The 144,179-nt window shown below is 36.7% G+C and overlaps 7 protein-coding genes, 4 long non-coding RNA genes, 1 other non-coding gene and 1 pseudogene across 15 annotated transcripts in view; 8 read left to right on the top strand and 5 right to left on the bottom strand.

Moving 5' to 3' along the window:
* Positions 1–21,413: 21,413 nt before the first annotated feature.
* LOC104905823 (pentatricopeptide repeat-containing protein At1g20230) lies at positions 21,414–30,090 on the bottom strand. Of its 3 annotated transcripts, none has more exons than XM_057391819.1 (3): positions 26,555–30,090; positions 26,375–26,456; positions 21,414–22,150 (listed from the first exon to the last, which is right to left on the bottom strand). In XM_057391819.1, exon 1 carries the CDS (start codon positions 29,489–29,491, stop codon positions 27,221–27,223), a length of 2,271 nt encoding a protein of 756 aa, XP_057247802.1. In that variant the 5' UTR covers positions 29,492–30,090; the 3' UTR covers positions 21,414–22,150; positions 26,375–26,456; positions 26,555–27,220. The 3 variants fall into 3 exon arrangements, with proteins under 3 accessions (XP_057247802.1, XP_057247812.1, XP_010692761.2); XM_057391829.1 differs by lacking the exon at positions 21,414–22,150 and adding an exon at positions 22,963–24,323; XM_010694459.4 differs by lacking the exon at positions 21,414–22,150 and having other exon boundaries at positions 26,122–26,456.
* A 22,884-nt stretch (positions 30,091–52,974) lies between these two features.
* LOC130589626 (uncharacterized) lies at positions 52,975–53,769 on the bottom strand. The gene has a single exon (XM_057391018.1). The coding sequence runs from the start codon at positions 53,767–53,769 to the stop codon at positions 52,975–52,977; it is 795 nt and encodes a 264-aa protein (XP_057247001.1).
* A 1,464-nt stretch (positions 53,770–55,233) lies between these two features.
* Positions 55,234–57,940, top strand: LOC130589993 (uncharacterized). The gene is made up of 2 exons (XR_008967559.1): positions 55,234–56,055; positions 57,638–57,940. It is a non-coding gene; the product is annotated as an uncharacterized LOC130589993 (long non-coding RNA).
* A 570-nt stretch (positions 57,941–58,510) lies between these two features.
* Positions 58,511–59,925, top strand: LOC130589624 (uncharacterized). The gene is made up of 4 exons (XM_057391017.1): positions 58,511–58,796; positions 58,891–59,012; positions 59,099–59,294; positions 59,411–59,925. Exons 1-4 carry the CDS (start codon positions 58,511–58,513, stop codon positions 59,923–59,925), a joined length of 1,119 nt encoding a protein of 372 aa, XP_057247000.1.
* Positions 59,926–63,336: 3,411 nt separating this feature from the next.
* On the top strand, positions 63,337–65,477 carry LOC130589991 (uncharacterized). Its single transcript, XR_008967557.1, has 2 exons — positions 63,337–63,652; positions 65,228–65,477. It is a non-coding gene; the product is annotated as an uncharacterized LOC130589991 (long non-coding RNA).
* A 745-nt stretch (positions 65,478–66,222) lies between these two features.
* Positions 66,223–69,542, top strand: LOC104905824 (hypothetical protein). Its single transcript, XM_010694460.4, has 4 exons — positions 66,223–66,684; positions 67,579–67,681; positions 68,992–69,153; positions 69,261–69,542. Exons 1-4 carry the CDS (start codon positions 66,395–66,397, stop codon positions 69,414–69,416), a joined length of 711 nt encoding a protein of 236 aa, XP_010692762.2. The 5' UTR covers positions 66,223–66,394; the 3' UTR covers positions 69,417–69,542.
* A 20,109-nt stretch (positions 69,543–89,651) lies between these two features.
* Positions 89,652–89,758, top strand: LOC125494588 (small nucleolar RNA R71). Its single transcript, XR_007270827.1, has one exon. It is a non-coding gene; the product is annotated as a small nucleolar RNA R71 (small nucleolar RNA).
* Positions 89,759–90,975: 1,217 nt separating this feature from the next.
* Positions 90,976–93,296, top strand: LOC104905841 (uncharacterized). Its single transcript, XM_010694476.2, has 2 exons — positions 90,976–92,131; positions 92,467–93,296. Exons 1-2 carry the CDS (start codon positions 90,976–90,978, stop codon positions 93,294–93,296), a joined length of 1,986 nt encoding a protein of 661 aa, XP_010692778.2.
* Positions 93,297–96,776: 3,480 nt separating this feature from the next.
* LOC125494135 (uncharacterized) lies at positions 96,777–97,718 on the top strand. Its single transcript, XM_048637713.1, has one exon. The coding sequence runs from the start codon at positions 96,777–96,779 to the stop codon at positions 97,716–97,718; it is 942 nt and encodes a 313-aa protein (XP_048493670.1).
* A 12,232-nt stretch (positions 97,719–109,950) lies between these two features.
* LOC125491899 (uncharacterized) lies at positions 109,951–113,655 on the bottom strand (annotated as a pseudogene).
* Positions 113,656–126,549: 12,894 nt separating this feature from the next.
* Positions 126,550–140,237, bottom strand: LOC104905825 (cyclase-like protein 2). 2 transcript variants are annotated; one of them, XM_010694461.3, is made up of 7 exons: positions 139,749–140,237; positions 139,191–139,235; positions 135,043–135,115; positions 128,919–129,016; positions 127,722–127,792; positions 126,936–127,103; positions 126,550–126,818 (listed from the first exon to the last, which is right to left on the bottom strand). In XM_010694461.3, the coding sequence occupies exons 1-5, from the start codon at positions 140,164–140,166 to the stop codon at positions 127,779–127,781; spliced, it is 648 nt and encodes a 215-aa protein (XP_010692763.3). In that variant the 5' UTR covers positions 140,167–140,237; the 3' UTR covers positions 126,550–126,818; positions 126,936–127,103; positions 127,722–127,778. The 2 variants fall into 2 exon arrangements, with proteins under 2 accessions (XP_010692763.3, XP_057247731.1); XM_057391748.1 differs by lacking the exon at positions 127,722–127,792.
* A 3,570-nt stretch (positions 140,238–143,807) lies between these two features.
* LOC130592074 (uncharacterized) overlaps positions 143,808–144,179 on the top strand; it is a 709-nt gene continuing 337 nt past the window's right edge. Inside the window, exons 1-2 of the long non-coding RNA XR_008970232.1 lie at positions 143,808–143,904; positions 144,003–144,179. The exon at positions 144,003–144,179 is cut by the window's right edge and continues 337 nt beyond it. This is a non-coding gene — a long non-coding RNA (uncharacterized LOC130592074). The remainder of the gene's footprint in view (positions 143,905–144,002) is intronic.
* The window catches only part of LOC125491901 (uncharacterized), a 972-nt gene continuing 637 nt past the window's right edge, over positions 143,845–144,179 (bottom strand). The window contains exon 3 of the long non-coding RNA XR_007268472.2: positions 143,845–143,915. This is a non-coding gene — a long non-coding RNA (uncharacterized LOC125491901). The remainder of the gene's footprint in view (positions 143,916–144,179) is intronic.

Below are 144,179 nucleotides of genomic sequence, written 5' to 3'. Positions count from 1 at the left end.
ATATCTACTTGTGGATGATCCAAAAGAACTATGGAATAGCCTAAATGAAAGATATGGGCATCACAAAAATGTGCTTCTCCAAAGGCACATTATGACTGGACCAATTGAGGTTCCAGGATTTTAAAACGTCAGTGATTACAATTCAACATTGTTTAGAATTGTATCATTAGATTAATAGTGATCACCCATCCACAAAGAGCAAATGATAAACAAAACACTCTCCACTTTCCACGCTTCTTATATTTTGGCAGAACAATACAGGTTCAGAGCTTTCAAAAAGTACTCTGATTAATCTAGTACTACTTGTGGTAACAAAATAATGATCTTTTGCTGAAAAATCATAATTTTAGACCTACGGGGTCTTCAGCCACCCATGAGATATATGTAATAGAAAGCTCTAATCCACCAGAAGCAAATGCTATACATAGGGCTGGACGCAATACTTACAACGATTGTAGGAGAGGACGTGGTAATTACTGTGCCCGAGGGCGTGGACGTGATAGAGGCCGATATTCCCCAAGAAATAATAATTTTAAACATTCTGTTAAATTTGGGGACAATCATCTGAAAATCAGAGGCAGACGTCCTATAAAGGAAATTATACTTGCCACAAATGTGGCATGACTGGACATTAGGGCCGCACATGTCGTACTGCCAAACATTTGGTAGAGCTATATTAGGCTTCAATAAAAAAAAAAAATGCTGAAGCAAACTTTGTTAATGAAGCTACTACATCCATGCCCAACCTTAATGTTTCAGATTTTTTAATGGATGATGCTGAAGCAGAAAACAACTTTGTTTAGATAACAATCCATTAATGTACTTAGTTTATTTTAATTGCTTCAATATTCACTTTCATGTATTCGTTCCTTGATTATTAATAAAATATGTATTTTTCTTATACTGATAATCGTATTTACTATTTATGAAGATATGAATTCATCAGAAGTTGGAACCAAAGAACAATGTCTTCTGGACAGTGGGACAACACACACCATATTGAAAAATAAAGAGTATTTTTCAAAACTTACAATATTCCAAGCAAATGCTAGTACAATCTCTGGGACAACCAAGTTAATTGAATGCTTTGGAAAAGCTTGCATTATATTTCCAAATGGGACAAAATTGATAATCGATGACGCATTATATTCGAGTAAATCTCGAAGGAACCTCATAAGTTTCAAAGATGTACGTCAAAATGGTTACCATTTGGAAACAATGACCGTGAAAAAAGAGGAATTCATATGCCTCACGGCAGAGAAATACGGCAAGAAATACATCTATGAAAAATTGCCAGCAATTTCCTCGGGACTATATCGCATAGATATACGTCCGATTGAAATTAATATGATATCTAACCAGAAGTTAGATAACAGAAAATCATTAACTCTATGGCATGACCGATTAGGCCATCCTGACACAGGAATGATGTATAGAATCATTGAAAACTCAAATGGACACACTATAAAGAATGTCAAAAGTCCTCGGTCAAATGAATTAACATGCTCTGCATGCTCACTTGGCAAATTGATAATCAGATCATCTATAAATAAGATTGCCACTGAATCTCCAACGTTTTTAGAAAGAAATTAAGGAGATATTTGTGGGCTTATTCACCCTACATGCGGACCATTTTGCTATTTCATGGTATTAATTGATGCATCTACTCGATGGTCACATGTGAGCCTTTTGCCAAGCAGAAATGTTGCATTTGCAAAACTTTTGGCTCAAATAATTCGATTAAGAACTCAATTCCCAGATCATACCATAAAAAGAATAAGATTAGACATACTGGGGAATTTACATCCCAAACATTTAATGACTATTGCATGTATATTGGGATTATTGTTGAGTACCCTGTACCTCATGTACATACACAAAATGGTCTTGCTGAATCATTAATCAAGAGACTACAATTAATTGCAAGACCATTAATAATGAGGTCAAAATTGCCCTCCACTACTTGGGGTCATGCTATATTACATGCAGCAGCATTGATAAGATTGAGGCCGACAACCTATCACAAATTCTCCCCGTTACAATTAGTATCAGGTCGAGAACTGAATATCTCACATTTGAGAATTTTTGGGTGCGCTGTACATGTACCTATTGCTCCGCCCCAACGTACTAAAATGAGTCCACAAAGAAGGATGGGAATATATTTTGGATTTAAATCTCCATCGATTATCAAATATTTAGAGCCAACAACTAGTGATTTATTTACGGCTCGATTTGCGGACTGTCATTTTAATGAGTCAGTATTCCCATCCTTAGGGGGAGAGAAAGCGGACCCAGAAAATATAAAATCGAAAATTACATGGAACGCATCGCAAATGTCGTTTATGGACTCGAGAACAAATTCATGTGAACAAGAAGTCAAGAAAATTGTTCGTCTGCAAAGTATTGCAAACCAATTGCCAGATGCATTAACATATACTAAGAAAGTGACAAAGTCACGTGTACCTACTACGAATGCTCCGGAACGGATTGAAATTCTTAATGACAATAAGGCCATTATTGAAAATGAGTCAATAGCATGTCGAAAACGTGGCAGACCACCCGATTCTAAAGATTCAAAACCGAGAAAAATGAAAAGGCAAGGTGAGATAACGAACGAAATTAATATAAATCCTCCAACGGAGCATGATGAAATCCATAATGAAAACAAAAATGAGGACAAACGTGTTCCAGAAGAAAAAGAACATGAAAGCATAGACAACAATGAAACTTCAATTAATTATGTTTCTACAAAGAGACAATGGAATCGAAAAGATGTTGTCTTGAATGAAATTTTTGCTTACTCGATAGCGGTTGAAATGACATACGATGAAAATGATATAGAACCAAATACAGTTGATGAATGTCGCCGCAGAAAAGATTGGCCAAAATGGAAAGAAGCAATTCAAGCAGAATTGAAGCACTTGAAAACGTGAAGTATTCGGTCAAATAACCCAAATACCAAAAGGTTAAAACCAGTTGGGTACAAATGGGTATTCGTGAGAAAACGAAATGAGAAAAATGAGGTTACTAGATATAAGGCAAGATTAGTACCCAAGCTTCTCGCAAATGACAGGGATTGATTATGATGAACATATTCTCCAGTAGTCGATGCAACTACACTAAGATTTCTGGTAAGTTTATCAGTTTCGAAAGGATTGCAAATGAGATTGATGGATGTAGTGACCGCATATTTGTATGGCTCACTTGACACATATATTTACATGAAAGTTCCCGATGGACTAAAACTACCAGAAAATCACATGCCCAAAGAAATGTTTTCAATAAAATTGAAAAACTCATTCTATGGGTTAAAACAATCTAGAAGAATGTGGTATAATCGTCTTAGTGAATACCTATTGAAAGAAGGATTCAAAATAATTAAATTAGCCCTTGTGTTTTCATTAAGCGATCTAAATCAGGATTCGCCATCATTGTTGTATATATCGATGATTTGAACATTATCAGAACTCCTAGAGAACTTGAAGCGACTGCAAAGTACTTGATGAAAGAATTTGAGATGAAAGATCTCGCGAAGACAAAATTTTGCCTTGGCCTGCAAATGGAACATCTAAGAAATGGGATTTTTGTCCATCAATCAAACTATACAAAAATTCTAAAACGATTTTTCATGGACAAAGCCCACCCAATAAGTTCTCCAATGGTAGTGCGTTCTCTGAATGAGAAAGATGATCCATTCAGACCACGAGAAGAAAACGAAGAAATTCTTGGCCTTGAAGTACCATATCTAAGTGCAATTGGTGCCTTAATGTACATGGCTAACAATACTCAACCTGGCATAGCTTTTTCAGTAAACTTGTTAGCTAGATACAACAATGCACCAACAAAGAGACATTGGAATGGAGTCACACACTTATTACGTTATCTTCGAGGAACACAAGATCTTGGACTATTCTATCAGTCGAAACCAAATGTGTAACTCATTGGATATGCAGATGCTGGGTACCTATCAGATCCACAAAAGGCTAAGTCTCAATCCGGGTATCTATTCACTTATGGAGGTACTGTAATATCTTAGAAATCCACGAAGCAGACTTTGACGGCCACATCATCAAATCATGTAGAATTAATTGCTCTTTATGAAGCTGGAAGGGAATGTGTATGGCTAAGGTCAATGATCAAGAATATCCAAGAAGAATGTGGGATGGAAACAATAACAACAAATCCAACTATCATCTACGAAGACAATATTGCATGCATCACCCAAGTAAGCGAAGGGTACATCAAAGGAGACAGAACTAAACTTTTATCACCAAAGCTCTTCTTCACCCATGACTTCCAAAAGGAAGGGACGATAAACATCCAACAGATCCAATCATGTGAGAATCTTGCAGATTTATTTACGAATCCCTTACAGCGAAGAAATTTGAAGAATTAGTCCGAAAAATTGGAATGCATCATCTTCGTGATGTATGCTAGATTCAGGGGGAGTATTATATGCACTGCACTCTTTTTTCCTTCGATCAGGTTTTTATCCCATCGGGTTTTTCCTGACAAGGTTTTTAATGAGGCAGTTAATTTTAAGCATATAAGGATATATAATAGTTGTACTTATTTCCCTAGTTATGGATTTTTTTCCACAGGGATTTTCCTAACATATTTTTAAATAGGACAACGTCTATTATGAGTTATCAGTGGACATTTAAGGGGGAGTGTTGCGAAAACAGTGGAATGGCAAATTTCACTGTTAAGCACAGTGAATTCCACCTGACATGCATTCAATGCATGGGTGAGTTTTTCTTGCCGGTTGTTGCAATTGTTGATTTTTGTAAAATACACAATAAAGTTTGTATCTATAAATACTGTCATTTGTAAGAAGTGAATACACTCAACTCATATACAATACTCTTATGATAAATTCCTTTCAGTAACATTCCTTCGATATATATTTCTCATAACAGTTTCGTTGTATATATTTTCTTTTTTAGTAAATTCATGCTATATATAATATACTGGTTTTAATGTTAAACTTTATTAGGTTTTTTTTTGCTTTTGTTGGTGTGGTGCTTGTGGGATGGTTTTGTGCTTATGGGCTACTGTTGTGCTGTGCTTGTGGGCTACTGTTGTGCTGTGCTTGTGGGCTGCTGCTGTTGTGCTTGTAGATTGAGATTAACAACTCTAAAATAGAACTTAATCTAGTTTTTCTAGATAATGAGCAATGTAGTAGAATAATATATTTAATAATTTATTTGTATGCGTATATTAGTTGGAGATTAATATGTTATTAATAGCTATTGTTTTATTCACTATCATAAATATTTGTCTCCACTCTTCTTTACATTATATAGCTTCTCACTTGATTTAATATATATTTTCATTAAGTTTATGAAACTTTAAACAAGTACTACCTCCGTTTCCTAAAGATCTTCCTTGTTACTGTTACCACAGATACCAATGAGAATCAACTTGTGTGGGGTGTTTGGTGGGTAAAGTAGGAGAGAGAAAGGGGATAAGATAAATAAATAAATAAAAAAGGATTGAAGTAGGAGAGAGAAAGAGAGTAAAATTGAATTAATAATATAATGGTGGACCATATGATAAGGACATGTGAGGGTAAAAGGGAAAAAAATCCAAATAAGGAATAAAGTAAAAGTGGGAAGATCTTTTGGAAACACACTTAAACGGAAAGAGGGAAAATCTTTAGAAAACGGAGGGAGTACATAGCACATATGAAATTAAGAGAGCTTATAGTAATCATACAGCATATGTTAAAAACAACAATTGTATTCTTAAAATATCCTAAAACAAGTACATGATTTTCAAAGTTTAAGCCTTAAATTGAGAATGTAATTTAATTTTTTATCTAATTAATTATTCAATGTAAGCAATCTTATAAATTAACATATTTATATAATTTTGTAGATATAGAAAAATAATTGAATTTTAGAAATTTTATTGAGTTTAGTCATCCAAATAAGTTGGTTTGAAAAATTGGATCAAACCAGGCAGATCTTATTGTATCTAATTTAATCGAATTCTAGTGAATTCGGGTCAGTCATAAACAAATCAGGTTGAACCAGGTATTTATTGGGCATAATCGGGTTTCGGGTTAAGGTCAGGTTCGGGTTTGAATGCAAGTCAATGTGGTCAGGTCAGAATATACTCTTGCTCGGTGCCAGTCAAGTTTGGGTGATTTCAGGTTAGGTTTCGGTCAAGTATGTGGACTGACCCTCACAGGTCGAACCAGGTTCAACTCAGGGCATTATCAGGTTGACCTACTGGTCAGATTAGTTTTTGACACCACTGAAGTCGGGTGGGGACGGGTCGCCCACTAAAGATTGTCCATTTGTCATGTTGGGCAGGGGCAATTTTTTGTGCCGAGAGTTCGCTTTTTTGGGCAAAAAATAACGGGGTTTAAGGCAAAAATTAGTCGAGATTAAAATTTCTAAAAAGTCATTTGTAGGTTGTCCAAAACATGCCCTTTACCAAAAAGAATCAGGTCGGGCCTAATATTTGGTCGAATAATTTATCCAAGGTCAGACATTTTTTAGGTCGGGTCGGGATCACTTTGATCAGCTCTAAATTAAAGTTAATACGAAATATATTCATGTAAAAACAAATACATTCCCGTGCCTTTTATATACATTTATATACTTACTTTTTTTCATAGCAAATTAAAGTTTATCAATTTTGATCCTAGAATAATGTTAAACTTGTTCTATTATTTTATCCATATTTAGTTTTTAAAAGTTCAACTTTTGCATATTTTTACAGTATAGAGCAAAAAATTATCAGAAGTTTGATTTACCGAAGTGACAAACCAACTAAGAGTTTAGATTAGAATGAAAAGACTAATTATGATTGTATAAAAATTCTTGTGTTAATTTTGTAAAATTGAAATCGAAAAAGAGAGATGAGAGAGAGGGGCAATCTAGAGAGAGAAACCCTGTGTATCAATGGCAGACAGTGACCAAAAAGAAACCAAAAAGCAACCCAACCCAAGCTCTTCGTACCTGTTACGTAAAATTCCTCCCCCTCCAAATTTCTAGTACTGAAATTGCAAGAATGTTTAAGCCACATGGCCGAGTCGAATCTGTCTACATCCCCATGTCTGATGGCCAAAAAAAACACAAATCTGCTTTTGTTCAGTTCCTATATCCCCAATCCTTAAAGACAGCCATTCGAGATGAAAATGGAAGAAAACTTGATTCCCACCGAATCACGGTACACCCTGCAAAATACGACAAACCACTCCCATATCAATATAGGTTCCCAAACTCTGACCCTCCTCCTCCCCCACCAAAAATTACCCCCTCCATGAAAGACAACCCAGAACAACAAAACAACAACAAGAGAGATTTTCGCTCATATAGGGATGTCACCCAACCTCCAACAGCACCCCCACCTTCAACCCCAAACGTAACCCAAATTAACCCTTGCGTGCCCATCCAACACTCTCTTCCTTTTGAAAGCCAACCTTCCCCCCCTCTGGAGAATCTAACCTCACCAAAGCTCTCTTCATTCAGATTAATGAGCTCACGAGTATTCGGGGAAGATATGGAAAATGTAAGACAAAACTTAGGTTCAATTGAGATTGAAGGAGACTATGTAGCAGCCCTGAAGGGGAAAAGATGTGTGGACCAAGAAGAAATGCTTAAAAGAAGTGCCATTGCTATCTCCATGTCCTCCCAATCATCAAGCATGATATTAGACAATATCTTGTCCCAGGGAGTAAACTGCCTTTCCATTAAATCAATGGGAGGGGTAATGCATCTCATAATCTTTGACACTTTTGAGGATAAAAAAGCCATAATGGAAAGCAATTGGCTTGATCAATGGTTCATAACGGTTAGAAATGTCAATGACCACTCCTCTACCTTATGGAGGGAAACATGGCTGAAAATTTACGGCATGCCAATAACAGCTTGGGGTTATGAAAACTTTTACAATGTTGGATGTATTTTTGGTCGAGTTCTATCAGTCAATTACAAGGAGTTTGATTGCGCTTATGTCTTGGTGATTACAGACTGCTTATCTGAAATAAATGGGAAAGTGGCCATAGATATTGATGATAATACGTTTCCCATCTTTGTCTCAGAAAACAAAGGTCAATGGGAACTGCCCAAATCATGCAATCCACCAATCACTAAGCCTGCCAAGGCCACGATACTATCCGACAATGAGGATGGCCTGAACTCTCCAATGGCTGCAAAATCAGATGATGCACAGAAAATTCAAACAGACTCACGTGAGGAAGATGACCACTCATTACCCAATAATGCCACTCCTGGGTCCACGCCACAAAAAATCATTGAACAGCCAACAAAACCTCCTTTCCATAAAACCTCTCCTTCCCAAAAAAAACCTTTCCACTCCCCTGACATGAGTCATAATGGCCACAATAACTTTCGACATACCTCACCTACACTACTCCCCAGGTTGGAAATTGCGGCGGAGTCTGACAACCACTCAACAGAAAACCAATCCAATATACCAAAGAAACCTGGCCCACAAAAACAGCTGTTCTCCAAATCTCCCACGCCTAACTCTCAGGCCCACTTCCTTTCCCTTACTCCACCAAAACCTAAGCCCACACACCAGTCTCCTCAGACAATAAAACACATCCCAACTTATAACAAGTATGGGCCCCTTATCAGAAATCCAAAAAATGCTTCCTCATCCTCAATTACACTGGGCTCGTCCTCTTGCTCTAGTCCAGTCTTCCCTCCGGGATTTGAAGACAGCATTCCACCTCATACCAAGCTCGCCCAATTGAGAAAAAGAAAGAAAAAACTGGAGAGAAAAAGAAAACTCAAAATGATCTCATCTTCCCCCCATCAAGTGCTATCCAGTGACATCCCAGCTTCCAATATGGGCTATATAAGGGTGGATGATATTATCCAAATGGCAGATTTACCGGGCCTCTCCTTCGACGAATCCAAGGATGAATTAAGGTACCGAATCCAGTTAATTCTCAATGGCCAAAAGAAAGATTGGGCCGCGCATCAATTGTAAGTTTCCCCTCGTCTCTTACAATTTCTCACATTACAAATTTGAAATGATCATAATTTCCTGGAATGTTAGAGGCCTCAGTGCCAAAATAAAAAAAAGCTCTCTTAGAAAACTGATCAATGCTCATGACCCAAAACTCATTTTCATTCAAGAAACAAAACTAGAAGTCATTAATCCCAGAACAATAAACTCCATATGGAGGACAGCAAACGTTGACTGGATCTTCTCTCCCTCTAATGGGAACTCAGGTGGGTTACTAATAATGTGGAGAACTGATTATTTTGTGATTGAATCACACAATGCTGAAAAAAACTGGATTGCCATAGTAGGAACTATTCCATCTATGAACTTTAAAGGCTTTCTCATAAATGTCTATAACCCCTGTGATCGGGAAGATAAGGCTGTAGTATGGAATGAATTGGCAGCCTTCCATGAGGCTACTAAACCCCCATGTCTGGTGTTAGGGGATTTTAATGAAATCCTTGATCCTAGCGAAAGGGGAAGCGGACATGTTTCACAAATGGGAATTAATGACTTCAAAAATTTCATAGACAAGACACAGCTCACCGAAATCCCAGCAAAAAACGGATGGTTCACTTGGTTTAGGGGGAATGCGAAAAGCAAGCTAGATCGTCTTCTAGTCAATGCCGAATGGATTTTAACCTTCCCTACCTTACAAGTCTCAATTCAGAAAAGAAGTATATCCGATCATTGTCCCCTTCTAATTCAATCCAGCGATGTTAATTGGGGTGCAAAGCCTTTCCGATTCCAGAACTGTTGGCTAACCCATCCGGGATGTATGAGAATTATTCAAGAAGTATGGCAAAGTTCTCCCTCGATGAATTTCATCGAGAAACTGAAGGAGATCAAAGTAAGGCTGAAAGAGTGGAATAAACATGAGTTCGGCAACATTGATCAAAAAATCACAGTCTACGAAGACATAATTTATGAATTTGACCTAGCCTCGAACTCCAGAAATCTCACAGAAGATGAATTGGCTGAAAGGAGAGAAGCCCAGACGAATCTGTGGACTTGGCTTAAAAGGAAGGAAATATTTTGGGCCCAAAATTCGAGGGCCAAGTGGTTAAAAGAGGGTGATCAAAACACAAGATACTTCCATGCTTTAGCCTCTATCCGAAAAAGAAAAAATGCTTTAACTTCCTTATCTATTAATGGTGTTGTCATTAATGATCCTGCAGGTATTAGAGATGAAGCAGTATCTTTCTTCTCAAATATATTCACAGAAAAATACCCCCAAAGACCTGTTTTCACCGGCCTTGAGTTTAAAAAGTTATCACCCGAGCAATCTTCCTCTCTCGTTGCTCAATTCACTCACAGAGAGATAGACGAGGATGTTAGATCGTGCAACGCACAAAAGGCCCCGGGGCCGGATGGTTATAGCTTCAGTTTCATCAAAGAAGCATGGGAGACAATCAAATATGACGTGTATAAAATTGTGGAAGAATTCTTTTCTACCAGCCGACTCCCAAAGGGATCAAAGGCGGCGTTTTTTGCTTTGATAGCTAAATGCGACAATCCGGAAGGTTTCAAGGATTTCCGCCCTATAAGCATGGTAGGATGCATATACAAAATAATCGCAAAGCTACTATCCACAAGGCTGCAACGAGTGATGGATTGTCTTATTGGGCCTCATCAATCATCTTTCATAGCGGGCCGTCAAATCTTAGATGGTGCCCTGATTGCAGGAGAACTTATTGATACATGCAGAAAAAAAAAGATAAAAGCTACCATTCTCAAACTGGACTTCCACAAAGCTTTCGACAGTGTAGCATGGAGCTTTCTTGAGTGGATTATGATTCAAATGGGGTTCCCTCGGCTATGGATCTCTTGGATCTTATCTTGTGTCTCGAGTGCCGCCGCCTCCATTCTAATAAATGGATCACCCACAAAACCCTTCAAACTCCACCGTGGTTTGAGACAAGGTGATCCCCTCTCACCTTTCCTCTTCAATTTGATAGTTGAGACACTTAGTCTGGTCATACAAAAAGCCACAAATCAGGGTCTATGGGAAGGTGTAGAGATCTCTCGAGGGGGATCAAAGATAACTCATTTGCAATATGCGGACGACACAGTAATATTTTGCCCACCTGTTATTGATCACCTCCTTAATATAAAAAAGATGCTCATCTTATTCCAACTGGCTTCGGGCCTCCAGGTAAACTTTCATAAGAGTTCCCTTCATGGCATACATACGGAGGACTCGTGGTTACGCTCTGCAGCGAGAGCTTTGCTTTGTAAGGTGGGTGGCTTTCCCTTCTCATACCTCGGGCTACCGTTAGGCGGCTGCTCATCCAGATTGTCTACATGGGACCCTATATTAAAAAAAATAGAAGGAAAACTATCAACTTGGAAGGGAAGTTTACTGTCAATGGCTGGGAGATTGACTTTGATAAAAGCCTCTATTTCAAGTCTTCCGATGTATTACATGTCTTTGTTTCCGATACCTAAGGGTATCATTGATAAAATAAATAAGTTACAACGGCAGTTTCTGTGGAGCGGAAATTCGGGGAAAACGGTTCTGGCCCTAGCCTCGTGGGATTTATTAGAACTGCCAAAAATATTCGGAGGACTTGGGTGTAGCAGTTTACTTAACAGGAATCTCTCACTTCTTTTCAAGTGGATATGGAGATATCTCCACGAACCACATGCTCTTTGGCACAAAATCATTACCGAAAAGTATGGTTACTCTCATATCTTCACCCATCATAATCTAAACATACCTTCTCAAGGGGGCCCTTGGAAGGGCATCTGCGCGTCGATCCTAAAACACCCGATCACAAAAGATCTACTTCAATCCAGCATCATAAGGAGGACCGGGGAATGGTCAAACTGCTCTATTTTGGCTAGATCACTGGGCGGGTGAGGGTCCCTTCAGCATTTGCTTCCCCCGACTCTTCTCTATAGCTCATAACCCCCAAGCAACTATCTCCTCATGCGGGGTTTGGGAAGAAGGGTCATGGATCTGGAAACTTACTTGGGGGCGCACTCTTCGTCCGAGAGATGTTGAAGAATGGCGAAAAATGGAATCCATCCTAAATCAGGTATGTTTATCAACTGAGGCAGAAGATTCTTTCTCTTGGACTTTCTCCAAAGAGGGAGACTTTTCAGTTAAATCGCTAAGTATGGAGCTTGCCAAATCCTCTCCACTGGTTGACTCTCAAATCACCAACTGGAAGAAAATATGAAAGGGAATTATCCCTCCAAAAGTTGAACTTTTTACGTGGCTCGCTTTGCGTGGGAAGCTGAATACAAAATCTAAGCTGGCCTGTATGAACATAATACCCGCGGATGCTACCCTTTGTGTCCTATGCCAAAGCCATTTAGAAACCTCAAACCACTTATTTTTACATTGTCCATTTGCTAGAATCATTTGGAATTGGTGGTTAGAAGTATGGGATGTGAATTGGGTGTTCCCATGTCTTCTTTATGAGGCCTTTGACCAATGGCACATCTACGGGGTTTCTACTTTTCTGAAAAAAGTCTGGGGTGCCATTTTCCCCATTACTATGTGGTCGATTTGGAAAGAGCGCAACTCAAAAATTTTCAGAAATACATCTTGCTCACATAATCAAGTCCAAGATCTTATTCTAACAAGGCTCAGTTGGTGGATTAAAGGGTGGGGGTCTTCCTTCCCTTATTCTTGTAACGAGATCATAAGAAATCCTCGTTCTCTTTCTTGGTGTGAAGCTCGGCCGTTTGCGGTAATGTTGCAGCCCAATCCTGATGCTCATTGGTCCCCCCCGCCACTTGACTTCATCAAGTGGAATGTGGATGCCTCGATGAATCCCACCTTTCCAATGTCTGCAATTGGGGGTGTTTTGAGGAATGACAGGGGCCAGTTGATGTGCGTGTTCTCTAGCCCGATCCCGCTGATTGAGATCAACTCGGCAGAAATAATGGCAATTTATAGAGCTGTCCAAATCACAATGGCATATGAAAATTTGAAGAATGTGAAAATAATGATCGAATCGGACTCCGCAAATGCAGTAAGATGGTGTAATGAAGATTTGGGGGACCATGGAATCTCAATTTCCAGCTGAATTTCATTCGGAACGCTAGAAAAAATTGGAGGGCGCTGGAAATCATTCACAAAGGAAGGAGCTCCAACGTGGTGGCAGATATATTGGCAAAGCAAGGCTTGCGCAGAGATGCAGAATTTTTGGCCTGGTTATGATATCGCCTCATCCAATGAAAGCCCATAATACAGCCTGGCTCCCATCTACAGCCCAATCCTCCGCGTCCCAGCTCAGATGTGCCCTATAAGATAAGTTTTAGACCTGCTCAAGTAGTACTGTCAATCATGTAAAAATATGAATAGTGATTGTATTTTGTAAGACTTTTCTGTTTTTTTTTTCTCAAAGCTCAGCTTTTGTACTGCTTGTATGATGTATTTGGATGAAGGCGTAGTTCTTTCCGCTAAATCGGGTGTACCTAGTACTATAAAAGTTTTCCTTTCTGAAGGGTATACCTGATTTATTGATAGAAGGTTCTATCTGCCTTTTTGATATTAATGAAAACAATTCCAAATTATCAAAAAAAAAAAAAAAATTTTGTAAAATTGAAAATATAAAATGTATCTTGAACAAAGGTTAACAACAAATGTTTAATACTATTAAATTGACTTCCAGAAACTCCAAGCATACAATCATATATAAAGTTCCACAAAAAATATATCTTAGATTGGTATTTGGTACTCGAAGCTCAGAAAGGGTTTCTTTGGTACTAGAAATTTCTTATGATTGGATTCCAACAATTTTCTTATGTTACTAAAAAAGTACTCTAACTATACCAAGCACTTTCAAAAGTTGCTACCGATACTAAGATATGTTAAGTTGCTATTACAACGTGTTTATTCTAACTTCATACATTTAGAGGTGTCATTTTCCACGCAAATTTGGTTTTGGGTTGATATTTATAGTGTCAGGCTGAAACAAGTTACGTTGAAACGAGTAGAAATTATGGGTAAGTCCGCTCTTAACATAATATGTAATGTTTAATTCACCTCAATGCGATTTGGTATTTAGAAGGATTTTCGGGTCCAGGTTCGGGTTAATTATTCGAAACATATCGTTCTTGGACTGGGTCATAATCAGGTCCGATCCGGGTTGACTTCAGGTCTTAATCAGTTCCTCGTTATCTTTAGTCCAATCACGTTCGATTAGGGTTGAAATTCTGATCCAACCCTATTGGGTTTGAATCATATTCGAGTCATATCATTCTTAGAATCGAGTCCATATATTTGTTTCAAGTCGGATCATATTTTTTGAGTTATTTTCGATCAAGTCTTTTTCGGTTTCTTAAATTTCGTATGAGGCCCTAGCAATACACTTGGAGCTTATTCTTCATTAAGATGTGTTTTAATATGGTTAAATTTAATAATTATAATTTATTGAGAAGTAATAATTTACTAGTTTTATGTACGATAGTTATATATACAAAAATATATTTGAAACACTAATGTAATCTTTCTGTTTCTTTACGAGATGAGTGATTATACGACCTTGTAATTATATAGTAGTGTACTTTATTGATGTTGTCAACTATTAATATTTCGAATCAAATTGATCATATGCGAGGATATTTTAAAGGAAATTCCCCAAAAAAATTAGAATAATTCTATCATATCCTTAATTATATATGGTTTTATGCATGTGACAATTAACTTTGTACAAATGGACAAAAGTTTCCAATGTGATGTTGCTTGGATAATACGAGACTTTTGTCTTGTTGCTTGAGATATCATCTATGATTCTATTCTTCCCCTCAAAAAGAGGTATAATCTATTCTTAAACATGCGCCAAAACCTATCCTTTGTCGTCTCTCCCCTCACCGGAGAATCCGTTACGGCATTGATCTTACCAAGGTACCATCTAATCTTCGCTAAATAATTAATCATTAACTGATAAGGCAAATGGTGGAGTAGGTACAAATTACCAACAAAAGCAATGATACTAACTAGTAACCACAGTATTATTATTTAAATATATATCCATGATCAAAAGATCATATAAAGTATAAAGAGATAGGCCATTATCTCAAGCAGATAAGGGCACTGAAAGACGATAATATATGATTGCCACGAACTTGCAATAGTATAATGTATATGGTACCACAATTAATCACTCAGGTTGCAGTTTCCAGCTCAAATAGTGACACAACTTCAATCCAAGGCCTATTTAAATGGCACTATGGACCAAGGTAACTAAAAACAATATTCCCTCTTCTAAAATAATAGAAGAAAAAAGCACTTGGTATTTTGGATTGCTTCTAATAGAGTACTAATAATACATACCTACATTCACCTCACAAAATCAAAGGATACATACCTAAATATAGGTGTGTATACTGTAGTTAAGATATATATTATATACCTATTACAATGATAGACACACTAAGAAGATGAGTCTTAACTCTTAATTATCTTTCATATAGTTCAAAACCTAGGCCTTCGACGCATGTCTTTTAACTTCTTAGGACAATTTTTAAAAAACTGATTCTCCTTGTTCGTTCATCATTCATGTCATAGCCGATGGGTGATGTGTCCCTCCAAAGTCTCCACAAACCTTACGTCTGTGGCTGACACATAACATTTTTGTCAAAGAACCAACTCAATCAAAAGGTTAAGCTGATGGTTGGAGTATCAGTAATAATTTAATTTTCTATTATGCCCCCCTTACACGAGAACATCAATTGGGCTTGAAGTGTGGATGCAGCACAAGCCTCCCTCATACCTAGTGCCAAATATCTATACTAATATATTAAAGGGCGTTCCTAAGAACGTCATTCAATAACATTTTATTCACGTCTTTCTCATATAGTAAAAATAAAGAATTGTTGACATGAAGATTCGAACCCACAATCTCAAGTATGAAATAAAGAGATCCAACCATTACTCCACCATACCATTATTGTTTTTTCAATCAAAATTAATAATGATATATGAATGGAAAACTTTTAAAATCTATATAATGAATGAGATAACTTATTCAAATGAAAATGAGATGGCTAATTTAACTACTACTAAATTGTAGCATAGAGAAAACCCGGAGTATCGCGCGGGCCCATATACTAGTTCCACTTAGAAAAGAGGGATGGATGCCATTTGAACCAGTGACAACTCAACCAAAAGTTTGAGCTAATGATTGGAGTCATAGGAATAGTTTTATACGCTATCAATCTTTTGTGCCTTCAACTTTGATGTCTAAGTCATGTCACGCTACGCCTTCTTCATTGTTGTTGTAATCACATGCTTCTTTGCCCCCATTGCTCAGATCTCCTTGGTTAGATCTAGTTGCTCATAGGTATTAGTTTTTTTTCCGTTTTGTTTCCCCTCAGCTATACTTAGCTGACATAGTCACTAAAGGTCTTATCGATCAATATTTTGAGTCGTTAGAGTCCAATATGCTCATGGATACCACTACAAACGCAACATTCCATTCATTTTGAAAGATAGGGATAGACCTTTTTAAGCTAATAATGAGAGTGTGTTAACTTTTTTATTTGGTCTTTTATTGTGTTTTGCCTAATTGTTTTTGGGTGCTTCCAATTTGCAAGAATGAGGGAAGTGGGTAGGCCACTATTTTAGTCCTCATCTTCAAAAGCTTGTCTCATCTCTTTGGTGTTTCACGCCTTAAGCAATGATAAACTACAACATAAAGCACAAAAGTAGAGCGGAAGATAAAGGATGAAATATCTTCAATAGTACTCATTCGACTTTTGCTAAACTCGAAAAGTTAGATTACGGAAACACGCTACGGAAATCGTATCCAAAGGGGCAAAAGCCGCAAAGGAGATAAACCATCCACATGATTTATTGTCTGTCCACATATTCCTACAAAGGAGCCAATCAGCCAATGAAGCTTAAGTTTATAAGGTTTTTCATAGATAATATTTAACAAGTATACTTATTTTTTAGTAAAAAGTAATATTTTTTTAAATAGCTACCCACCTCTTATATATGAACAAAAAAATATTTAATACACTTAGATATACACTAGTAATTAAAGAGTAAAGTGATGTTCTAAAGAACACATGAAACGACTTTAGTGTAGACATGCTTGATCTTACAAACTAGGAATCACGTCACCCTAGCCCATAATATAGCCCAGGCCTGGTCCTGACAATTTATGGGCCCATGCCAAGATGAAACATAGGGACCCTTTAATTCTAATGGTATCATTAGTAAATTTTGATTTTTGCATAGTACATATTATTACGAATAAAATAATTTGACAATATAATATCTATTTTTATTTTTTTGGTCAACTTTTGATGAAAAATCGACGAAGTTATAAAAAAATCTATGGAAATGTAGGAAATTTTATAAAGAGGATATAAAATGTGTTTTGTGATTGAAGCTCATAATTTATACGAATTTTTTGGAAATGTAGGGAATTTTGTAAAGAGGACATACAAGGAGTAATATGTACATCTCATACGACTCAATTGGAGTTAGTAATTTAAAAATCAACTAACTTAGCTCGAAAAAGGTCTCTGATTCAAGACTTAATTTTGAAGTTCAAAAACTACCTAAAAATTTCGACTAATAAGTCAGCCAATGGAGAGAAATAATATTGCTATTTACTCATTTTTTTTTCATGAAACTATAAGAAAGTAGTAATAGGAGAATATCAAAATCAGGAATCCATTTTAGAAAATCGAAATGCCCTGTTAGGTGATTGAAATATATTAAATGCTTGGGGGTATATTAGTTACGGTACATTATTTTCCTAATATATGGGTAAAAGTAAAGTTGTCGAGGGAAGTCAAAATAAAATAGTAATGCTAGGACGCCTAGCCCCTAGGAGAGAGAAGTGGCAGTAATATTTCTCATTGTGCATGACACCTAGAGCCTAGAGTATGTTAAAAATTTTATCTTTTTATGCTTTGGACATTTTCACTTGTAATACTTCGATCCAGGTTCCTCCAAAGAGATGAAAGTAATATTTTCAATTTTGGGCCCTTTTAGAATTTGGGCCCTAGGCAGTCCCCTCTTGCCACCCCAAAGGTCAGGCCTATTCTAGCTCGTTGGTGTAGTCTCAATAGGATGTTTTTGCTTTAAGTTGTTTTTTTTTTTCCTGATTATACATTTTCTAGATGTCAAAAAATATAAAATATAAATATAAACAAACAAAAAATTTGACAAACCCCAATTACCTCTAAATTTACAAGTAGTATCACCAAAACAATCATGAAACTGTAGCATTTATTTTAGAGGTGATCATAGGTCGGGCCATGCCCAAAAAATTTGCCCATTGGTCGGGCTGGGCCAAATTTTTATGCCTAATGCCCACTATTTTAGGTCAAAATGAGTAGGCTTTTCGGGCCAAAAAAATGGACTAAAAAATCATTTTTGGCTTGCCCAAACCTGCCCAAAGCAACAAAAAAAATTCAAGCCAGGCCAGGCCGAGCCCACGGGCCGAAAATTCTGCCCAAAACCTGGCCCAAAATGGTGGCGGGCCAAAATGATCAGCTTTGATTTATTTGATAATCACGATGGACAGGATCGACTACGACCATGTTGTTTTGGACTTATTTTCATTTCAGTTCAGTTAATTTAATTCAGTTAAGTTAGTTTTCTCTCACAATCTTGATTCAGTTCAATTTCTCTTAGTCCAAAAGAATGAGACCTAAGTCCTCCATACATGTTACGACCTACTCCCTAGGTCCCACAATAGATTTTCCATTTCTAATTTTGGCACTATTTATGAATGTAGAAAATCTTCCAAAAATATCCTAACATGTAAGAAAAAACATAGTCATGTGAGATCTTATTCGATTCGTTTTGTTGATTACATTACGAAAATCAAACTTTTATAATTTTTACTAATATGTAATTAAAGATATTAATGATACAAAATGTGCATTTACAAACATTGAAAGGAGAAATTTGGACACTATTGGGAGACGAAGGGAGTATTTATTACGCAATTTGAGGACAAAAACGTTGTTTGGTAGATTTAGGCTATGTTTAGTTCAACTGAAATTTTCTAATCTGAATTTATCTGATCTGATCTGAACTTATCTAAACTTATTTTTTTTATCTGATCTAACTTATTTTTTCTGATCTGATCTGATTTACAAGATCTTATCTTTTATAAATTATATTATCACTATTATGTTATTACTTTGTAATTCATTATTATGCAATGCATTATAAGATCTTATATATAGTATTACTATTATTATCATTTTATTTCTATCACAACTTTTACACAACTTTTATTAATAATAATTATAATTATTATTATCATTATTATAATAACAACAACAATAATTATAATCATAATAATAATAATTATTACTAAAAATAATTACAGAATCAAATCATTAATTTATAAGAGCACTTATAAAATGTTTCACACTTTTCCTTAAAAAAATGTTTAATACTTGAAAAGTCGGCATACTCAACTCTTTTTTCATATAAAATAAAATAAGATATACAAACAACTATGACTTACGCAAGAAAGAAATTGATAGCGTGCAACTTCAAATAGCTAGAGAGATTTAGAATTCGGTAGGAAGAAGTATATCAGATCTATTTATAATTTGTATTTCGCACTTAGCTTATTTTAAAATGTAATCCGAACTTAGTAGTTTCGTTGTCATGAATTTGAGCTATCATATTTTATATATTTCTTACTTTTGTGCCAATTTTATGTACTTAACATGTGACTTTTAATTTTCTATTATTTAATAACAACAAAATAACTTAAAATAATGATAACAATGACATTTATAATGATAACAACAACATTAATAATAATTACCAATATTAATAACTAATAAGTACAAGAAATCTGTCGAATTTCCAAAACCTCTCCTAAAACCACTCCTGGTGCACGATAAGGGTTTTGGCTATCATGCGCTCGTAAGGGTGGAATGGGGCGGAAGAAGAAGGCGACGGTGCCGGAAAACATTGCTATGGCCTCGGGATCAACTAAGGACTCTAGTGGTGCCTCTTTTTCGAACGGGGAAGAAGTGAATGAAGGTACAACTAATGGAACAGTAACTGCGACTCCACACCAGGTAAGCACTGGGATGGTGAATAGACCTATTTCGACTCATGTGGAGGTTGCGACTCAGAAATGGCAGAGTTTCACTGGTCAGAATAGAACATTAGACAAAGGTATGGGTCTTTAGTTTTTTGCTCCTACACTTGTTGAAGGTAATCCTACTGCTAATCTTGATAATGTGGAAATTGATAGAATGAATATCAACAGGGAAAATGCTCTTATCTTGTATGTGGTTCGACAACCCAACTATGACTGCCATTTTAGCCTTTATTAAAGCTCAATGGGGTTTAAGCTTTAAACCAGGGGTGTATAAGCATGAAGAAGGGTATTTTGTGGTGAAAATGAAAACTAAGGAGGAGAGAAACTCTGTATAGTATTCTGGACCTCATTTGTTTTTTGGTAAACCTATGATTGTGAAGAAATGAACCCCTACTTTTGATTTTCATAATGAAATCTTAAAAGTTGTCCCTATTTGGGTTAGGTTACCAAACTTACCTCTGAACTGCTGGAGTGAAAATTCCTTGAGTAGAATTGGAAGCTTGCTAGTTGTTCCAGTGTATGCAGATGAATGCACACCACAAAAACATTGCGTATATCTTTTGCAAGAATATTGGTGGATATTGATGTTACTAAGGACATTCTGTATGAAATTTCTATTGAGGATCCTAATGGTTCTGTGTTTAAACAGAAAGTTATCTATGATTAGCTTCCTGATTTCTGTAAGCAATGTCAAGTAATTGGCCATAATTGTGAGGCCAAAGCTAAAGGTCCTCCAAAAGTTGTGAAAAAATGGGTGCCTAAGATTAGAAAGAGTCAAGAAGGTGAGCAAATAGAGACTCAGGTCATTGAGAAGGTTTATATAATGCTTGATGAATCAGAGGAGGTTACTGGAGGCGAGACACACATTGGTGCTCCTTCTATGGTTGTTGATCCCTGCTTAGCTGGGGGTCCTACTATAGTTGTAGAGCCTCATGTTGTGATTACTCCTGTTGTAACTCCTGATCATCTAGCAAGAATATTAGAGGAGGAAGAACCATGGAAGATTGTTATCAGGAAATCCAAGGGGAAGCATGTGGCTTTTCATAAGAGTGGCAGTGTTAACTTTTCTCAACTGGACTCAGGAAGAACTGGGGGCGTTAGGGGCCAAACCCCTATCTCTCTTAATGGGTTGCTTACTTGGAATGTGAGGGGTTTAAATGACCCTATTAAAATAAAAGAGGTGAAGCAGATTCTTCAGCAACACCTTGTGAATTGTTGTGCCTTATTTGAGACTAGGGTGAGAGCTCCTAACTGTAGTAAGGTGCAACGAAAATTTGGAGATCAATGGAGGTGGGTTGATAACTATGACTTCTCTCCTAGAGGGAGGATTTGGTTTAGGTGGAAACCAAGTGAAATAACAGTGAGTGTTATATGTAAATCTGAGCAATGTATGGGTATTAAGGTGCAAAATTTAAACAACTATTTTCTAGTAGTGGTGTATAGACTGCATACAATAGCTGCTAGGAAATCTTTATGGGAAGAATTAGAGGGTCTTGTTAGCACTACAAATGATCCTATATTATGCATTGGTGATTTCAATGTTGTGTTGAGTGTGCAGGATAAAATTAATGGGGTGACTATAAGTGAGCAAGACACGCAGGACTTTGCAGATTTTATGATGGCATCTCATATGATGGAAGCTCCATCTTGTGGGGTATTTTACTCATGGAATAACAAAGGCTTAGGCAATTCAAGAATCTGCAACCGTATTGATAAAGCTGTTATGAATGATAGCATGCTTGATTTGTTTCCAGAGCTTATGGTGAAGTATCAGCCATATGGTATTTCTGATCATACTCCACTGGTGGCTACTTTCCAAACTGAAGTTCAGGTGAGGGGTAGACCTTTTAAATTCCTCAACATCTTGGCTGAAGACACAAGATTCCTTGATGTTGTATCAGAGGCTTGGAGGTCTGTTTATGATAGACACCACATGAAGAGAGTTTGGAAAGGTTTACAAGCTGTTAAAAGAGCCTTGAAAAATTTACAAGCTACTCACATTATTTGAGAAGACATGATATCTGTAGTGTTGTAATTAACAACAACATGTCTTGGCATATGAGGAGAATCCTAAAGTCCACAGAAACTCTTGGGCAGGTGGGAAGCTGGGAGGATGTGATGCATCAGGGCAAGTTTAGTATTAAAAAAGCTTACAAGCTCCTTCAAGGAGAAATGCATAAAGTGAACTGGAGAAAACTTATCTATAATAATAGAGCAAGCCCAAAAAGCAAGTTCATTGTTTGGTTAGCTATTCAAAATAGACTTTCTACTACTGACAGAATTAGTAAATGAAATGTTGCTTGTCAATTGCAATGTAGTTTATGCTCTAACTACAATGAGTCCACCCAGCATCTCTTTTTTGAATGCAGCTACTCTGCGGAAGTGTGGATGGGTTTGTTACCACATATTGGTAATAATAGGACTGCAGGTCCTTTCGATGTGGAATGCAGATTGGTGAGTACCAAGGCTCACAACAACAATATGAGGGCAAAGATGTATGTGATAATGTTTTCTGAAGCAAACTATCTGGTGCCAAAGAAACAATATAATTTTTGCTAATTCCTACTGTTCCCCTTCTATGCTGATTAAACAAGTGCTTTTTCAAGTTGCTTGTAATTGTAATGAGGCTGAGAGGAAGATCTTAGTACAATAGTGTGATTCTTTGTTGTCTGTATCTCCTAGCCTTGTTTTTGGGAGATTTGCTCTAGATTGAGTGTATGAGCCTAGGTTGTATCGTAACACCAATATTTTTTTTTGGTTTTCAATAAGAACTTTGAATTGCCAAAAAAAAAAAAAAAACTAATAAATACAACAACAACAATAATAATCCTTTTCAATAAATGTACTAGTAAATAATAGTATTAATAGTAATAATAAGTTTTTAAATATAAACATGATCTGATCTGAACTTATTTTTTTTTGATCTGACCTGATTAAATCTAAAATAAGTAAAAGAAAGATGAACTGAACATAACCTTAATAGTAATCTTTTACCTTTTTAGTACTTAGTAATCATCTTATGCTAACCTCGGGAGTTAAAAATCTTCCAAACAAGCAAATCACAAAAGACTAAAGAAAGAAAAAGACAAAGGCATGTAATATCTATGATTGCATATTATCTAGTCATAATTTCACAAGCTAAAGCAATTTCAATTCCCTCTTGCGGAAGATTCCTGCATCGTAACAAATGTTTTTTTTTTTTTTTATAAATGATACTCCCTCCGTCTCATAATATAGTGCTTGATACTTTCTTGCACGGTCTCTGAGACGTAACTTTGACCTTTGATATTTTCAATTCCGTATTGAAGATATTATGAAATTACACATTGAGACGAATCTAACAAGATCCCACATGAATATGTTTTTTATACATACAAATGAGAATATTCGGTCAAAAATTTTAAAGTTTGACCCACAAAAAATAAAGTACGCACTATATTATGAGACGGATGGAGTAATTTGGAATATTTTTTTTCTTAATCCAAGAGAGACGATGTCAACTTCCCACTAGGTATCACTTCCAAAGGGAGTGAACTTTTATAGCGCTAAAAGCACACCCAGTAGGGAGGACAACATCTAACTCCATCCAAAACACAATCCACATACAAAGCATTCATATAGAGCAAGACTCTAAACAGAAAAAGGGAGATACAAGCAGGAGTAAAAGATGGAAAACTGGCTGACACAATGAGGGCACAAGCCACTTGACATCTGAAAACAAGAGCTTTTCCCCTGCAACGAGTATTACGGAGGAGATCTGAAATCGCCAGGGATGGGCTGCTTTATCAAGTTATAAATGTTCTAAGATCAAAAATTGACTTAAAACAAAAACCGGAAACATTCTTCAGCAGATGCAAAAAACACTGAAGAATTGCATAATTGTTTACATGTTGCTTCTATCTGAAAGTAAAGGTGTTGGCCCGTTTGGGACAGTGCATAATTCGCTATCTAATTCTCTTTTTTCAGTTCGCAATTGGTCCAAAATGGGCCGAAAATGAGCAAAACCGACCATAATTTGCTTTTTTTTTTTAGATCGGAATTCGCAGGGAAATTAGGGAGGAATAAGTTCGATACAAATTTCGATTAGGGGTGTAAGTAGGTTGTAAAAGTTCCAAAATTTGAACCTATCCAATCCAAACATCTCAAACTAGACCCAAATTTTCGAGTTCAAAAGTCCAATTAAGTACAATTTTGAGTTCAAAGTATTCTTTGAGATGTATATGGATACTTTGCTCCATGATTAAAACACCCATTGCAATCCATGAATAAGACACCAATCTAGATTCGCGTATAAAACACCAAAGAAAACCATCAAATTTAGATGGTGTGACGTTAATACATGTTACTTGTAATGTAGAATACGATGATCTTTTTGTTAGATGACCTTTTTAATTTGTTCAGTATCTAATATTAACATCATTTCTAAATGCGTGCAACATTTTCACTTTCACATTTATCAACGCACAACTTTGAACATTGATATCTCTGATTATGTATTTGTAAAAGTTAAAAAAAGTTGATAATTTGAAACAAATATAGTAACAGTGAGATATGTAATACTCCAAAAGTCAAAATGTTGCACTTAAAAAGAAACCGAGAAAGTATTTGTTTAGAAAAGTTAATGGACCAAAACATGTTTATACAATTTTTCTCGAGAAAAAGGTTGGATTCAGCGTAAAACGAAAAATCAAAATCACAATTTGAAATCATGGATCGGACTAAATTTGAACTCTAAAGCTTGAACTCATGTTTTCTCGAGTCATAAATATTTGGGACTGAACTTCACAAAATCCAGCCCGATCCACCTAATTTATACCCTTAGTTTTTAGTCAACCATAAAGATCAAGCTATTAAGCTAACCGGCATTCAGAAAAGTACTATATATAAAGGTACTTTCCTTTTTTTAACGGTATTTTCACCAAATACCCCCGAGTTTTCACAAAATTCACGAGTACCCTCACACTTTTGAAAATACACGAAGTACCACTCGCCGTTAGTGTTAACCCTTATTAAACTCTAATTAACCTAACTTCTAACCCTAATACCTAATCCTAAACCCTAACCTTAACCCATCCTCCCACCACCCCAACCCTCCTCTCCCACCCCACCCCCGCAACCCCCTACCACACCACCCACCCCGCTGCCCCCTACTCGCCCTCCTCGGCAATTTTCACGCCCATCCCCTCCACCCCCGTCGAGTGGTTGGGGTGGGGGGACGGGTGGTTAGGGTTTGGGTTTAGGGGTTAAGGTTAGGTTTAAGTTTAGGGATAAGGGTTAAAATTAAGGTTAATTAAGATTTAAATCAAAAGTTAGGTTTAATGACTAACGACAGTTAACGCCGTTAGTCATTAAGGGCATTTGGGTGTCTTATGCTGATATTGAGGGGTATTAGGTGTATTTTCAAAAGTGCAAGGGTAGCCGGTGAATTTCATGAAAACTCGAGAGTATTTGGTGAAAAAACCGTTTTTTTAATTAAATCATTATTGTTCTTTTCAGATATTGTAAAACTGACCTATCGAAAAATTATTAACCTCAAACCTAAGTGTATTTCCAAAACAAAATAACCCGATTTTGACTAGAATTGAAGGTGACCAGAACCAACGTTGCTGAAAAACTAATATGACTGAATATTATTATCAATTTTGCAAGCTGAACCAATGGATATAAACCCCAAGTAATCCCAACTTGAACCCAACATTTAGTCACACAAATTCGACCGAACCCAAATCAAACACATGACTTGCTAGAGAGGAAAAATGAGGATCGATCCCGGACCACAACAGATCTTAAAAAGGTGGTGGGACTTGGGAGAAAAACTCTTCTCTTTGACTAGCACAGAAACAAAGAGGCCATACTTTTTAGTGAGCAACTATCACATGATCACACACTATCTTTGCATTAGTTCTGGGTGATGACCAGCCATAGCCAAAAGCCATAATATCTATACTAATATATTAAAAGGTGTTCATAACTAAGGAATGGCGTCACGTGGCACTCTCCCTTAGGTTGTTTTACTACACGTGATCCATATTAAAAAAAAATAGTAAACACATTATAAAGTTTATATACTAAAGTCTTAACCATTAAATCAAATGATATTTGGTAATATTATTTTAAAGTAAAATATTAATAATGACAACTTTAAGTTACCGAGCATAGCCCGGGCCTACAAATGAGTTTTCAAATTATAAGGCACGTGACCAACACAAAAAGATTTGAGTTAAAGTGAAAAATATGTCATTTCAAGTTAATGACTGTATAACAGAAGCCCTCTTCTACTACTTATATATAGATCAAAGATAAGTTTGCATGTATAAAAGGAAGATCACCTTTTGCCTATAAATGCTCAGACTCCAAACCTAGTGCACGTATAAAAGAATATCACATCATGAATGGCCTGCATGACAACAACTGGTAAAGCAAAAAAATCAGCAAAATTTTAACAACAGAGCAAGTTACAAAGCAATCTGACCAGAAAAAAAGAAAGAAAGGAAGCAGCATGTTCATACCTTAAGTAAAGAGCAAAGCACTCTGTATATGCGTTATTCAGATAAGGAGCTTGTTTCTGTTCTATCCAAAGAGAAGAGTCTTTCTCCCAATAAGGCAATCATCACCAAAAAATAGCAATAGATTCTTGACAGATGGTTTCTGCACTACTTGAAACAGAATTCCAATCTGTGAAATAGCTACCCAAGAATGATGCTCATAAGCAGTTGCAAGTGACTTGATAGATGGGCCACAGCTTTTGCCTATAGATGGGTCACAGTTTTGTTACTCGGACTCACATAGCCATGTCAGACAATTTGTTGGGTCCAAGTATCAGATTCGACTATTCCTGATATATTGGTCCAAAATGAAGGGTGTCCACACCCATGTCTTAGTGTGAGAACTGAACACCGATAGTTGAGTTGCAACAAAGAGTCTGAGTGACAGAGATCACATTAAATACTTCACAATCTTATCGTTGCAAGATTTCCAGAAACTTCATCATGAAAAAGTTAGAACACATTTGTCATTTGGCCATTGTAAAAGAACAAGTACAATGTATCCACAACACTGGTTTCCAGAAACTGTCCAAAGCCGAGCACAGTTTGCCATTACAATACCAAAAGTGTGACGAAATGTGCCACTTCATCTCCTCATTAGGTGTTATAGTCCTGGTACGACAATGTCATTCACCAATGATCTCCACAAGAACATTCCCCGTCTTTGAAATGATGAAATCGGTTAGTGTCTCTGACAAATATCTCTCGCTGTTCAATGCTGGAAATAAATTTAATAACCGCATGGCAATCACCACATATTCTAAGGTTCTTAATAACACGAAGAGGAAAACCTGCAGGTGTATTTAGCAGCCCAAAAGCTACAGCTAACTTTTCACTATGTCCGCACAACATCTGTTCCTTGTCCTGCTCCTCCACATCTTGAAGCACATAATCAATTTTAGGATCCAAACCTGCTTTCTTCATTTCTCTGCCTAGAGCTTCCAACTTTTGAATGATTTTGGCCATGTGGGGATGTTCTCTATCCCCGGCTAGAAGCATGTGGACTTTGTTCTTGATCTCAATCCAACTACATCCTGGGTTTTTCTTTAAGCCTATCTCCTTCATCAAATCTCTCACCCTGTCAACATCATCCCACATACGTTTTGAAGCATAGATGTTAGAAAGAAGGACATAGTTACCAGGATTTCTAGGTTCCAACTTGAATAGCCTCTCGGCTGCTATTTCTCCTAGCTGTAAATTTTTGTAGATTCTACAAGAACTTAACAGAGCTCCCCAAACACAAGCATTTGGCTCAAAAGGCATTTCCTTTATCAATGAATAGGCTTCTTCAAGCTTTCCTACACGACCTAGGAGGCTCACCATGCAAGCATAGTGCTCCATTTTAGCTTCAACACCATGCTCTCCATGCATGCTATTGAAACAATGCCACCCCTCATCAACAAGACCTTTCTGGTTACATGCAGATAGAAAACAAGTAAATGTTACAGAGTTTGGCTTTTGTCCACTCTTAACCATCAAATCAAACATCTCCAGTGCTTCCTTGTCTTTTCCATGCATAGCATATCCACCAATTATTGTATTCCAAGAAACCGAGTTTCTGGTGGGCATTGCATCAAAACATAGCTGAGAATCCCTGATTTTGCCGCACTTTGCATACATGTCTATGAGAGCACTACCAACAAATACATCATTCACTAAACCCCTCCGGAGAGAGAAGCAATGTGCTGCTTTGCCATGCATTAATGCTGCAATATTGCCACAGGCAGGAAGCAAGCAAGGGATGGTGACGACATTGGGCTTCACACCCGCACACTGCATCTCTATAAAAAGCTCCAAAGCCTCAATATCTTTTCCATTTTGGGAACAGCAACCAATCATTGATGTCCAAGAAACAACATTTAAGTCGACCGCTTGTTCTCTCATTTGATTAAACATTGCAAGTGCATCATCAACCAGACCATTCCGAGCAAGCGCCGAAAGTACGGCATTGCAAGTGCCTACTTCTACACAGCCCATCTCTTCAAACACGTGCTTCATCTGTGATACGCATGCACACTTACCATACATATCGACAAGGGAACTAACAACCCATTTGTCAGATGTAAAACCCCTCTTGATTACATAACCATGAACTTGAATTCCAGCATTTACAGCCTCTAAGTCCGCTATTGCAGATAAAACACTAGAAAAACTACTTCCATCAGGCTGACATCCTTGCAAATGCATATCGTAAAAGGCATGCATAGCCTCCTGATATTTTCCACTTTGATTAAACCCTGCTATCAAACCATTCCATGACACTAAATTCGGCTTCAACCCCAACTTTCTCATGTCACACACCAGTCTTTTGGCTATATCAACATTGCCATTTCTAGCATAACCCGCAATAATAGCACTAAAAGTAACAATATCTGGTTCAGGAATTGTGTCGAGAAGCTTGCTTGCAATATTCAACCGACCACATTTGACATACATATGAACTAAAGATGATTGGACAACTTCATCCAAAGTGCACCCAGAAACTTGTGCAAGTCCATGAACCTGCCTGCCAATTTCAAGGGCTGACAGCCCAGCACATGCCTTTGCCACAGCAGGGAGGAGATAGCTATCAAGTATCAAACCCTTTGATAACATCTTACTAAACAAATGGAGAACATTGCTGTAAAGGCTGAATTTAGAAAAGGCATTGATGACAGTAGAGAATGATGATGAACTAGGTTCGTCGATTGATTCAAGAAATATTGTAGCTTCAGCAAAACATTGGTGATTAGAGTAAAGAGACAGTAACTTTGTGGAGAGAGAATTATCAACAATAAGGCCGGTTTTGAGAATGTAACCATGAACTTGACGAGTACGAACCGGTGAATAGGTGGCTAATTTGAGAACGGTGGGGATCGTTAAGGTTGATTCACTCAATCGGAAAACTGATTTGGTTGCCATGAGAACTTACTAAGAAATCTTAACTAACCATTCACAAAATAATTCAGTGGCTCAACTTTGTTTTTCACAAACTGCAATCAAGATTACATACTACACCCAACTTATTAGACTATTAAAAGTAAACCCAAATACACCTCTCAAACAATATTCTACCTAATTTTGCAACCTGTCCTAACTCAGTAGATATCATAGTTTCAATTTTGATGCGAAAGAAATCCAAAACAAGCTATGATAACACCAAATTAAGTACATTCATAGAATAATAATCAGGGTTTACGATAAAAGTTGAGGACTTTGAAACAAACCAAGAATGACAAGAACAAGTGTGCTGAATGGTGAAATTTTTTGTATGTATTTTCTGTTACTTCGGATAAGTGGCCCACTCGGGTTAATTTGCCGGCGGTGACGCACCTGGTTGGACGGTTTAGGTGCCCGCGGACGTCTTTGGTGGTCAGAACTGTTGAAGTGAAAAAGGGAATGAGGGTTGCCACCTAGTGGCTGAGTGAGTCCTTAGCGGGGACTGGCGAGGGTTGCTCGAGACAAGCATGAAAGAAAGGGACGAAACAAAGGAACATATAGTTCATTCCAATGTAAATTTGATTTTAATTTTTGAACCTTGTGTCTTAGGTATATGAATATATTTTTAAAAATTAAATAGAAAAATTCTTTTAGGCTGTTCTCGCATGAGAAATCATAAACATCTATATGATAATTTGATAGATGTTTGCAAACATCTATCAGGGATAAATTTGTCAATGTATATGGAAATAGGTTGTCAGTCAAACAAAAAAGTGATCTAAAAAATTGCAAACTGTCAGTCAAACAGAAAAGTGATATCGAAAATTGCGAGATGAAAAATAGTGTTCATACTACTACAACTAGTATTCGTGTAACTACAAATAGTGTTTATGCAACTAACAAATAGTGTTCATGAAATATAAATAGTGTTTTATTCCTCTTCTATTTTATAGGACCTACATCACCACCTTTTCTGCCTTATATTATTTATTATTCCCTGATAGATGTTTGCAAACATCTATTAGATAGATGTTTATCATTTCTCATTCTCGCATAGGGCCTCCATCCAGAGGTCCATTACAAGCCAGATACCCTTCAACCTCTCTAAATTCCAAGCAAGTGTTTGGAGTAGGAATTGAACCCTAGACCTTGTTAGCCAAGATGGGAAAGCTCACCACTTGAGCCAACCCCAATTCCTCTTAGGTATATGAATATATGTTGCAACACTGATTGTTATAAGGTTAGATTGTAGATGTATCATTACATTTGATCTTAATTTCAAAGATGGTGTCTTACGCAAAAAAAAACATATGTTGTACGACTGGATTGCAGCGATATTAATAAGTTTACTTTGGTGATTTGTACACATAAGAACACAATGTTGCATTGTTAGCTACTGGATGTTTTGAAGAGATTAAAAAGAACATTAATTTTGATCTCATATCTTCAAAGATAAACTTCGATAAGCTGGGGGAAAGAAGAGAGCATTGAGTTTCTTAATATGTATGTTTGGTCTTAGTTTTTGAACATTGTGTCTTACGCAAAAGAAAATATATTGCAACATGATGAGTAATATTTGTATCATTCTAAAACATTTATTTATCCTTGTACTTAATCCCTTCTTTGTTATTGTATCCATTTATTTTGTTTAATTTGCACCTTTATTTTGTTCTATTATCTCTTTCTTAGATGCGTGTCTTATTCTACTTTCGTCGGTACTTTTTGCATTGTTTTATCTTCGTGTCCTTTGTAGGTGTTATTTCACTAGGAATAATAGAAGAGGGGGGATTGTATTTGTAGAAGTAAATACAACTTTTTGCGGTATAGTAAACTTAAACAAAGTTACAAGCTAAAGGAACACACGAGATTTCTACGAGGAAAAACTTCTTGGGCTCAACAAGAAGAAACAACCTTGACCACTAGGGATTTTAAACTTAACACTTTCACTAGTTAGGCCAAACAACTTTGTTACAACCTAATTCTACTCACGGACCACACTTTGAGTTCTTAAACTTAAGTTCTTGAACAATTGTTCCCTTAACAGCTGCTCCTCTCAAATTTATTACTTGAAGTTTTTTCACTTTAACTTGCTTTACTCAAAACTTCTCTCTTTCAAAACTTCACTCAAAAAAACCAAAATTACAATGATCAATAATAATTTAGTGAAATAGAGTAAGTAGACAAAGAACAAATGACTTTTATGAGAGGATGAAAGCAGTGACACTTTACTTAGTTAAACTCACTAAAAATCACTTGATCAAACACAAATTGGAACTTAATTAGACATTAGTATTTATAGCAATGATTACTTAGAACGTGGGATTAAAAGATGAGTTAGTGGTAAAAATATTATCTCATGATGTTCGTCAACTAGAGGAACACGTTCCTTTTTACACCCATGATCTCCATGATCACTGTTAAACGTGGGAGATCGAAATATTACTGCTTCCTTATTTGAGCAACCACTTAAGCAGTAAATAAAAAAATAGTATTTAATTAAAAAGTATTTTAATTAATATAACCAAAATAAAATCCTTTTACCAAAATATTATCTTTAAAAATAACTCCCTAAAAAACCGAAAAGGATTTTTAATATCTTATATAACTAAATCTTTTCCTTAAAAATATATTCCTTAAAATCATATTTTTACTTAAATAAAACGATTTTGTATAATCTAGGCATAAATCAATCAAACGACATTGTTAACCGTTGTACTACTTCATCCTATGTCTAAGTTCCTTTTAATTGTTAGTTCCTTTAACTTAATATGACGGTGTCAGTTCAGTTGTTCCTTACAAAGGAACATACTCTCATTCTCATTCTAAATTGCCACAATTTATTACTAATCCTTACTCATTCCTTTACATTAGGAAGTTCAAAGGTTAGACTTGCACAAACATCAATCACATAATACTAGCCATCCCAAGTAAGAATTTATGCAATCAAATCACAAACGAAGACAAATGTAGCAAAAGTCATCATATTTATAATACTTGTTCCATAAAAATACAAAAGAGAAAATGAAGAAAAGAAAAGAAACAAAAGCTAAGAGTTTCAGTTCTTTAAGAGAAATAGGAACTAAACATTAGGAAAGGAAGGGGATTCATGTTCCTTTATTACTTCTTCTTCAACCACCTCCTCCAACTTCTTGATCACCTTCGCATGATGCCCATCAAGTTGCTTCTTCAAAGTGTTGATTGCTTGAGCCATCATCTCCATATTCTTTTGTTGTTCTATCATCGTATCACTAAGGACTTTCATTAAACCCATCATTTTATCTGTTTTATCATCCAAAGTCCAGTGAAGGTGATTATAGAACTTGATCATATGTTGAGAATGGAGACAAACATCACGCGTCAAGCACATATTTTAGCTTTAAACCAAGGACCTTTGAAGGAGATTCAGGTGCCTCCGATTTCTACTCCAGGTTCGATCTCCTTGACCTTGCAAGATGTATTTTCTGCTATGCAACAAGCTTTTGAACATAATAGGATTAGCCAACGACAAAGTGCTATGGTGTAGAAGGTGACTAAAACGAGTATTAGTAGAACAACTCCTCTAGGTGAAGTGGGTGTGGGAGCAACTAGGCAAATGAAAGCTGGAGAACCTATAGTAACCACTATGCTAGAAGTGGAAGCTATACCTATTATCTCCACTATTAATGTTGTTGCCAAGTCATGGTCTTCATTAGCTGCTGAAAAGAAATTGACATCCAAGGGTATGCCTCTTAAATCTGTTGCACCTAATGTTAAGAATGGTAAATCTATAGCTCAAATTGACAAAATAGAAGTTGAAAAATTGTCTGATATATGGGTTAATGTTGTGGTGTTGTATGTTGTTGGGCAAAAAGCAACTATTGGAGCTATTATTAGATTCATTAATCTTAAATGGAACAATGTTAGTAAGCTAAAAGTTTTTCTTCATGAAGATGTCTATTTTCTGCTGAAATTTGAAAGTGTAGAGGATATAAATGAGATTCTTTACTCTGGTCCCTTGACTTTGAATGATAGGCCAATGATAGTTGAAGCTCGGACTTCGAATTTATATTTCCATGATGAGACTATGAGGGTGGTCCCTCTATGGGTTAGGTTCCGTAACCATCCTCTTAATTATTCGGAACTTGCTTGAAACCCTCAGTAGAATTGGTAATATGGTGGGTGTTCCTTTATTTGCTGATGAATGTACAACAAGGCAAATGTGTCTCTCGTTTGCTAGGCTTCTCATTGAAGTGGATGTTACTAAGCATGTGCCTAAGGTTGTTTGCATTGAAGATGTTCATGGAAATATTATTCAGCAAAAGGTGCACTATGATGGGAACCCTCCCTTTTGTCATAAGTGTCAAACTGCATGTCATGATTGTGGGAAAAAGAGACCTACTACTGCTGGCTTCTAGAGCCGAGGGTATCTAAAGTTTCACGATAATGGGTACATAAAACCTCAGTGACTATAGATTATACAATTAAGCAAAGTTATGCAGCTGCTCATGTAGTAGTGAAGCATCCTGTGCATAACCCTGAGAATGAAGTAGTTATTCATCCTAAGAGTACTAATTGTTCTGGGTTGGCTTCACAAGTGGGAGTGTAAGACATTGTATGGACAACGACATCAACTAAAGCTGCCAAAGAAAAAATAAGTTGACTATTGTGGTGGTTTAGGTATTCTAGTTCACACATTGGATGAGGGGGAACTAGTTCCTTTCATATCAATCCAACATGATAATTAGTACTCAATATGTAAAAAAGGTTAAATAATCCCTCCTCAATAGTAGAGGTCAAGAAGTATCTTAATTACAATAATTCAATTATATTGGCATGTTAGAAACAAAAGTAAAGAGTAGTAATAGTGATAAAATCAGAAGAAAGGAAACACTTGGAAATAGGAGGATAATTATACTTTTTCTCCTAGAGGAAGAATTTGGGTGGCCTGGAATGCTAATGTGTTGAATTTGTCATTGAAAAGCATGAACGATGGATCCATGGTATAATTATTGCTAAACAAAATTGTGATGTCCTGCAAACTACCATTGTTTATGGGTTACATATAGTTGAAACTAGGAAAACTTTGTGGTCTAGCTTGCTAAGACTTAATAACAGCATTCATGATTGTTGGTGTGTTCTTGGAGACTTTAATGTTGTTTTATCTCATGAAGACATGTTTCAAGGTAGGCCATTACAACCTATGAAAATCAAGATTTTACTGATTGCTTGCATGATATCGATTTGCAGGAGCTGAGAAGCTGTATGCACTTCTTTTCATGGAGCAACAAGAGTCATGGTGAAGCTAGAATTCTGAGTAGAATTGACAAATGCATTCTCAATTCTACTTGGATGGTTAAATATACTAGTGTAGTTGTAGAGTATCTTAATCCAGGAATTTTTTATCATAGTCTTTTACTAATTAAATGTTCTACTTCTTAGTTTCAAGGAGGTAGACCATTTAAATTCTTCAATTATACAACTAACTATGATGAGTTTGATAAAATGGTTACTAATATTTGGAATGATTTTGAGAGTACTGATTGGATGTAGCAAGTTTGGAGGAAGCTTAAAACTTTGAAGAGTCAATTGAAGGGGCGCCATAAAAGAGATTTTGCTAATCTTGATGCTAGAATTGCTCACCTCAAGGAACAATTAGATTTTACTCAAACTGCTCTCTTGAGTAATAGCTTGGATGAGCATCTTCATGTTCAAGAATCAGAGTATATAGCTTATCTGAAGAAGTTTATTGCAATAGAGGAGAATGCTTTTTCAGGAAAAATGAAGAATCCATTAGCTTAAATTAGGAGATAATAAAAATTATTTTTTCTTTCACTCCATGAAAGAAAGATTTGTCAAGAATAGTATTGACATTTTATATGATGCTCAAGACATAAAACTCACTCAGACGATTGATATACAAAATGAAGTTATGAGCTTTTACAAGAAGTTGCTTGGTTCAGCTACTACAAATCTTCCTAGAGTACTGGATATTACTGTTGTTAGAGTTGGACAACAAATGAGTCATCAAGCTGTTATTGAGCTCACTGGTCTTGTTTTATGTTGAGGAGATTGGTTATTCTCTAAAAAGCATTGATGATATCAAAGCTCCAATGATTTATGGGTATGGAATGTCATTAAACCTCAAGTCTATCTGGGACTTTATGACTATGGAATTATGCCTAATGAAATAAACTATACCTTGATTACCCTTGTTCCTAAAATTGCAAATCCTACTTATGTTAAGGATTTTAAGCCTATACCCTGTTGCAGTATCATATACAAAATAATTGCCAAGATTATTACATTGAGACAAAAAGTAATTGGGGATGTTGTTGACTTAGCTCAAGCAGGCTGTATTCCTAATAGATCAATCTTTGACAACATTCTTCTTGCTACTGAACTTATTAAGGGCTATTCCACTAAGAGTGTTAGCCCAAGATGTATGGTGAAGACTAACTTAAGGAAAGCATATGACTCAGTTGAATGATCTCTCTTGTTTACTATGCTCTTTGAGTTAGGCTTCCCTCCTAAGTTTGTGCACTGGATATATAAGGATATGTTTTATTATTGTTTCGTACACCATCCTTCTTAATGGAGCTCCTTGTTTTCCCTTTTTTTTGCTATAAAGGGTCTCACACAAGGAGTTTTCTTATTTACACTAGTGGAAAAAAGTTCATCTGATGCGTTCAAAACCGCACTTACAGATGCGGTTTTGGTTCGCATCAGATTAACCCGCAGCGGCTAACAAAAAAAAAATGATGCGGTTAAGAACCGCATCAGAATGTAAGAATCTGATGCGGTTCTTAACATGACCGCATCAGAATTCACCTTTGATTATTAAAAAAAAAAACTTCACACGAAGCAAATAGTGCTTTGCATGTAGTACGTATTTCTAACACAAAATCCAACAATTAACCAAAATATTATCCAATCCAGAAATTCATTATACAATAATATAAACAAATACATTATACAACTTATTTACCAAATAAACTATCAACAAAAAAAAAAAAAAATTATATAATAAAACTAAAAAAACCAAAAATAAAACTAAAACTGAAAATTATAAAATAAAACTTAAAATGAAAATAACAAAACGAAAAAAATAAACTCAGATCTGGAAATTGTTGATGTCGAATTTTGATGAGTTGTTGATGATGAAAATGACGGTATTAACGAGCGACAGTGGTGACGAGACGAGCGATGGAGACAAGCGACAGAGATCGAATTGACAAATTTTTGATGCATTTGATGATGAAAACGACGGTCGATTTCGATTTTGATATCTAAAAAAGAATTCATTTTATTCAACGCTTGATTCAAAGAAGTTGGCGAATTTTTTATGAGGGAGTTGATGAGAGGGGGAAAGGAGAGGGGGTAGGCGCTGATGAGAGCGAGGTGTTTTAGGGTTAGAGAGCGGAGAGGTGCTAAGTGCACGGGAGAGAGAGAGAGAGGGGTGTTAGGGTTAGAGAATGGAGATGTGAGTGGAGAGGCGTTTTAGAATTAGGGGGGCGAGCGTTGATGAGAGAGAGAGTGGAGGCGTTTTAAGGGTTTGGGATTATAAGGGAAACAGACTGGGCTTGGGTGAATTGGGATGGAGTTTCATTTTTTATTTTAGAAAAAATAAAAAAAATTTGATGCGGTCCTAACAACTGCATCAGATTTTCAATAACCACATCAGATTTAAAATCTGATGCGGTTTTTTAAGGACCGCATCAGATTTTGTTTGCCAAATTTCCTTCTCATTTTTTTTTTGTTGATTTTTGGATGCGATTTTACAAAAACCGCACCAGATACTAAGTGAAATATAAGGGTTTTTTCCACTAGTGTTATAATCAGTGTGGAGTATGTTTTTAGATGACTGGGGACTCTGAAGACTAATCCAGACTTTAACTATCATCCAAGGTTTGAAAGACTCATCATTACCCACTTGATGTTTGTTTATGACTTACAACTATTTGGCAGGGCTGACACAATCTGAGTTCATTTAAATGTGGGAATGTTTCATAAATTGTCTGCTGCTTATGGTATGGAAGCAAATCTTGACAAGAGTAATGTTTACTTTGCCGACATTAGTGTTGATGAAATTTATAGACTGCAAGATATTCTTCAAATGCCTACTGTTAGCTTTCCTTTCAGATATCTAGGAGTCCCTCTATACTCTAGGAAGCTATTTTACAATGAATGTAACCCCCTCATTACTAAAGTGGTGGCTAGAGTTCAATTATGGACTGCAAAAAAGCTTTCATATGTTGGTAGATCCCAACTGATCTTCTTAGTTCTTCAAGGAATTCAGTTATTCTAGAGTCAAATTTTCTTACTCCCTAAAAAATTGCTCAAAGAAATTTAGTCTATTCTGAGAAGCTTTCTCTGGACTAGCTTGGTTCTTTCTAGAAAATTTTCTGTCTTATGGGATGATCTGTGTAACAAAAAAGATTATGGAGGCCTTAATTTAAAGAAATCACAATTTGGAATAAGGCTGCAATTAGGAAACATTTTTGGGCTTTAGCTGAAAAGCAAGACAAGCTATAAATGGCTCCATGCATACTACATTGAATAAGGTGATATTTGGAATATACTCATTCTCATGAGGCTCTCTTGGGCAATGAAGAAGATTTGGCAGGCAAGAGCTAAATTTGTGAACCCTGATAACTGTAACTAGTTTATTCGTAATGGGAAATGTTATATTAAAAGGTTCTACATTTTTTTTGAGGGAAAGAGCTGATAAACCTAAGGTTCCTTGGAGGAGGATCTTTTGTAATAGTAGAGCTAGTCCCGAATCTCTTTTCATTACTTAGCTTCTTCTTCAGGGAAGATTGAGTACTAAAAACAGATTACTTCAGTGGGGAGTGATTACTGATGGCAATTGTGTTTTGTGTAATGAAGTTCATGAGACAAAATAACACCTTTTTGTCTCAATGCAACTACAACCAAAGGATTTAGTCTACTTGCCTTCACCTAGTTCATGCTCCTTGAGTCAGCTACACTTTAACTGATGTTACTGCAATGGCTGCTAATCAAAGTAGAGGGACTAGAGAAAGAAATCATTTTTCCAACATGCTATTTGTTGAGAGTATTTATCATATTTGGCTGTAAATTAAAGAAACAGGAAGATCTTTGATGACACTTTCATGAATCCACAAAAACTTTCTAGAGTATTATTTTAATATTGCTTGTAAAGGGGATCCAAAGCTAAACCAGCTACTCTTGATGTAATAGGGTTAGTTAAGTTTAGTTTGTTGCTTTTTTTGCTATCTTGCTTTGTTCTGTTATGGCTAGGTCGAGTTTGTTCAGCTAGCTAGTTTTAGTTATTTTTTTGGCTTTTTCAGGAGGTCGTTCGTGCAGGCCTGATTGTTGGTGTCTTCTTTCCAACCCTTCTTACAAGGCGGGGATTGTAAGAGAAACTGATGTTTTTGTCCCCCTTAATTGGTGTCTTTGGTGTTTGTATTTTTTTTTTGGATTTCAATAAAAAGTTTGAATTGCTAAAAAAATTTGATAACCTCAATCAATTCCTTGGTTTTCTTTCCTCTATGTTTCACCCTTGTAATTGTCTAAATCATGAATGAGTTAATGTTTTATACTTTAATCAATTTCTTGGTTAATGTTTCACCCCATCAGAAACTCGGGACGCTCAACTAATCACCAATCTTGACTGCCACGTAATGCATCATTGAACACTCTCAAATCCTTAAACCTCATTCCTCCCAAAATTTTGGGCGTGCACATAGTTTCTCGATTTCTCCAATGAAGTTTCCGAGTAGGACCAGTTTTCCCCCAAAAGTACCTTGCCACAGCTGAGCTTATTTTGTCAACAATCGAACCAGGGAGTTTGTAGACTCCCATTAGATATCTCGGAATAACTTGTGTTACTGATTTCAAAAGAATTTATTTCCCGGCGCAAGACAAGAGTTTTTCTTTCCATCCTTGCAGTTTCTTCAATATACGACTGATAAGAGCTTCAAAAACAACTTTTTTAGACCTTCCCACCATTGTATGCAAGCCTAAATATTTACTATTTCTGTCAACTTGCCGCATGTCAAAACACTCAGCAATACTTCTTGATTTTCAGTACTAACACCTTTGCTAAAGGACACCTCTGATTTTCATAATTAATTTTCTGCCCGGATGTTTTTTCATACTGGTTGATTATATCAACAATAACTCTGCATTCCTGTCGGTTGGCTCCGGTAAAAAGAAGAATTTCATCTGCAAAAAGAAGATGAGATATTTTCGGGCCCTCGCCTTAGCTCCATGTAACTTTCTTTCCTAGACATGTTTTTGTAACATACGAGAGAAAGCACCAGCCACTAGAATAAAAAAATAGGGAGAGGGAGCGAATCTCCTTGCCGAAGCCCTCTTGAAGGGGAAACATCTCCACATACTCTTTCATTCAACAAGAAAGAGTATGATACAAAGAGACACATTCCATCACGAAATTCACCCATCTGCCATTAAAGCCTATAGTAAGCAAAAGTTTCCCGAGGAAGCCCCATACCACCCTGTCATATGCCTTACTCACGTCTAGCTTTAAAGAAATAGTACTCTGCGCCTCTTACTTCTTTTCTTCATAGTGAAGAATAATTCCAGGGTTGTGAGAGCATTGTCTGTTATCAAACATCCAGGAACAATGGCACTCTTATTCTCAGTCATAACATGAAGGAGAATATGTTTTAATAGCATCACCAGGGTCATTGTCACAAGCTTATACAAAACATTGCTTAAACTTATAGGTCTAAATTCAACCATTTTAGTCGCATATTTTACTTTTGAGATCAAAGAAATATTAGTGTTATTTACATGATTTGAGGAAATTAAACCATGGAAGACATCACTAACAAACTGAGCTACATCACTCCCTACAATATGCCAAAATCTCTGATAAAATACAACATTCATACCGTCAGGCTCAAGAGCTTTACATGGGTGCATCTGAAGCAAGGCTACGTGAATTTCGTCTTTCGAGTAAGGCTTCAAAAGGCTCTCATCAAATTTAGGAGTGATCGAACCTAGGATGTGTTGGAGCACTTCTTGTATATGAATGGAGGAAGGTTGATCGGTACAAAAAAGCTTTTCGCAGTAACTTCCCACAATTTCCTCCAATTTCTCCTCTTCTTGTTGCCACACACCCTCCTCATCATAAAGTCCCTTTATCTGGTTTCTCTTTTTTTGTTGTGTTGCTTTGTGGTGAAAATAACTCGTGTTCCTATCCCCATCCTTCACCTCTATTAGTCGAGAACGAAGATACCAATAAGGCTCATGTTTGCGATGTAGATCATCCAAAACACTCTCTAGTTTCCTATACTCATCACAACTCTCTTGTGAAATCTCTCTTTGTTGTGCACTCCTCAACGCCTTTTCCGCCTCTTCAATTTGCTTACCCAACTTGTCATATTTTTCCTTTCTCGAAATCTGCAACTGGCGCCTTACCATACCCATTTTTCAAACCACCGAACCAGCTTCACCATCATCCCATGCCTCTCACAGTATCATCAAACAACCATGTTGTTTCGAACTTAAATGCTCAATCTTCACTCCTTGCACTATGGATTACCTGCTCAAGCTTAAGTAAATAGGGGAGTGGTTCGAGTTATATTTCAACAAGTGCTCAATCGAAGCATGTGGGTAAAAGTTCATCACCCCGGAGAAGCTAGAAATATATCTAGGTGTTCTCTTACGCAAGTTTCAACACTCTCTCGTTCCCACCCCAGAGAAGCTAAAAAAATGGTTTGTATTTATTAAGTAGGCTGGAAAATTTTCATGGTTTGTATTTGTAAGTGGGTTGAAAATTTTAAATGGACTGAAAATTGAGCCTTTTTTTGGTAGTGGAGTACACTTAAGTAAGGTTCGGCTCATTAAGATATCGAGCCGATTCGGAACTTGAGTCCAGCTTTGACCGAGCTTTGATCGAACCGAGATCGGATAGTTTGCAAGCCACCTTGACTCATTAACACCCCTAGCCAGGGCAAATTACAAGGACATATAATACTAATCACCATCCTATAGGAAATTTGGAGACACCTCAATGAAATAAGCCTATAAAAAGGGACATGTAATCCATGGCGGATTCTTCAGTGAGCAAATCAAAGCATCAACCGATGGATGGAGGTGAAGCGTCAAAGGGAGGACTTTTGTGATATCACAAAAAAAATGACTCATTCCTGAACACATTGCACGAGAGCGTTTGACAACATGGGGTATGAACACCAGGATATGGTATGTGTTCAGGTACATGGAGCATGGAAACGGGTATCAAGAAATGGCCAACAAATTGATTAGGTTGACGCCGAAATAGGATGGGTGTTGGAATATAAGGGGATCATGATAAGAGAATAGTGTTATCGACCTCACCCGGACAAACTGAGTTCATGGAGATACTTGAAGGACTAAAACAAGCCTGTAGAAAGGAATCTAACATTCTCCTCCTAACAGACTCCATGTTACCCATATATTTTTTGCATAATCCTAAAACGCACTCATAAGTGTCAAAGGTCTGATAGAAGATGTTAGGTCCGAAGCAACCTTGTTTTCGCAAGTCAAGATACATAAGGTGGATAGGATGCAGGACAATGACGCGCAAAAGATAGCAATATGTCGTAGAAGGGGTGGGGGACTGGGGGTAGATTTAATTTCTTTTTTGTACATGTTAGTTTATAATATGCATTTACTCAATGTCAATAAAAGTACACTCATTGCCTAGTTTTTTTTAAAAGAGAAATTTCATGAATTGAATGTCAAACGACATCTACAATATATATTAAAGCAAAATAAGATACAATAAAATAAGATTAAATCAAATTAGTCTTCGAAGAAACTATAATGAAGCAGATCGAGCAATATAGCGCAACCCCCCTGTATTTGCTAAATCACGCAACTATTGATGAGGAAGTCAACCATTCTGACATAGTTTGGGAAGAGCATTCTTATCGAGCTATGTTAACCGCATCGAGATTCCAATACCTTCATGCTGAGTCTCGAACTTCAACAAATAAAAATAACATCTCATACATAAAAACAAAAAAATCATACTCACAACTCCCATAGGGAGAATGAGATCTCCACAATTGAGACCAAAAACCCCATAATAGGGTTTGAAGAAATCTTGTAAAAGATACTAAATTATTCAACAAAACAAGAAAAGAAACTAAAAACTGAAAATAAAAGGGGAACATGGGCTTATCATTGGGGGTGTTATGAAAAACCCGTCCCGAACTACCCGCCCCGAAAACTTAATGACTCGGCCAAAAGAAGTTTGAAATCTGAATTTTTTTTGGTACCCGACCCGTTATAAATAATAAAACACGGGTCGGGTACTAGGTCACACCTAATAGACACGCGGCTACCCGATTGCATAAAAATTAGTTGGATTTTTTTTACCCGCCAGCGCTACTTTTAAGTTTTGAGGCCCAAATTACCTTTGTTGTCCACCAGTCCAACCAAACCATTGCCCCATGCAATCTCATATTCATTCTCCATGGTCAATTTGTTACATTGACATTGTGGCAGTGCTCGTCTGCTTGAGGCAACTTGTCAATGAGTATGAGTTTCAAAAGTATTAAGTAATATCAATGGCCCAAAGCACTTTCATGAGTATCATGCAATATGCATGCGCACTTGCTATTGGACTATAATAGTTTTAGTTGCAAGGGGCAATGATTTCGATTTTAATTTTTTTTTTAAAAAAGAGCCGGGTATCCTATAATCCTATCGGGTATCCGGTTTTCCCGAGTCGGATCATGGATCGGCTTGTCAAGAGTCTGGTTTTCCAAGTAGCTGAAAAGTCGGATATTCGAAAAGTTGGGTATCCAATTATGAACACCCCTATCTATCAGGGATGAAATCATCCATGAGACCATGACAGACCCTAACTAATATAAAAGGGATAGGGGAGGCTAGCATTTTAGGGGGCGTTTGGTTGGGGGTATTATAGGGTAAGGAAATCAAGAGACTTGATTCTCTTACTTGTTGTTTGTTTGCTTAAATCAATGAAACCCTTTACCCTCTCCTTACCCCCAAATCTCTACTTCATCTATTCCCACCCAAGGGTTTCACTTACCCTTTCTTTGACTTATTATTGACCTTCTCATTGACCACCCCAACCACCCACTGACCCAACCATTCAACCACACCTTACCACCCAACCACCACCATCTGCGCACCCTACCACCGCAACCCCTCCCCTCCACCGCAACCAGTCAGCCGCCGGAAACACCCCAACCATCCAACACCTAAACGACGCAGGGGAGAAGAGGGAGAGAACGCGGTGCTGTAGGGGAGGGGAGGGGGAGACTGCGACGGTGCAGGGGGAGGGAGGGAGAGACCGCGACGCCGCAGGGGGAGGGAGGGATAGAGCGCGACGCCGCAGGGGAAGGGAGGGGAGAACGCGACGGTAGGGGGAACAACGCGACGCGCAGGGGAGGGGGAACAACATGACGCGCAGGGGAGGGGGAGAACTCGACGGTGCAGGGAGGGGAGGGGGACGACGTGACGACGCAGGGGAGGGGAGAACCGTCGCCGAAAGGGGAAGAGCAGGGGGCCGACGAGGTGGTGTTACTGGGGTAGGGAGAGGCGGCGCGGGGAATAGCAACAGAGGGAGGAGTGATGGTGCTAGGGTGGAAGAAGGGTAAGAGGAGCAAGCAAGAGAATTGATATTATTTTAACCAAACACCACTCTAAATCTAAGGGTTTTCTTTTCCTTTCCTCTTATCTCCCTTTCTTGATTTCATTCCCTTTACTCCGTTGCAACTAAACGCCCCCTTAGAGAGGAAAAAAAAGGGGTGTTTCTGCCTAGAAACTAGTCAAAAGAGTAATATGTTTAAGGTGAGAGTCAAATCCCGAATTAGGTTAGAATCCCGAGTCTCGTAGTCTCCAATCCTGCAAAACAAGGAAAAACTGGCCCGGGGGTGTTCCCGGGAAAGCCCTCCGACGCTCAAGTCAGTTGAGATTGAGGTAGAGAGAGAAAGTAATCCAAGTCTAGAGAGAGATGCTCTGGTTTTGTTAGGTGAGAATTGAATACCTGTTCATTGATGAGACTGTTGGCTTTTATAGTTGTTGGGATTTCCCAGACAGGAAACCCTTTTTGGGAGCCTCCCAATACCTAAGGGAGCCACCACCTTTTTAAGGTAATCAGCTTTTTGTTCCCTAAAAGCTGGTGAATCCTCCTTGATATGAGAGGCCTAGGCTTTGGATGAAGTGCCTTTTGATACTTTATTGGGCCAGACTATGAGCCCAAACAATTAGCCCCACGTCAAATAATTGGAACTGGATTCCGTACTCAGGGTACAGTTGTTTGACGGAGTGTTCGCCGTGATGGTACGTTGTTCCGAAATATGGGAATCCGACTTGGGAAATGAGCCCGACCCCGAGAGGGAAAGATTCAGACTCGGGAGGATTCCCGAGCAGAGAGATGATATCTGATCCTTCTTTTGAGCGGGGGTGGATCACGACTTAGGAGGGTAAATGCATTCCGCCTAGTCTGGTAGGTTTTGATACCCTCGTGGATGGTCCCGACCTCGAGGACGTTGTTATAGGATGTTGGGGGTCTTTCAACCGACCCCGAGGGGAACTCCATGCGGATGTAAGGTAGTACTTTACTCCCGAGAGGTATTTGGAGGATCTTCGCAGTCCCTGGGAGGCGTCGGGGCTGAGGGATGATTATCCCCACTCGGGTGTGATAGGGTGTCGGGTCGTCCCCTCCCCGAGTGTGTGTCGACGATGCTCGAGGGCACCCGACTTGGGTGTGACTGGAATCTGGCGGGCGATAGATAATCCCGAGAGGGTTTGGTGTTGGAAGTCTCAAATGACCCCTCCCAACTGATCCCGAGACGGTCTTGAATGAACATTAGTCTTAATTGGCCCAAGTATGGGAGCCCCTTGGATTGACCAAGTAGGGGTACCCAACTCGGGGGCCAATGAGCCCCCATATGCAATCCCGAGTTGGTTATGATTGAACTTAGCTCATTATTTGGCTAAGGAGCCCCTTGGATTGACCAAGTAGGGGTACCCAACTCGGGGGCCAATAGGCCTTCCCATGTAATCCCGAGTTGGTTATGATGGAACTTAGCTCATTATTTGGCTAAGTATGGAGCCCCTTGGATTGACCAAGTAGGGGTACCCAACTCGGGGGCCAGTAGGCCTTCCCATGTAATCCCGAGTGGGTTATGATGGAACTTAGCTCATTATTTGGCTAAGTATGGAGCCCTTTGGATTGACCAAGTAGGGGTACCCAACTCGGGGGCCAATAGGCCTTCCCATGCAATCCCGAGTTTGTCATGATGGAACTTAGCTCATTATTTGGCTAAGTATGGAGCCCCTTGGATTGACCAAGTAGGGGTACCCAACTCGGGGGCCAATAGGCCTTCCCATGTAATCCCGAGTGGGTTATGATGGAATTTAGCTCGTTATTTGGCTAAGTATGGGATCCCCTTGGATTGACCAAGTAGGGGTACCCAACTCGGGGGCTTGTGAGCCTTCATATGCAATCCCGAGTTGGTTATGATTGAACGTAGCTCATTATTTGGCTAAGGAGCCCCTTGGATTGACCAAGTAGGGGTACCCAACTCGGGGGCCAATAGGCCTTCCCATGTAATCCCGAGTTGGTTATGATGGAACTTAGCTCATTATTTGGCTAAGTATGGAGCCCTTGGATTGACCAAGTAGGGGTACCCAACTCGGGGGCCAATAGGCCTTCCCATGTAATCCCGAGTGGGTTATGATGGAACTTAGCTCATTATTTGGCTAAGTATGGAGCCCCTTGGATTGACCAAGTAGGGGTACCCGACTCGGGGGCCAATAGGCCTTCCCATGCAATCCCGAGTTTGTTATGATGGAACTTAGCTCATTATTTGGCTAAGGAGCCCCTTGGATTGACCAAGTAGGGGTACCCAACTCGGGGGCCCACAGGCCTTCCCATGTAATCCCGAGTGGGTTATGATGGAACTTAGCTCGTTATTTGGCTAAGTATGGGATCCCCTTGGATTGACCAAGTAGGGGTACCCAACTCGGGGGCTTGTGAGCCTTTATATGCCATCTCATGTCGGGCGTGGTTAGACCTAGCTCATTATTTGGCTAAGTATGAAACTCCCTTGGACTGACCATGGGTATATCACTCGGGGATGACTGGAGAGTCAAGGTTTTTTGAGAGGGCGTTTAACCCTTGGAAGTTTGACCGTTGACTTTTGGGCCTGAATTTGAATGGGGCCTTTTCTTCTGTTTTGGCCCAATCTTTTGAGGGCCCATTGAGGGTCCAGAGGTTGTCGCGACGCGGAGGGAGTTTTGAGGTTATAAATAGAGATGGAGAGAGAATTTGTCCGTACTCCGAAATCATTTTCACACTTTCACTCTCTCTCTCTAGAATCTCTCTCTAGAATTTCTCTCTAGAATTTCTCTAAGATTTCTCCCATCTCCTTCTGATCCCGAGTCCTCCGAGTTCTCCAAGTGTGCGCGTTTCCAGATTTCGTTCCCGACCCTGATTTCCCGAGAAGGTACGCTTCTTAGTGACTTTTATTTTCCTAGGCTTTTAGGATGGATCCCGAGGTGGATCCTCTTGCTCCCGCTCCATCCCCCGTTAGGTTGTCGGAAGAGATCCGAGGGGTGGATGGTTTTTTAGTTAGCACTCGGATTCCCTGCGAGGATCCTTCTAAGGTTCCCGATGCGCTCCCCTTGACAAATACACCCGACTCCTTTAGTGAGGAGGATGAAGGGGTGGTGCCTGGGCCCTTCGAAGTTTCTTTGGCCCATAGGCCTTGTAGTTCTAGCTATTTGGACAAGTTACTTTCTGATCAAGTAGTGACGGTGTCTGAGGAGGCGGATGAAGCTCCTACTACCTCTGGCCAAGAGGTTCCCCTTCTTGACCCCGAGGGTGGTCCCCACACTTTCTTTCCCGAGGCAACCTTCATGAAATCTATGGAGAGAAACTCCAAGTATGTGAGTACCAAGTTCTGGATCCTGGATCCTTATTTTATTGTTCGAGCTAAGGGTACGGAGTCGGTCTTAACTCCCCCTGTCGGGTGTGTCTCCGTGTATCATCAAAGTATGCAGATGGGACTTAGGTTCCCCTTGCATCCCTTCATCAAAGAGTTACTCAACGGCTATCAGCTCACCCTTACTAATCTTCTCCCGAATAGCTGGTTGACCATTAACGGGTTTATCGCCGTTTGTGAACTTCTCGGGGTGGCCCCGAGTTTGCGCTTGTGGCGCAACACCTTTACTCTAATGCTTGGTCCAGCTGACCGTCATGGCCCGGGATGGTTCCGCTTTCAATGTCGCCCGGGGTATAAGGTGGTCCGCGACCCTCCTTCGAACCAAAAAGGATTCCGCCGCATGTTTTATCATGTTTATACAAATGCCGAGTGGGGCATCCCTATCTTGCCTCCCGAGGAAGGGCCTAGGTTTCGATTGAACCAGACGGTTCCCGAGATGTCTCGAAAAGAGGCTATTGTGGCGATCTATCTTACCACCACCCCGAGGACGGAGTCGGGAGATCTAGCCTATGTGCCCTCCAACTGGTTGCCTACCCGTCATACCATCCGGGACGAGATGTTCCTGGCAGCTGTAGGCTTGAGTTGTAGCTGTGACAAGGGTAATTTTCTTCCAAGTCTTTCTGAACTGCCTTTTAATGCTAAAGATTTGACGTTTCTTTGTTTCAGGTATTGCCCGAGCTCGTTTGGATCCGGCGATGGCTGAACACTTCACCGATGGAGCTGACTTGGCTGCGAGACTCATGGCGGAGCTTGATGCGGAGATCATGTCGGTGCCACCACCTCCTAAGGTAATCTTTTGGTGGAACTAGTATTTCATCTTTGTTAGTTGATTGCGAAACTTTTGGTGGAGCTTGCTCTGAACTTATAATCCTTCCTCAGGATACCGAGACCAAGAAAGCCAAAAAGCCCCATGTTCGCTCCCGAAAGCTGAAGGGGGATGTGGAGAAGGCTCAGGCTGCTGAGAAGGCGGCCTCTGAGAAGGTGGCCTCTGAGAAGGCGGCTTCTAAGGTGTCTGAGAAGGCCTCTTCGGGGGTCTCCTCTGGAAGTAAGCGTAAGGTCGGGAGCTATCCCGAGCAAGCCCTGGATGATTTTGAGGAGCCTCTCCAGAAGCGCTCCCGAGTTGAGAAGTTCGGGATCGACCTTCCTATTACCGCCCTGAGCTCTGCCCAGAAGATGGCTCAGGTAAGGGCAGCTGTCAAGGACATCTATACCGATGCTGATGACAAGGCCATGCTGGATTTGGGCCTAGGAGAGATCAATGCCTTGTACGAATCATGGCTTGAGGTATGTCTTATTTTTGCATTGCTTATCCTTTACCGACTCCAACTATCTAACATGCTTTGATCTGCAGACCTCCATCCGTATGACGTCGGTGATAAATCGACGCTCTCAGTTCGAGCACGGTGTTAATGACCTTAAAGGTCAAGTTGAGGGCCTTAACAAGACGGTCACGGACTATGAAGCTGAGATTCTTCGCCTCAACACCGAGCTCAATTCCCAAAGGAGACTTTCGAGGAGGCCTCGAAGGCGGTGAATGAGTACAAGGCGCTGGTGGAGAGCAAAAAGAAATTAGTGACAGATCTGGAGACCGTCACCCTCGCGCGCAATACTGCGCAGAAGGACCTTGCTGAGGCGAAGGTGAAGCTGTCGAAGTCGAAGAAGAAGATTCGTCACCTCGACCGTAAGCTGAAGGAAGCTTCTTCCCAGGCGCAGGTCGAGCATGGAAAGTTCCTCGAATGCTGGAAGAGGTCTCCCGAGGGACTCGACTTCATTGGTCAGATGGCTTCCCGTTCTTATGCTATGGCATTTCGGGAGACTAAGGAACGCTTGAAGGGCGTACTGACGGGTCCCGACTCTACCTTGGACTGGAGTGGAGTAGAGGCGGCCTACAATGCCCGTATTGCTGAGGAGCAGCGATTGAAGGCTGAGGCGGTTGCTAAGAAGGATCCTCCTTCCTCCTCCGCTTCTAAGGCGCCCCTTTCATCTGCTTCCAAGGTTTCTGAGGCCCCGACAGTCGAGCCTGAGGACCCCAAAGCCGATGTTGAGCCCGAGGCCGATGCCGACCCCGAGGATCTCTTGTCTGAGGGCTCTCATGAGGAGGATGGCACTGGAAGTACTGATAGCTCCCCAATCAAAACTGCCGCTGCTTAGCTTTTTTATTTTAAACTTGGATGTATTAAATCCCGAGTGTCTGTTCTCGGGTTAGGTTTTTCTTGTGGTTCCTGAGAGTCTGTTCTCGGGACCTTTAGGCTGTAACTTTTTAAACTTATGAATGGAAGTATTTTCTTGATTCATCTTTTGCCTTTTCCCGTGTTATGTCATAAATGTGCATCATTCGTTGCAATTATAAGAATTGTCACTTTTCATTACTGTTGCAATAATACCGAGCTCTAATAAGGTATTGCTAGTGGCCCCGAGTTGTAACGAATGATAAAACCGACTGCTCAAGTGTGGCCAAGGCGGCTTTAGTCAATGTTAAACTCAAAAGGGGACTGGCGAGTACCCCGAGCTGGCTTGCAATTTGATTACAGAAATGGCTCAAGTGTGGCCATGTTAGCACTTTAATTACAGGAATGGCTCAAGTGTGGCCATGTTACAAGGTAATTAGATAAAATACTTCTTCAAATTGTCTGGTTCCAGGGTCGGGCAAGGGGGGTGTTCTGGTGACTCAAGTCGGTATGTCCCGGGTTTGACCTCGGCGACAACCTTGTAAGGTCCATCCCACTTTGGCCCGAGCTTGCCTTTGAGATGGGTGAGGCCTGTAGCTTCCACCTTTCTCACTACCCAATCCTCGACTAGGATAGGGCGAGCCCTAACCCTTTGATTGAACTGTCTTGCTACTCGTAGTTTGTTGTGAATGGATCTCAGCAGAGCATTGCCTCTTGTCTCGGGAAGTAGGTCAAGATTGACTGGTTTTTCTTCTTCGTTCTGCTCATAGTCGTAGAATGTCATTCTCGGGGATGGTATCCCGACTTCTACAGGAAGGACAGCGTCGCTTCCATAAACCAGGTTGAAAGGCGAATGGCCAGTTGCCTCTTTCACTGTTGTCCTTGCTGACCACAACACTCCCGGCAGGTCGTCAATCCAGCTTCCCTTAGCTCCTTCCAGTGACTTTTTTATCCCATTCAGCACAACTTTGTTTGCAGCCTCTGCTTGACCATTTGTCTGGGGTCGGGATACTGCTGAGAACCTTGTTCTAATGCCGAATCTGGAGCAGTACTCCCGGGTTGGCCCACTGTTAAATTGCCTTCCATTATCTAAGACGAGGGTCTTGGGAACCCCGAAACGGGTGATGATGTTTCTCCATATGAAGTTCTGCACTTGTTTATCCGTTATGGAGGCCAGTGGTTCCACCTCGACCCATTTTGTGAAATAATCGATGGCTACCAAGAGAAACCTCCTTTGCCCCGAGGCGGCGGGAAAGGGACCTATGAGGTCCATTCCCCACTTGTCAAATGGAAGAACAGCTTGAATAGTGGTGAGCCGATTGGTCGGGGCCCGAGGTATATCTCCATGAAGTTGACAATTAGGGCACTTCTTGACCAGGACCTCTGCATCATGTTTTAGGGTGGGCCAATAATACCCCGCCCTTAGAGCTTTCCCAGCTATCGTCCTGGCCCCCTGATGGCTGCTGCAAGCTCCTTCATGGATTTCCCTTAGAATATAGTTCCCTTCAAATGGAGTGACGCATTTTAGCAACGGGTGCGTGTAAGATTTTTTATACAAGTTGCCTTCATGCCAGAGAAACCACCCTGCCTTCTTCTTAAGGGCGTCAGCCTCTTTCTCGTCTATGGGCAAGAATCCGTCCCGAAGATACCCTATGATTTCTGCCATCCAGGTGTCGGTGCGGTTCAAAGTGTGCACTTCCAAAGAGTTGATGCTTGGCTGTTCCAGGACTTCCCAAATTATGCTGCGAGGTGCTAACCCTTCAGCTGAGCTAGCCATGCGGGCCAGGGCATCAGCCTGTTGGTTCTCAGACCGGGGAAATGTTGGATTTTGAAGGAAGTCAGCTTCTGAATTAGTTGTCGGGTCTTGTTGAGGTACATCCTCATATTATCCTCCTTAGCTTCGTACTCCCCCGAGACCTGCCCGACTATTAGTTGGGAGTCGGACTTTGCCAAGATGTTCTGAGCTCCCGCCGTGATACAAATTTGTAAGCCCAGGATCAGTGCTTCATACTCGGCCTCGTTGTTGGAGGCGAGGAAATTGAACTTCACCGCGTACTCCATCTTGTCCCCGACAGAGGGAAGGATGACCAGACCAGCCCCACTTCCCGACTTGGTTGCGGAACCATCTACTTGTAATTCCCATGACTCCCTTACTTCAATGTCCTCCGGGCGGGAGCAGCATTCGCTGATGAAGTCCGCTAGGGCTTGGGCCTTGATCGCCCGACGTGGCTCATATTCCAAACCGTAGTCGGCCAGCTGGTCCGCCCACTCGGTCATTCGGGTCGAATGATTCCTGTTCTCAATTAGCTTCCTGATAGGTTGTCCGGTTAGGACGATGATCTGATGCGCCTGAAAATACGGCTTCAACTTCCTACTTGCCATCACCAGGGCGAACACCATTTTCTCAGCCTCACTGTATCTCGACTCTGCCCCTCGGTACGCATGGCTGATAAAATAGACGGGGTGTTGGATGTTTCCCTTTCGGCAAAACACCGCAATGAGTTCATGCTCTGATACCGAGAGGTATAAGTAAGAGTCTCTCCCGGAAGGGAATGAGTTTGGCAGCGTTGCTAAGTGTTGTTTTGTTGTTGAAACGCTTCTTCAGCTTCCGGGTCCCAGTCGAACTCTTTTCTTTTTAAGGCCCTGAAGAATAGCAAGCTCTTGTCTGCCGACCGAGACAGAAAACGCCCTAAGGCAGCCAGGCACCCCGTCAGCCTCTGTACTTCTCGAACGTTCCGGGGTGATGACATGTTCAACACTGCATTAATCTTGTCGGGTTGGTTCTATCCCCCTCTCATCTACCAGGAACCCCAAGCACTTACCGCCAGTGACCCGAATACACACTTCTTGGGGTTTAGTTTCATGCCATGGCGCCTGAGTGTCGCCAATGTCTCCCTCAGATCCTCTACATGATCCTTCTTCTTCTTGCTTTTAACAATCATATCGTCCACGTATACTTCTATATTCCTCCGAGTTGCTCTACAAAGACCTTGTTTATGGTTCTTTGGTATGTGCCCCTGCGTTTTTTAGCCCAAAGGGCATCATTTTGTAGCAGTATACGCCTTGGGCTGTACAAGGCAGTATGGCTCGGTCCTTTTCAGCCATGGGGATCTGATGGTATCCGCATTGGCGTCCATGAAGCTAAGCAACTCGTGACTGCAGTAGAGTCGACTAACCTGTCAATTTTCGGGAGGGATGGTTGTCTTTAGGACATGCTTTGTTAAGGTCTGTGAAGTCGACGCAATACGCCAAGCTCCGCTGGCCTTCTTCACCAAGACCACATTAGCTAACCACTCAGTGTATTGGCATTCTTCAATGATTCCCGCCTCTAATAGCTTCTTCACTTCTTCTGCAGCAGTTTTCGGCGACTCGACTGATGCCTAAGCTTTTGCTTGATAGGGCGAAATCCCTCCTTGATGTTTAGCTCGTGGGAAGCGAAGTCGGGGTTCAACCCTTGCATGTCTGCAGCTGAATAAGCGAATACATCCTTGAATTCTTTTAAGGTCTGAACCAGTTGATCCCTGATCTCGGGATTGAGGCTTGAGCCAATCCTCAATGTGTGCCCGACTTCTAAATCTATCACGACCTCTTCGACCTCCTCCACAGGTCGGGGGCGTTCATAGTACTTGGGGTTTTCAGATATATAAACCCCGAGTCCTGTGGGGACTTCTATCGGTTCCTCTCTCTTCCTCTTCTTTTCTCTCTTCTCCTCGGGTGCTTTGGCTCGGAAGCTGTTGATATAACACTCCCGGGCCATTTGTTGATCACCATAAATCTTCCCGACTTGCCCATCGTCGGTCTCATATTGGAGCAGCAACTGATATACCGAGATGGCGGCTTTTATTTTATTCATGGTGGGCCTACCCATAATGACATTGTAAGGCAGCGGGGTGTCAACAACTAGGAAGTCTACTGGTAGACTCCTACCTTTTCCTCTCTCCCCGAGCCTTACAGCCAGTTTTACATAGCCAAGAGGATAGACCGACCCGCCTCCGAAACCAATTAACGGTTGGTTGGTAGGGATCACATCCTTCTCGGTATACTTTAGTTTGAGTAGGCAATCAAGTGTGATGATGTCGGCTGAGGACCCACTGTCAACGAGGATCCTCTTCACCCGAGAGTTTGCTATTTTCATTTCTATAACCAAGGGGTCATCGTGAGGGGTGTCAAGTGCCGGTCAGGCTCCCCGAATGTCATTATCGGGCATCTTGTCTTTGCAGGTTCTACGTCCAGCACCTGGTGTGTCATTGCTTGAAGGTGGGCCTTCCGAGCGCGGCCAGATGGTCCTCCCGAGGCCTGTCCCCCGGCTATGACACCTACATACCCGTCGGTGTTGTCACTATCGTTTCTTGCTTCTTTCTCCTTCCCTTTCTCCTCTCGGGGATGTTTAATGTACCTGTTTAACTTTCCTTGATCAGCCAAGTGATCCAAGGCCTTCTTCAACTCCCGACAATCTTTCGTGGTGTGACCACACTCCCGATGGTATTCACACCATAACCTCTGATCCCGCCTATCTTTGGAAGTTCTGATAGGTGGGGAATGGGTAATACCGACTTGTGTTTAAGATCCAAGTAAATCTCCCGCCTGTTTCTGTTAAAACGCGGGTCATTCCCGTTATCCACTGCTCTCGGGAGCAATTGTTGGTGATTCCTCATGCTTTTGTTTGGTTCCCGGTAAGGGAGTTCTTCCTTCTTTTTCTTAGCCTTTTCCCCGACATGCTTACAGATATCCGAGGCTTGGATGAATTTCTGAGCCCGACTCATGGCCTCGGTGAAAGTGGTGACTCGTTCTCAGCGAGGGACCATCTGAATTTTCCCGGCCAAAGTCCGGACATTAGGGCGGTGAACGCAACCCCGTCCTGAAGATCTGAAATCTTCAGCGACTCCTCGTTGAATCGCTTAATATAATCCGCAAGGCTCTCGTGCTCTTGCTGCTTGATGGACATTAAGTGGATGCTGGTTTTCTTGTGCCTGCGTCCAGCAATGAAGTGTTGGTGAAATAATGCCTCCAGAACCGAAAAGTTAGTTATGATACCCGGGGACAAGCCCGAAAACCCAACTGAGCGCCAACCCTTTGAGGGTCGTCGGGAAATAGCGGCACCAAGTGGCTTCACATCCCGTCTGCACACTCATCTGAGCCTTGTAGGCGGCCATATGATCCTCGGATCGCTACTGCCCGAGTATTGCTCGATGGTGGGACCTTAACCTTTCCCGGGTTGGGTACCTCCATGATCTCCCGACTGAAGGGGGTCATAAAGTTGAGGACTCCCCTATTGATCAAGGTGTTGGTCTTGTTCCGAGGAGGCCCTGAGTCCGCTTCGTCCTCCTGCCTCGTCCTCTTGGACCCGACAGGAGACTTCTCCCGCTCCCTCCTCGGGGTCTGAGAGTGAGCCTGCTCCTCACGGTGCGTCCTTTCCCTTTCTTCTCTCTTCTTGTTTAAGAGGATGCGAGCGTCCTGCTCTGCTCTGCGCCTCCTATTCTCTTCAATGATGCGCATGGCATCCGAGTTCTGGGTCCTCTGAGAGTGAGCCTGTCGGGATCTTTCTCCCACCACTCGTTGTTCGCTCCGGTTAGGAGCGTGAGTTTGAGGGTTATCCCGGCCACGGGTCTCTGCCCGGGTCATCTCTCGGGGCTCCCCTTGATTGAGCTGGGGGATCCCGGCTATGAACTGCTGTAAACTCCTCTGCATGTTTTCGTTCAACTGTCGGGCAATCCGCTCAATGTCCGCCATCGTGACCGGCATAGGGTCATCTCGGGGAGCAGAATGCTCGTCGTTACGGGGGGTCGACCCCTCGTCGTCTATGGCCAGGGATTCGACCAAGACATTGGGTTGGTGAGACTGGAGAGGTGTGGGTTGGCGAGACAGTGAACATTGTAACACCCCGTATTTTATACCCGATTAATAATTATCTGTATTAATTTTGCTGAAAATGATTTTAGATTTCTTTTATTAAAAATATATTTTTTTACTAACTTTGACTTTACCTTTGAAGTGGTTAAAAAAAAAAGAAAAAAACTGATTCCTAGATTTACTAGGTTACTATCTATTAATTAGCACTATATTAGTATTATAAGGAGAGAGAAAGTAGAAAAAGAAAAGAAACAAAAGAAAAAAAAAAAAAAAGAGGAGTGGAAGAGCAATCTAAGTACCAGACTCACGATATCACCATTTCTTTCTCTTCCTTTGGCAATTGACTTCTACTTCTTGCTTCAACCAAGGAAACCAATCAAAACTACAAAATTTATTGTCAACCATCATCACACTTCAACTCTTGTTCGTCTCTTCAATAGTTCTAGATTTTTCTTGTGGGTCTTTCAAAGAGTGAATTTTTGGGGTTTATTTTGGACGTTTTGGGACGAACTTCGGATCGAAAGGGCGGTTTTCGAGTATTTCTTGTGTGATTTTTGTCTCCCATATTCAAGTAAGTTCTAATCCTAAGTATAATTTCAGTTTTTGTTCAATTTTCAGAAATTTGGGGTTTTATAAATTAGGGTTAATAACAAAATCGAATTGGGGGAAATTCCTATATTGCGAAATTTGTTTATTTGTATAATTGGTTAATGTTTAATTCGAGTGATGAACATGTTTTCGGGTTTAGATTTCAAAGTTTATCGCCTTCAAAAATTTAATCTGAATTATTAGTCATATGTTATAGTTGTTCGATTAATAAAAGATGTTTTGTTTAATTTTGCTCAGAATCTTGATTTATAATTGTTAGTTTACTCCTATAGCTATATTCGAGTGCTTCGTGATGCTATGTGGTACTGCAAGTTTGGGCAAAATCATTATGTTGTTGCTCTGTTTTCATCATTGCTTGGTTCCTGATCGTGAACGTATGTAGTGTAATTGTCAATGTAATATGAAGAACATGAATGTAAGGGAACTTTTGGTTAGTTAGCGCAGTAGTATGTTAGTGGTGCACATGTTTTAGTGTGTTGTTGTAGCCTAAGCTATTTTAGTATTATTATTATTGTTGGTGGCTATTACTTGGGAAGAAGTCACATACAACTTGATTTCTGTGTGTAATAAGCAAAGCTTTTAATTTTCAATTACTAGTGATCATGATGCAGATTGTATTGTTGTGCTAAGAGTGTATATTTCGTGTTGCTTTGGTTATTAACTTTACTTATAGTGTTTATATAACAATATCGTAAATTCTGCCCTTGAACTATATAGAGTCGAGTCAATGTTAGGTATAACGCAAGTGACTTATACTTTGTTATTATATGTGTGTTGTAGATCACGGGTTTATAGAGGAATCTTTTTGAGTTGTGGTTAAGTATCTTTGACTGTTATTGCTGATAAGGTAAGATTTCTTACTGCGCTTGTACAGATGAATTGAGAAACTGTTTTATAATGTTTGGAAATTTATTTTTACAATGAGATTGTTTTATAAAGTTTATACGTTGAGATTTAAATGGTTCTCGATATTTATATTGAAAGAGTTTATGAGATTATTCATGAGATTTATATTAAAAGGAGGAAGTTCCTCAATGTTACCAAGTTAAGATTTTGAAAGGAGGAAGTTCCTCACCCTTACGAGGGTTTATAGAGTTTTATTGTGGGGTTGCCGGTAAGCGGTTTTCTCCGAGTTTGGAAGTATGTTGAGTTAACAGTGTCTCAACAATATATTTTAGTAGTTGGGAGTATATTGATCAATACTCTTGCCATTTGTCTTCCTTCTTGGTACGTTATCAAGTTAGGGGTATGCATACTAGGGACTTTGGTGTTTACCTTGTCTAGTGAGCCTAGCTAGCTCATTGGATTCTTATATACTTCCTACTCACAGATTACGAAATTATATTTGAAAGTTTTACAGAGTAGTTCAGAAAGAAAGAAAGATGTTTATTAGAAAGTTAATTTTATATATATAATCTGTACACCTTTTAAATGAATTTGTAAGATATTCCTATATATCTTACCTGCACATTGAATAGTTTTGTTTTATTTCAGTATTAAATCTTGCTCAGCCTTTGGCTGATATTACAGTGTTTAATGTGCAGGGACTTGAAGATAGTTAGCTCCAGTTGGGTTAAAGAGTGCGTTGGATCCATTTTGATTTAGTAGGACTTTAAAAAGACTTCCGCTGTTATTTATTTATAGGATTATGTTCTGGTTGTAATAATTAATTTTACATTCTATTTAGTTGGTCTGTAATAATTAGTTAAAACTTATTGGTTATTGTTTTAGTTAGAACCATTAGCCTTGCGGTTATTATTAATAATTATCGCGGCGTAGCACCTTTGGATTTCTGAGTTCATTTATATTAAGTTGATTTTAGAAGTATTGGAAATTCAGGGTTGTTACAGTTGGTATCAGAGCTTTAGGTTACTAAGATGTCCTTAAGACGACCTTAAACAAGAATAGGTAAATAAACTTATTAAAATTGAAAAGCCGTTGTGAGGAAGTGATATGGGAAGACAAGGAAATTATACTATTATGAGCTGATGTATATATTCTTTTTTTATGTTCTTGCTTGATTTATTTATATTTGTTTTCTTTTCCTTCTTTTGTTAAGGATTATTTGGTAAGGGTGAATCATTTTTGGTTTATCTTTGTTTCGATTGTGTTTCTAAGATGATGCGTAGACACGCGCGTGCCAGAAACTCAAGTTCGAATCGTATGATGCGTGGGATAGCTCAATCCACTCGAGCCTTAACTGCTGCTATGGAGAAACTTGCTGAGGCTCAAGCTGCTGCTCTTAATACTCCTGTTACTCCTAATGCTGGCAATATTAGTTCAAAAACTGCTGTGATTTCTAAGGCAATTGACCAGAAGAAACCTTCTTCTTTTGATGGAAAGGTGACCCTACCAAGATGGAGAACTGGATTAGAGAATTTGACAAAATTTTTACCACTCTCCAAGTCCCGAATGAGATGAGGGTTGATGCTGCTGCCTATTATCTGGTTGAGGATGCTGATATTTGGTGGACTCATAACAAGTTTGATCTGACTACTAAGGTGACTATGGATGAGGAAGGAGAAGAGCTCATGGAAGAGAGAGAGTTTGGTTGGACTGAGTTCAAGAAGGCGATTCGTGATGAGTTCTTTCCAGCCCATATGAGGAAGAGAAAGAGGACGGAGTTTAATGATCTCGTGCAGGGAGATATGACCGTTCATGAGTTCTATGTGAAATTCAGGAGTTGGCTCGTTTCGCTAAGGGGTTAGTTCCTGATGAGCAGGAGAGAGCTGTGAAATTCGAGGAGAAGTTAGACCCTGATCTTCATTCTGGATGGGAGCTGGTGAGTATGCCACAGTGAAGGAGGTGTATACTCGTGCTTGTAATGCTGAGAGGATTGAGGAAAAGAGACTAGCTGCAAAGAAGTTGAAATCCACTCCAGCAGGGTCTACTCAGGCACAGAAAAGGGTGACACATCTGGTTCCACTGGTTACAACAAAGGCAGAGGGGGTTTCAATAAAAATCGAAACTTTGGGAACCGTGATTCTGGTGGTAACTATAACAAGGGAGGTTCCAGTCAGCAGTATTCAAAGGACAACCAGAACTCCACTCCTTCCCGTAGCCAGCCCCAAGGTCAGATTCAGAGGACTGATCGGATTTTCTATTGCAAACGTTGTAGTGAGAACCACCCTGGCAAGGATTGTGATGGTAATTTGGTGGAGTGTAATCACTGTAGGAGGAAAGGGCATCGTGCTTATGAATGTTTTAGTAATCCTAGATCGAGGAACTTCAAGCCTGAGATGAGTTCGAGGAATGGGGCACAAGCAGATAAGACACCCCGAATGGTAACAACAGTCGCCCTGCTCTTTCTACACCAGGGAATGCTGCACCTAATCGCAATGGAGGGACTGCAAATGCTACTCAGGGGCATAGAGGTGATGTGAGGAGGAACACTGGGCAGGTTCATGTGATGAACCAGACTGAGGCAAACACCAAGGGCAACGTGGTCACTGGTACTTTTTCTATTCATTCGATGTCCGTTTATGTGCTATTTGATTCTGGTGCTTCTCATTCTTTTGTGTCTGAACTTCTTGTGAAAAAGTTAGGGTTAGAGAACTCTAGGACTTGTGATGTAGACATCTCTATTCCTTCTGGTGTGATCATAACTTGTAATAATTTGTATCCAGATGTCCCTATTATGTGTGGTAGTACCACCCTAGTAGCTGATTTGATAGCTTTTCCTTTGCATGATTTTGATGTAATTCTAGGGATGGATTGGCTTAGTAGGCATAAAGCCAAGATAGATTGTGAGAAACAAAAGGTGTCTGTAGTTGGTCCTAGTGGAGTCCATGAGTTTTATAGAGGGTCTTCTTTGAAAATCATTTCTGCTTGACTCTAAAATCCTATTTGAGGAAGGGTTGTCCTATGTACTTGTGCCATGTTCACGACACTAGTAAGGAAGAGCCACGTGTTGAAGATGTTCGTATTGCTATGAGTTTGTAGATGTTTTTCCTGATGATATTCCCGGCATGCCTCCGAGACGTGATGTTGAGTTCAGTGTTGACTTGATGCCTGGAACTGAACCTATTTCTAAGCCTCCTTAAGAATGGCTCCTGCTGAAATGAAAGACTTAAGGCTCAATTAGAAGAGTTGCTTGATAAGGGCTACATTCGGCCTAGTGTATCCCCATGGGGTGCACCTGTTTTTGTGTGAAGAAGAAAGATGGGAGTCTTCGTTTGTGTATTGATTATAGAGAGCTCAATAATGTTACAGTAAAAAAGTACCCCTTGCCAAGAATAGATGATTTGTTTGATCAGTTGGTGGGAGCTGGAGTTTTCTCGAAGATTGATCTGAGATCTGGATACCATCAACTTCGTATTGCAGAGAATGATATTCCTAAGACGCTTTCAGAACTCGCTATGGGCACTATGAGTTTACTGTTATGCCCTTTGGGTTGACTAATGCTCCAGCAGTGTTCATGGACTTGATGAATCGAGTCTTCAGGCCGTACCTGGATAAGTTTGTGGTGGTGTTCATAGATGATATACTGATTTACTCAAAGGATGCTAGTGAGCATGAAGAGCATCTTCGCACTGTTCTGCAGGTCTTGAGGGAGAATAAGTTGTATGCTAAGTTTTCCAAGTGCGAATTCTGGCTGGAGAAAGTTGCTTTTCTTGGTCATATCATTTCTAGGGAGGGTGTCTCAGTTGATCCATCAAAGATCCAAGCTGTTTCAGAATGGCCTACTCCAAAGAGTGTGACTGAGATTCGCAGTTTCCTTGGCTTGGCAGGTTATTATAGGAGGTTTGTGAAGGACTTCTCGAAAATAGCTCGGCCGTTGACTGCATTAATGAGGAAGGATACTAGTATCGTTGGGATGATGATTGTGAGAAGGCATTCCAGATTTTGAAGGAGCGTCTCACCACAGCTCCTGTGTTGACTTTACCTGATGGTAACCTTGAGTACGAAGTGTTCACAGATGCTTCGAAGAATGGGCTTGGTTGTGTGCTTATGCAGGATAAAAAGGTTGTTGCTTACGCTTCTAGGCAACTGAAGAACCATGAGTTGAATTATCCGACGCATGATCTAGAATTGGCAGCTGTTGTTTTTGCACTTAAGATTCGGCGTCATTATCTGCTTGGCACATCATTCAAGATATTCTCAGATCATAAGAGTCTGAAATACATCTTCACTCAGAGAGAGCTGAACATGAGGCAGAGGAGATGGTTAGAGCTGATCAAGGATTATGATATGGAGATTCAATACCATGAGGGTAAGGCTAACGTTGTTGCAGATGCACTTAGTAGGAAATCCTCTCACTGTTTGCAGACCATGCGTTCGAGGAATCGTCTTCGAGAGGAGTTTCAAAATCTTGATGTGGAGATAGTGCAATTGGAGCTCAGCTTAACTCCTTATGATTCAGTCCACTTTGTATGATGAGATCAAGAAAGCTCAAGTACATGATCAATTTTAAAGGACAAGCAAGCTAATGAGCCTGTCAATTTTACAGTGGCTGAGGATGGTAGCGTGAGATTCAAAGGGAGATGGTGTGTTCCTAATGTTCCTGAGTTGAAGGAAAAGATCTTAGGAGAAGCTCATTCAGCACAATATTCAGTTCATCCTGGAGGGGATAAGATGTACAAGGATCTTAAGCAGACTTTTTGGTGGCCGCATATGAAGACGGATGTTGCTAAGTATGTCTCGAGATGCTTGACTTGTCAGAAGGTCAAGAGTGAGCACAAGAGGCCTCAGGGGATGATTCAGCCTTTAGAGGTTCCTACATGGAAATGGGACTCGATCTCAATGGATTTGTTTGTGGACTTCCGAGGACACCAAAGGGAATAATATGATTTGGGTTATTGTGGATCGTCTTACCAAGTCTGCTCATTTCGTTCCCATGAAGATACTTGGAAGCATGAACGATTGGCTATGCTTATAGAGAGCACGTGATCAGACTTCATGGTGTTCCGAGTGATATTGTTTCGGACAGAGATCGCAGATTCTTGTCTAACTTTTGGCAGAAGCTTCAAGAAGCTTTGGGGACTAAGTTGAAGATGAGTACAGCTTTTCATCCTGCTACAGATGGTCAGACGGAGCGCACTATTCAAACATTGGAAGATATGTTGAGAGCTTGCGCCTTAGAGTTTCAGGGATCTTGGGAGGATAAGCTTGATTTGATTGAGTTCTCATATAATAACAGCTATCATTCTACCATTCAGATGGCACCATTTGAAGCTTTGTATGGTAGGCGTTGTCGTACTCCTTTGTGTTGGAGTGATATTGGTGAGTCGGTTGTGATTGGTCCAGAGATGATTCAGGAGACGGTTGAGCAGGTCAAGCTCATCCAGCAGAAAATGAAGGCGGCGCAAGATAGACAGAAGAGCTATGGTGATAAGCATCGTCGCCATGAGGAGTTTCAGGTGGGAGAGAAGGTGTTGCTTAGGGTCTCTCCTATGAAAGGAGTTATGAGATTCGGGAAGAAGGGCAAGTTAAGCCCTAAGTTCATTGGCCCGTACGAAATTCTGGAGAGAATAGGAGAGGTGGCTTATAGATTGGCGTTGCCGCCAGGCGTTGATCGTGCGCATAACGTGTTCCATGTTTCTCAGTTGCGGCGATACATTAGTGACCCTTCACATGTGCTACAGCCAGAGTCTCTCCAGTTAGATGATAACATGCTTTGAGGAGTTTCCAGTTCAGATTCTAGATCACAAAGTTCGTAAGACTCGCAAAGGTGAGACAAAGATCGTGAAGGTGCTGTGGTCAAACCACAATCGGAGGAGTCTACTTGGGAAGCTGAGGATGCGATGCGTCTTAAGTATCCCATCTCTTCACCCAGGTAAATTTTTAGTTACGAGGACGTAACTCCTTTTTAAGGGGGGTAGAATTCATATTGGTTTAGTGCATGTGTGATTGAATGAAAGTTTTCTGATAAACTTCGATGTGTTTCACTCCCTACTTGTTATATTACAATGATTCCTATGATAAAGTTTGTGAGTTGTTTTCAGAAATAAGAGTATAAGTTTGATCATTTGAGTAATACTTTAAGTTTCGGGACGAAACTTATTTTAAGGGGGGTAGATTGTAAACCCCGTATTTATACCCGATTAATAATTATCTGTATTAATTTTGCTGAAAATGATTTTAGATTTCTTTTTAAAAATATATTTTTTACTAACTTTGACTTTACCTTTGAAGTGGTTAAAAAAAAAAGAAAAAAACTGATTCCTAGATTTACTAGGTTACTATCTATTAATTAGCACTATTGTATTATAAGGAGAGAGAAGTAGAAAAAGAAAAAAAACAAAAGAAAAAAAAAAAAAAAGAGGAGTGGAAGAGCAATCTAAGTACCAGACTCACGATATCACCATTTCTTTCTCTTCCTTTGGCAATTGACTTCTACTTCTTGCTTCAACCAAGGAAACCAATCAAAACTACAAAATTTATTGTCAACCATCATCACACTTCAACTCTTGTTCGTCTCTTCAATAGTTCTAGATTTTTCTTGTGGGTCTTTCAAAGAGTGAATTTTTGGGGTTTATTTTGGACGTTTTGGGACGAACTTCGGATCGAAAGGGCGGTTTTCGAGTATTTCTTGTGTGATTTTTGTCTCCCATATTCAAGTAAGTTCTAATCCTAAGTATAATTTCAGTTTTTGTTCAATTTTCAGAAATTTGGGGTTTTATAAATTAGGGTTAATAACAAAATCGAATTGGGGGAAATTCCTATATTGCGAAATTTGTTTATTTGTATAATTGGTTAATGTTTAATTCGAGTGATGAACATGTTTTCGGGTTTAGATTTCAAAGTTTATCGCCTTCAAAAATTTAATCTGAATTATTAGTCATATGTTATAGTTGTTCGATTAATAAAAGATGTTTTGTTTAATTTTGCTCAGAATCTTGATTTATAATTGTTAGTTTACTCCTATAGCTATATTCGAGTGCTTCGTGATGCTATGTGGTACTGCAAGTTTGGGCAAAATCATTATGTTGTTGCTCTGTTTTCATCATTGCTTGGTTCCTGATCGTGAACGTATGTAGTGTAATTGTCAATGTAATATGAAGAACATGAATGTAAGGGAATTTTGGTTAGTTAGCGCAGTAGTATGTTAGTGGTGCACATGTTTTAGTGTGTTGTTGTAGCCTAAGCTATTTTAGTATTATTATTATTGTTGGTGGCTATTACTTGGGAAGAAGTCACATACAACTTGATTTCTGTGTGTAATAAGCAAAGCTTTTAATTTTCAATTACTAGTGATCATGATGCAGATTGTATTGTTGTGCTAAGAGTGTATATTTCGTGTTGCTTTGGTTATTAACTTTACTTATAGTGTTTATATAACAATATCGTAAATTCTGCCCTTGAACTATATAGAGTCGAGTCAATGTTAGGTATAACGCAAGTGACTTATACTTTGTTATTATATGTGTGTTGTAGATCACGGGTTTATAGAGGAATCTTTTTGAGTTGTGGTTAAGTATCTTTGACTGTTATTGCTGATAAGGTAAGATTTCTTTGCGCTTGTACGATGAATTGAGAAACTGTTTTATAATGTTTGGAAATTTATTTTTACAATGAGATTGTTTTATAAAGTTTATACGTTGAGATTTAAATGGTTCTCGATATTTATATTGAAAGAGTTTATGAGATTATTCATGAGATTTATATTAAAAGGAGGAAGTTCCTCAATGTTACCAAGTTAAGATTTTGAAAGGAGGAAGTTCCTCACCCTTACGAGGGTTTATAGAGTTTTATTGTGGGGTTGCCGGTAAGCGGTTTTCTCCGAGTTTGGAAGTATGTTGAGTTAACAGTGTCTCAACAATATATTTTAGTAGTTGGGAGTATATTGATCAATACTCTTGCCATTTGTCTTCCTTCTTGGTACGTTATCAAGTTAGGGGTATGCATACTAGGGACTTTGGTGTTTCCTTGTCTAGTGAGCCTAGCTAGCTCATTGGATTCTTATATACTTCCTACTCACAGATTACGAAATTTATTTGAAAGTTTTACAGAGTAGTTCAGAAAGAAAGAAAGATGTTTATTAGAAAGTTAATTTATATATATAATCTGTACACCTTTTAAATGAATTTGTAAGATATTCCTATATATCTTACCTGCACATTGAATAGTTTTGTTTTATTTCAGTATTAAATCTTGCTCAGCCTTTGGCTGATATTACAGTGTTTAATGTGCAGGGACTTGAAGATAGTTAGCTCCAGTTGGGTTAAAGAGTGCGTTGGATCCATTTTGATTTAGTAGGACTTTAAAAAGACTTCCGCTGTTATTTATTTATAGGATTATGTTCTGGGTTGTAATAATTAATTTTACATTCTATTTAGTTGGTCTGTAATAATTAGTTAAAACTTATTGGTTATTGTTTTAGTTAGAACCATTAGCCTTGCGGTTATTATTAATAATTATCGCGGCGTAGCACCTTTGGATTTCTGAGTTCATTTATATTAAGTTGATTTTAGAAGTATTGGAAATTCAGGGTTGTTACAGTGAACCTCGGGTGGTTTTCCTTCGGGGTGCCATGTTGCTCTCGGTACGTGATTTTGAGATGTAGTATCCCCACAGACGGCGCCAAACTGTTTCTGCCTAGAAACTAGTCAAAAGAGTAATATGTTTAAGGTGAGAGTCAAATCCCGAATTAGGTTAGAATCCCGAGTCTCGTAGTCTCCAATCCTGCAAAACAAGGAAAAACTGGCCCGGGGGTGTTCCGGGAAAGCCCCTCCGACGCTCAAGTCAGTTGAGATTGAGGTAGAGAGAGAAAGTAATCCAAGTCTAGAGAGAGATGCTCTGGTTTTGTTAGGTGAGAATTGAATACCTGTTCATTGATGAGACTGTTGGCTTTTATAGTTGTTGGGGATTTCCCAGACAGGAAACCCTTTTTGGGAGCCTCCCAATACCTAAGGGAGCCACCACCTTTTTAAGGTAATCAGCTTTTTGTTCCCTAAAAGCTGGTGAATCCTCCTTGATATGAGAGGCCCAGGCTTTGGATGAAGTGCCTTTTGATACTTTATTGGGCCAGACTATGAGCCCAAACAAGGGGCTTTCTTTATTTATTTTTTTTAGCTTGATTAATTAATGCTACTCATTGCCTAGTTCATCATAGTACATTACTACATTTCTACTCATTAGGATGTAAATTTGCAAATGACGCGTGCTTCTTTGTGCATCACTTGAGTCATTCATACTTCCAAACGCATGCTTCTGTGTACTCCTACCTACACGCCTTTCTTTTTAATTTTCCCGGGTCCCGACCGATCATATATTATACTTCCTTCAACTCAATTAATTTTATCAAATTCAACTCGAACCTGGACATAATACTGTGCAACAGAACAACTGAAGCAACAAAAATGCGCACAATTTCTCTACTACAAATCTTTTCACCTCTCTTTCTCTCATCTCTTCTTCTCAATCTCACTCATCTTCAATCAAAATGGGTTGTTGAAGCCCAGTTAATTCCTACCAAATTCGATGGTTTTGTATATGGTAAACCCAACAAATTCAACCCAGATAGAATTCTCATTGAAGCTTTCTTTGACCCCGTTTGCCCAGATACCCGGGATTCTTGGCCTCCTCTTAAACAAATTCTTCATTATTATGGTTCCAAGCTGTCTCTTGTTGTTCATCCTTTCCCTCTTCCGTAAGTTTGTTTGTAAAAAGTTTGATTTTTGAATGTTCATCATTGGTTTTTATTACCTGAGTATTTCTTTGATAATCAGATTAGTTCTTTGATTTTTGTGTTGTTTGACTTTCTTTGAGCTGTGTTTATGGGAACTTGTTGTTAATTAAACATCATTTATTGGGTTTGAATTTTTCAGAAATATGATGGTAATTTAAATTACACATCCCCTATTACTTGGGCTGATTGTGCATTAAACCACCCAACATTATCTTGAAGTGTTGTTATGAGAGCTGTGAATGTGAAAACAGTAGTTTCTGTAGGTACCACAATTATATATTAAAGCAAGAAATATATTTATAATTGTGATGGGTAATTTCCAGTTCCTGCTTCCTCAATTTGGACATGGACTGCTCAAAATGTTGTGAATTGCTATATTACTTGCGCTGATTGTGCATTCAAGTTGCTAATTGTTATGAGGGCTTTGAAAATTAAAACGATAATTTCTGTACGTATTATATTTGTGGAATTTGAGTTGTAAAGCAAGAAATATGTTTTTGATTTATATAACAGCCAAAGTAGGTGTTTTAACTTAAAGAAAATACCATTTATATTGGTACAAGGAGGCGAATTAAGTGGAGTTGAATTGGTTGGCAACTCACCTCACATCCATGAGGTCTTGTGTTCGACTCGCTTGTAGTGGCCAGGGGGAAGGGGTTAGAATAGTTTGAGTTGAGCTTAGTTGACCTTCAGAGAGGGTATGGCCCTAGGTTTCCTTATACGTATCCAAAAAAAAATGAAAAATCTTAGTGGTAGAGGGTTTTCTTTGTCATAGCAATACAGGAATATAATGGGAAACCTTCACCTTCACATTGTCTAATTTGTGATGATGATGTTCTTGTGATTGTATTGTAGGTACCATGATAATGCATTTGTAAGTTCTCGGGCACTGCATATTGTTAATGAATTAAACAGTTCTGCAACATATCCCTTGTGGGAAAGTTTCTTCAAGGATCAGGTAATAAGTTCATGACGTAGATGTTGTCCTTCATAATACACTTTAATATGCTTTTCACAATTAGCCTGGTTCTCTGTCTGGTTTGTAGTAATTGGTTAAGATTGGTGATATATGTGAACAACTGTTTTTGGAACTGTTCTTGTTTATGTATACTTTCTTCTAAGTATTCTATTCCATATAAACTTTTTACAGGCTAGTGCATTATGTATGTGTTATTGCTGAAAATGGCAGTTCACCGTGCTTCTGGAGCTCTTTTTGTTTGGTACTACATTTAATCAGTTTGAGATTCCGACACTCATGGGTTTGTGATTATTAGTGTTTGGCTGTGTACATTCTGGTTAAAGTTCACGTCTTTATCTGCTGAAATTAATCGCCTTCTCGATGTTGTTGTAAAGTCAAAGCTTAGAGGCACTTTACACTATGTGTAGAGTCAGGCTATGTTAGGTTGGAAAAAACATTTTCCATTGAATATCGTTTACCCTTGAAAAAACATTCCAAGGGAAAACATTTGGAAACTAGTTTTCCTTTGTTTGGTTCCTTACAAGAAAAATTAGATGGAAGATGAAAAATGAAATTGAATGGTAGAGGATGGATGGGAGAAGAGAAAGAGGAAGGTAAGATACAGAGAGGAAAATATGGCATTCTTTCTTTGAGAAAGGAAAATGTTTTTCCATCCTTGGGAGAACTAGTTTTCACTTGGGCTTACTTTTCCAAGAAAAGACTTTCTTCTCTTTCTTCCCAACCAAACACACTCAATCTGCATGGAATAATGTGAGTTTTCAGTGCAAATAAAGTGAAGTACTTTGCTAGTATGCTGCTACTTGTGACTTATGCACGTCTCTCTTTCCTTCTCTTCCTTCCGTCACCGATGAGCCAACTCTAGAAAAGACTTCAAGATAATTATGGTATCAAATTAATATTAGCTGAAGAATAGAGAATGCTTCTGTGGAGGTTCTGAGAAAACTGTAGCTGCTATTCCCTCTTTCTATAGGAATTAGGGATCCCAGAAATTATGCTGCATTTGTTTAACAGAAGAATCAGAGCTCCACTAGCGTAGTATGCTATCAACTGATTCATGAACCAAAGCATGGTTACCTGCTATTTGTTTTCTCATCGGTTTACATGGCCTATTCCCTTTCTTTTTTGTTTTCTATGTCGTAGATCTGGCATCAATATCCTTTAGTTAGTGTAAAATGAGTTATAGTCATCTCTCATCAGTGGAAAGTCCAATAATGCAGGTAGTAATATTGCTCTAGACTCTAGTAAAATATTTTTTCCTTGTGAACTTAATCTTGATATGCGTTATGTAGGAGAAATTTTACAATCAGAAGACTAGCAACATGACCAGAGTTGAGATTTTAGATCACGTTGTAAACTTCACAACAAAATCTGTAGGCCATGCCTATTACTCTGCTGTAAAATCTGGCTTTAGTGACCGCAAAACTGATCTCAAAACAAGGGTTTCATTCAAGGTAAGCCAGTAAAGTTCCTCACTTTCATTTCTCTAGCTTACAAAAAGTTGATTATGTATTATACTCCTATATTTTCTTAATTTATGTCTCAAACTATATGTATGCAGTATGGTTGTTCAAGAGGCGTCTACGGAACACCGGCTTTCTTTGTCAATGGTTTTCCTTTGCCTGATGTTGGCTCTTCCATAGACTACAACGGATGGAGAAAGATTATCGACCCACTTGTTAGCTCAAAGAGAGCACATGGGTTCTTTAGCGATTGACATCAAAGAGAGTCGTTACGAATCTATTAAAGTTTTTCTATATGTTTGTCTAAATCATCTTCTGAGAACAAGAAAAATTTTATGAATCATTTTATAATTTTTATATATATTTTTCAATGTTGTCTATTGGTAAAGGATTCTCATTATAATATCAAGGTTATTATGAGATAAAAGAAAACCACACTAAAGGCTCTATGTGTGTGAGGATTCCCTTATACTTTATTCCTATTCCCAACTCTTGTAGCTTGCTAAGTTGGATTGATTACGTGAAACGATATTCTTCACCATAAATTATTTCCTTCATTTCTTAATAGTTGCAACATTTTGATTTTCCTGTGAAAAATGCTGATTAAATAGCTATGATTATTTCTGTAATTATGTTAATGTAAATATTCGAAAGTTTTTTAGTTTAGCACTACAGACACACACACATCATTGGTGTTACTCACAGGATTAGCTTACCTAGTAATAGTTACATAATTCTAGGCTGATTTGCTATTTGTATCTTTTTCTCTTGTACAACTAGTTTGTATTTGATGTGTTGTGTTTTTATATATGTTTTAGTTGCATTTAGGTTGCATTCTAGAAGCATTTAGGTGCATTGTAGTTCATAATTGCATGCTTTTACTTAATCTGCGAAATATTACTCCTCTTGTGCGTTTTTGGTATTCTTTGATGAATTTTAGGTATCGAGAACATAATTGGAGCATTATTGGACAAGTTTGAGTATTTAGGAGAAATTGGTAGCAAGCTACATTGATGAGGATCATTTTGGATGTATTTGAGTGTAAATTGGAGCTAAATTGGAGTTGGAATTCATGATAGAATTGTGGAAATCGAGTCATGTTCACTATTTTAAAACAGTAAAGATGTGAAAAGTTATTTTTTGTGATACCTATTCTATAGCTAATATTATCTTCTATGCCAAGCCATTCAATTTATGAAAATGTATTTGATTTAATAAATATAGATTTATGGTAAGGTGCAATCTACTTTCTTACCATAGTAGATGATAATTCCAAGGTAACTTGGGCTCACCTACTTTCCAACAAAGAGTGAGTAAAGGACATCCTAGTTGGTTTTATGTTGGGAATCGTTTCAAAAGCAAGGTTAAAAGAATGAGATCAAACCACATAACATAAATCTTTCAGCAAAAATATTGAAAGATTCTAGCTGGGAATGGGATATTTCATAAAAGAAGTGTCGCATGGAGGCCTCAGCAAAATGGCAAGGTAGATAAGAAACACAAATTCCTCCTTGAACCTGCTAGAGCCTTGAAAATTCATGCTAACTTGCCTGAGAACTTGTGGGGTGAGTGTATCTTAACTTTTACGCATAAAATTAATCTTCTCCACAGTCTAGTGATTGATTGGAAGATTCCATATGAAAAACTCATGAAGAAAAGATCGACTTATGACCATCTGAGAATCATAGGAGGTCTTCGTTATGCTAGTGGGCCTAGAAAACCCAATGATAAATTTACTGAAAGGAAATAAGGAGTGTGGATATCCTTATTGGCAGAGAGGATACAAATTATATGATCTAAAAAAAGGAAGAAACTTGTTAGTTGGGATGTTGTATTTCAAGAAGAAATTTAATATTTTCTTTTTTGACAGATAATAATAAAGGCAACCACATAAGCATCATAAGAGATGAAATGACTCTTATGGATAATTTAAATGATGAAGAATTCAATAAGGAAGATCAAGATATATTGGAGAAGATTGCTCTAGATATCCATGAAAATCAAGCACCTCATGAAGGAGAAAGAGAGCAACACGAAGACAAAACAAAAGGTGATTCTCTAAGCCCCATCATTATTCACAATGTAGAAGGTGGGAGACCCACAAGAGTAAGAAACTTGCTAGAGAGATTGGAATATTATGTTGTGAATCTCCCAAAGTCAATGGAAGCAACACAAGGAAATAATGCAGTAAACATGAAAGTAAAACTCTTGCAAAGCTCATAATACTATTCTGAAAGTTGCATTGCTTCCCTGAACAATGCTCTAAAGATGAAAGAGCCTTTGAACTATAGTAAGGCAATAATCATGAACGGATGGTGCTTGCCATGCAAAAGGAACTACAAGCTTTAGAAGCAAATGGAACTTGGGAGATTACAACAGTCCTAGCAGACAAAAGAGCCATTGACAGCAAACGGCTCTACAAGGTGAACTAAGACTAATTAGAGAGGTGGAAAGATTGAAGGCGAGGTTAGTTGCAAGGGGTGATAGACAAATTGAAGGCAAGGATTATAATTAAGCAAACATTTTCACCAGTTGCTAAATTCACTAATGTGAGAACTATAATTGCTTTGGCAACATGCCAAACTTAGCCTCTACATCACTTAGACACAGTAATGCATTTCTCCACGGTTATATAGATGAAGAAATTTATATGAAACCAATACTAGGGCATGCTGAAGAAAGAAGTGGTAAGGTTCGCAAACTGAAAAGGAGCTTATCTGGCTTAACATATGGAACATAGAACTTACCAAGTTCCTTCTCAAGGAAAAATTTGAGAAGAGTAAGAGAGATTATTCTCTATTCTCTAGGAAGCAAGATGGGAAACAAGTAATCATACTTATATATGTTTATGACCTCCTAATAAATGTTGATGATCAAATTGAAATCACTACATTGAAGCAGAAATTGGATAGTGCTTTACTTGTAAGGGAGATTAGATACTTCTTGGGGATTGAAGTGTCCAGGAATGAGCAAGACACTATGCTTAAATAAAGAAAATTTGCTCTAGAAATTATTGAACAAGCTGGCATGAAAGATTGCAAACCATGCACATTTTCATTTCCAAAAGGAATAAAATTCTTCCTAGATGAAGGAAAGAAGCTTGATGATCCTGAGGTCTACAGAAGCATTATTCGCAAGATATTGTACCTTTTCCTCACAAGACCAGCCATATCGTACATTGTACATCATCTTATTAGCTAATTCATGGCTAATTAATCCTAGTTAGCCTCACTTGATGCCTGCAACCCATGTGATAAGATATCTAACAGGATCAATCAATTGGGGGCTTTATTATCAAGCAATATCAAAAGTGAACTTGTCTGCCTTTTGTGATGCAGACTAGGGAACATGTGCTTTTAGTGGAAGATCCTTAATGGAATTTTGTGTTTTCCTAAGTGAGTTTCCATTTCCCTCCTTTTCATACTAGGATTTAATCCTGTATTTTTCATATCCATACGATGGAGTCATTGGGTTTTCAAAATAGTTAAAAAGAAGCGAGGACTTTATTTCTTGAAAACTAAGAAATAGAAAACGGTTTGTATATCTTTTGCTAAAGCAGAATATATAGATTTATGTCACAAACAATTGCTGAAATTGTGTGGATTGATGGCTTGTTATTGACTTGGATCGGTAATCTTGTGTTTCATGAGAAAACAACACATCTCAAACTTGATTGGAACTATGTGAGAGATCAAATTCTAGATGGGATTATCAATACAAATCCTTTATGCAATTAGCAGGCATCATAACCAAATCCTTAAGTGAACATTAGATCTGCGGGCCAGGCTCGTGCCTCCTGCGGGTCTAGCCCGACCTATGCCCACCTCTAAGAAAAGTAATCAGGGAGGAATTAAAGAAAAATAAAAGGAAAAAGAAAAAAAAAACAAAAATTGACAAGGTAAAACCAAAAAAATCAAAAACATTGAACTCCCACTTTCTTCTTTCGTTTTGTCTTCGCTGCTGGCTTTTATGGGAATCCATTCCCTGCTTCACACTTTGCTGCATCACCTCGTGGAATTCACGTTCAACATCATCAATCATCAAATCATGGCCTTCAATTTCGCTGCATCATGATCTTCGTCATTGGCGAAAACCGTGGCCATTCATTTTCATTGCTTCGATTCCATCTCTTTGAGGTTCAATTTTTTGCGATTGTCTTGCTTCATTAAATCAGAGCCCTTGATTAATTTAATGAGTGGTTGAGCACGTGTTCTTTGAGCGCCGAGGAAGAACTTCAGCTCTCTAACAGCTTGGGCGGGTTGGGTTGATGCTCGATTGGGGGAGGGTGCACGAGCTGCATTTCTCTCACCGGGCGTGGGCTTTGTTGCAGTGAGATAGGTAGTAAGTTCCAGCATCACCCAGTCCGGGCGGGGTGTTAATGAGCTTGGGTGGGGAGTGCAGTATAGGATTGGTATCTTTTGTTGTATATGGGTAGAGGATGATGAATAAATGAATGGGTAAGTAGAAGTGGTATGGTGTGGTGTAGGATAGGTGGGAGGTGTGATGTAGGATAAGCTCTATATTGTAGCATTAAATCAAGCCACCCTTGTAACTTTGAAACTCGAACACGTAGTTCCAAAACGCTTACCTACATAGAAAACCAAACACGATAGGAGAAACTATACATATAAAATAATAAAATGAAAATAAATAAAGAAAACAATAATAACTACAAATGAAATAAAATTAGATATGATAATTATGAAAATTAAACTAAAACGGCTCTATTTAAGCCCAAATTACTACTCTATGAGTGACATAAATGTCTCTTATCAATCGATCTTTTAGGAGTAACTTATATCATCTTCTCGAAGCACATAGACTTTTTGGAGTTACTTACTCATTTTTATGTTCGAGGGCCCTTATGTTGAGTTCCCTGTTTTGAGTTTTGAATGATGACAAACCACATTAAACTATTATATTGCATGCATGCTTCTGTTTACATGTGTAGGTGCCAAAGTACGAGTTCAATGGATAGAAAGACGAAGCTTGTGAAGCCAAGTCTTGAAGAATTGCATGAAGACCAATATCATGTTGTAGCGCATTTAGGTCTTAGATGCAATGTAAGTGGTATAAAGGTGTTGATGCACTATAAAGGTTTGAAACTAGAGAGATGAGTTAGTTGTGGATGACAAGAAACCTCGGTCACTTGTCATATACAACTACAAGTAAACTTGGTTGATTGGAATAGTCTGGGAACAGATCTGAACTAGTTCTCTAGGGTTTATTTCATGCATTCGTATTTTAGGAAAGTTTTCTTTCCGCGCAAAATTGTTTTTCAAAATACACGGATGCATGGTTTGTTGTGTGAGCAAGATTTCTTAAGTATGGTAAGTGTTTTATATGATATTATACTGATTTTATTTGATATCAAATAAAATCAGTGAGTATATTTTCCTTAGAATAATTTCCATACTTCCGAGGAAAATATACTCTCATAATATCATGTAACATTTACTTACCAAAGGCTTATTAGCACACAAACAGTGGGGGCTTTGCACGCATATTCTCTCTCTCAAGATCTCAAACCTAGCATAAACCCTAATACCACATAGATCTTAAACTACTCTCATTCTAAGCGTATTTAGGCTGTTTGTTTCTGAGAGAAAAACTGGTTGTATTTGAGCATTTTGTGAGTTCAGTTTGCTGGGGAAGTTGATCGGGGATCAACTTCATTTGAACCATCATAGTTGGTGATTGGGTCGAACTTCCATAGGTGGAAGTTGGGGAATCATCTTGTGCATAGGTGCATAAGTGATTGAGTGTAATTCTTTTGTTATTCTGAGTTGATTAATAAAAGAGTGAGTGAGTGGAGGACGTAGACTTATTAGAAGTCGAACCTCGTTAAATCCTGGTGTTGTTTATTCATCGCTTTTATTTCCGCTGCTAGAGAACTGTTCCTTTACTGTTCTTACTATAATCGAAAAATCTACAACATTCGGACAAACACTCAATTCACCCACCCTCTTGAGTGTCACTTGCACTTTCACCTTAGACTTCTCACGGAAAAGCTTCATGACCTACAAGTGTCGTATTAGATTCTTCATCCGTACATGCTTTATATCCCTGAGCCCGATGAGTCAATATGTACTCCTCCAACGGGTTGCATAGCCATCTATAAGGCATACATCGAGCTTAGGCTCTGATTTCTGTTGTACTTATGGATTATGATCTCGCCTTTTGCTAGCTAATGCCCAATAGCGTGGGTACGATGGTGGGCTTCCTTGTCATCTGTGACATGATAGGTATGACCCCTCCCTAAGGCTATGGTGCAACTTGGTGAACTTAGTGGTGATGTCCTCTACGAACCATGGGGAGGGTTGGTACGACTTCCAAGCACGTCTTCAATACAGAATAATTGAGAGTATATCGTTGAATCAACAGACTTTCTACTCGGGGTTCCTTTTAGTATATCGAGTTGGAAATTTCATGTGGTTCCTCGAGTTCAGGGTCCTAAATGGGCTCTGAACAGGTATGTGCCTTAGATGTCGAAGGAATAGGTTGTCGTGGCCATTTATCGCGAAACGGTTGTTATGATCGTAAATGAAGATAGGGTGACAGTCGCCTCCCACGGGTTGCCCACTTGGAGAGCCCTCAGCAACGAGCACTTTCTTTTGTCCATCAAGACTCAGTACGACTTACCATAAGGGTAGAAGGCTAATTGATAGGATATTTTTTGTTTTTTCTTGTTGTGGTGTTCTAACGTGTTTTTCTTGTTTGATCAGTTACTACTCGTCCGAACCTCGACGAGGATATGCAGAGGAGTTTGACTGAAAACCAGAGGGTACCAGAAAGGGCCCGCAATAAAATTCAAAGTTGTGAAGCAAGGGCCCCTCGACCCCCTAAGGTGTGTGTTGTAGTTCCGTCCTTTATGGTTTTTGTCTGAACTTGTTTCTAGCTGGTGTGATGATCTTTCGAGGTGCCACAAGATGATGATGAGCTCGAGGGCCTACTTTATTAGGAGAGGCAAGGATATGATGCCGATGACCAGGCCGATTATACCACCTTCGTCTTCTGAACGAGAAAGGGACTTCCAGTAGCTCTCGAGCGACTTTAAAAAGGGTGGTCCTTGTACTTATTTTTTTGTATAGTCACCCGACTTATTTTTAGGATACCATTATTTTTTGATGAAATGTTAAGTAACTTTTTGCGTTCTCTTAATGTAATCGTTGCATGACTTTATTGTTGCTTGATATGTTTGTTTCTTAATAAGATTATTAATTCATATAGGTTGGCGCAGCCTTGGAGTTTGTTCCCTCCCTTTTCCTTATAAGTACGGGAGGAATTTTTTTGCTTCATTACCATTTTCTAATTCCTTCCTTCTTTGCGCGAGAGATTTTTCGTCTTCTTTTGGAAACTCGAGTGCTTATGTCTCAAACATTGATAACTCCTGAAGCCCTTCGAGCGGCCAAACTTCGACAGTTGGCTAAGACTAGGTCGAGCGATGTTCCTGCTGCTTCGGGGGTGCCGGACCCCTTGACGCCTACATCACCCGAAGGGGTTACCTTAAAGACGAGCGTTCTACTTCCTTTGGCCCCCAAGGCCCTATAAATGCCCCTTCTCTAGCTATGCAGGAGGTCAAGCTTGAGGGAAAGCTTGACGGGGAGTCTATTTGCCCTCCTCCACTCTCGACAAGGCAGACTCAAGCCCCTTGAAAAAGGGCAAAGGTCGATGATCGTGCTCTGTCGGCCACTCCTGTTTCTTTTACCATCCTCTCGATGGCGGACATGTCGGAGAGGTTCAACAGAGAATCCTGCTCGTTGATGACACCAATTGATGAGGAGGATTGTCAGGCATTAGTGGGTCTAAATCTCAAGGCCCTTAAGGCAGCCTTTGTCGAGGTATAGTACTCCTCATCTTTCTTTGGTATATGAGTTTCTTTCATTCTTTCTGATCAAACCTCTATATTGCAGATCTCTATTAGGGTCGTTGCCATGACCCTTTGTCCTCCCGGGGAAGTCGGGCTATCGTCATGAAGACGAGAAGCGACGTCTCAACGACCAACTTCGTATTGCAAAGCTGAAGCTCTCTGAGGCGGAAGGCGTAATTAAGAAGTTCAGTTGTCCTTCGAGCAAAGGTCGACCGAGTTTGAGGATACCATCAAGGCCCTCACGAAACAGCGGGTTTCGGCTAGTAAAAGGCACCGCCATGCCTTGAAGGAGTTCAAGGAGGCGATAGCTAAGGGTGAGAGGGTCGACAAGAGGGTTGAGGAGGCCATCTCGAAGGCTACTGTGTGCCGGAAGATCATCACCGAAAACTGGAAGGCTTCAGAGGAAGGCAAAATCTTCCTGGAGGATGCTTCCATCGAAGCTTCTCAGGATGGCCATACGGAGGCCTTGAAGAAGGTGTTGTCCTTGAGATGACGGACCCTGACCTTGCTTGTTCAGTGGTGGAAGGTGTTGCTCTCTCTAAGGTGAAGGTGGCCACACCTCGAGGCGAGGACATGGTTGATGCCTCGAAGTAGTATGACCAGGTTTCTGGTATCGGTGATCTCAAGGGTTGAGGCGCCCCCACTTCTTCTTATGCTCGAAGGCTACTTCTTGAATTTAGCTACCTTCTTAATTGCAGGCTTGTGACTGAGATGAGTTGTATTTCCTATTGATTAATGAAATGTATGTTCTAATTTTTGATTGGAAAATCACTGAGTATTAGCTTACAGAAGTTGAGCTTATAATTTGCCAATTCTTGTAAAAACATCGGAACATACATAGGCTTGTTGCCCCTAATTTCTATGACAGAAAGTTAGACATAGAATTTCCGAAAATTGTAAGCATTCCAACGTCGTGATAGCTCTCTACCTTTTCAGTCCACGAGGCGATAGGTGCCTGGCCAAACCACCTTCCCAGTTGGGTTGCAGCTTGCAAGGTCGAGGTTCCTTACCCGTGGCTTTGAACTTCCGCAATACCCATTCGTTTGACCTATAGGGGTCGATGCTTCACCTAGTGATTGAAGAACCTAGTCATCTTAAGTTTGTAAGAGATGGCTTTAAGGAGGGACTTGCCTCGAGTTTTCGGTAGTAGATCGAGGTTGACTCGCTTCTCTTTTTCATTTTGATCATGGTCGTAGATACTAAGCCACGGTGAGGGGATCCCAACTGATATTTCTATTTTATATAGAGATTTTGCCTCTTTCCACATTGATTATTGGTCATAATTGCGCTCTTCACATCCATTTTTACTACTAATGTGGTCATTATAGTGTGTATTTTCAGGTTTATCATTGTAGGAATTATCATGTTTTAGTGCATTTCCTACTCATTTATATCACCTACAAGAAATGATGTACTTTCAAGAGGAAGAGCATTGAGTTGGCAGAGTTTTGAAGCAAAGTGAATAGTGAAAGAAGTAGAAAAATGTCTCCAATCCACTCTTTTAATTATATCTCAAGTTCTACATGTAACAGCCCGACTCCCGAGCTGCTAGGTAAACACTCTTAAGATTCACTCATCACAATTAATGCTTAATAAGCCTTGAATTGAATATTTACTCGCAGCGGAAACATAACCATAAAACGATCCTGAAACCTGTGGGTTATTGGCCCACAAAACAAAATCCTTTATATAAGACTTCAATTACACCAATATCTCGACTAATATTCCCAAATATTGTATACAACGAAATATATAGAAACTATTCCATAATTGCTATCTAAATACAACTCAATCCATAAGCTACGACGACATCTTTATCTTGCTTCACTTCAGAATCCTGAGCTCACAACACCAAACCTGCAACAATGTTTGACTCTCCACCCACCAAGTGACAGGCCACAGAAATGACAACACTATCAGCAAAGCTGAGTACACACTGTGTAATAGAAAATACAAGTTTAGGTGTATTTTGAAAACTAACACATAGTTATAATAACAGATAATCACATTCAACTCAGTTATTATAGTTTCACAAAATCAATCGTTTGGCATGAACGCGAGTGGAGAGGGGTACCACGCAGTACCAGCTGTCTCCAAACTATTGAGGGTCGTCACCCAGCCTTTTATTTTATGCTTGCAAGACTTACCCGGACATGTCCTATAACGCCAGGAGTTCGCCCTTCCTGGAAGGCAACAGCTAGGGACTCTACCCGCCCTAACTCGGGGTGCCTATTCATGCCTCACTTTCATATTTATAAAATAAGATATTTAATGATTCATACTTGAATCCTCAATACTCATAACATAACACCATATTCGCCTTATCTGGTCTTAACTCATATTTGAATCATTTCCTCATTATCATACCAAATCATATTTTGAGAAATATAGTATTTTCGAACGATTTCGATAATTGAACAAAATGATACTTTTATAACAATCCAATAGCAATTCACAACTAACTCATAGAGATGTATCTATAATCATGGCCATTACCACAAACGATATATGATATCCAAAATTCAATATAACGCCCACGGGAGCATTTAAATATATTTTGCTGAACCTAAAGGTTACCTCAACTCTATAACAATTATACGAAACCTCCAATCATCATAACTTGATTTCCCATATCATCTTCAATTCTATACGTCTACATAGCCATCCTCCAACAACCACCTCACAGTAACATCAATAATCAATAACCAAACTTAACTATTCTAATTATCTTCTTCTAACGCAACCATTATGCTAATCAAACTGAATCCCGTAAATAGAAATTAACGAAGTCATTCCATAACTCATAACTCGACTTCATACATATCAACTCCAACTACAATAATTATAACAGTCTCCCAATTCTAAGATTATGACTTCCCTCGCATCATCAACAACGACTATCCAATAAGAACGATACAACAACAACATAATAACAACAGCACATACAACAATAATACCACCTCCACCACCAACAATAACTCCAACACCAATAACACAATATTAAGCACAATAACAGAACAACACAACCACAATACACAGCACAACCAACAATAGAAACCACCACCTTCTATGTTCATAACAAACCTAAGTAAATCATATTTCCAAATTTATCACTCCAACTTCTTGAATCATAATAAAAAGATGAACCATATTGTTCTACTGAATACTTTGGATATATATACTTAAACTATAAACCACATGATACTAGCTCTGGACACATCATCGTAACCTTTTTAATCATATCCAAACATATTCTAAACTAGTAAACTATTTTAACTATAACCCACCACAATCACACAAACAACATAAAATCACACACAACCATCACAACTACTCCACAATAGCCACCACAACTACAACAACAACTAACAACGGGCAACAACAACAATAGGCAACAACTTTACAGCAACTCCACCACAACCACAATGACAGAACAACAATAACCCAACAACACTACTACAACAGAATAACAACAACAACAACAATAACAACTCCACAACAACTTCACACAACCACCACAAAATCCACAACAACAATAAAAAACAACTCCACCTTAATCATCAAATTACTCCACAAGTTCATGTACCAAACACATTCCATTAAGAAGCATAATCGTACTACTTAGTGTATAAGTGTTGTTTAGGTCAAATGAAACATCTCTAAGGAACCTTAGCAAGTTCTATCCATGTAATATGCTCAATATACACATAATTAAACACATATCATAAGTAAATTCATTTCATAACATGCTTTACACTAGAAAGAAACAATCACCTAACTATAGGTATGGAAATCTCTAGGGTAAAACCAAATAAGTGTGTACCTTAACTAAGGATGCTTAAAGCCACGAAATTCCTTAATCCATTGGTTAACTACTCCTACAGCTTCCCCTGAATGTATAAAATGCTAAAGATTAGTTTTCAACAAGCTTATAGATAGAAAAACTAAGCTTAAATACAAGAGGTGTAATCTGTTGAACTTACAGCAACTTATGTGATCTTTCAACAAGGTTTTCTATATGAGTTTATGGTCTAAAGATTGGAACCAAAGCTTTGAACTACTTTGTATGGATGTCTAGAAGAGTTCTATGTAGAGAAAAGTGGGTGTCCAAGAGGAGAAAATAAGAGAAAGCAGACGAAAACCCAGAACAGTCTTTTATAGCTGTTCTGGCGGTACCCAAGGAGGAGGAAACCTTCTGGGCAAGGTCGGTTTCTTGGAGTTTTTGGTGATTCTTGCTTGAGGTGTTAGCCTAAGGTGTTGGCTTTCATGCATAAAAGTTTGAAAGATCGACACTTAGTAGCTGCTAAGCAGCTTTCTTTGAGGATAGGTCTGAGCTGTAATTTCAGCTGGCCAGGTTTTACTATGTAAGCAATTTACCTTATTGAGCCACGTAATTCTTGGGATAAATGACCATTTTAACCTTAAGACATCCAAGCATGTCATATATCAAGTTTGGTTAGGTTCTGAGCTCGGATTCAACCCGAAAGGCTCTTTAACTGAAGTTCATCGCTACCCGATAAAACAATCTCCAAACGATTTTCATAATCTTAATGTTTAAGGCTCTCAAGGACTTTCTAACTTATCTATTGGTTTCCAAAGCCTTCTTAGCTAATAAGAATGATGGTTCTTATCCTCTTTGACCTTTCTTAACCATTAAGAATGATAGTACTTATCCACAAGCTTTCTTAACCCTTAAGAATGATGATGCTTATCCACAAGCTTTCTTAACCATTAAAATGATGATGCTTATCCACAAGCTTTCTTAACCATTAAGAATGATGATGCTTATCCACAAGCTTTCTTAACCATTAAGAATGATGATGCTTATCCACAAGCTTTCTTAACCATTAAGAATGATGATGCTTATCCACAAGCTTTCTTAACCATTAAGAATGATGATGCTTATCCAAAGCTTTCTTAACCATTAAGAATGATGATGCTTATCCACAAGCTTTCTTAACCATTAAGAATGATGAAGCTTATCCACTTTTAGCTTTTAAATAAAGGTTCTTAAAAAATAGGGGCTATTACATACTACCACCCTTAAAATAAGTTTCGTCCTCGAAACTTCAAAACATAAACTCATAGATCAACCTTAAGTGTCCATATATCAAGCACTACAGCTTCCGATAGCCCTTACTAAATTTCTATGAAAAAGTTCTCAATATTCCCAACAAATAGATTTCAAATATCCTCATATTACAACTTTGAATTCCATACTTTTATTCCCAAAGATTTACACAAACCTAAACTCTTATTCTTATTCTATAACTCAAAACTTGAACTCTAATTACTCAAGTAACATACATACATTCCCAACGATCTTTTACCCCCGCTATGTGGCTAACTCAGCGCATGGTCGCAGGGTTGCTCTGATACCATTTGTAACAGCCCGTTTTCCCGAGCTGCTAGGTAAACACTCTTAAGATTCACTAATCACAATTAATGCTTAATAAGCCTTGAATTAAATTTACTCGCAGCGGAAACATAACCTAAAACGATCCTGAACCTGTGGGTTATTGGCCCACAAAACAAAATCCTTTATATAAGACTTCAATTACACATATCTCGACTAATATTCCCAAATATTGTATACAACGAAATATATCAGAAACTATTCCTAATTGACTATCTAAAATACAAACTCAATCCATAAGCTACGACGACATCTTTATCTTGCTTCACTTCAGAATCCTGAGCTCAAACCCAAACCTGCAACAATGTTTGACTCTGCCACCCACCAAGTGACAGGCCACAAAATGACAACACCATCAGCAAAGCTGAGTACACACTGTGTAATAGAAAATACAAGTTTAGGTGTATTTTGAAAACTAAAACATAGTTATAATAACAGATAATCACATTAACTGTTATTATAGTTTCACAAAATCAATCTTTGGCATGAACGCGAGTGGAGAGGGGTACCACGCAGTACCAGCTGTCTCCAAACTATTGAGGGTCGTCACCCAGCCTTTTATTGTTATGCTTGCAAGACTTACCCGGACATGTCCTATAACGCCAGGAATTGCCCTCCTGGAAGGCAACAGCTAGGGACTCTACCGCCCTAACTCGGGGTGCCTATTCATGCCTCACTTTCATATTTATAAAATAAGATATTTAATGATTCATACTTGAATCCTCAAATCATAACATAACACCATATTCGCCTTATCTGGTCTTAACTCATATTTGAATCATTTCCTCATTATCATACCAAAATATTTTGAGAAATATAGTATTTTCGAACGATTTCGATAATTGAACAAAATGATACTTTTATAACAATCCAATAGCAATTCACAACTAACTCATAGATGTATCTATAATCATGGCCATTACCACAAACGATATATGATATCCAAAATTCAATATAACGCCCACGGGAGCATTTAAATATATTTTGCTGAACCTAAAGGTTACCTCAACTCTATAACAATTATACAAAACCTCCAATCAACATAACTTGATTTCCCATATCATCTTCAATTCTATGCGTCTACATAGCCATCCTCCAACAACCACCTCGCAGTAACATCAATAACCAATTACCAAACTTAACTATTCTAATTATCTTCTTCTAACGCAACCATTATGCTAATCAAACTGAATCCCGTAAATAGAAATTACGAAGTCATCCCATAACTCATAACTCGACTTCATACATATCAACTCCAACTACAATAATTAAAACTGTCTCCCAATTCTAAGATTATGACTTCCCTCGCATCATCAACAACGACTATCCAATACAAACAATACAACAACAACATAATAACAACAGAACATACAACAATAATACCACCTCCACCATAAACAATAACTCCAACACCAATAACACAACATTAAGCACAATAACAGAACAACATAACCACAATACACAGCACAACCAATAACAGAAACCACCACCTTCTATGTTCATAACAAACCTAAGTAAATCATATTCCCAAATTTATCACTCCAACTTCTTGAATCATAATAACAAGATGAACCATATTGTTCTACTGAATACTTTGGATATATATACTTAAACTATAAACCACATGATACTAGCTCTGGACACATCATCGTAACCTTTTTAATCATATCCAAACTAATTCATCTTCTAAACTAGTAAACTATTTTAACTATAACCCACCACAACAACAGAACAACAACATAATAAATCCACCACAACCATCACAACTACTCCACAATAGCCACCACAACTAAAACAACAACCATAACAACGGCGCAACAACAACAATAGGCAACAACTTTACAGCAACTCCACCACAACCACAATGACAGAACAACAATAACCCAACAACACTACTACAACAGAATAACAACAACAACAACAATAACAACTCCACAACAACTACACCACAACCACCACAACAACTTCACAACAACAATAACATAACAACTCCACCTCAATCATCACAATTACTCCACAAGTCCATGTACAAAACACATTCCATTAACAAGCATAATCGTATTACTTAATGTATAAGTGTTTAGGTCAAATGAAACATCTTTAATGAACCTTAGCATGTTATATCCATGTAATATACTCAATATACACATAATAAAACACATATCATACATAAACTCATTTCATAAACATGCTTTACACAAGAAAGAAACAATCACTAACTGTAGGTGTGGAAATCTCTAGGTTAAAACCAAATTAAGTGTTTACCTTTACTAAGGATGCTTAAAGCCACGAAACTCCTTAATCCAATTGGTTAACTACTCCTACAGCTTCCCCTGAATGTATAAAATGCTAAAGATTAGTTTCAACAAGCTTATAGATATGAAAAACTAAGCTTAAATACAAGAGGTGTAATCTGTTGAACTTACAACAACTTATGTGATCTTTCAGCAAGGTTTTCCATATGAGTTTATGTTCTAAAGATTGGAACCAAAGCTTTGAACTACTTTGTATGGATGTCTAGAAGAGTTCTATATAGAGAAAAGTGGGTGTCCAAGAGGAGAAAATAAGAGAAAGAAGACGAAAACCCAGAACAGTCTTTTATAGGCTGTTCTGGCGGTACCCAAGGGAGGGAAACCTCTTCTGGCAAGGTCGGTTTTCTTGAGTTTTTGGGTGATTCTTGCTTGAGGTGTTAGCCTTAGGTGTTGGCTTTCATGCATACAAAGGGCTTTGAAAGATCGACACTTAGGCAGCTGCTAAGCAGCTTTCTTTGAGGATAGGTCTGAGCTGTAATTTTAGCTGGCCAGGTTTTACTATGTAAGCAATTTACCTTATTGAGCCACGTAATACTTGGGAATAAATGACTATTTTAACCTTAAGCATCCTAAGCATGTCATATATCAAGTTTGGTTAGGTTCTAAGCTCGGATTCAACCCGAAAGGCTCTTTAACTCGAAGTTCATCGCTACCCGATAAAACAATCTCCAAACAATTTTCATAATCTTAATGTTTAAGGCTCTCAAGGACTTTCTAACTTATCTATTGGTTTCCAAAGCCTTCTTAGCTAAAAAGAATGATGGTTCTTATCCTCTTTGACCTTTCTTAACCACTAAGAATGATAGTACTTATCCACAAGCTTTCTTAGCCCTTAAGAATGATGATGCTTATCCACAAGCTTTCTTAACCATTAAAAATGATGATGCTTATTCACAAGCTTTGTTAACCATTAAGAATGATGATGCTTATCCAGAAGATTTCTTAACCATTAAGAATGATGATGCTTATCCACAAGCTTTCTTAACCATTAAGAATGATGATGCTTATCCACAAGCTATCTTAACCATTAAGAATGATGATGCTTATCCACAAGCTTTCTTAACCATTAAGAATGATGATGCTTATCCACTTTTAGCTTTTAAATAAAGGTTCTTAAAAACAGGGCTATTACACTACAAATCCAAATGGACTTATTTTAATTGTGTTAGATTCTACATTTCAAGAGCTTTCCAACGGGTGGTCACTTGACTAATTCCGACGAATAATGAAGAAGTTATGGCGTTTTGTAGATAGAGATTTTGTGCAGGTTGACGACCGCCCGGCCGGGCATCATCCGCCCTGGTTGCCCGGGCGCCCTTACTTGACCAAATTTAGTTTCATCATTTGGAGAAGATTTGGATAAAAAGAAAATATTTTATTGCGGGGCCGACCGGGCGAGATTTTGCCCTACCAGGCGAGGCGCTATTTCCTATTCTATGATTTATGACCTGACAACCGCCCGACTGGGCGGATTCCGCCTGGGTTGGTCGAGCGGGGCTCTTTTAAGGTTTCTGAAGGGCGTGTTGTGCAAGTTTTGGTTTTAATATAAATACTTATCCTTTTAGGGTTGATAAGCTACGTTTTCTTATGATAGTTTCAACTTTTAATTTTTTAGGCACTCTTGAATTACTCAAGAACCCTAGTATTACTTTTTCTCATTTTTACATAGAAATTTCAATAGAAGTGTTGATTTTACAAGATTGGTTCTAGAATTGGTATTCCTTTTTTTCTATTATTATTCTTATTTGGGTCTTGATTATTTATTCATCATGTTGCTTATTTCACCATGAGTATGTTTACTTCAATTATGATTGAGTAGTCTATTTCTAGGGTAAAGGGGATCCAAGATCAATTATGAAGGGATGTTCATAAAGTATTGATACTTGATGATGTATGTTGATTCTTGTTGAATGTATTATCTTTATTCAATCTAATTTGGCCAGATTTGATTGTTATAGTATTGCAATAATAGGTTATGCGCCGAGAGGGATAATCTTGATACTAAGGCTAGTTTCAATATGTAGATTTGGTATTAATAAATTGCGAGAGCCTGTTAATATCATTCTATGGTTGATTTCGATTCGAGAGAAAAAACCAACCTATTTAAATGCTTTATTAGTTATTGATTGTTGTGTTTCATCCTGGAATATTGTTCATTGGTGAACCCATACCCTAGGCTCTTTATTGTTGATATTCTTAATATAGTTTTGGTTTGGTTTAGCATAATCACCAACAACACTCGTTCCCTATAATCTAGATTTCATCAACGATTAGGAAAAGAACACTAATTTTCCTGTGGACTCGATCCTACTTCCTTGACTACTATATGTTAGAGGACTTTAGGATTACTTTTGATTTGGTGATACGACTTTAGCCTTACAAAATTTGGTGTCGTTGCCGGGGAAACGATTTTGTTCCATTTTCTTTAATTGTTTTAGTGTCTAGATTATATATTCTCGTCTCAAACAACACTTGTTCTTTGGGACAAAATCTGTGAATTGTTTGTTCTTTAGTTCGTTTATGCGCAGAAGTTTGGGTTCTGATAGGCGTGTCGCTCACCTAACCAAGATAATTTCTTAACTAATCCTCCTAACTATGTAGTAGGGTAAGTCAAGGTCGAATCTACGGGGAAAAACGGTATCAAGCACTAGAAATCTCGACTCAAATTAACTAAACAAGTGACAAACAATGGTGATAAGGTGTTGACTAAATTATGACAACTAGGTACTACGAACACACAAGGTATAATCAATCAATAAAGGCACCTAGGATTAAGTATCCCCACCAGCACGAATAATAGATAATAATTCTCATTCCAATAAACATAATCAATAATTCAAAAAGAGTAATGCAGAGATCAATCCTAAATGCAACCTAAAATGCAACTTAATAATGAAACTATATGCGAAAACAGAAAAATAAAAAATGCCTAAATGATGAATATGTACAAATGATGTGGTAAATCCCTCCCCCAAACTAGCATGTCACAACGTCTGCAATGTGACAAAGGTAAAGAGTAGACACAAAGAAAGGGGCAGGGTACTCAAAATCCTCACTAAGGGGAGAGCGAAGGGTCGAAACCCTGGTGACTGCATCCAAGTATTGATTTTCCAAGATTGTAAATATGGATGACAAGTTCTTCTTTATAATGCACTGCTCTGCCTTAATATCAGCAACTAAATATTAAAATTTTGTAGATCTCTCAATCGGCGTAGAAAAAGGAGTGCTAGATATAATCGGGGTATCCATATTGACAACATCCACTCTATCAACAATTTCTCCCATAAATGGAGAAGCCATGGAGTTTGCGAGTGTGTACTTCATCTTCTCGTCACCTATTTCCAAGGTGATTTTTCCCTTTTTCATATCAAATATGTCTTTAGCGGGTCTCCCAAGAATAACAGGAACGTGTGCATGTTCTTCCATTTTCATAACAACAAATCACATGGAATGAAAAATTTTCCGACTCTAAGAGAAACATCTTCAAGGATGCCAAGGGGGAACTTGATTGTTCTATCTTCTAGTTGTAAGGGATGCGTGTGGGTTTCAGTTCACCCATATTGAGCTTCTTGCAGATTGACAAGGGCATGAGACTGACACTTCCCCAAATCACATAAGGCATTCTTGTATCTCAATATCACCAAGCTTAATAGGAATAGACTAACTGCATGGATCTCCTAACTTCTTTGGAAGCTTATTCTACAAAATAGCACTACACTCAGCTGTTAGTGAAACAGTGACATTCTCTTCAATTTTTCTTTTGCTAGAGAGCATGTCTTTCAAAAACTTAGCATAAGAAGGCATCTCATATATAACATCCAAGAAAGGGATGTTGATGTGCAGCTTCTTCAAGATATAAAGAAACTTCCCATACTTCTTTTCAAGCTTTGCTTGTGCTAATCTTTAAGGGAATGGAATAGGTGGCTTATATGGTGCAATAGGTATGACAACAGATTCCTTTTCCTCAGTCTCCTTAGCTTCCTCTTCCAACACTTTTTCTCCTTAATCTTCTTCACTCGGCTTTTTTGACTCTTTTGCACTTTTACTTTGGTCATTCACCTTCCTATAAGGATCTTGCAATTCTCTAACCCTTCTCAATGAGATAGCATGGATATGCCCTTTTGGGTTTGGTTCGGTTTGTCCCGGAAGTTGGCATGAAGGTTTTGAGAGGTGACTGATTTGTTGCGCAAGTTGGGTCATCTGATTTTCCATCATTTTATTATGAGCATAAATTTGTTAAAGAGAGTTGCTGAAAAAGTCATTCTACTTCGCTTGATATTCAATTTGCTTTGCCTGAGAAGAAGCGAAATTCTCTATGATGGTTTCAATGTTGGATGTTGAGGATGAGGAGGAGGAGTTGGATGGTGGCCTTTGTTGGAAACCGGGTGGTTGGGAAACTTTTGTGGGTGGAGGTTGATGTTGGTTATTTTTGTAAGAGAAGTTTGGATGATTCTTCCAAACTGGGTTATGTGTGGTTGAGTACGAGTTGTTTTGTGGTCTTGTGTTTGTGTTTGGGAGGGCATTAACTTGCTCAGTTACTGCTCCCATGGTGTTGTCTTGACACTCATTCAATGAGTGACCTGGCACTTCACAAATCTCACAAACTGGTGTTATTGATCCGCTACTCAGTTGGTCAACCTTAGATGCTAAAACCTGCACAATGTTAGTTAAAGTAGCAATAGCATTAACCTCGTACTTACCTCCCCTTTTAGGGGCTCCACGAGACACACTCCAATCAATAAAATAATTGTTGGTAGCCATATCATCCAACAATGTCTTTGCAGCTTCTGGAGTTTTGGCCATGAAAATACCGCCAGATGCGGCATCAATAGAACTTCTAACATCATGCTTCAGACCATTGTAAAATGTCTGAATCAATAGCCACTCAGCAATGCCATGGTGAGGACACTATCTTTGCAAACCCTTATATGTCTGTCATGCCTCATAGAGAGACTCCAATTCATGTTGTTGAAAACCAGATATCTCATTTTTGAACTTGGAAGTCCTCATAAAAGGGGAGAACTTGTAGAGAAAGGCCTTTTTCAATTCTGTCCATGTGAAAATCTTCCTCACTTCTTCTTCTTTCAGCCATTCTTTTACTTCGTCCGTGAGAGAAAAAGGAAACGCACAATATCAAATCAAATCATCAGAAACATTTGTTAATTTCAAAGTATTACACTTCTCTAGGAAGTTAGCCAAATGATCAGTAGGGATCTCTTTGGGTGTTCCCGCATAAGAGTCCCGTGAGATGAACTGAATAAACTGTGGCGTGAGCTCGAAATGTGTAGCATTTATAGTTGGTCTAGTAATGGTGGTGGTGGTCTTATCGGGCATAGCATATTCCCGTAGAGACTTTTGTGGTGCTTCGTCTCCCATTGTCTATTCTTGTTGTTGTTTTCTTCTTTTGTCCTCCTAATCTCCTTGTTGTAGCTTTGATCTCGCAATCAAGAGTAATTAGATCTTGTGATCCCTTGCTACAAGTGTGCATGCAACAAAAAGACTAAAAGAAAAGAGATCAAACAACAATTAGAGTAACAAAACAACACATAGAGTAACAAAGATCGAACAAAAATAAGTTTAGCTAAATAAATCAATGATAAACTAATATAATACCATTAGTCCCCGACAACGGCGCCAAAATTTGATAGGTGTGTCGCGCACCTAAAAAAACAATTTCCTAACTAATCCTCCCAACTATGTAGTAGGGTAGTCAAGGTCGAATCCACAGGGACAAACGGTATCAAGCACTAAAAATATCGACTCAAATTAACTAAACAAGTGACAAACAATGGTGAAAAGGTGTGGAACTAATGATAACGCTAAATTATGACAACTACTAAGAACACACAAGCTATAATCAATCAATAAAGGCACCTAGGATTAAGTATCCCCACTAGCACGAATAAGTCATGAATAATTCCTATTCCAGTAAACATAATCAATGATTCAAAAGGAGTAATGCAATCCATAACTATCAAAGACCTCACCCGAGTACCTATGGCTACTCTAAACACGCAATCAAACCTATTCCCATGGAATCATGCAACAAAGAGACATTAAAGAAAAGAAGTTTGGAAGGTTGTCACAAGGAAATCGAAACACAAAGGAAAGCAAGGGAACTTTCAAGCAGCAAAGGTTGTGACTTATGCACATCAAAGTGGGAAAGACTCAGGCAAACCTGGGGGTGCTAAGGGGCCAAACCCTTATTTATCTTAATGAATGTCACTGCTTGGAATGTTAGAGGGATGAATGATCCCTATAAAATAAAGGAAATTAAAAATTTCCTGAAGCTGGAGAAGGTTGTTATTTGTGGATTGCTTGAGACTAGAGTGAGAGTTCATAATGCCAATAAAATTCAAAAGAAATTTAGTGTTGATTGGACTTGGTGCTGTAACTATTCTTTCTCTCCAAGAGGAAGAATATGGTTTGGTTGGAAGCCTGGGGAAGTTAATGTTCAGATACTCAAACAAGCTGAACAATTGATGGCTTGTAAGGTTTCTAACCTTGAAGGCACAATGGATTTTCTTCTTATAGTGGTATATGGTTTACACACTATAAGTGATAGGAGAGAGTTATGGAAGGGCCTACTAGAAGTCCTTGATGACATCAACAGCCCAGGGATGATTATAGGAGACTTTGATGATGTCTTACATTCTAATGATAGAATGAATGGAAACCCAATTAGTGCAACTGAGACTATGGATTTTGAAAACTTCATGAATGAGGCTAGATTAATAGAAGCTCCAACTGCAGGGGATTTTTATTCTTGGAATAACAAAGGGAATGGGCAAGCCAGAATAGCTAGTAGGATTGATAAAGCCTTAGTTAATTCTGAATGGATTGATAAATATACTGATGTGGTGGTGCATTATAGAGCTAATGGTGTTTCTTATCATAGCCCATTAGTGTTTAATATGGCTGCCCAAAGTGTCACAGGGGGAAGACCCTTTAAATTCTTAAACAGTTTATGTGATCATGAAAACTTTGAAGCTGTTGTTATGGAAGCCTGGAATAGTGTGAATGCTGAGTATAAGATGAAAGGTATATGGCTAAAATTGAAAAAAGTGAAACATGCCCTGAAGCAACTTCATAAACCTCAAGCTCATGCCTGTTGCAAAATTGAAGAGTTGAGAAGGAAGCTAGCTAATGTGCAAAATCTAGCTGACATCAATACTAGCACTATCTTACAACAAGAAGAGAAGAATTATGAAGAACAACTCATGTACTGGTCCCAGATTGAAGAAAGTATCCTCAGGCAGAAATCTCGAATTGAATGGCTAAATCAGAGAGACACTAACTCTAAATTTTTCTTTGCTGCCATGAAAATAAGGAAAGCTAAGAATAAGATTGCTCAGATTCAAAATGAGCAAGGTGAAATCTTAACAAAGCCAGATGACATACAGGGGGAAATAGTTGGCTTTTTTTAAGGGCCTTTTGGGCACCAGTAGGAATGAGGTTCCTGGCATTGACATTCAGCTCATGAGAAAAGGCAAGCAACTGAGTAGGCAAGCTTGTGATATACTTATAGCAAGGGTAACCACTGAAGAAATTGATACTGCTTTTTTCAGCATAGATGATGGGAAAGCACCTGGGATTGATGGGTTTAACTCTCTTTTCTTTAAGAGATGCTGGCACTTTATTAAAGAAGATATGTATCTAGCTGTCCAAGAATTTTTTCAAAAATCTTTCTTTCATTCACTGGCCAGTTAACACTACAGTGATCACTTTGATTCCTAAGAAGACTAATGTCACTCATGCTAAAGATTACATGCCAATTTCCTGCTGCACAGTTGTGCATAAAATTGTGTCTGAGATTTTAACACAAAGACTGGGCAAGGTAATCAATGAAGTGGTGAATCCAGCTCAATCAGGCTTCATCCCTGGAAGACATATTGCAGACAATATTCTCCTTGCAACAGAGTTGATCAAGGGTTACAATAGGAAGAATATATCTCCCAGATGTGTAATCAAGGTTGACATTAAGAAGGCATATGATTCAGTGAAATGGTGCATCCTGGAACAAATGTTATCAGAATTGGGTTTCCCTGATCCATTTATAAAATGGACTATGGTTTGTGTGAGAGGTGTAAGCTATTCTATTTTGTTAAATGGAATACCTGCCATGCCTTTTCATGCTAAGAAGGGAGTGAGAGAAGGGGATCCACTCTCCCCTTTCTTGTTTGCCCTAAGCATGGAATATCTGAGTAGATGTCTGGAAGAACTCCGTCATATTCCAGATTTTAATTTTCACCCTAAGTGTAAAAAGATAAAGCTCACTCACATGATGTTTGCAGATGACCTGCTATTATTTGCAAGAGCTGATCATTGTTCAATAACTAAGATCATGGATGCATTTAAGAAGTTCTCTACAGCTTCAGGGCTTGAAGCAAGTGTTGAAAAAAGTAGTATTTACTTGGCTGGGGTTTCAGAGGATGATAAGCTATCATTAGCTGAGCTCATTCTCATGCCTATTGGTCAGCTACCCTTCAAGTATCTGGGGGTTCCATTAGCCTCAAAAAAACTAAGCTATGGCTAGTGTAAACCTCTTGTGGAGAAGATAACTGAAAGAGCACAAGGATGGATAGCTAATTTGTTGTCCTATGCTGGGAGACTGCAACTTGTTAAATCAATCCTAAGTAGTATGCAGAATTATTGGGGTCATATCTTACCCCTCTCAAAGAAACTCATTAAGGCAGTTGAAGGAGTTTGCAGGAGATTTCTTTGGACTGGGGATGTAGGTCCCTCTAAAAAAGCCCCTGTAGCTTGGGAGACTTTGTTTAAAAATAAAAGTGAAGAAGGATGGAATCTGATTGATATGAAGATTCGGAATCTTGCAGCTCTCATGAAGCTTCTGTGGGCTATTTCCTTCAAAAGAGAGAAGTTATGGGTTCAATGGATTCACACATATTACATTAACAGGCAAACGCCAGACACTGTTGTTATAAGCAACAACACTTCCTGGATTCTGAAAAAAGTGATGGCAACTAGAGAACATGTGCAGAAACTTGGTGGTTGGCAAGCAATGTTAGGGAATGGAGCTTTCAGCATTCATAAAGCTTATTTGAGACTGAAGACAGTTCATGATAGAGTACCATGGAGAAGGATGATAAAAAAACAACAAAGCTTCCCCTAGAAGTGTTTTTATTCTCTGGCTAGCAGCTCAACAAAGGCTTGCAACAGCTGACAGAATATTGAAGTGGAATGTTCATTGCAGTCCTGTGTGTAGACTATGTGATACTGCAAATGAAACAATAGAGCATCTGTTTTTTGATTGTCAGTACACTAATGCAGTGTGGTGCCAGACACTTAGAGTTATAAATATTCATAGAAGAGGGCATGGGTTTACTCAAGAAGCTTGTAGGAAGGCTCATAGCAACACAAGAAGAGCAAGAGTATATGTGATGCTGTTTACTGAAGCAGTGTATATGCTATGGATCCAGATAAACCAAAAGATCATCAACAACACTCTGCTGCACCCTGAGAGAGTCTGCAAAGACATCATTTTCAGAGTGGCTGCTAGATGTAAAGAAGAAGATATGCTTTTGTTAATTGCTTAATGTTTGGGTGTCTGTATGATTGAATGAGCTTCCCCTCTTTTTTCAGCTTGTTGTTGTTTATTTGGGGCTTGTATCTTTGACTCTCTACCATTTTTTTGGTTTTCAATAATAACTTTGAATTGCCAAAAAAAAAAAAAAATGGTATCATAAATAAATTCCTAGTAATCTCATCTACTTATTCTCTTAGAGATACTCATACTCTTGATTAAATCAACAAATCCATCTAGATTCAATTCCCATTGAAAACAAGACATAAGGAATCAATTCAAAATCATTTATCCCTAGTTTGATAATGAAAATAAGCACAATTTAATCAAGCAAGAATAATTAATCACATCAAATTCGGGTTATGGGAGGGATTCATGCATTAATCATTTCTAGGGTTCAACTTAACCCTATATTATAAAACTAGTCACTCATAATTGAAATAACAAAACAATTAATAAATAAATTGAAAGACATAATAATAATAAGCGAAAACAAGAAATTAGAAAACTTAGTCTTTACTTGAATGGATCGAACTGGTAGAATTCAAGATTCAATAATGGAAATTTTCTCTCAAAAGCTCTCTAAAAGTAAAACTCTATTTTCTAATAATGAAAAAGTCCCCAAAAAGTATGTTTAATAAAACCTAATCTCGCCTACATAAACTAGAAAAGGAAATAATTAAAAGTCGTGAAATTCTAAAGAGTAGCAGTGTGCACGGGCAAGCAGGATCTTGCACGGGCGTGCAACATGGTGCAGAGGCAGAATCCTGCTTGGGCGTGCACACGGAACATAAGGTTTTTGGTGGTTAGGTTTACAATAGTGCACGGGCAAGCGTAATCTCGCTTGGGCGTGCGCCTTGGTGCGTGGGCAAGCGAGTTTCTACTTGGACGTGCACCCTGGTGCGTGGGAAAGCGAGGTTCTACATGGTCCCACAAAGAAAGTATTCTTCAATATCATCATTCCTTCAACCCCAAAGCACTCAAACTCATATTCTCACATCCGAAAACCGCCAAGTAGACCATCTACGAACTATATTAGCTTCTCTTAGTCACAATCGGCCTCAAGAACCTGAAATTCACATAAAAGAGCCGAAAGTATCTCGAAATAACACAATAGTTCAAAAGAATGCCCAAATCATGTAATTAGATCTAAGATGCACTAAAATATTCATAAAAATGAGACTTAATACCTACCTATATGCAACTAAAAACCGACATATCAAGTTCAGGTGGCGTCCCATTTGATCCTGAAATTGAATGATCTTTTCATAGACAGATGAACTTCTTCAGGCAGTTGTGAGATAATTCAGGGGGAGATACACCCTTGGATTCTGACTCTGATTCTAGAAGTATTGGCTCTACTACTCCAATAGAATCAGAGATGACTCGGAGACTTACTGACTTTTTGCAGCGCTCCCTGGTTGAACTTCCCAAGAATAATCAAATGCCCGAGATCCAAGCTGTTAATTTTAAGATCAAACTTACAATGTTGAACATGATTGAACGAAAGGAAACAATTTGGTGGTGGACCTAATGAAGACCCTAATCTACATTATCAGGACTTCTGCCAATGTTGTTCTACTATTAAGCAGTATGAAGTAACACAAGATCAAATTCTGGAGATTCTTTTTCCCATTTTCACTTCGAGATAAGGAAAAGATGTGGTACAATGGGATTAATCGCACCACTCTTTGGATCATAGTCTGGAACACCTTGGCTTTAACTTTTTACATGAAGTACTACCATCCAGAGAAAACTGCTAGGTTGCGTAGTCAGAACACAAATTTCACCGAAGGTAACGATGAATCTTTACATGAGGCTTGGGAGAGGTTCAAGGACCTCCAAAGAGAATATCCCCATCATGGTCAACAAAAATGGTTCCTAGGTCAGGGATTTTACAATGGTTTGGGGAATAACTCGAGACTTATTCTTGACTCTGCAGCGAATAGGAGATTCATGAAACTAGAAATTGATGTTGCACATGACTTAATCGAGGAGATGGCTATCCATAACTCCTAATATGGTAACCCTCGAGGACTAGCTAACAAGGGAGGCAAGCATGAGATTGATTCTATATCCCTATTAGCTGCACAAATGAATGCCATCAATAATAAGCTCGACAATATGCAACTCTCCTCTCTCGCGAGTGTTGCTGCTTTAGGTACTACAACTGCGATCTTGTGTGACAACTGTGGTATAGTTGGACATTGGTCACAGGAGTGTCTGAGTTCGCTCGAACAATTTAATACCTTTAAATCATATAGACAGAACAACCCATACTCTAACACATACGATCCAGGATTGAGCAATCATCCGAATCTGCCATACAAGAGCACTAATGTCCTAAATCCTCCTGCACCACAGGCACAACAAATGAACTAGAGGTACTATCAATACCCTTTTAAACACCCCCCTTGTTTCTCTAGATCATCTTTCATTCCATCTCAACACGCCCCTCATGTCGATCCCATGATGGTTGATATGAGAAATATAATGCTACAAATGCAAATAAAGAGACATGCTAACAAGGCACGGATTGAGTCCATTCTAGCTCACAACAAGATGTTGGAGAACCAGTTGGCACAATTGGCCACTTTAAAATCTACTCGACAACAAGGTGCTCTTCCAGCACAACCTGTTCAGCCAACATACTCGGCAAACGCCAACACTCTCCATAGTGGTTCTCATTATAATGGACCACCCATGCTTATTGATGATACTGTGAGTGTGAGAAATGATGAGGAACGGGTCCAAGATGAATCTGAAACTGATAAGGAGAACTTTAAGCAAGTGACTGAACATGGGGAGACAATTGAAGCCAAAAAGCCTGCTATTGAGGTTCCTCCTATCAAACTTCCTTTTCCCAATCGTCAATTCAAGAGTAAGCTGGACAAGCAATTGGGTAAGTTTTTCAAAGTCGTGAAGAATCTTCAGGTAACAATCCTTTTCACAGAATTAATTACTCAAGTGCCTGCCTATGCAAAATTCACAAAAGATATCTTGACTAGAAAAAGGGCTTTTAATGAGGTGGAGACAGTTACATTTACTGAGGAAGGTAGTGCCTTTTTGCAAAATAAATCTCCATCAAAATTCAAAGATCCTCGTAGTTTCTCTATTCCCTGTCACATTGGTAGACTATTCATTGATAAAGCATTGTGTGATTTTGGTGCTAGTGTGAGTCTTATGCCATTATTTGTTTCCTCAAAATTGAATATGGGAAGTCTGAAATTTACCAATATTACTCTACAAATGGCTGATCGTTCTATTAAATACCCCTTAGGTATTCTAGAAGATGTGCCTGTTATAGTAGGTAAATTTTTTATTCCCGTTGATTTTGTTGTGCTTGACATGGAGGAAGATACACAATTCCAATTATTTTGGGTAGGCCATACCTTCATACTAAAGGTGCAGTAATTGGTGTGAAAAATGGTAAGCTTACATTATTTGTAGGAGATGATGAGGTCACTTTTAATTTGAGCAACGCTTTGAAAAATCCAATTGTAACACCCCGTATTTTTATACATGTTTAGCAATCCGTTATATTATTTTAGTTTATAAAATAATATTTTTTTAGAATGTCCTTCTATTCAATATATTTTATTTCCCACTTATTGACCTTACCTTAGAAGGGTCAAAAAATTAATTCCTAATTTGACTAGGTTAAGTACCATTAAGTTAGATAAACCAACTTATAAAAGGAAAGCAACAAAAACAAGAAAAAAAAAGGAAAAAGGAAAAAAAAAAGTTAGAAGGGGGAAGCAGTACTAGAAACCACGACACTTTTTATTTTCCTTCTAAACTCCATTTTCCTTCCTTTCTTTTCATCCAACCTTCAACTCCATTAAAACTACTAATTTCTTTATCAACCATCATCACTTTAATTGTTGTTCATCTTTCTTCAATATTTTCTCAGTTTTTGTGGTTATTTCGAAGAGAGAGAATTGCGTTTTATACTTGCAATTTTCGGGTCGAAAATCGGGTCAAGGAGACGGAATTTTGGGTCTTTTTACACTCTTCTACTTTCTAATTGCGTTATTAATCAAGTAAGGATCTTTTCCATATTTTAATTTTAGTATGTGTTATTTTTTCTGAATTTGGAGTTTTATTAGTTTAGGGTTCTTGAGTTAAATTGAATTAGGGTTTTTGATTGTGAGTGTTGGGTGTAGCTTGATTGAAAGGAATTTTTGCTTATTAATAATAAGTTTATCAACAAGAACTATAACTCGTAGGAATTACATGTAAGATTCATAATTTGTGTTTTTTGTTAGTTTATGGGCGTTTTTAGCCAAAATACTATTTCACAAAAGTTGTTCGTATCGAAATTTCATCAAAGATAGACTCAAGAAACGTTTCATTTAGACTTCATAGGAGAAAGTTATCCTTATTCTAAGTTTCTACTGAAATTAAATATAATGCATGTTATTTTCATGTAGTTAGTAGTATTTTCAGTTTGACTTTTGTTGACCAGATGGTTTATTCCTTTTGGATTAAATTTAAAGTGAGTTGTTTTTAAAGGTAGTCAAGGCTCATTAACTAGGTTATGTCGTTTATGTCTAAACTAAGTAAAGGTTGTAGTCAAGTGATTTATAACATATTATATTACATTGTAGATCGCAGGTTCGTTGAAGAACCCTTTTTTACTTGAGATTGAGATTTGTTAACTATGGTTGCTGATAAGGTAAGATTTTTTACTGTGCTTGTATAGATGAATTCAGAAATTATTTTACATTGCTTAGAAATTTATTTTAATAACGAGATTGTTTTATAAAGTTTATACTTTGAGATTTATATTGTTCTCGATATTTTTATTGAAAGAGTTGAGATATGTTTAGGAGATTTATATTGGAAGGAGGAAGGTCCACTATGATACCAAGTTGAGATTTTGAAAGGAAGAAGTTCCTCACCCTTACGAGGGTATATAGAGTTTTATTGTAGGGTTGCCGGTAAGCGGTATTCTCCGAGTTTGGAAGTATGTTGAGTTAACTGTGTCCCAACAATATATTTTAGTACTTGAGAGTATGTTGATCAATACTCTTGCCATTTGTCTTCCTCTTGGTACGTTATCAAGTTAGGGGTATGTATACTAGGGACTTTGGTGTTTACCGTATCTAGTGAGCCTAGCTAGCTCATTGGATTTTTATTACTTCCTACTCACATATTTCAAAGGAGTTATATTTGAAAGTTTTACAGAATAGTTTAGAAAGAAAGTAAAGTGGATTTGAATTATTGAAGGTTGTCTATTATATTGAAGTTGAATGTTGTACAAGTGAAATGATTTTTGTGGAATACTATATATGTATTCCACCTGCACATTGGATAGTTTAAAGTTGTTATTGGCATTAAATCTTGCTCAGCCTTTTGGCTGATATTACATGTCTTCAATGTGCAGGGCTTGATGGTGACTAGCTTATATTGGGGAGAGAGCGTTAACTTCACCTAGATGTAGATTCATTAAAGTTAAGACTTCAGCTGCAATAGTAGAATTATGGTTTGGTATAAGAGTGTATTTATTAATTACTTCTCCTTTTTGATGTTATAGTTAATAATTAATCTATGGATTAGTAGTTGTACCTTTCGCCTTGCTATAATTAAATGTTTAATAACCGCGGCATAACAACTCTTGGATTGTCCATGCTTTGTACTCTACTATGTTTTCTAAAGAAAGTGGAAATTCAGGGTTGTTACAGTTGGTATCAGAGCCAACGGTTCGAGTTTATGGTTAGAGTCTATATTTAGTTGAGCTTAGAGTGGTCTATAGGATTAGCCACCAGTTTAGTGCCAAGGTGTAGGGTCTTAGGTTAGCCCTATAGGTTAACCTTGAGTTTTTGTCTAGGATTGAGACCTAGAGTTGTAACCATCGATTTAGAACCTATCGGGATCTCCAAATTCCTTTGATTATTTTGAAACTACGTTTTAGGAGAAAGTACCTTTCCCTACGTGGATTGTTCATCACCATTAAGACCATCAGCGGCCGGGGTGCGTGTTAATGATGAAGAATAATGTACAAAAGTTTAAATCATTGTTTTGATTGGAAGTTGGATCCATCCCTACCTCGAGGTAGATTTTTGTGACCTTGTAGGTTGTTCTTAGAGTTGTAACATTGAGATTGTGACCTTAAGTAAGACTAAATAAATAAAAGTATTAAAATTTAAAAAGTCGAGGTAAGTTTGAGATATGGGAAGTGAGAGATTACATGTAGTTGTTGTGTACGGTAGTTGTTGATGATCCCTCTTATGTGGATGTTTGACTTGATAAAGTCAATGAGTTTGGTAAGTGTGGAACTAGTTGCGTTTCATGTTTGACTCTAGTTAAGTTTTGCTTGCTTCCATGTTTGGAATGATTAGATAGTAAAGGTAAACCATTTCGAGTATATCCTTGTTTGGATTGTGATTGTTGGTGCACAGTCGAAAGTTTGTTATAATAAGCTCAAGTTTGAGTCGCATAATGCAAAATTTAGTTCCATTTGCTTAAAGGAACTCTAAGGTGACATTCCGTCTTGATGTTAATTTCTATCGTCACCTATTTCATTTAAGTATTAGCTCGCCGATTTTTATGTTCGCATTAGGACGAACTATTATAGTGGACACTCCTTTTTATTTTTATATTTTCTCTTGTGTGTATTGTGGTGTTAGTCCCACCCACCTCCCGTACTTTGTCCATCTTTTAGCCTTGAGAATGTTTAATGATTAACTACTTGATTCTCAGATTGCAAACTGATTGAGTTGCGTGATGGCATGCATGAATTGTAGTTGGTGTGAATTGTTAATTGAAAACCTTATAAAGAAGGGTTTGATTATATCTTGGATATGCTAGTCTTGTTGACTAAGTGATACGAATTGACTTGTTAGTGTATGATTGTGTGTTGAAGCTATAACAAGAGTTGAAACTCGAGCTATTAGCTCTCTTGGTCATGTCCATAGACCTTGTTTACGTGATTTTAAAGTAGTCTAGCGAGTTATGAGATGACTATCACTGTAAGTTGTCGTGTTATGTTGACTTTCATGAAGTATTCGTGGTGAAGTGGATAGCTAAAGTTAACAGAATTAGTCCAAGTCAGTCGATTTCTTGTAGCATACCCGTGACTAGTCAAAGTTAGCTCATAACATGTTAAGGGTCAACCGTAAAGTATTACTATTTATTCGCCGGTGTCAATGAGTCGATTTGAGATCATTATAGAACAACTAGTAACTATCATGTACCTAGTAAGGCTATGGAGTAGTGACATATGTAAGGCATAATGTCAACTCGAGTCATGTCGATGGTGGAATGTGTAGTTCCCCGCTATGTGATTTGCTTAGTAGTGATCAAGGTCTAATAACACTAAAATGGTTAGCGAGCCTAATGTAGACTGGTTTAACGAAGAAAGTCTTTCCTCATTGAGTTTAATGTTAATGTATAAGTTTAAGTAATCTAAGTCTTTGGTTTAAAGTTATTGCAAACTTCTTGATTGGTAGTCACTAACCTTAAATGACAAGCTACAAGCTCAGCAATTCCTTGCACTTGTCTAATGAAATGAATGTAGTTGTGGAGTTATAGTTGTACCATGTTAATTGGTTGAGAATCTCGAGATAGCTTGGTTATAACATATAAAAAGCTCTCCTTTGTGTCCCCCTGGGGCGTTAGACGCCCACTTAAAGTTGAACAAATTGTCGTTAATGACCTAGAGGCTATTAGGGATGGTTAAATGTGCCCAAACTCAATTTACTTAAGTCTTGTCCGAATAATGAGACTAAGTTATTATAGTGGTTAAAGTGTGTAATCGATTAATTTGATTTAAGTTTTATGTGAGTAAGGGTTAAGTGTATCATGCGGTAAGTCTATGACTAGTTGTTTGAGTCGAAATTAATGAATTTAATAGAAACTATGGAAGTATACTGGACCATCTCTATTTCATGAACCTTGAAGAGTGAGTTTAAGTTAACTCTTGATTGCTATGTCTGGAGTGTTGAGTATCGGCATGCAAGGGTAATACCACTATTATTGTTGATGGAGTCATTAGTTTATGTGATTCACGTATGCCTGCATGACTTGAACTTTTATTTCGTGAAATTATAGTGTGTGAACGGTTTATGATGTGTTATGAATGTGTGTTAGTTTTGAGACATGATATAAAAAGGAGTTTTTTATAAAGTAAGCTTTAGTTTCATGTAAATAGAGCATATCATTTTCTGTAGTATCTTAGTAGCTCGATTTGGCCCTGTTTGGTCAACGAGTAAGTTACCCTACCAAAGACTATGTGAGATTGTTCAATTTGTTTCTGTAGCGTGTGAAAGTGATTTAGACACGTTTCAATTAAGGTTGTGGGTTCATACTCAAATCGATCTAGAAATGATTTTTCTGCAACGATTTGAGTGAATTTAGGAAAAGTTAAGAACACGTTTTTGAAAAAGTTTTGAAAGGGGGCAAGTCTCCCACAGATTGTGAGCCTTGAAGGTATTTCAATGAAGCTTTCTACCACTCTTTGATGTGTTTTGAGTGTTACCAAGTAATATGAGACTTGGTGTCTAGTAAAGAATATTTGAAATCGTGTTATGTGCTTTAAAATTGTCTGAGTTTCGACCCAACTAAAGTGGATAGTTAGATGGCCAACCCCATGGTGGAGGTTTCAAGCCTCCACGCCCCCACTGTCATGACTATGAGTCAAGCCAATGCCGAAGATTTCAAACCCCTTCTTTGTTGTTAGGATTATGTTCAACCCCATTGTCAGAGGTTCCAAGCCTCAATACCCTAGTATTGAAAATATTATTTGGATTGATTGGATCCCCATCAAGAAATTGTTTTAAAGCGATAGATCTTAGTATGTTGTTACTTCGTGTCTAAAAGACTGATGTGAAAATAAGAATGATTGAGCAAAGTTTTTGCAAAACAAGAGTTCTATAAAAGGGTCATTTATTATTGGATTTCTAATAAGGAATCGTTCTGAAAGAAAGAGAAATTGGTTGTGTCCATATTCACGCGTAAGGTTACTCAAATATTTTTTTTATTATGTAAATGATTAGTGTGATTTGATGTAATTGTCGTGGTCATTGATTATGTGAGAGCCATAAACTCCAAAACAAGCATTAATTACTGATTTTGGAAATGCTTTTAGGCATTGTGATTGTAAAAGGTTTAAAACACCTTTTCTCATTTCGAGTAGTCCATTTTACAAAGGAAACTCTACCGGATTTTCCAGAAAATTCTATGTTATTGTCTAAAGCACTTGTGAACAATAGTGTAGTTATGAATTGAATTTCACACTTTACAACATAGTCCAACGAGTGTGACGGTAGTGGTTCGGTTTAGCTTGACTTAAATTATTTCCCGTCGTGTCTAAGCCTTACTAAGGGAGTTGATTCCCAAGTTCATCGGTCCATATGTGATCCTTGAAAGGATAGTTGATTGTGTATGTAATGTATTCCATATTTCTTAGTTACGACATCGTATTAGTAACTTTTCACATGGTGAAAGTTCAAGTTCTAGTTGAGACTCTATACTAATAGATCCGATTCGTTAGACCCGTAGGGTTGAGAAATAGATAGTAAACGTTTCCGTCACACCACAATACCAAGGAACTACTCGTAAGACCAAGGATGTCATGTATTTTATGTGCCTCCATCTCTTGTTCATGTTATTGTTAGTTACGAGGGCGTAACTTCCTTTTTTAGGGGGGTAGATTTCGTGCCAATTGTATGTTTGGTGCTAAAAGTTATGATTTCATATGTGATGTATACCTTAATATCTAAAGTATACCTAATTCGTGTATGATTAGAAGTTTTATGGTAAACTTTTATGGTAAACCTTGTAATATGTTGCATTTTTTTTTTTACTTCTTATAGTATGAACATTTTTAGTTAAAATGGTTGTATGTCTACAAGGCTGATCAAATCAATTGATCTATGAGATGTTAGGTCTACTTGTTATGGTATGAATATATTAGTTGGACTGATTGTGGTTATAAAGGTGGTCATTTGAATTGATCTATAAGAAAGTGATTTAGTTACCGGAGATGTTCTCCTAAATGATTTGGTTGTTGGAGATGTTATGCAGGGTGATAATATTTGGCTAACTTATAGAGTTAATCACTTGTTTTTAGAAACAAGAGTATGAGTTTGGTCATTCGAGTAATACTTTAAGCTTCGAGACGAAACTAATTTTAAGGGGGATAGATTGTAACACCCCGTATTTTTATACATGTTTAGCAATCCGTTATATTATTTTAGAATGTCCTTTTATTCAATATATTTTATTTCCAACTTATTGACCTTACCTTAGAAGGGTCAAAAATTAATTCCTAATTTGACTAGGTTGAGTACCAACTTATAAAAGAAAAGGAAAAAAAAAAGGAAAAAAAAGTAAACAGTAGAAACCACGACACTTTTTAGTTTCCTTCTAAACTCCATTTTCCTTCCTTTCTTTTCATCCAACCTTCAACTCCAATAAAACTACTAATTTCTTTATCAACCATCATCACTTCAATTGTTATTCATCTTTCTTCAATATTTTCTCAGTTTTTGTGGGTATTTAGAAAAGAGAGAATTGGGTTCTATACTTGCAATTTTCGGGTCGAAAATTGGGTCAAGGAGACGAAATTTTGGGTCTTTTTACACTCTTCTACTTTCTAATTGTGTTATTAATCAAGTTAGGATCTTTTCCATATTTTAATTTTAGTATGTGTTATTTTTTCTGAATTTGGAGTTTTGTTAGTTTAGGATTCTTGAGTTAGGGTTTTGATTATGAGTGTTGGGTGTAGCTTGATTGAAAGGAATTTTGCTTATAAATAATAAGTTTATCAACAACTATAACTCATAGGAATTACATGTCAGATTCGTAATTGTATTTTTCGTCAGTTTATGGGTGTTTTTAGCCAAAATACTACCACAAAAGTTGTTCGTATCGAAATTTCATCCAAGATAGGCTCAAGAAACATTTCATTTGGACTTCATAGGAGAAAGTTATCCTTATTTTAAGTTTCTGCTGAAATTAAATATAACGCATCTTATTTTCGTGTAGTTAGTAGTATTTACAGTTTGACTTTTATTGACTTTGGTTTATTCCTTTTGGATTAAATTTAAAGTGACTTGTTGTTAAAGTTAGTCAAGGCTCATTAACTAGGTTATGTCGCTTATGTGTAAACTGTGTAAAGTTTGTAGTCAAGTGATTTATACCATATTATATTACATTGTAGATCGCGAGTTCGTAGAAGAACCCTTTTTGACTTGAGATTGAGATTTGTTAACTTTGGTTGCTGATAAGGTAAGATTTCTTACTGTACTTGTATGGATGAGTTCAGAAATTATTTTACACTGCTTAGAAATTTATTTTAACAACGTGATTGTTTTATGAAGTTTATACTTTGAGATTTATATTGTTCTCGATATTTTTATTGAAAGAGTTGAGATATGTTTATGAGATTTATATTGGAAGGAGGAAGTTCCTCTATGATACCAAGTTGAGATTTTGAAAGAAGAAAGTTCCTCACTCTTACGAGGGTTTATAGAGTTTTATTGTGGGGTTGCCGGTAAGCGGTATTCTCCGAGTTTGGAAGTATGTTGAGTTAATAGTGTCTCAACAATATATCTTAGTAGTTGGGAGTATGTTGATCAATACTCTTGCCATTTGTCTTCCTTCTTGGTACATTATCAAGTTAGGGGTATGCATACTAGGGACTTTGGTGTTTACCTTATCTAGTGAGCCTAGCTAGCTCATTGGATTTTTATTACTTCCTACTCACATATTTTAAAGAATTTATATTTGAAAGTTTAACATAATGGTTTAGAGAGAAAGTAAAGTGGATTTGAATTATTGAAGGTTGTATATTATATTCAAGTTGAATGTTGTACAAGTGAAATGATTTTTGTGGCATACTATATATGTATTCCACCTGCACATTGGATAGTTCAAAGTTGTTATTGGTATGAAATCTTGCTCAGCCCTTTGACTGATATTACATGTCTTCAATGTGCTGGGATTGATGGTGACTAGCTTATATTGGGGTGAGAGCGTTGACTTCACCTAGATGTAGATTTATTAAAGTTAAGACTTCCGCTGCAATAGTTAGAATTATGGTTTGTTATAAGAGTGTATTTATTAATTACATTTCCTTTTTTGTTGTAATAGTTAATAATCAATTTATGTATTAGTAGTAGTACCTTTCGCCTTGCTGTTATTAAATGTTTAATAACCGCGGCATAACAACTCTTGAATTGTCCATGCTTTGTACTCTAACATGTTTTCTAAAGAAAGTAGAAATTCAGGGTTGTTACACCTATGTTAGAGGAAGCATGCTATAAGGTTGATGTTATTGGTGACCCGAACCATGATTGCATGCCCCATTCCCCCTCCTCTGATACTTTAGATGATGTGCTTGTCTTAGAGTTTATAGCAGGTGAAGAACAATTTCTAACGGTCTTAAAGACTCACAAAAAGACAATTGGATATAGTACCGATGACTTGACAGGACTAAGCCCTAAGGAGCATCGAGTTCCTATAGATGAGGTCCACCCCCCTAGCATTCAGGTCCAACATGGGTTGGACGGGGTGGTAAAGCAAACAGTTACGAAACTGCTGGATGCAGGTTGATGGACAGCTGGTGTCCATGTCCCTTTCCTTTCCCTTGTTGCAATGAGACCATTGCAAAGTTTAGCTTGGGGGAGGATTTCTGTAAGTACTGCTTTTGTTTAACTGCTTTCTAATTTAGTTTGGTTAATTTAATTGCTTTCAAAAAAAAAAGAAAAATGACAAAAAAAAACAAATGAAATATTGCTGAAAAAATACCAAAATTACGAGTTGAATATGAATGGATTGATTACTTCCCTATGCCCCGAACCGTGCTTTGAAAAATAATTTAACTGGCTATACTGGATAGTTGGGCATTTGTGATTGTAATGTTGTGATGTGATCTTTAATTGCCTTGATCTTTAGTGGATTTTGATGATGAAGCGCATACTTTGACTGCATGCTGAACTGGTTAGACTGTGAGGACTCATTGTTGCCTATGGATTTACGTCCGTATCCAATCTATTCTTGTGTGTTAGTTCCTCATAGCATTTTGATCTTGATTTTCGTGATGTACTCGTTGATTTCTGGTGAATTTGGACATGCGATGTGATAGAGGCATTCATTTATTTAATTTTTAAGCCATAAATTTGTTAAATGAATTAATTTTCCTCCTAGCCCTGCTGAGTCTAATGACTTTTTATTTTGATATTGAGCCACATTGTTACGCCTTGAGCCTTTACAATGATTATTGCCCTAAGCCTAGCTTGGAGGAGCATTTATTAGGTTGATACTATGATGTGTGGTTGATTCTATGGGTTGGTTGGAAATAATGTCTATGTTGATACAAATAAAGAAGAGAAAAAGAACAAAATAAAGTGAAAAAGGATAGTGAAACATCTGAAAAATTTTATGATCTTCACTCATTAAATTTCAAAAAGTGTTCAAAACTATGCTGAAAGAGACAAGTATTGGATGGTTCGTGAGCTTTTAAAGTTGGTTATTGTTTTGGTCATGTTGTTCATGCCATAGGAGTTGTTTCAGCCACACCTAGTCCTGTTACTAGTGTTTTTTTTGGCTCCCCTTTTCTTGGCTTTTCCACCACATTTCCTAAATAATTTCCTTAGCTCTACTCGAGTCCCATTACAACCCTGAGAAAGACCTCTTGAGCACGTGTTTGATTATTTACTAGATTGATACTAAGTCAATTTCAAACACAACATGGCCTGGTTATTCGAATTGCTCTTCCATTAGGCCGCGCCAACTAATACTGCGGTATGTTTCATTATTGGGCCCTTAAATGGGGAGACACGTCTACACGATTATGTGTCTACACCCATGAGTTGTCAACAAACATCTATTAATTAAAAAATTCTTAATTTTTACATGTACCATAATATTGAATTTGTATTTTTGTAAATAATATGATTCGACTTTTGTGATAGGTCGTTGAATTCTCATTTAGGTGCAATTACTCCCTTACATCGTAAAATCTGCCAAATATTTTTTGTATAAATAACGCCTACCAAAATTTTTCGTAACTCCTTGAATTGATTAGTCAAGTTCAACCAAATTAAAATATCTCCAATGCATAATCGGTTATACTGGCACTTAAAAATAGATGGTTAAAAGGCTCAATACACAAAGGATACATAATATCCTCGCACACACCAATTTTAAACAACCACCAAATGTAAGATACTCATTGGAGAGGAAATAGTTGCATACATAGGTCAAAATTGCGTCAATTCATGAGGGTTTGCTTCAGTTTCAACATTGAAGAGGTTCGAGCTTCATTAATATGGTTTGAAAAGAGAGGGAGAAGAGATGTTGGAGTGTGAAATTCGAAGCGATAGGGAAGATTTTTGAAAAGGAGGGAAAAAGGGTTAAAAAAATCACGTATGGGCGAGGCACGGGTTTGGTCAATACTGATTTTTTAATTAGTTCTCATATTCCGGTTTTTTCACCAAATACCCCTGAAAAATTAAAAAATTTACAATATACCCTAAATATTGCAAATATTCATCATATACCTCTGACTATTCGAAAACGTTCAACAAATGTCCTTTTCATAACTGTCGTTAACTCACTGTTTGCATTATTTAAGATTTTGTCACAATTAAACTCTAACCCTAACATCTAACCCTAATCTTTAATCCCTAACCCACATCCTCCCCTCCACCCCAGACTAAGCCAGGCCCCCACTCCTCTCCTCTAACCCTGAGCAGCCCCCCACCGCCTCCCCCACGGCCGTAGCCCCCACCCCATACCCCTCCCCTCCCTTTCGATTTATGCCGTTAATCCCCTCCCCCTCTCCCTCTCATGTCCTCTCTCTCATCCTCGTCTTTTGATTTGTGCGTTTCTCTCTCGTCCTCATCTTTGGATTTGCACTTCAAATCTCGCCTAAGTTTCGAAAATTCGAGGAGGGGTTAATTCGAAGGGGGGGGAGGCTGCGAAAATTCGTCAATTTCCAGCGGTTGGGGACTCAAATTCAGCGGCGAAAACTCGTGCTTCGTGTGAGCTTTCCGACGGTTGGGGACTCAATTTCCGCCGCGAAAACTTGTGTAGTTGGTGCTACGCCGGTGGAGGGGAGGGGTGGGGGTAGGTGGAGGGGGAGATCGGTGGAAGGCAAGGGGTGGGGGACTGGTGGAGGGTAAGGGGAGGAGTGGGTTAGGGTTTAGATTTTAGGAGTAGATTAGGATTAAGGTTAGAGTTAGATTATGGTAGATTAGTGTTAGGGTTTAGAGGTGTTTGGTATAGAAAAATTTGATGTAGGAAACAGATTCAAATAAGTGTTTCCATTTCTAATTGTTTGGGATGAGCGTTAAGCAACAAATACCGAATCCGAAGGGATTCACAATTCCCCCATTTGTTACCCTTGTCAAACTGGTGGAAACAAATTACATTTCCTTCCTCAATCATAAACCTCTCAATTGTTTCCTTTCCACTAAGATACCAAACAACTATTCAAGGTAACAATTATTATTTCCACTTCCCCTTCTTTTTCAAATCATTTCCATTATGTTTCCATTAATCATACCAAACACCCCCTTAGGATTAATAATGGCAAAATGGTAAATAAAGCTAATGGTAAGTTAACGACAATTAGAAAAAGATATCTGGTAAACGTTTTCGAATAGTCAAGGGTATATGGTGAATATTTGGAACATTGAGGGTGTATTGTGAATTTTTCAATTTGTCGGGGGTAGTTGGTGAAAAAGCCGTAAAATTTATCATAAAATACTTTTTTAACAAGATTTTTATCATGTAGTTTTTTTAAAACAAAAGGTTATTTTTTTAGTTAGTTTCGGATAAGTTTTCTTACTATATAATACATTTGTTTCAAATTAATCTACACACTTCACTTTGGATGAGAACTAAGGCGAAAGTGCTAAAGTATGAGAGATAAACTAAAAAGGTGGAGAGAAAAACTAAAAAGTGAGAGAGAGAGAGAGAGAGAGAGAGAGAAACTAAAATGTGGGTTAGAATATTAAAATGTGGATGACAAGTGTAGAAAAGGATGAGAAAGTAGATGTGACATATTACCAAAAAAGGAAAAGGCAATAGTGTGTAAATTTAAAAAGAAATAGAACAAAAAAAAATCTATAAATTAAAAAGAAATGGAGATAGTACATATAAACTCCAAGTTTCCATATTAGGATAAGCGCTTTCATTATTCTCACAACTAGTTTTGGGACCCGTGCAAAAATGCACGGGAAGTGATTTGCTTAATAAGACAGAATTTTCAATGAAACCAATAGCAGACAACAAATTTTGTAATGAAAGAATAAGTAAAAGTTATATTAACAAACATTACAAAAATGTGTATGAAGTTATACATTTTGGAACACTTCCTTGTAAACAACATTTGTGGTTGTTTTGCACACATTATTCTCTTTATCACAAATCAGAATTTTAAGTCCTTTTTTGCTCGTGACTCGGGAAATAGCGACATATAGCTGACCATGACTGAAAACAGCCTCGGTAAATACAAACCGACGTGCGACAATGATTGTCCTTGACTTTTATTTATTGTCATGGCAAAACACACAGTCAAAGGAAATTGCCGTCTTTGAATCTGATAGGAAATTTTGTTGAGTCAGACGGTGTTAGTGTCATTCGTGGGATGAATACCTTGTCACCAACATTGCTCCCTGAAATGACAGTAGCTTCAATCACTCGATTGCCTAAATGCTTCACTACCAGCCTCGTGCCATTACACAATCCAGATGTCTGATCAATATTACGAAGCAACATGATAGGCGCACCAACTTTTAACTTAATACTATGATTTGGCAGGCCCGAGCACTTTATTGTGTTTAAGAATTCAGTAGAATATATATCATGAGCCCCTAAGTTCCCTTCATCTTTACTAATTGCATCACAACTCAAGTAAATTTTCTCATCACCTGGAATTGTGGACAACACATGATCATTTACCTTCTCAACTATTTCATTAGTTGGAGCTAGAATTGCTCTTTCTTGGAAGTATTTGGCTTCCCAAAGGTGATCAGTGAGTGAAGGGTATGTGCTGTCGACAATCGATGATATGGGGTCATCTCCACCGTCTATAAGAATATCTTCAGTGATTTCAATATCGACTTCTCCATCATTGGGCCCTCCAGCTCTGCCATCACCAACGCTCAGTATCCATTCTGAGAAGTCCCTTATTTCATTAGCGGTAGACGAAGAAGAACATGATTGAAGTCTCATATTGCGTGTAAGCTTCAAAACCTTACATGAATCCCATAGAAACGAAGAGTTTAACGTCGCAAATACTATATCTTGCCTTGTACCCTTGGGTATAACAGGCAGAATCTGTCTAAATCACCACCAAAGACAACAACTTTACCTCCAAATGGTCGATGCAAATTATCTCGATCAACAGCTTGCATAATGTCCTTTAAACTCCTATCAAGTGCTTCAAAGCAATATTTGTGCATCATTGGTGCTTCATCCCAGATAATTAGCTTTGTTCTCATGAGCAATGCAGCTAAGTCAGAACCAGGCCTAATAGCTACACACGTAGAGTTTTCACAAACATTGAGTGGAAGCCCGAACCTTGAATGGGCGGTTCGACCTTTTGGAAGAAGTAGGGACGCAATTCCACTTGATGCTACTGGCAAAACAATTTCACCCATCTTCCTAATTGCAGCACACAATGTCCTCCAAATGTATGTTTTACCCGTGCCTCCATATCCGTATACAAAAAACACACCTCCTGATTGGCCATTAACAGAGTGCATTATTTCGTTGAAAACCATTAGTTGTTCTTCGGTTAGACATGGAAACAGATTGTCATATTCCTGAATTAATGAGGGTATGTCATATGAAAGCTCATCCGCTATTAGCTTATTTTGACCTTCAAACACGACTAATTCATCTGGAAAAGGCATCTCACTGAATTTTCGAAGGCTACTCCATTACTTTGCAGTTTAGCTTCAATATCTGCCAGTGCAAAAGCTTGAATTTGTTCATCGTTAGAGTTAAATCTGCAATTCGATAGGGAAGATTTCATATTAGCTGCCTTCACTTATGTCACAGTGATCCTTTTTTCGTTGCACAATTATTAAACATCCAAGTAAGCGAAAAAAAAAGTAAGTATGCAAAATACTGTATCTTGTACCTTTGTTTTTATGAATACGACGTTGTTTATATAGAATGTCATCAGATAGTAGGTGCCATGTCTTTTCCCATATGTCTTCTGGTTTAGATAAGCTACCAGACATAAGTAACATGCAAAATAGATTTCGCAGATAATGCCCCGTTTCTCTAAAGCTTGCCTCTGTTATGGCGTCTATGTATTCCTTGTCGTCATCAAGCAGCCCCCTTGCGTAGCAAGCTTCTTTGAAGGTTGGATACACTAAACCATCAACCGTTCTTATATCCTCGTAGCACGTCGGGCCTTTTACAAAATTAAGGAGCGTTCTTAGATAGTATTTCTCACCAGAACCTGGAGCGACATGGTATACCCTGCCAAGTGCGAACCCTTTCGACCTAGGTGTCCATTCTCGCGTAGGTTGTTTCCAAACAAATTTCGTGGGGAACTCTACATAAGTCAACTGTCTTGCTTCTTCATACTTTTGGTTGCATTCCATCCACGATAAAAACTTTGTGCTATCAACATTAGGTCTATCAAGTACATCTCCCACGTCCATCTGGTCAGTGTAGACGACGTTTGCTCCCCAGGTAGATGGAAACTCAATCTCTCAACAGCAGGGGTTCGATAGTGAATAGGAAATCCATATATCCTCCACACTGCCTCACAAGCAGATATGTAACGGCAGTCGTAATACATTTTAATCTCATCAATCTTTTGTGGATCATCGCAGCTATTTCTGTTTTGATAAGCAGCAGCAGTTACTCTATCGTAACCCTTATTTATGTACTTGAACAAATACTTTATCGATCTGGATTGATTGCACCATTCAACGTTTATATGGGCACGATACTTACGAAGCAGTTGTGGATTATAAGGAACAACAAACCTATTATCAAGATGCACTCCGTTCTTCTCAACCGAGATTCCGTTATCTCTTCTTCTATAAACTGGATATCCTTCCTCATCAACCTTTGTTTCGTCAATAAATCTTTTAGGAAAATGCTTTGTGCACTTATTTTGATCCATGCAAGGTGCATTAGTGTTTGAGGGACCACATGGACCATGTAGCATCATTTCTGTAACAGTCTCATACAAATCCGGATCCTCAATTGGATCTGGTAACTCAGCGCATATAATCTTGTCAATATCGCTTTCCTGTGGATATTTGTCAGCAGGGTGCAGGAAAAGAAGTATATGAGCATGGGGAAGGCCACGCTTTTGAAACTCAACTGTATAAACAACTGGAGAAAAAAGAAGATATGTATGCATCATTATTTGAACAACCTTATAAGTAGACCAACTAATCTTGACTGTGTAAATTGTTTTGTAAAGTAGTATGAAATTCAATTAATTCAATCTATATATATATTAAAGATGAAAAAAAGCTGTAGAAATCAACATCATTATACCGGATTTGATTTATACGTACCAGCTTTAACTCGGCCAAATATCTCATTCTCCTTTAGGTCTTTAACCATTGGTCGAGCTTCATTTTAAAGACTCGACAGATGATATCGGTCTGTCCTCGGGTCTAAGTCCCCTTTTTTGAACGAATCTGCTTATTTCTGGCCATTTAGCATTACACGTAAAGGTTATGAACAAATCTGGATAACCATACCATCTACAAATGGCCATTGCATCCTGATAGTTCTCTCTCATGTAGCTATGTCCACCTGTGAATGACGGTGGTATAACAACGCGACTGCCATTGGAAGATCCCTCTGTATCACCTCCTTTCCACAGCCCCTCTTAAATTCTTCACATTATCTGATCTTAAACTTTGTTGGTTATTCTTTAGAAAGGAGAGCCTCTCGCCTCAATCATAGTGTAACCGTCAACCAAAAATTGTTGATACAACCGACGACATAATAACAAAGTATCGGCTTCATGTTCACGATCTTGCATTCTGTATGCAAACCACTCCCGCATAGTAAGTCGTTCTCTTTTATTCGTAGAACTACTTGATGCGGTCTTGTCTCTATGCATAACATCTACTCGATATCCATCTTCCCCATATGGGAAAATCAGTGGATATTGTAACGGTAAATACGATGGGTGAAGCTCAGATATCTGCCTTAATCTTCCATTTTTCCTTTGGACTACTATATCCCTCTTATCTGCTGTATCAATGTCTCCAACTATAAAGCGGCCACTTCAGATGTTGTTGGAAGGTTATAAGTCCTTCCATCAGAATCCCTTCTTCCAATTAGCCTAAGTTTTAAGTCTTCGCCGTTGTTTGATTCGAAACGATCTCTAGCCATTCTAAAACTCTTGGCCAATGGGTTATGCTGATCAACCATATCCTTCAATTGTGCAACGACACGATCTTCAAATTTATTAGGGTCTTTAGAACTAACGCAATATAGTATGTTCAAACGTTAGCATTGCTTTATTATGAATGAGGATGTATATATTACATTTAATACAAATGACATGTTCAAATATTTGCAGTAAAATAGCACGATACCTTGCCGCATTCTTCCTATTCTGAACCTCTTCTTCAGTGTCATATATGTATAATTGAGAGAATTTAGGACGTGCTCCATCGTTCGGCAACAAACTGCCTATCAGGTGATGATTTTGACCTCCAATCTTGTATGTATATGGACCACGACCATGGGTAGTTGGTGCAATTATTCTACCTCCCATAGAAGTGAACGAATACATCATGTTATACCCTCTAATATTATCAAGGAAGTGCGCACTTCTACTATGTCTCTTTTTCAATAGATCTTCCAAAAGTTGGGGTGGACGCTTAAGTAAAGGTAATTGTACTTTTCCTTGCATGCAACACATCCCAAACTTTGGTCGTCCACTCTTATTCCGTTTGTTTACTCGTTCACCAAACCACATTTGTGCTCCACAGAACTCGCAAACACATGTGGGATCTCCCAAATCTGAATAACCTTCTACAATAAATAAAAAACTTATAACTTTAATTAGTGTTTTAAAGAATAAACCAAACTATTATATGCCTTACTGCACGACTTATACCTGAATCAATTATTTCTACTCGCGCGTTAGAATTTGAATAATTGTCAACATGCATATCATTTCCTTCACCATCACTGCCATCTGTAGACAAAATTTTTATTTTTAATGCATAAACACACAAGTTTACTAATTGTATATCTTATCTACATACTATTTATGGTGCTGTATTAGTTAATTAATATTTACTATAACATACATGGAATGATTCTCTTTGAAACCGATTCAAGGACTTGCCTACTTCGGATTACACGTGTCTTTGATCTATATGAACTGCATAATCGCATAGGTTGTATAACTTTCGTTGACAGTGGACATGGCGTAGACGCTACGTCAAGCGACAATAGGTGATGTCAGTTGGTCACAACGTTTTATATATTTATGATCATACTAAGTAAACAAACTGAAATAGAATAAACATGGCATATTTATAATTGTTTAATTTATTACCAGAACTTCGTTTCTCTTCAATTATAAGTTTTCGTTGGTGCCTTGCTATCTTTGATGCATGTTCTTTATCTAACGCACATAATTTCACAAAATATTAACAATCAATAAGTGAATAATTTAGTATAAACAAGCCGATACTAATTTGTGTTATAGCACTTAATGGCGATTGAGTTGTCATGTCCACATGACAACTAAGATCTTGTGAACTTGAAGATGGTAGACTTGTCGAAAATACTGCATTAAGAATAATGTTACATTACTATCTTGCAAGTAATACGTTTTCAAAGTAAAAGAAACTATATACACTCACCATTAGGAATCGGAGTTACGTACGAATTAGTAGAGAAGTTTGTAATTGTCGACGATAAAGGAGAGAATCCATAAGTTGAGGAAAACGCTTATAATGGCAAGACAATAAACATGTTAGTTGCATATATTACAAAAGGATAACTAATTATTGTCCAAAATGGTTGGATGATATGTGTTAATTACTTAATCTAATTGCAATTTATACCTGATGAAGATCCGTTAAGAGGTAAGTTGATTGGCGTGGGCATTAAATTTCGTGATCGTATAGGAGCAGAGGTACGCGTAAATCTTGCACGCTTTTCTAACATAATAAACTTCCTCTTTTGTCTTGCATATTTTTGTTCAACTTCTTTTGATAACAGTTGATTGAGTGAATGAGTGGTAACTAAAATAAGAAATGTTTTCCACGTTAATAGCATAAATTTGTACGTATATTTAGATCGTTTTGAATTCATATGTACGTTCAATGAAATTAATTTATAATTCTACTTATGTTATAGTAAGTTGTTCTTGTCAAATATAAAATAAGCAAATTAAAATAGTTAACATATAAGAATTAAGGTGTAGTATACTAAAAGCGAACTTTGAAATTCCACGTTTGCTCAATAACATAAACATTAAGTCATTTATATTGTTAATTTACAAATTAAATAATATAAATTTAGCATGAATTAACAATTTTTCTTAAATATGTATGAAACAATATTGAATGGATGATAATAACAAATTTATTAGTTTACATAAAATAATACTTACGAATGAAATATGTTTAGAATGCTTAATGAGAAGGACATGACATTTTTATATTCTCAACAAAATTTGTAAATACATAGTATGATTTCCAAGCCCAATATAGATACATAATTATATATATATTTATTATATTATATATTATTTATATATATGTTATATATATATTATATATTATGTATTATATATAATTATATTATTATATATATATATATATGTATATATATATATATATATGTATGTATATTATATATTATATATGTATGTAATATATATATACATATATATATATTATATATATATATATATGTATGTATATATATATATATATATGTATGTATATATATATATATATATGATGTATATATATAATATATATGTATGTATATATATATATGTATGTATATATATATATATATGTATATATATATATATATATATATGTATGTATATATATATATATGTATGTATATATATGTATGTATATACATATATATATATATATACATATATATATATACTTGCTTTAAAGCCCATTATACATTTCCATCTAAACATAACCGTAATATGATACTCTTTATATACTACCTAATACTACGTAAGCTAAACCTTAAATACCTAAACATATGTTAACCTACATATAACTTATATCACCATAACTATTTAAATTTTTTTTATGACGTATAACAATGATTTATAAATAGTTGCGACGACAATTATTTGTTTTAAAGCGCATTATTTATTTCCACCTAAACATAATATTTACTATAATAAGATTTCGAAGCCCAATATAAATACACAATTATATATATATAACTTGTTTTAAAGACCATTATACATTTCCATTTCCATTATACACAATTATTTACTATAATATTCTATTTTTACTACCTAATACTACCTAACATAAACCTTAAAAACCTAAGTATATATATAAATCCATCAAAACCAACTGCACCAAAACAATTCATTTTCTCATTTTGTCCGTTCATATTCTCTCTCTCTCTCTCTTTCTCTCTCTCTCTCTCTCTCTCAAAATTCTCTCGAACATTCATTTCCAATCTCTCGAACATGCATGAAGAACATCTTCTCATCAAAAATGGCAACTTTCCTTTGCTTCTATTTACACAACAAAAATAAATTTGATTAACAAAGAAGACAGCAGAAAGTTTTCTGATTATCAGAAAAGGGGATTTAGAAATTAGGGATATCAATTTCGGAAGTTTTCTTTGCATGCAAACCGGATTGTATGTTCATTGCCATTGATGAAGAACTGAAGAAACGAATTACAGGTGTAGTGCTTTTATAGATTTAAGTTTGTTTTTTTTTTTGTAATTATTAATTATATTAGTTCATGAATATATGATAATTTTGTAGATCTAAAATTTCATCTTCTTAAAAAACAGTAAATTAAAAACATGCATCTATATCCTCTATTTGTTTTTCTTTCGTTTTTAGTTTGTATGAATCTAGATATTTTTTTCGCATGCATGTGACAAAAAAAAGAATTAGCTGAAAATATTACGATATCTGTATATCTAATTTGTGTTTTCATTGTACTTTACATGTTGATATATATATTTTGTTGATAATCTTTATGGTTAAATACATTAAAAAAAAATCAGTTATGCATTAAAATAATGAACGTATTAAATGGTTTTGACTCTACATTTCTCGCAACCAAATTGCACAGAAAATTATGAAATATAAAGTATAACTGTAAATTGTGTAATATTGTTAAAATTTTAATTTTTTTTACTATTTACTACCTATATTATTTCATGAATATATGATTAATGCATCAATCTTAAATTACGATTAAATTTGCATGCATATCATCAATTTAATTTTTTTTCGTATTTAATATGTATGAATCTATAAATTTTCTCGCATGCATGTCACAAAAATACGAAATATAAATTAAGTAGAAATATCATAATACCATTTAAATTTTGAATTTTTGCTAATTTTTTTCTATATTATTTCATGAATATATCATTAATTAATCAATCTAAAATTATACCTTTTAAAAAACCGTAGAATAAAACACTCAAGTATATCCTAAAGTGCTTTATTGTTAAATATAAGCTTAAAGAAAAATTAATTTCTCGCATGCATGTCACCAAAATTAGCTTTAGATTAATAAATAATAATAATAATTTTAAAAATAAAAATCGTAGTAAATAATCATATATCATTTAAAAAATAATATCATAAAAATAATATCATTTTGAAAATAATTTATAAATGTATGAAATATCTATCTATAGATATAGATATAGAATCGAATATTAATTAAAAAAGTAGTTGATAATATGTAGTTGATCCTTTAAAAAAAGTAGTTGATATCCTTAATCGTATATCTTTAAAAGTAATTTTTTTCAATTTTATATTATGTTCTAATTTTATAAATGTAGTTGATAATAGTTATGATTTAATAGATTAATAAATAATCATAAATCCTTTTTAAATAAATATCGTTGACGAAGTAGTTGATAATATGTAGTTGATTCTATAAAAAGTAGTTGATATCCTTAACCGTATGTTCTTAAAAGTAATTTTTTTTTCAATTGTATATTATGTTCTGATTTTATAAATGTAGTTGATAATATTTATGATTTAATAGATTAATAAATAATCATAAATCCTTTTTAAAAAAAAATATCGTTAAATACATAAGCTATGTTTGTTTTTTTCTAGGGTTTGCTTTGGATGCAAAGGATGGTGGCCATTGAAGAAATAATGTGAGATGAAAAAGGTAGTCTTCTCTTTTCCTCTTTATAATTATTAATAATTATATACTTTATATACATGATAAATATAAGATATACTCAATTAGCTTGACTTATGTATGTTATAGTAAGCACATTTCATGATGAATAACTTTATTTGTTTAGTCAATGTTTGATTATTCCATAAATTCTCACAAATATGAATAAAAAAAATGTAAGAAAGTAGTTTATATTGTTTCATATCTTCTTGAAAAATTGTTTTGATTTAATTTTAGATGGAGTAGAAAATGTTAATATATATATGGAAATAGTAATAGAATTCAACCATTTATGTTTGCATTATTTTAAATACGCGATGCAATATTTTACCATCATGACTAAGAAAGATATAATTAGAAAATATATACACTACAAATAAAAAAACTTGGCAAAAACCATTAGTCTATTACAACATATGAAACATGGGGTCCTGATGAATCTGTTGGTGTACATAATAATAAGATTAAGTAGTTTTAATACAAATGTATCCACAAAATAATGCCAACATAGTAATCCTAAAATTATACTATACAGTTATACTAACCAATAATACATACCATTAGGAATATCAATTTCAGGAGATAAAAGAATGGGTACACTCAATTCCTGTGTTTTCCTATTATTTTCAATCAAGCTTCCCTTCCTCCTTCCCCTACTGACCTTGTCATCATCATTTGTATTAGACGTTGTCTTTCTATGTAGATCATTATCTCTATTGTTACCTGGAATTAATATGTTTAATATAATATGGCTTAGTTAATGTCAATTCGCAACTATGTTTAAAGTAAGTAACTATATATTGAAAAAAAAATTGCAAATCAATTTACCATTAGAAATGTCAATTAAAGGAGTTCTTTCAGTCGAAAGATTTGACCGTTGGCTTTTATTTCGCTTATCGTTCAAAATTGATTTCCTCCTTTGCATAGCAACATTTGCATCATGAAGTTGATTTGAATTGTTACAAACAATTGGAGTATTGCCACCAAAATCGTTTTCTTTTCCGTAATCTGAAAGTTTCTTTACACGACTATAGAGGAACTCATTTCTCTAATTATTTTTTATTAACGCATAAAAATATGGTGTAATTTGAAAGATAAGAACACTATATGATTAATTTGTCTAAATGACCATGAAGAATATATGTGCGTTTTTAGTGGAGTGGAATGCATGTACAGATGTTCGAAAGAAACCTTCTTATATATCTTCTCATCGTGTGACATTTTATTAATAGCCTTGCAACTGAAAACAAATTAATTTCATAAGATGATAATTTGTAAATTTAAATCCCGTCAAAACAAAAGAAATTATAAATATAAAACTCACGTCAATCTGCATGCAAATAAATCAGGAGCACTTGCAGCACCAACGCGTGAAAGAATTTCAATAATAATTTCAGTAGGAAGGGAATGAACAATGTTAGGCTTCTTTGCATTTGGGAATTCCATGTTTGAGAGTGTGAGAATGAAAAAAATCGAAATTTTAATTTGGAGGGTGTATTTTGGTTGAATGAATTGTAAAAACTATGCATGTATATTTAGATATATATAACATTCATAAAAAAGGCATGCTTAGAGAAAATGAAAAGATGTGTCTTTTGGCAATAATATTTGAGACAATGGAAAGTCACAAATTAAAATCAAATCATAGCAACATTTCGTAACTGCCAAATATCTATATATATCCCAAGTAATGCTATTTTAATATAGGAATTAGTAGGAAATTCATTAAAAAAAAGACGGCCATTTATATTTTTTTTAAAAACGTGACTAATGATTGTATATAGTTATTTAAAATATACTTAAATATACAGCCATTAATGCAATAATTCACTTTATTAATGTAAATGTTTGGTAGTATATCAATTTTCTAACCGGCATATATAAATCTGTATATATATTATATATATTTACATTGTTATGAATGGCTGTGTCTTTTGGCAATAATATTTGACAAAATGGAAAGTCACTACTTATTGGCAACACCTACCAAAATTTCGTAACTGTCAAATCTAAAACTACCCCAATTAGTGCACTATTTAATATAGGAAAATTTTCTAAATTCAATTAAAAAATTAACGCCAGTTACTATATTTTTTTTATTAAAAACGTGACTAATAATTGTATATGGTTCTTTTATATATACGTCCAATATTAATTATTGCACTAATTCAGTTTATTATTTTAAGTGTATGGTAATAAATTAATTTTATAACCAGAATATATAAATACGATTATATATATATATATATATATATATATATATATATATATATATATATACATATATATATATATATACATATATATATATATACATATATATATATATACATACATATATATATATATATACATACATATATATATATATATATATTTATTGGTATTAAATTTTCATTCTATTATGATTTAAGACATAAACGAAGTGGTGGAATTATATAATTAATAACGCATAACAAAAAGTAGTAAACTTACATTATAATTGAAACACTTTGTAACTAAGAAAATTTAAATAACAAATAAAATACATAAAAATTATATTTTGTGATACATTTGTTTGCTATAAGTAGGCAACTTGCAAGTAAATTGATAAGCACACTCTTCCACCCAGTAAACGTGTGTAACATCCACAACTTCATGAGCTTTAGATTTAAAACATAGCAATGTCGCTTCAAGTACGAAAACATATGCATCTCCAATGTGAGAGAATAGTTTGGTCCGTAGGTTGTCCATGTATTTAAAACTACAAAAAACAATCATTAGCGATAATGCGAAATTTATATTACAAAGTTGTAGTTGTATCCTAGAAGTTTCTAATATTAACATACATACCTCTTCAGTTCGTTTTGGTAGATCAAGAGTGGACAATTGTAATATAAAACGTATTTGCTTGTGAGATAGTCCAACACTTAATGACCCACTTATATCCTTAATTTTGATAGGTATGAATAGGGAATTCGAACTATTTACTTTATTAATATCATCTATTCTCCCAACAACCCTACACTTGCATCCCTACATTGAAACAATGAATTTAATTTACATATTTATATAAATATAAACGAACAAATATAAGATATTATAAAGTAAATATCAGATAGGACATACTCCGTTGTATTTGTGAAACTTAGAAATGGATAAACGCATTGAATTTGAGATGCATAGTAATCTATTGAGCGGAAGAGAAGTCTTATTTATCCATATTGTCTTGTGTCGGACAAATTGATCGTTACGAAACCTAATTAACCCAATCAAAACATGTATTTAAGAGAACACGTTAAGTTGCGCATGATTGAAAAAATGATGAAATCGCATGTAAGTATACATAGTAGCTTACCATTGTTTTAGTTTGCTTGCAATCTTTGTCCTAGGATTGATCATGATTTGTGTGTTTTCAACAGATTGCAAATAAATGCCTATGAAATATAGTAAAAATACAAAAGTAATTTAAATACAGAATGTAAACATATGTTACCTAAATAATACAATTTTCATGCTTACCGTCGTCATTTTTCAAAACCAATCCTCTTGCTAAAACAACCATAGCGTCTTGTAATAAGTCAGAACTTAATTATTCTAAATGGTCAAAAAAATTGTCGAAAACGCATAGTTTCATAGCAGTATAACTGATATAAGTAGAAACAACGAATCAATATATTAATTATGGCAAAAAAAAAAATGAACTACAATTACATGTAATATAAATCACAAAATTATAAAACTACCTCTTGTCAATTAGTATGATATATTGTTTGTTGCTTTGTCGATTAATTTTTGATTGAACACGCCCCATATAGATGAGTACTCCAACAACACCTAACATGTCATTTTTTAAGAATTACACATTTACGAAGATTGTGTATTTCACATGCATATATATTTATGATACAAATAATTATAAATGTGGACAAAAATAAAGAAAAACCCAAATAGAACAAAGAAGCGAAAATTGATAGTTCTATATTGTCGTGATATCGAATATAACTTTATATGGATAACTACATTTATCACATGAATGTAACCAAAATTATTAAAAATAATTTATAACATTATATAATATCTATAAGATATAGATTTCGTATTTACATAGCATGCATGGAATGAAAATCTGTGTCTTTGTAAAACTATACTCTGATTAAAAATCGAAAAAGGATTTATTTTTGTTAGAATGTTTTATAAGAATGTAAAAAATTAAGTATAAAAAAAAACAAAGAAACGTGTGGAAAAAAAAAATGCAGTATATATATACCTATTTCCTTATTATCAACGTGAACTTGCCTGTTCAAAGAATTTAGCAATGTGAATTTATTTTTTCGCACCTTATTGACATGAGGATCCATTTCACAAAAGAGAATAGAACAACTTGATCTTGGAAAAAAATATCACAATAAAACTAAATTTTGTATGTTCAATATATATAAGACAAACAATACCGCAAATAAAAGTATGTGTCTCTTGAAATCACTTAATTTCGGAATCAATCAATAAAAAAATCACTGGAATATTTCGTTTCTAAACTGCTAAATATAAATGTTTTTTATTAGTGTTTTAATGCATATGTTTGGTAACGAATCAATATATTAAAAGGTAAATCAAATCAAAATCTTTAACACACATAAGAGTATCCCAGGGTGATATGTGCGTTGTTAGATCGAAATATACAAAATAATTATGTTAGATATAAATTGTAGTCACGATTTTTTATAGATCCGAAAAAATAATATTATCCATTATATTTTACTTTTTCTTGATTGAACTTAATTCATGACCATGATAAGTAAAGATACATACATAATACATATTTAATACAAACATTCACAAATTAATTACTATGAAATGTCACTTAAGCAATTTAGTCATTTACTGCAAGACTTTTTCTTTAGTAAACAAAATTCATGACCATGAAAAATAAATAGAGATATGTAATACATATTTAATACGAAAATGCAAAACAATACATGAGAAAACTTGAATACTTCATTCTTCAAGACATCATCTCATCTTTTCATCCCCAATTGTTACACATGTTTAAGTACATTAATCATTTATTAGGGAATCTAAATACTAAACTCTTTCCTTTGTTTCTATTGTTGCAAGTTCAATCTTATTACGAAAGGAGATAATCATACCAACATAACCCATGGTTTCCATTTCTTCTTCTTCTTCTAATTTCTCTAGTGCTTTCAGAGAATTCGCAATCTGCTCATCAATGGCAGACCATGCTTCAAAAAATTCCATCATAGACTCATTAATATCATTGACATGTTTTGCAATTTTAGGATCCATTTAGAAAAATAAGTTGTTTTTTCAGAAATTAGAAGGATACTTAGCTTGGAAATTTAAAAACAGATTTTGATGTATTGGAAGCAAGAGGGGTAATGAAACCGGATGCTTCAAGTCTATTTTATAGGCAAAAAAATTATCATTTAATGTATTGCATGCATTAGGTGGTAGATAATATTTAACGACTTGCATGCATTGGTTGGTATTTAAAAGCTTGAATTTAATGTTTTGGAACCAACCGTGAGTTATAATAGCAAACACATTTTTTTTATATTAAGATTGACAAATAAATAATACAACTCTAATTGCACTTATTTTGTAATTCAATTAAGAAAATTAACATACTACATTAATATAAAAGAGTATGTAAGACAACTTGCTAATCATTCTTTGCAATATAATACAAAAAAGTTTTATTTCTACTTAATTGAAGAAGATTTCCGTCGACTAAATTCAATTCTTCGAAACACTCATGGCACACTTTATGAATCCTTGGAGGTAAAGTGTGTAGGTAGTACAACATCATGTTATCACAATCCAAGTAGACCATAACCTAGGTTTTGATGAACAAACGTCTTCAATAGTATCTCATATAGGCGAATCATAACATATATCTTGATACTTTATGACTCAAAAGACGACCCGAACGAAATAGTGTTAACACCATTGCATCAACATCAAAGAAATTAGAATGTGCCAATTTCGGATGCCATGTATCTTCACACGTTTTTGATTTACACGCAGAATCTTCAATTGAGGCGCATTGTGCTTCACATGGGACTTCAAGAATTACATCTTCAATTACAAGCATATCACGTTTATGGTTATTAGATTGGTTTTGATTTAGTATTTTTTTGAAACTGATCTCATAAAAGCGCATGAATAAGAAACGAACAGACTGTTTTGTGGTATGTCATGACCATCCAAAAAACGTCATATGGACTCTCTTTTAATTGTTAAAATTACGAAATCTTGGGTTATGGTTTGGTGTGGTGAGACAAAGGCCAATGAAACACTTATATTTATACTACATATGGCCGAGTATAATTACCACCATGTAAAATTGTTTCCTTAATATTAGCATGGTGGTTGGGTAAGTATCAATTACAATCGTGATTGATATTCAAATTTCCGTATTTGATTCCTAATTGATTCGAAAATTTAATTCTGAAATATATCTTCTAATATCCTCCCTAATTGTTTTCTAATTTATTTATTTGTAATTATAGTAATGTAAAATTGTTTCCGTATTATTAGCATGGTTGGTTGGTTTAGTATCAATTACAACCGTGATTGATATTGATATTTCCTTAATTGATTCCTTAATTGATTCGAAAATGTATCAATTAATATCGTGATTGATATTGAGTTAATTTTTTTGATTTTCACGTGCAATTTGGTTCACATAGATTACAAAGACTACGTTATTCCAATAAACGTTTCCTTAATTATGTTGATCACATATCAATTAAAATCCTTAATTGACGTCAATTACATATGATTTGATTCGAGTGACACATAGACACCCTCATTAAGCTTCGAGGAATACTGAGCAAAGGAGCATGCCACATGGGATTGAAATCGCTAACTGAACGACACGTGGCCTCAAGGATTTTATTACTTTAGATATATATATAGATATTCTTGCTGTAATTTTGAACATAACATGAAGTTCATTATTTTCTTTCAAATAAAAATACTTACATGCAACATGTGCACTTCATGGAGTTGATAACTAGTTTACATTGAACACGCTTTTATGCAAATCAGACTACATATGTAAGTTACGTTACATGACACATGATTCTGCATATATTTTGAATATGGCCTTAAACCAGAGATACCCGATTCCATTTCCATACTCATCTGTACTGCAAAGAACCTGCGAACCAATAAAATCCATAACATATATTTTAACAATTAAAAAGAATAGTTACAAAATAATGGAGGTCATGCAAGCCAACTAACTGTGAAGTTGACTTAAAAAGAATCAACTTACCATAGAGACTTATTTAATTATTATTTTTGTGGCACAGACGCTTCATTTCATTAGAATGCACCTTGCAGGTGAGCCTTCAGCACCAACAAGCCTTAGGGGTAAGCAATGGACATTATACATTCCTGCAGGGATGTCATCTAGCTTTAGAGCTTCGACGATTATAATCTCCTGCACCATAACAAACAAGTAATTTATTGCTTCCGTTTTGTTAATAATTGGCTAAATTTTATTATAATCAATCTGTATTTGAGCTAGGATAATTAATTCATGTTTGTTTCAATTTAGGAGATGATTTGGAGCGTATCAATTACACTTTCGGTGCATAATACATCAAAGGTCACACTTTGCTAATTTGAACCTCAACTATAATGAGTTAAGATCGTCCGTTCTAATACCATGATAAATTTTATTGGGACTAACACAATCTCACGTCGGAGGATAATTTAACCATATACAATGTCGCAAGGGTTCGCCTTCTTTTGCATAAAAAAATTATACAATGTCGGCAGGGTTCCGTCCCAAAACCAATAAGTGATAGCAGTATCCCATCAAGCATCATATCTCTCTTTTTTCAATGGATAAGCTCGCATGTGGTTAGCATCTTAGCACAATGAGCACGAAAATATCTTTGAGTGCATCATGCTGCGATTAAAATCGAGTGTATAAAATTTTATTTTGTAAAGATTCATCATGCTACTGACTAATGATCCTATTGATCTATGATTGCAAATCGCCTTAAGCTCATGTATATGACTAATGCAGATGGAATTGGAGTAAATTTCATACCCTGCTTTCCAGGAAGATAAGATGAGTACTTGACAGGTGATCAACCGAAGCAACCGATTAGTAGTCAACACCTATAATGTAGATATATGACTATCAGTTCGAGCATGTCGGATTGTTGTCCCATATTCACCTAATTCAATAGTCAAGTTCATTATTCCTACAATTTATTCAGTCCATTGTGTTATAAGGTCCAAGTAACAACAATAGTATACATATTATTTTTCATTGTTGTAAAAGAATAAATATACTTTAATATGATGAATACCAAGTGAGCCTCTACCGAATCAAAATCTTCTATTCCACGATTGGTATTTTGGGAAGTTCAACAATTTTTTTTAAAAAATATGTACATCAAAGTAAGAGAATGGAAAAAGCATGAGATAATCATTTATCTCGCATAGAAAGAAAAAACATACGTGTATGTCTTATTTATATAGGAAAGTACATTAAAAACATCTTATTTGGTATAAGATTGATGGTTGGGCTTTTGGTGAGTGTGGCGCGGGTTTGTGGTCCTTTTTGGACCCCAATCAAGGTATGTCATTGGTGTGCCACTTTATTTTGTTGGTTGATATTACCACTATACTCCATCTCTTTCTCATTTAAATTTTAACACATTACAATCAACCAATATAAAATATGTTGCATATACATGATAGATAAACTAAATCAGCTTAGAGGTAGTGAGAGCTTATATAATACTGTTACACTTTAGCATTTTCACTTTGACTATCTTTTATGATTTATATGTGAATAAAAATATAGTTGTGTGAGATCTTGTTAGATTCGTCTTAATATGTACTCCCTTTGTTTTTTTTTTTTTTTATCTTTCTCACTTTCATTTGCATATCTTTCAATGCACATCTTTGAACTTAAATATCTTTTATTATATATTAGTAAAAATTATAACAATTGAAGATTAATAATGTACTAATTGAGACGAATCAAACAAGATCCCACATGACTATATTTTTTCTTATGAATTGAAAAAAATTGAAAAGATTCTCTCTAACCATGAATAGTATCAAGATTCTAAGTGAGAACAATAAAAAAAACAGAGGGAGTATTTTATTAATTTACTTTTTATAATTTTTAGAAATATAAAACTAGAGATATTAGTCTTAAAAGTCTTATATTGACATGCATAACAAATGTAGGTGTAACAATTATTTGCAAGTACTGGGAGTATAAACGTACCAACAAGCTTGATGTCTGTATTATCCACCAACCATTGTGCCCCATCCTCCGTGAAACCCACATAACTCGAATCAAACTCCTTCTTGAACATAAGGTGCCTATAATGAGAAAAAAGTTACGTTTTTAGTGGTGATTTTTTGGCAATCTCTATTTGCTCTACCATGATTAGCTCTTAAGAGTCTTAGCTAGATACGAAGTTCAAGAATATACATATTCTTGAATGAAAAAGATGCATAATAAACGATTGTGAAACAAAGCGTTTTTGGTACAACCCGCCACACAAAACTCAAATCGTGCGGCCATATTAGTTTACCTCTTCCTCTTCCCCGCCCATTTCCTCCTTCCCTTACATTTTTATTTTCTCTCTCCTCCCTCACCAATTCCTCTTCGCGAAAACTCCAACGGCAACCACCATCTCCTTCGTTCCTCCTTCCTCCCTCCTCCCTCCTGCCGCCCCAATTCTTCTTCGTGAAAACACCAAAACCCACAGCAAACCCACTGGACCCCACTTCTCTCACGTGCGCCGCATGTGGGCTTGGGCTCGCTTGAAGGCGGCCATTAGGGCGTTAGCAAGAGCGGGATAATGAGAGCTTGGACCTAGGATTGGTGTTGTAGTGGTGGTTGGAAGTCGGTTTAAGGCCACATTAAAGCAAAGCTCCTAAGCCTTGCATTGAAGAGGATGAGAATGAGATTTAAGACTGGATTGTTGTATACTACAACCTCCGGTTCGCATTTGCTTGTTTTTTTTCTTAGACTGGATTGGAGTAACTTGTACATGCTCATGATGATGAAATATAATGATAGGGCATGCGTGTGATAGTACCGCTAGCTGAACTTCTAAACCTCGCCCCCACAATTACTTAAAATCGCCCACAAAACAATTAAAATTACATTGGTAACCTTTTCACCTCAAATTTCAGATCCAACACCACCACCCTCACCTCCTGCCATCCCCCACAGCAACCTTTCTCTTCCTTCGCCGACCTCCTCTCACTTTCGTCGGCCTTTCTCTCTCCTTCGCCGGCCTTTCTCACCTTCGTCAACCTTTCTTTCTCCTTCACGGCCTTTCTTTCTCCGTCGCGGCCTTTTCTCACCTTCGCCGGCCTTCTCTCTCCTTCGACCTTTCTTTCTCCTGCCGGCACCTTTCTCTCACCACCATCGCCAACCATCGCCAACCATGGCCCAGTAAATCTCGAATTTTTTTTTAACCATGGGGGCGAACGTCTCGCCTGGACGTTCGCCCCATGGCCCGAACGTCGGGCCTGGACGTTCGGGCCATGGGTGAAACGTCCAGGCGAGACGATCGCCCCATGGCTCGAACGTCCAGGCCTGACGTTCGGGCCATGGGGCGATCGTCTCGGCGAGACGTTTGCCCCCATGGTTCAAAAAAAATTTCGACGCTAGGTTGGTGGCGGGTGGCAGAAGGACGGAGGTGATGGGTACTCAGAAGATCATCTGCGGCATGTTTACAAGAAGGTAAACTCGGTTCATCTGCGGCTCATTGTACCATTTTTCTTGGTCGATTGTGTGGTGGGTACTCAGAAGATCAGATGTTGCTTGTAGAAAATAACTCCAGTTTGCATACGCAGAAGATCAGATGGAGGTGGCGGGTGGCAGAAGGACGGAGGTGATGGCGGGTAGTGGGAGGTGGTGGGGGAGGTGATGGCGGGTGGTAAAAAAAAAAAAGGGTAAAACAGTCCAATAAAATAGTCTCAGGGCGATTTTAAGTAATTGTGGGGCGATGTTTAACAATGCCCTACTGCTAGATATGATTTTTGTAGTTTCTCAATATTTTACTTTTTTTTGTTGGGGTGGATATGATAATTATCCGTTGAATTCGTACTCAAAAAGTTTTTTGCCTTTAAATTAATGTATGGGGATATGATCACAAGTGATATACGTATACAATTTGACTTGTTAATTTTAGTATACTATATTTACAACTCACTCTGAAACTCTTGAATATATACATTTTCTTACTTTTTTTTCTTCGAATTTCAGAAAAAGTAACCCCTAAGTTCAATAAAAGTAACACCTTATAATTATAAAAAGTAATTCTTAATTTCAGAAAAAGTAGCTCATAGTTTCGAAAAAAGTAACCCCTAGTTTTAGTAAAAGTAACTCTTTATACTAACAAAAGTAACCTTTTATAATTACAAAAAATAACTCCTTATTATTACAAAAAAGTAACTCCTTATAATTACAAAACGTAACCCATACTTTCTAGTAAAGTAACCCGTTAGCATTATAAAAAGTAATTCATAGTTTCTGTAAAGTAACCCCTTAGTATTCGAAAAAGTAATTCTTAGTTTCACTAAAAGTAACACCTTAGCATTAATAGGGTTACTTTTTATGAAAATAAAAATAACCCCTTATAATTACAAAAGTAATCTCTTATAATTACAAAAAGTAACCCCTAATTTCAATAAAAGTAACCCATTATATTACAAAAAAGTAACCTACACTTTCAGTAAAAGTAACCCTTATTTATAGTAAAAGTAACCCCCTTACAGTTACAAAAAGTAACCTATACTTTAGGGGTGTAAGTTATTTGGTTAAAAACCGAAAACCAAACCAAACCAAACCGAATTAGTAATTTGGTTTGGTTTTTATCTTGGTTTGATTTAATTTCATTTTGGTTTGGTTTGGATTTTGGAATATGAAAAAAAAATTGGTTTGTTTTGGTTTAGATTTTGAAAGATAAAAAAAATCCGGTTTGATTTGGTTTGGTTTGGTTTTTGGTTTCATATTTTGGTTTGGTTTGGTTTGGATTGAGTCGAATTTCGGTTTGGATTTGGTTTGGAAATTTCAAAACCGAATTTATTTCGGTTTGGTTTGGTTTTGACCTAAAACCAAACCAAAAACCGAACTTACACCCCTACTATACTTTCAGTAAAAGTAATCCCTAGTTATAGCAAAAGTAACCCCCTTACAATTACAAAAAGTAACTCCTACTTATATTAAAAGTAACCCCTAGTTACAGTGGCGGATCTACTGTTGGTCACGTGTGGTCACGTGACCAACTATTATTTAAAAAAAAAAAAAAAAAAAAAAAATTTTTTTTCATTTTCAGCGTTTCACTCTGTTAACCAAACCCTTCTTTTTTCTCTCTCTTTCTCCTTCGCGAAAGTAAAAAACCCTAAGGGTTAAGTGTAGCAGCGCGCCGCAGCCGCACCTCCGGACTCCGGTGAGTTCGCGAACAAACCGCACGACGCTGCGAGGGTGCGAGTGTGCGACGCACTTCAGTCTTCAGTCGAGTAGTCGAACAAAGTCGCACTTCAGTCTTCAGTCGAGTAGTCGAACAAACGCAAGTCGCAATTGTTGGTGAGTTTTCCGGTGAATAACGTGAATTGTTATTTCATATTTGCTTGATTTTGTTTTGTTTTATTTTGTTATTAGCATTTCGATTTTGTTGTTTTGATTTTGTTAGGGTTTTTATTTGTCTAAAAAAAATCTGATTTGGGTCTTTGTTTTGCGAATTGCAACAGACCAACACACCAACAGGCAACAGAGGGCGGCAGGCCGGTAGCTGGCGGCGGCAGGCCGGCAGCAGGCGGCGGCAGCAGGCAGAAACTTCAGGTATTCTTAAAGTTCTAATTCAACCTTCTTAATTGAATCATTCTTGAAAATTGTTGAATTATTCTTCATGAATCATTGTTGGGTTGTAAATTGTTGCTGAAAATTGATGTTTATTTGTGAATTTTTGTCAATTTGATTTCATTCTTGATTGAATCATTCTTGATTGTGTTGTATTTTGGAAATTAGATTAGGATGCCATTACGATTGACTCGATTGTGTTGTGATTTGGAAATTGATGTGAATTTGTGATTTATGAAATATGTTACTAAGGATATGAATTAGAATGTTTTAGAAATCATTTGCTTGATTGTATTGTGTTGGCTTTTTCAATCGACTTATTTATTCTCATTCAAAGTATTAATTTAATTTTCAGAATGAAAAGGAAAAAAACGAAGGATATTTCAAGTTTTTTTTGTTAAAAGAACGCCAACTCAAAATCCACTATTTTTAGGTACTATTTTATCGAATATGAACTATTATTAGTCATAAATTGATTTTATTTGAAGTAGTTTTATTTAAATTCATGGATTATCTTATATGGATACGCGTATCCGTACCCGTACCCTTAGCCAATTCTGTCAACCTAGTCGGTAGTGACCAACTATTCATAAATTCCTGGATCCGCCACTGCCTAGTTATAGCAAAAGTAACCTATACTTTTAGTAAAAGTAACCCCTGTTTATAGTAAAAGTAACCCCTATTTATAAAAAAAGTAACCCCCTTATAGTTACAAAAAGTAACCTATACTTTCAATAAAAGTAACCCCTTAACATTATAAAAAGTAATCCCTAGTGTCAGTAAAGTAACCCCTTAACATTCGATAAAGTAATATATAATTCACTAAAAGTAACACCTTAGGATTGGAAAGTAACGCGTTTTACTTTTTATGAATGAATTAGATTACTTTAAATATATAATGGGGTTACTTTTTATGAACTAAGAGGTTACTTGTACATTTATTATGGTTATTTTTATAAATATTTCAAGCTATTATATAATAATTGGGGTTACTTTTGTGAACATATGATGTCACTCGAACAAATAAATAAGGTTACTCATACATTTAATTAAGGTTACTTTTATTAACTAATGAGGTTACTTTTATAATATAATGGGTCATTTGAAAATATATATGAGGGTTACTTGTAGAATAAATGAATTACTCGTATGATAAAATAAGGGTACAAATAATAATAGTTACTTATTATGAAGTAATGGGTTTCTCGTATCATAAAATAGGGAAAAAAAAATAGGGGAAATAAGAGGAGAGAGAAAATAGGGAAAAAAATAGGGGAAATAAGAGGAGAGAGAAATTGAGGCAAAAAAATAGGAAAAATTAGAGACATTAAAGAGAAAAAAAGAAAAAAGATTGAGTTAAAAAAATGAGAGAAAGGAGGGGCGGGGAGGGGAATTAATGGTAAAATTCTAAAGGAAATAAGAGGAGAGAGAAAATAGGAAAAAAAAATAGGGGAAATAGAGGAGAGAGAAAATAGGAAAAAAAAAGGGGAAATAGAGGAGAGAGAAAATGAGGCAAAAAAATAAGACAAAATAAGAGACACATCAAAGAGAAAAAAAAAAAAGAGTTAAAAAAAATGAGAGAAAAAGGGGAAGGGGGCGTGACAACATGAGAGAAGGGGAGGGGTTAGTTAATTAGAGGAAGGGGGGTGGCCACACCATTAGTTGAAGGTGTGGCCCGCCTCATATAAAAGTTTGTGATTGTGAAATGGATGTAAATTTGTTGTCTTAACCGAGTTACTTATATAGAAATAACCGCCTTAAGATAAACAGTCACGTGTTAAATAGGGTAATTTTAGCTTTTGTATAATTTTTTTAAGTTGGTAAGACGAATTAATGACCCAATTGAACTGGCCCTTCGCACAGGTACAACCAGTTTGGTTTACAGATCAGACTCTTTGGAGGAAGGTGAGATGCAAAGGGAAACCTCACCTCCAAAGAGTCTCGAGTGAGGTTGATCTCATGACCTTTAAGTCATAAGGCCAAACTTTTACCACTAGATCAAAATCCGCTTGGTACTTTAACCTTTATATAGGTCACTTTCATTTATATATAAAAGTAACCCATTTAAGTTAAAAGTTACCAAGTAAGCATTCTTAAATAAAATGACCTATTTAGACTTAAACAATGAACCATATTTATTGTAAAAAGTGACTCATTTTATAATAAATTTATTGTTATCCAGTGTACACAATATCAATTGTCAATAAATGTAATACTCCCTCCGTCCCAATTTATTTGCTACAAGCACTTTTTCACAAAGACCAAGGAGGGAGTGGGGACCATTGACATAAATGGAATTAACAAAAAAGCAAATAGGTAAATTGTGGGACTTATGTATTATATATGGAAACATTTACAAAATCAAGAAGGGAGTGATGAGAAATTTGTAAATAAAGTGTGGGACCTATGTACTATATATGGACATATTTGCAAATGTAGCAAGTAAATTGAGACACCCCTAAATGGCAAAATGTAGCAAATAAATTGGGACGGAGGGAGTACATGAGTAGCTAAATGTCAGATTTACCTGTCTGTGTTTAGAGTTCTAAAAAGTACACGACTTACTCCTTTCGGTATGTATAGTAGCTTCATTGCCTCCGCTAAAGGAGAAGAGATAAGAAACTATATCACTAACTTTGAAACAAGAACAAATGTACTATGTAACTTTTACTTGAGCATAAAAGAAAACAAAAATAAACATAAGTAATATAAATATATTTTAAATTTTTTATAGTTGCAAAGTTTTGAATATTTATGTCCGTCAATGCAAAAGGTTTATCTATTAGTAGATGTTGATATGCTACAAATTACACATTAGGACAAAACCAACATTTTAAATGTTATACTTCCTCCGTTTTTTTTAGATGTTACACTTTTTATTTTAGGAAGTTTTAAATTAGATGTTACACTTTTATTTTGGGTAATAACTTCTCTCTATCTCTCTCCTATCACATGTTCACATGGGACCCTTTTATTTTTCATTCTCTCTATGTCTCTCCTCTCCAAAAATTACATAGGAGTCCGTGATTTGAAAAGTGTAACATCTAATAAAAAACGGAGGAAGTATTTAGATTCGTCAAAAACTATTGGTCGAGATTATTATATAGTATATAACTAATGCAAAATTATATCGCTACAACTAATGAGATAACGGAGATAATAACGGAGATAGTATGTGAATAAAACTATTGTTGATCGCACATATTTCATAATGTCAAGTTGAAAAATAACAAAAGAAAAGGGCCCTTTTCCATATATGGTCCTGTTTGGCACTAGTGTTTGAGGTAGCGGTTAGCAGTTGGACAAGATTGAAATACTACTTAAGAAAATTATGAGTGTTTGGTAAGGTAGTGGTTATAGTAGCAGGTAGCAGTTGGAGTAGATTATGGGTAGCGGTTGTGAAACGTTACTACAAGTAACGTTTGAGATTTAGAGGTAGTGGTCTAGCAAATAAACACTATATAATAGCATAAGGTAGAATTATTAACCAGTTTTTTTTGTTTTTTTTCCTTTTATTCTTTAATAATTATTTTATTTTATTGCAATTCAATGTTTGTTTTACAATAGCAGAGATGTAATTTAAAGACTTATTTTAAAGATATTTTAGTTAAAACTGGTAATCTAAATTTTTTGAGGGTTGAATATTTTCTTAGATTTATACATTTCTTTGAGCAGCTAAAAAGTCGTATACTCCTTTTTGTGTAACTTCTTTGCAAAAATAAATATTGAATTTAACTATTGAACGAATATATGAAATTGTTTTAGTTCATTTCATATTAGAATAAATGTCATTTATCGTTTTTTACAATTCCAACAGCTACTTTTGCCAAACACTTCTAATTAAACAACTAATTTAATAGTTGACCGCTGACAGCTACTAGTAAATAGCTAGCAGCTACCCCCAACAGTTGCAGCTACCACAACTGCCAACAGCTACTAGAACCGCTAGTTTTGCCAATAAACATGCCCATATCTCATCTCTCGAGACATTGTTTCTGTTTCCTAACGAACTTTGATATGTATATAAATTGTTTTTTTTTTTCGTGATGAACTGCTATAAACCTGTCCACACAGGTTAGGTGTGCGGGTTACGATTTGTTGGGTATATTATTGGGTCCGGTTATACGGTTTGTGGGTGGGATTAGGGTCACAATACATGTCAATGACACACTTTTATTTGTTTTTATTTCTCATATAAAAATGAGTATTTTTCATATATAAAACTATTATTTCATGATTAATAGTATGATATAACGATCATATTAGAAACATATATATGATTTGAATAAACAAAGTAGCTAAAATTCAAATCAATAATCTCTATTATACTCTCTCCGTCCTTTGTTAGTTTACCTCTTTTGACTTTTCGCATTTATCGATGTAAAACTTTGAGTAATAATATCTATAATTATGTATTTGTAAAAATTATAAAAATTTAATATTCTAAAACTACATATTGAGACGAATCAAACAATATCACACATGATTATATTTTCCTTACATATAAAGTACAAATGACGGTCAAAGTAATAAAGATGAATAGTGTTATAAGTCAAAGTGTGTAAACTAATAAATGACGGAGGTAGTATAAGTGAAGGGGGGAGGAAGATTATGTCCCCTTACAAAAGTCTTATATATCTTTAATGAATTTAAGTTGACATATATATATATATATATATATATATATATATATATACTTCATCCTACTTGCCATATATATTGAACAAGTTAACAATGGAATTGAATTTAAAATATCAATTAAATATTTCTATTATATAAGTGAAGGGGGTTGGAAGATGGTGTCCCCATATAAAAAGTCTTATATACCCTTAATAAATTTCAGTTGTCACATAAATTATATAATATTTTCTTCATCCTACTTCCCATATATATTGAACAAGTTAACAATGGAATTGAATTTAAAATATTAATTAAATATTTAATTAAGGAGAATGATTTTTTATTCTTACATATGTGTCAAAGCCTTTAATTAAAAATTAAACAATAATAACTTGATTGACACAATCAGAAGAAAAATAAATCTTGAATTTCATATGAATAGTTATACTAATAATATTTTAAAATCTAAAGGTTGGTTATTGTTCAATATTTACTATTATATAAATCAAACTCCTCCACTTTATTAATATTCAACGATTCAACTTGATACACAAATTCTTCCGCTTTATTTGGGTACAAGCTTTCTTCTGGTTTATATGTCCTTCTCTCAATACTATATTTGAATAATTCTTTTGCTTTATAGTCCATCCGTTTCATTTTAATCTACACACTTACACTTTTCACGCATGCCAATTTAAAACATTGAGAATATATATCTTTAGTTTTGTATTTGTAAAAATTATAAAAAGTACATATTAATAAAAATACATGTTATGATGAATCTAACAAGATTCCACATGACTATATTTTCATCCGCGTATAAATCACAAATGATGGTCAAAGTGAAATTTTTGAATAGTGTAAAATATCAAAGTGTAACAATTAAAATGAAACGGATGGAGTATGTCCTTCTCTCAATACTATATTTTAATATTGATAAACAAATATCTAAAAAAACCAACGAAACGTTAGTTTAAGAAAAATATATTTAAAAAATTAAAAATGATTGCAAATGTGTATTTGAATCAATTATTTTGTAACACTATGATTATTATGACTAATCGAGAAAAAAAACGTTAACATAAAACGCACGCATAGCGTGCAAAAAATGTTAGTAGTACTATAAACGATGTTCTATCATAACACATCAAATATATTGAATTTGATGTGAAAAAAGTAAATTACTTCATATATGTACGTAGCATATATGAACTAAGTTACTCCCTCCATTTTGTGAAGTTTTACTCACTCTCCGTTCCAATCTATTCTATCGAGTGCATTTACTTTACTTCATTCCTAAATTGGCAAAAGAAATATTCTTAGTTAATTGGCCTAGGACTCACTTTTTTTTGCTATTTATATTTATTTCATGCAAGTGGATCCAATATTCTCTCCTCATATATTTCTATTTATTTAATACAAGTGGATCCAAAAACATACTCTCATATTGCCGATAATATTGTGTCTACAGTAAGTTAGTAACTAAGTAGAACTTTAAAGAAACCTAGGTAGTATATATATATACAATCAAAAGGACCTTATTAGTTTAGTAGGTGAAGTAAATAGGGCCTAAATCGTGATATAAAAGATAAGCTATAGCCAATCCGTTGTAGGAGACTTCAACTTCTTTTTTATTTTTTCTGTTGTGAAGCTTTCTATTCTTTATACCTTAGAGAAAATGCATCTACCTCCGTTTCAAATTAACTGTTATACTTTGACATTTTACACTATTCACAAATTGCACTTTGATCCTCGTTTGTGATTTATACGTGAATAAAAATATAGTCATATGGGATCTTGTTAGATTCGTATTAGTATGTATTTTATTAATATGTATTTTTTATAATTTTTACAAATACAAAACTAAAGATATATGTCCTCAAAGTTTTGTATTGACATGCATAAAAAGTGTAAATATAACAATTAATTTTAAATAGATGTAGTAGCTGTTTAGAGAAAAAATTGGAGAAAGAACGATAGTTTTAGAAGACATAGGCTTTTACGAGTAGTAGTTGACCGAAAGAAAATGAGAAAGAAGATAGGAGTATAAAGTACCAGTTATGTTACTATCTCTGGCTACGTCAACCAACAAAGCGGGACCTGTTGTAAAAATAAATAAAAAAATGCAAGTTTATCAGATATATACTGTGCTCAAACTTTACACTTTCTTTTTTTTTTGTTTTTTTGTAAAATTCAAACTTTACACTGTTTCACATCAATTATGATCATATGAGACTCCTTTGATCCTTTTGACTTGAAACTTTATGCGTCATAATAACATTTAATAGTATTTATATCTTCTTGTTTTTTTTTTTTTACTAAAACGCTTGTTCACGTACACTTCACTGCAAAATACTATTAAGTTAAAATCAGTTTCGATCATCAAACAACTACAGAAGAATATAATAAAATCGCCCTAGAAATCAATAAAATTCAATTTTTAATCAGTAAAATAGACAATTAGTAATTTAATATGAAAAAATTAACTTAAGCACAGATGATAAGATATGTAGAAATGAAAAGTGTAGTAGACTTCAGAATTTATGAACTGTGTAGGAGCAATGAATCTAATATAATTCCCAAAATGAAACAAGATAAAAACATTGAATATACCATTGAGGACATTAAGATCAAGGGTGTCGACATCGAAACCAGCATCGTAGTAGTGGTCAAAGAAATGTCCGGGGGCATCAACTTGGGTACCAGTATGGGAGGGAAGTTTCATCTCAGACGTGTTAGCGATGGAGCCATTCTTTATGCTCTTAGTCAGCCAAATCACCTGACCGACACCATCGGCAGAGCCAAACGTCGGCATATAGGGGGTAATACGATGGGTGATGTCGATGATCCGCCCATCTCCGTAAGTATCTCTATGTGGGATCAGGTCGTTGGTGTTGGATAAACCGCATGATTTTTCGCCGTATGGGGATGGGAAAGCCGCGGTGGTGGTGGCGGAGGACGGGGTAGGGGAGAGTAGGAAGATTGTGGTGGTGGCGAAGAAGAAGAGGAGAAATTCGAGCTGAATATTCATGGAGGGTGGAGGGCGGGAAAGATCGTTGACACTGTTAGTTTTAATGTGTATAAGTTTATTGATGGGTTATTACTGACGGCTGCTTCTTGCAATAAACTTAGCAGCCATATATATAGGCATTGTCATTTATCAACCATACAATAAAAATCAATGACTCATATATTATATTTTCAAAACTCCTATTTTTTTCATCGGAATTTACTCCCTTATTTTCCCCTTCCCACGAAAATGAGTCAATGATTTTAAAATGTATAGTTTACGTTTGTAGTAGAGTTTGTAGAGTTTATCTAGAGGATTCGAACTGATTTACCACGTTGGGCACCCGGAGGGTCCATTTCCATTCCACATATTGTGACACGTGGATGGTATTTTTGAATGACTGAGATCAATTTATGAGTTTATTCATCATACACTCGGTTGTACCATATGCATGGTACATTCAAAGTTAATTTTTGCTCATTTTCTGATTTGAAACTCGCCTTTCCTTTAATTACATTTTTGCTCAGATTATGACTTCAAATGAAGAGTTACAGAAAAATAGTCTTGGATGTACTATGCTTACGGTACATCCGGCTGTGTGAATTTCACTATATTTTGTTGTTTAAAATTTTTCTTTTTCAGTTGTTTAAGTTTTGGCGGAAAACCTGGTGCGATTGTGAATTTCACTTGGCGTCACAAATAAATTATGAATGCTCCTACACTTTTCCTTTCTCCACCTTTGTGCTGGTGCCTAATATACTTCCCCGTTTCAAAATAGATCACACATTTTGACTTTTACACTATTCACACACCTCCTTTATTTGACAGTGTTTTGTGATTTTTGTGTAAGGAAAAATACGGTAATGTGGGACTAACCGAAAACATGTAAAGAGGAACTGGATATTAGTATTGTAACTCTCCTTTATCCCTTATTAATCTTAAGGAACATTGGGAAAAAAAGCTTTCAAAACATTCTTGGCCACAAACTTAAATTTGTTACAAGACGAACCTATTGGGATGATCAACGCCGGAATTGAAATGGTCAACATCGAAAAATGAAATAGGTTCATTTTGCCAAAAATATATAAAACTGTCTATTTATCTCCCTCTCCAAACATCGTGAATCAATTAGATGGAGGATATAGTCGGGTCCATTATCAATGTACTTTAGCACATGATTTGTAAAAAAATTCTAAGTGTTTACTACTTGTACTATATAGTTTACTAGTATCTGTTACACGTGGTGCGTGCGTGATACCCTATATAAGTGACTTTGTGGAAGTTTTTAATTTAATCGTCATTCAAGTAATATTATTCTATTTGTTTGTTTTTACTGGTGCAGATATAAGATGTAACTACCTTGTAGTTGTAGTCATCATTTTCTTCCCTTTTTAAAAATAATAAGAGAGAATGTAATTGGTAATATTATTTGGTTATTAGGGATATTTTGGATAAAAAGGGTGGATACTAAAATCAAGAGTTTCCATATATAATAGAGATTTACGACCCACTCTTAATCTTTTCAATGTTATAAAAAAAGAGCGATCTTAACCTTAATCAGTTTTTTGTCATATATATTTTGTAAGACTATATTACCAAAATTGAAGATAATTGTGTTGGAAAGAGCAAAAGTAAAAGTGGTGCATTTATTAAGATTTTATGTATTGACTTTTTCTTTTTGTGAAAATGAGGGAATAGGCCGTAAAAGTTTTGAAAACAAATTTTTATTCAAGATGTGAAAAAATTTGTTTACCCACTATGTAATTGCTTATTAGCGATAGACGTTTATAATAAATGGGCCCGGATTCAACTCATCTATTAATTTCTAAAACTGTTTTATTGTGGATTTCTAGTGAATACATTATCTAGTGATAGTTACATAACAATTTGTTTGATATTTTTTTTGATAAAGGAAGGAAAAAGAACGAAATAGAGTGAAAAAAGAGAAAAAAAAAGGTAGTTGTAGTTTCTAATATTTGATATAATTGGTAGATTTGAGAGGAATCACGTATTTGGTTTTCATTTGTAAAGGAAATGAAGGGAAGGAAAATAGGAAATAAAGAAAACTTAAGTAAAAACTTCTTAGCTGTCTTTCCTGTCAAATTCCTTCGATTTTAGGAGAAAAAGAAAGCAAGGATTTAATAGTATTCTTTTCCCTCACTTCCTCTGCTTTCCCATCAAATCCCTCTTATTTCCTTTTACCAACCTTAAGAAAGTTTATTTTTAGCTCTCTTTTTTTTTTTTCATCCAAATCCTTGCTATCGAATAAATCCTAAATCTCCTTCAAAACCACACCAATCAAACAATGATGTCTTCCCTATAGTAATTTTGTTTGATTTGCTTGCTCCACTTTCCTATTTGCGACCTTAATTTATGTTTTTGTCTTCCAGATAACAATGAACTGAAATAATTGTTCAATCTTGTTTCTTGAGCGCATGCGAGAACGGTTAACAAGAAGTACATTAACGAATATACGGTTTCATCATTTTGCGAAGTCAAATCAAATAATTTCATTATGTTAATATATTTGGTAAGGCACCCCTAAAAAACAAATGGTAATGCAGTAGTTAGTATAGAAGTATTATATCCCCTCAAAAAAAAAAGTATAGAAGTATTATATACTGCTGGTGTGAGAGAGGTCGGCTGAGTAAATATATATTCCGCCTTCAGATCCAATAATGCAATCAACTACTCCGCCTAATAATCATGTTTCACGAGACCATTATAAAAGAACATATTGATATTTGTTATGGCTGAATTTTCGAATTTTTTCCTTGAATAATGCAAAAGTGGGTTTTAATTCCCAAAATGTGCCCAAAAAAGTTAAAATTCCCTGCATACCGTCCACGTAGGACGGCACGCGAGAAAATTGTTTTTTTTTTTGTTTTAACCTATGGAAACCGCTACTCAAAGTAGCGGTTTAATTTTAAAATAAACCGCTACTCGGAGTAGCGGTTTATAAATAGAAACCGCTACTCGGAGTAGCGGTTTACCTGCGCAAAATATGGTGAGCAGATATCAGTTTTCATAATAAACCGCTACTCGGAGTAGCGGTTTAAAAAAAAAAAAAAAAAATTTCTCGGCGCTTGTAAACCGCTACTGCAAGTAGCGGTTTTACTAAAAAAAAAAATTCTCGCGTGCCTTCCTACGTGGACGGTACGCAGGGAATTTTAATTTTTTTGGGCATATTTTGGGAATTAAAACCCATTTTTGCATTATCCAAGGAAAAAATTCCTGAATTTTCGGGATGACATTAACACAAGCAGCAATGACATGACATGCCGCAAGGACTTGGTTAAAAGACAACCAACGAGTTAAGTACATAGGAGGGTACTCAACTTTGATAAAAGTTCCAGTTAAGGTACTGAACTTTCATTTGTACCAGTTAAGGTACTCAAATTGGACGGCCGTTAGTCTAAGGGACTAAACTTTGCTTGTTGTCGTTAACAGCCCCTAAAATAAAAGTAAAATGTGACATGGCAATAAATACATGGTGACGTGGCACTAAAATACAAAATGACAGTTAATTCAGTACCCTTTAATTCAAAAAAGCCAGCGAAATTCTTCAACGGTAACAAATGAACATATATATTTAAAACTGAACCATATTAACAGATATATTAACATTCAAAAAATCATCTCTCTCAAGAAATCAGGAGCAGCAAAAAATAAGAACTTCCACAACACGAAAATTTCTGATATTGGTGTTCTTCCATCAGCAGCAAAAAAAAATCAACTTCATCACCTTCCATTAATCAGGTACAAAGCAACTGCATTAATGAAAATTAAACCTAATGTTAATTTTTTTGCCTTTTTTACCAATATGAATTTTAATTCATAGTATTTTGTTCACCTAGGCAGCATAATGTCAAGAAATAGCTATGGTGGTTCCATGCCCCCAATTCCCAGAAGATGTCATTGTGGGTTTGTTGTAACCAAAATCAGAGCCTGGACAAGAGACAACCCTGGTAGAAGGTTTGTAGCATGCCCTGACTACGATGCTGAGACTGATACAACGGGGTGCAAGTTATTCA

Source organism: Beta vulgaris, chromosome 1 (assembly GCF_026745355.1).
Source record: "Beta vulgaris subsp. vulgaris cultivar EL10 chromosome 1, EL10.2, whole genome shotgun sequence".
In the NCBI taxonomy this organism is placed as follows: Eukaryota; Viridiplantae; Streptophyta; class Magnoliopsida; order Caryophyllales; family Amaranthaceae; genus Beta; species Beta vulgaris.
Note: the sequence above shows the minus strand (reverse complement) of the source record. Positions and strands in the feature narration are given on the sequence as shown.

What these genes read in the sequence shown, in the direction of transcription:
- LOC104905823 (XM_057391819.1), bottom strand. Translation starts at nt 29,491, where the DNA reads ATGGCAACCAAATCAGTTTTCCGATTGAGTGAATCAACCTTAACGATC.
- LOC130589626 (XM_057391018.1), bottom strand. Translation starts at nt 53,769, where the DNA reads ATGAAAATAGCAAACTCTCGGGTGAAGAGGATCCTCGTTGACAGTGGG.
- LOC130589624 (XM_057391017.1), top strand. Translation starts at nt 58,511, where the DNA reads ATGAGGGTTGATGCTGCTGCCTATTATCTGGTTGAGGATGCTGATATT. An exon ending in AGAAAAGGGTGACACATCTG is followed by an intron (nt 59,013 to 59,098) that starts GTTCCACTGGTT and finishes AACTATAACAAG; the next exon opens with GGAGGTTCCAGTCAGCAGTA. An exon ending in AGGGCATCGTGCTTATGAAT is followed by an intron (nt 59,295 to 59,410) that starts GTTTTAGTAATC and finishes TTTCTACACCAG; the next exon opens with GGAATGCTGCACCTAATCGC.
- LOC104905824 (XM_010694460.4), top strand. Translation starts at nt 66,395, where the DNA reads ATGCGCACAATTTCTCTACTACAAATCTTTTCACCTCTCTTTCTCTCA. An exon ending in GTTCATCCTTTCCCTCTTCC is followed by an intron (nt 66,685 to 67,578) that starts GTAAGTTTGTTT and finishes ATTGTATTGTAG; the next exon opens with GTACCATGATAATGCATTTG. An exon ending in AAACAAGGGTTTCATTCAAG is followed by an intron (nt 69,154 to 69,260) that starts GTAAGCCAGTAA and finishes ATATGTATGCAG; the next exon opens with TATGGTTGTTCAAGAGGCGT.
- LOC104905841 (XM_010694476.2), top strand. Translation starts at nt 90,976, where the DNA reads ATGAATGTCACTGCTTGGAATGTTAGAGGGATGAATGATCCCTATAAA. An exon ending in TCAGATTCAAAATGAGCAAG is followed by an intron (nt 92,132 to 92,466) that starts GTGAAATCTTAA and finishes TTCACTGGCCAG; the next exon opens with TTAACACTACAGTGATCACT.
- LOC125494135 (XM_048637713.1), top strand. Translation starts at nt 96,777, where the DNA reads ATGGTTGATATGAGAAATATAATGCTACAAATGCAAATAAAGAGACAT.
- LOC104905825 (XM_057391748.1), bottom strand. Translation starts at nt 140,166, where the DNA reads ATGAATATTCAGCTCGAATTTCTCCTCTTCTTCTTCGCCACCACCACA. An exon ending in CAGAGATAGTAACATAACTG is followed by an intron (nt 135,116 to 139,190) that starts GTACTTTATACT and finishes CTTCTCCTTTAG; the next exon opens with CGGAGGCAATGAAGCTACTA. An exon ending in AGAACTCTAAACACAGACAG is followed by an intron (nt 129,017 to 135,042) that starts GTAAATCTGACA and finishes TTCTCATTATAG; the next exon opens with GCACCTTATGTTCAAGAAGG.